We start from the raw sequence: 140,370 nt of genomic DNA, 5'->3' as shown, positions 1-140,370 counted from the left end.
CTTTGGGCATTTGATATTTGCCCCCCAACTCCACAGCACGTACGGTGTTGGAGGAGCCAAGTTGTAGTAGGAGATGATAACAACAATAATAATAATAATAACGGTAATTGTTAAGCGCTTACTGTGTGCCAAGCACCGTTCTAAGGGCCGGGCTAGATACAGGGTAAGCAGGTTGTCCCCCTTGGGGCTCACAGTCTTAATCCCCATTTTACAGACGAGGGAACCGAGGCACAGAGAAGTTAAGTGGCTTGCCCAAGGTCACCCAGCAGATAAGCGGCGGGACTGGGATTGGAACCCACGTCCTCGGACCCCCAAGCCCAGGCTCTTTCCACTTGAGCCACGCTGCTTCTCTGCTTCGGTAGTCAGCAGTTGTGCTGGAGGGTGTGGCTTAGTGGACAGAGCACCGGCCTGGAAGTCAGAAGGTCATGGGGTCTAATCCTGGCTCTGCCCCTTGTCTGCTGGGTGACCTCAGGCAACGCACTTCACTTCTCTGGGCCTCAGTTCTCTCATCTGTAAAATGGGGATTGAGACTACGAGCCCCACGTGGGCCAGGGACTGCGTCCAACCTGATTTGCTTATATCCATCCCAGCGCTTAGTACAGTGCCTGGAACGTAGTAAGTGCTTAACAAAGCCAGAATTATTATTCTTAGTCACGGTGGGATAGGATAAGGGCCTGGACCAGCCTAATAGCAGTTTTAATGGAGAGGAAGGGGTGGGTTCTAGAAAGGGTCTCCTCCCTTCTCTTCCCCCTCACTTCTCTTATCTCTCAACTCCTCCTTCTGGCTCATGTAGGGAAGCGGACGTGCGTTCATCTCGGTGGGTCTTTTTTCCACTTCAGGCACCCAATTCCTGCTTTAAGCTTCAAGGGCACTTTTCCGGCTCCGTACCTCACCCCCCTCCCCGCTCAAGCAACACAGTTCTGATCGTACCCTGGGGCAGCTCTGGATTAAAAAGCAAAATAAGAGGCACTAAAGTGGACTCACGAAACACCAGAAAGTGATGGAAATGTTTTCAGTTTCACTTCAAGAAACTCCACAAGTGTTTAGTCGGAGAAAATCAACCAATTAATGGTGTTTTTCGAGTGCTTACTCCGTGCCAAGCACCGTACCAAGCGCTCGGGAAAGCACGGGACGACAAAATTAGCGGACACGTTCCCTGCCCATAAAGAGTTTACAGTCTAGATAGAGGGAGAGACAAACATTAACATGAATAAATCACTTATAATATATCATTTTAAAGATATGCACTTTGTGCGCAGGGGGGTTGGAGATGGGGCAAACGTCAAATTCCCAAAGGTCACGGATCCAAGGGAATAGACGAGGCGGAAGGATAGGCGAGCCAGGGAAAAGAGGACTTAATCGGGGAAGGCTTCTGGGAGGAGATGTGACTTTAATAATGCTTCGAAGGAGGAGAGAGGGGTGGCCTGGGGTGAGGAGGAAGTTCCAGGCTAGGGAGAGAAGGTGGGAAAGAGGTCGGTGGTGTGATCGACGAGATCAGAACGCAGTGAGTAAATGGCAAAGGCTGAAGGAAAAAAGAAGTGTGTAGTAGTTCTTTTGGACTTACTGTGTTACACTGTTTTTCTTAAATGTACCCGACTCTGTTTTAGCGAACCGTGGCCTGGCATGCACGTCTTTGAATCTATACGGTATTCTGGAATGTGCCGTCCCAAGTGACTCTCGTATTACGACCTCCTGCTGGGTGTAACCCTGGGTAGTTGGTCTTTTCTGTGGGCAGGGAACGTGTCTGCTAATTCTCCTGTGCTCTCTCAAGCTCTCTGCACAAAGTGAGCGCTCAGCAAATGCCACTGATGGATTGATCGATTGATTTAGCACATGGACTGATGGATGGATTGCCAAGGCGATTAGTTCTTCACTTCATAATCTACGTAACTTGGAGTTGAAATATGAAGGACGTGGTTGTGTTTATAAAGGAAATACCGTTGATATAGTCAGAAAAGGTTCATTCGGGACAAATGTGAGATAATTAATAGTCTTTAACCAGGATAATATTTAACTGTGCCTAATTGCCCTTCGCCAGGTAAATTGCCTCTTAATTCAGGGTGAGGTTTTACTCGAGCCATTTAAAATGAGACTATAGTTAAGCCTATTGACAAATGCCAAACTGGTTCATTTGCCACAGAATATCCAGAAATCCAGCAAACGTCCAACTACCTTCATTAGAAGTGACGCTGCCAGCTGTGTGACCGTGGGCAAGTCACTTAACTTCTCTGTGCCTCAGTTACCTCATCTGTAAAATGAGGATTAAGACTGTGAGCCCCACGTGGGACATCCTGATTCCCCTGTGTCTACCCCAGCGCTTAGAACAGTGCTCGGCACATAGTGAGCGCTTAACAAATACCAACATTATTCTTATTACGCTGTGTTCATTTCAGGAGGTACTTTGGTCCCAGCTTTTCAACGAGACAATCCCAAACTGGTTAACTGAGAGCTGTGTGCTAGTAGGATGCTGTAAGCCCAGACAGTAGAGGGTGGTGACTACTTTTTAGGAGCCCAAGGAGGTGGGGCAGAATTGCCTTTTCTCTTACAGCTTTACGGGTAATTATTTTTGTTGTTTCAGCCACGCTGAACGGAAACGGCTACCAGTATTTTCAAGCCTTTGGCAAATGTAAATGCAAGACAAAAAATGCAGCCCAGGGGTGGCTCAGTTGAACAAAAAATGGATATCCGAGTTCTGAAGTATTTACCTTGTACTCAGCATGATGGAGAAGTTGTCCTGACCAATCTCAAAGCTTGGGATGAAACTCGCAGATGGATCATCCCACACACGCACACGAACACACGTGCTTGGGTGCATCCCCGACTGCAGTTTTAGAGAAAAAGTCTGAAAATCCAGCCTCTTCATTTTTGTCCCCGGTGTCACATTCAAATCAGCGAGCGTGATCTTTTTTGGTGGCGAGTGTGAAACGGACACTGATTTAAAGTGGGAAACTCATCTCGTGTGAATGTTGTAGACTTCAAAACTGTTATTTATTAATGTACTGGATACTGGGCTAAACGTGCTGTGTCAGATTCATAGAAAAGTCCTGGATTCCTCCATCCAGTTTAGAATACCGGAGTTCAGCTGCCCAGTTCAACAACTCTAGGGGAAAAAAGTACCGTTTAAAACTCTTGAACACCCACTTGTCCTGTAATGATAATAACAACCGTGGTGTTTGTTAGGCTCTTATTATGTGCCAAGCCCTGTACATTGGAGTACGTTCAGTACAGTCAGGTCGGCCACAGTCTCTGTCCCACGTGGGGTTCCCGGTCTAAGGGGGAGGGAGAACAGGTATTTGGTGTAAAATGGACACAGAACCTTGCATTGAGGGAAATTCAAATGGAGATCCTCGCCGCTTTTGGTGGCCCACATGCACGTAAACGTGCACAGAACAATGTCTCCTGACCCTGTATTGCTCTGTATCTAGACCGACTGTCATCCATTCAATCAGTCGTATTTATTGAGCACTTACCGTGTGCAGAGCACTGTACTAAGCGCGTCGGCAGCAGCGCATCCCCGAATTCTGCTGTAGCGTTCTAGCCAAATCTCAGCCGAGGTGACCGTTTCTGGATTCCACATTTCCAGAGAACTCACTCGTCTAAGCTTACCCAGGAGGTCTGGACTTATCGCACGGACCTGGAGTTTTAGGTATTGTACTTCCGTACCCGGGTAAAGAGCATGGAAATCCCCGGTCGTGTGGATGATGTCACATTAATGTACGTGAGATCATTAGGCAGGTGGAACAAGATCCTAAGATTATCTCTTGATTTCTCCACGGGCTGCGTGAGGATTGGAAGGGGGCTCGTCCGATCCTTTCTCGATCAACAGCCAAGTTCAGCAGGGCCACGTACTAGGTCCAGTCTGGATCGGCCCGTTTGATGCATGCTCAAGGATGAATCAGACACGTGGCTTAGTGGAAAGAGCCCGGGCTTGGGAGTCAGAGGTCGTGGGTTCTAATCCCGGCCCCGCCACTTGCCAGCTGCGTGACTCTGGGCAAGTCACTTCACTTCTCTGCGCCTCGGTACAATGGGGATGAAGACTGTGAGCCCCACGGGGGCCGACCTGACAACCTTGTATCTACCCCAGCGGTTAGAACAGCGCTCGGCACATAGTAAGCGCTCAGCAAGTACCGTCATTATTATTCTTACTATAATCTGGAAGCTGGTGTCAGACTACAAGGCCAATCAGCTGGGAAGCCTTTTCAAGGTAGAAGCCTAAAAGACGCCAACGAGAGTTAAGTCGGGTCACTCATTCATTCAGTGGTATTTATCGAGCGCTCACTGTGTGCAGAGCACCGTACTAAGTGCTTGGAATGCACTCTGGGGGATATTATAGCAGAGAAGCAACTGGATTTGAGACAGACTGAATTTGGAAGGTAAATTTGAGGGCGCGAGAGAGGAAAGAGAGGTTGAAAGCTTCACGAGGGCAGGAAATGCGTGGCTCGTTTTTGTTGTACCCTCTCAAAGCGTTCAGTAGAGTGCTTTGCAAACAGTAGGTGCTCAGTAAATAGCACCGAGTGATCGGACGGGGAACAGCTTTAGACTCTGGGGTAACTGCTTGGCTTACCATCTGAAGCCCAGACTGACGTGAGATGAAAAAGAATGATGGTGAGCAAGGTAGGAAGAGGAGAGGAAGAGGAGAGGGTTCAGGAGTGAATATGAAGAGTTCAGTTTTGGGCGTGTTAAGTTCATCACGATGAATCTAGAAAAAATAGCAGGTACAGAGAAGGATCATGACCTAGTGGATAGCGCACGGGCCTGGGAGTCAGCAGGACCTGGGTTCTAATCCCAGCTCCTCCACTTGCCCGCTGTTTGACCTCGGGCAAGTCACTCAATTTGTCTGTCCCTCGGTTCCCTCATCTGTAAAATGGGGATTAGGACTGTGAACCTCATGCGGGACATGGACTCACCAGTCCCACAAGCTGATTAGCCTGTATCTACCCCGACACTTGATACGCTTGGTACGCTGCCTGGCGCCGGGTAAGCACCTACCAAACACCGTAAGAAAAATAAAGAAATTACGCACACCCCCCCGTTCCCGTCTTGAATTCGTCTCTCGTTCTTTTTTCTTGCTGCAACTGTCAGACCCAAATTCACCTTGGAATTTATGCGTTCACACCAGGAGATGCAACGATATCCCCGAGACTAAAGGGTGGCATTAAAATCAGTGATGTGAGGTCTAGGGAAGTTGCTATCAAATCCTCTCATTTCTTCCAACACTCATAGGAATAGCTAAACCGAAGGAGTATCTGGCTGGATCTGATTAAGGATAAAGCTCCCGGCTCATCCCCAACCCGCCCAGCGTTGCTGCAGTTTAATAGTTTGGCCACGAGTTATTCCTTCACCCAGCTTTGCCGCTTTCCGTCGATCCGTGGTATTCATGGAGAACTCACCCCTTGCAGGGCACCGTACTAAACATTTGGGAGCGTACGGCACAACAGAGTCGGTGGACGGGATGTCCGCCCTTAAGCAGGGGACAGTCTAGGGGGCGAGACCGACGTTCAAATAAACTAGAGAGAGGGGAAGCAGCAGAGTAGGAGGATATGGCTGCCCATCCCTCCCGCCCCAAGCAGAAACTCCATACCGTCGGCCCCCTCGGCCCTGGAACTCCCTCCCATTTCATATCGGACGGACCGCCGCTCTCTCCACCTTCAGAGACTTATTAAAATCCCATCTCCCCGACTAAGCTCTCGTTTCCCCCACACCCTCTCCATTCCGTGCGGCCTAGGCACTTGAATCTGTAATACTGACAATAGTAATGATAATGCGCGGAGTGAATGTTCAAGAAATACCACTGATTGACTGATTGAGCGACGTATGCCAGTGCCGTGGAGGTGAGGATGGAATGAGAATCAGGATGGCTAAGGGGTGCATAGGTGATGCCGAAAGAAGAGTGAAGAGGTGGGGAAATGCGAGGTTAGTTAAAGGAAGACTTCTCGGAGGAGAGATGATTTTAGTAGGGTTGGGAAGATGAAGAGAGCGGCGGTCTGTCGAACATGAAGGGTGAGGGAGCTCCAGGACGGAAGGAGGACAGACGGGAGAGATGAGGTTGAGGTACAGTGTTAGAGGGTCAGCATTAGAGGAGCAGAGTGTGCAAGCTGGGTTGAAGTGGGAGAGCTGATCGAGTGCCTTAAAGTCCCACGGTAAGGAGTGTTTGTCTGATGCAGAGGTGGAGGGGCTGTCTTTGAGGAGTGGGGAGATGTTCCCAGAACTTTTCTGTGAGAAAAATGTTCTTGGCGGCAGAGGGAGGTGCGGAACGGAGAGGGGAGGGACTGGAGGCAGGGAGAGGAGAGGAAGAGGAGAGGGTTTAGGAGTGAACACGAAGAGTTCGGTTTGGGGCGTGGTAAGTTTATCTCGACGAATCTAGAAAAAATAGCAGGTACAGGGAAGGATCATGACCGAGCGGAGAGCGCGCGGGAGGAGGTGGATGCAGGAGTCGAGGTGGGACGTGACAAGTTCCTGGGCCAGCGTGGCAGCAGTTGGAATGGAGAGGAATGGGCGGATTTCAAAGCCAGGTCCAGGGAGTCATTTTAGACAGGTTCAGCAGTATTGAATCTGAGGGACGAGCCGTATCCCGGGCTTATCGCTCTCCCAGGTGAAAGTAGCAGCCAAAACTCCGGGTGGAATTCTCAGCGGCCTCTCCGGTGCAGTCGATCCCTCCTCCTTTCAGCCCGCGTCCTTGTGAGTCCAGCGTGAGAGGGTTGTCGCACCATTGCCGGGGGCTCATTTATGGCGGTCGTATTCCGTCACACGGTGGTCAAGGAGTTTGGGGGGGGGGGGGTGGCTGGAATGGGGAGGGGCGGGGGATAACCACCAAGGGCATAGCCTGAAAGGGGTCTCAGAATTGGGCCCCAGCTACCCGGTTGTTTTGGCTAAAGTCACATGAAGTAGGGGGTGCAGCTTGTGAAAAACACCAGGTGCAAAAATAACTAGTTCCACCTCTGGTACTGAGTGGTGGAAACACCCGCAGCTTATGGTTCCAACCTCAAAATGTCTCCCCCGCCCCTCCCCCCCCCCCCCCGCCTTTTTGGGTGGGAATAGAAAATTCTCTCTAATTCTTATTTGAATATTTAAACATTTATAGTGAATTCCACAGCTGAGATGCCTAAGGCAATTTAGCCTTTTGCATTTCATACCGCGCATTTAAAAAATCAGCACTCTCGCTCCAGTTTCATTTACTGAAAAACATCCACCCAGTAGCGGTGAAATGGCTAAGAAACGCTCGCTTTATTTCTAACTAGTCAACTTGAAGTCAATTTGCATTCGATAACTATTTTCAATTAAGTGATAACAATCCTGTGCCGTGCGGAAATAATCTTGTCCAAAGGCCAAACAGTTTATCCTAACCAGGAAACAAGGCACCTGCCTCGTGGAATGGACTGACAGAACAATCCCCATTATCAGGCACCAAGTACTGGAGATATTAATACGGCAGGTATAAAAGCAGAGATCTTTTCGCACGTCTGAAGCCGTGGGTTGCAGACCCCGGTGACTGGGGGAATTGATCCTTCAGTGCCGTCCTCTGCCATCTTCATTATACAGCCCTTTTCATCACTACCCTGTCTCTTCTCAGGAGACAGCGAGCAGGCTGCTTTGGTTTACAGGACAGTTGTTATTATTGATAATAACTAACGATAACGGTATCGGTTAAGGGCTTACTACGTGCCAAGCGCTGTTCGAAGCACTGGGGTAGATACGCGGCCTAGACTCCCTCTCGAGACTGTAAGTTCGCCGTGGACAGGGAACGTGTCTACCAAGTCTGTTGTACTCTCCCAAGCGCTTAGTACAGTCCGCGGCACGCAGTAAGCACTCAAAAAATATCACCGATGATGAAGGTGATGCCAGTCATCAAGTTGCACCCGGTCCCTGGCCCAGATGGGGCTCACAATCAAAGGAGGAGGGAGAATAGAGAAGCGGCGTGGCTCGGTGGAAAGAGCCTGGGCTTGGGAGCCGGAGGTCGTGGGTTCGAATCCCGGCCCTGCCGCTTGTCAGCTGTGTGACTGTGGGCAAGTCACTTCACTTCTCTGGGCCTCAGTTACCTCATCTGTAAAATGGGGATTAACTGGGAGCCTCACGTGGGACAACCTGATTCCCCTGTATCTCCCCCAGCGCTTAGAACAGTGCTCGGCACCTGGTAAGCGCTTAACAAATACCACCGCTATCATTAATAGGTATTGAATCCACATTTTCCAGCTTTGGGAAACCGAGGCTCAGAGAAGTGAAGTGACTTGCTCAATTTTCACCCAGCAGGCAAGCGGAGGAGGCAGAATCAGAACCCAGGTCCTCTGTCCCCCCCAGGCGCAGGCTCTTTCTTTCCTCTAGATACCCTGCTTCTCTAGTTGCTTAATGACCGGTCAGGGGCAGGAGAAAGATTTCAAATTCAAATCAGAGAATTTGCCCAAAAGGCACGGTGGTCCATCCGAAAAAGTGGGGAGAGGTACAATCAGGTCAGATACACACCCCCCCCCCCCCCCCGCTGTCCCACATGGGGCTCAAAGCCTAAGCGGGAAGGAGAACGGGTACTGAATCCCCATTCTACAGATGAGAGACCCGAAGCACGGAGAAGTTAAATGACTTGCCCAAGGTCACACAGCAGGCACGTGGCGGAGCTGGGAGTCCCCCTGACTCCCAAGCCCCCGATCTTTCCACTTGGACACACTGGTCTCTAGAACCCAGTTGTCTCTCTCTCTCTCTTCAGTGTTTTGGGGTGACGGTGGCAGAGAAGCCCTCAAGGGCTGAGCCTCCCCAGCTCGAACACTCACTGCTGAGCGACTCTGAACTGACAGGGGCAGTGGGTGGAAACCAACCCAAGGGCCAGGTAGGCAGGGGAGAAGAGCGTGATCTCCGGCAGCGTGTTCGATTTTCTTGGCGGAGGGGGTCGGGGCAGGGAGGGGAGGAGGCTTAGCCAGATAAGCAGGTTTTCGAGACTACTGGCATCCGTGGAAGCCGTCGAATAAGGTACGGGGGACCGTTAGGGCATCGGTAAATTATCTGGAAATTTGTCCAATTCTCCGGGTGGGCCGCATAGACGCCGTCTAAGAGTTGAGGTCCTGAGGGCATTAAATCGAAGAGCGGTAATAAGAATAATAATTATGGTATTTTGTTAAACCCTTACTACGTGCCAGGCCCCGGGGTGGATACAGACAAATCGGGATGGACGCAGTCCCCGTCCCACGTAGGGCTCACGGTCTCAATCCCCGTTTTACGGATGAGGTAACCGAGGCGCAGAGAAGTGGAGTGACTCGCTCTGGGTCACGCAGGAGGCAAGTGGTTTCCACCCATCCTCCGTATTTGTTTTACTCCAAGATCATCCCAAGTTTTTCTGAGCGTTTCCGATGGGCATGGTACAGTGCTCTGCAGATAGTGAGTGCTCTGCCGATGGATACTGTTGAGTGGTTAACTAGGTTATGCCTAGCTTTCCACCGTTTTCAACTATCTAGTGATAATAATATTAATAATGGTACGTGTTAAGCACTTACTATTTGCCGAGCATCAGACACAGTCGCTGTCCCTCATGGGGCTCTAAGTAGGAGGGAGAACAGATATTGAATTCCCGTGTGAAAGAGGAAGAAACTGAGGCCCAGAGAAGTGAAGTGACTTGCCCAAGGTCACACAGCAGACAAGCGGCAGAGCCAGGATTAGAACCCAAGTCCTCCGAGCCACCAGGCCCGCGCTCTATCCGCTCGGCACTCTGCTTCCTCGTTAACGGCAGTCCTCCCCCACCCCCCCCCCCCCAACTTCTGCTGTGTTTTCACTATGTTTTCACTATGTTTACGTTAATTTCAACAGAACCACCTGCAAGCTAGATTAAAGGCTGTACAGATTCTGTAGGAAACGGACCGTTTTTCCAATTGCAGTCCCAAAATGGGTTCAGTGAGGTATTCTGCCCTACGGAGTCAGTCGCCCTGATCGGTATTTATCAAATGGCCCCCGAGTTCCTAATGCCGAATAAAGCATTTGTGAATCTCTGAAAACAGAAGTGTTTTCAGACAACAGAGCATGGGTTCAGTACAAAATGAGTTTACACGCGGAGCACACCCGTCTAAAACAAACAAAAAGGGAAGATAAGTTTGTTGTAGAGACCTCTAATTAGATCTATTGGCATTCGTGAGCTTATTAAAACGTCGTGCCCATAACGAAAGGCAGTGTGAAAAGCAAAATCCTGTGTTCTATGCCTGGGGATCAATTCTTTCCTCCTGTCCTTCCCCCGGTTAAGATTCTGCTTTGTTTGTAAAAAAATAATAATAATAATAATAACGCACGATTAAAAGACCGTCTTGCATGCAGATACACGTAGATCAGGTTCTACTTGAGCATCACGTAAAAGGTTTTAGACTCAGGTCCTAAACTGGCACCCCGTCTGTTCGCCCAATAGGATGCCTCCAATCCTTTAAAACATCATTATAAACGTTCCTCTGCTCTAAGAAACCTATACAGATTATCCCAAATTGTTCTACTATCACTAATCATTACAGCATCCTCAACATCCATCGGTCATATTTCCTGAGCGCTTGATTAGGTGCAGAGCACTCTACTGAGCGCTTGGGAGAGCACGACGCAGCAGAATCATATGTATTCATTCAATCGTATTTACTGAGCGCTTAGCAGCGTATAGATGCACGCGCACGTGTTGCCTTAGGCCGTCGAGCCGTACTCTCCAGGTACGACCCTGAGAGGGGTGGGCGTGCGTAGACACACGTCTAAATAGCTATCGCGGTTTAGTGTTACAAACGTTTGATTGTTCGTCTCTGTAGTCTTGTTTTTATCCTGCACATACGTTTCTACCAGGTGTCACCTAGCTACGTAAAATGGAAGCTGGGCCGTCACCTCGGAGACGGCCCCCAGAAGGGGTGATTTGCCGAGAGGCTGAGCGAGTGGAGAGCAGCGGGTGGGGAGTCGGTCTGGGTGAGTAGAATGTGGAGTCGGGTCGAGGGGCTAAGGGTGTTGGTTGTGAGAGAGGCAGAGTGGGCTGCCTGGTATATTGACGTCTCTTTTTCTCTCTCCGGGAGAGGGAGTAATTCTTCTCTTACTCAGAAATGTGGGGGGGTTGAAAGGCCCACACACACAAACACGCGCACGCACACTAATAATAACGGTACCCGTTAAGCGCTCACTACGCGCCAAGCACGGTCCTAAGCCCTGGGGCGGTTACGAGGTTGTCAGGTTGTCCCATGTGGGGCTCACAGTCTTAGTCCCCATTTTACAGATGAGGTGACTGAGGGCCAGAGAAGTTCAGTGACTCGCCCCAAGTCACACAGCTGACAAGTGGGGGAGCTGGGATTAGAACCCACGACCTCTGACTCCCACGCCCGGGCTCCACTAAGCCACGCTGCTTCTCCATATACTCACCTATCAATACCCCCCTTCCCCACCCTACAGACATACCTACACAGCCCCCCCCCCCCCCGACCTGACCTATATAGCCGCAAACATATTCCCAAACCATCGCACTCACGTGACCCAAGGACATACACGACACACCCACCCAATCGCAGCACAGATTTCCCGCTTTACCCACGTACAGAAAATAGAGCACGGACATACAAATACGGACACGGAAGCCTCGAGCGGGGACCTCGGAGGGAAAACGGGAACCCTCCCGGGAACAGGGATACAAACACAGACCTTCACCCAAGGACGAGAACGGGAAGAGAGAATGACAGAGGAAAACGGGGACGGGGTGGACCATAGGGAGGAAAATGGACAGAGGGAGGGAAAACAAAATGTGGGAGAGAGTGAGAAATACCCCGTCTCCCTATCTGGGCAAAGTCCAGACGTTTCTATTTGCTTATGCATAGATTTTTGTCGTTTCGCCCGACACTTGTGACTTGGTTTTGTCTTTCCCCCATCCGATTTTTGGCTGCTCAAGGCCAGAGGCCAAGTGTTGCTGTTGTCACCTCAGTGTTCAGCGCCACACTCCGCACACAGTAGCCACTCAGTAACGCTGTGGACCGGCGAGAGGAAATCATCATCCATTCATTCCTTCCGTGGTAGTTATTCAGCGCTTACTCTGTGCAAATCATCAGAGGGAAAAGGCACAGCATAGATGTTCGATAGGTTTTGGTCCCTAGTGATCACGGTAATTGATGACGACGATGGTGTTGGAATTCCCCCACCCCAGAAAAGATGAGACAGACCTCTGGCCCGTCGCTCTGTGGTTTAATGGTATTCGTTCAGCATTTACTATGGGTCAAGCCCTGGTCTAAACTCTGGGGTAGACACGAGTCAGTCTGGCGGCACGAAATATCTGTCCCACATGGGGCTCGCGGTCAAGTAGGAGAGATAACGGGTTTTGAATCCCCATTTTACAGCTGAGGAAACTGAGGCCCAGAGAAGAAGAGCGACTTGCCCCAGGTCACAGAGCAGACGAGTGGCGGAGCCGCGATTAGAACCCAGGTCTCCCTTCCCGCAGGCCCGGGCTCTTCCCGCTAGGCCACCCTGCTTCTGTTTCTGAGGTTCTCATGGAGGCTGAGCCATGAGGTTCCCGGACCGTCACGGACTGTGCGGGTGAAGGTCGGCACTGGCCGTGTTGCAGTTTGTAAAGGTGCCTTTTGTCTTTCTCCTTTGTTGCGGCAAAGCATCTGTCCTTGAGATGGAATAGCTGAATGGCCAACCTGACGCCAAGACGACCGTCTCGGGCCGGTTCCTCGTAGTCGAGGATGGTATAGGACTGGTGGCCAACACTTACGTGCGTATCTTTAAATTACATATTACAAATGATTTACTTATATTAATGTCCGTCTCCCCCTCTGGACTGTAAGCTCATTGTGGGCAGGGAACACGCCCACTAATTCTGCTGTAGTTAACTCTCCCAAGCCCTTAGTACAGTGCTCCGCACGTAGTAAGCGCTCGATAAATACATTGATGATGATGATGATGATGATGATGATAGCATTTTGTGAGAGCACGCTTCCCAAGTAATAACCTTTTTCATCAGCTGTAAGCCGCACACTATCTGTGTGTTCTGTTGAAGCGAGAGCTGCGGCTTTGTTTGGAGATGGCTTTGGTCTTTTTTCAGACTGATTGTCAGCCCCAAATATTTAGTAGCTTGGGCAGAGCATTCAGTGAGCAACAGCTGACTTGAAGAGTGTTGGCCACCGGTTCTTAATCTTCTGCAAATGTAGCTCGCAGGCGAGAGTCTTCGCCCCCTCGGTTTTTGCACGAAGTTCCCGCGAAGCCCGAGGTCCACCGTCCCGGCGGCGTTGCGGGCGGACCCCGTGCCCTAGGCCTCTCCGTGCATCGGTCCGTGAAGATTACGAGGAAGAGCTTCGGTGCGAGAACGCAACCTTGCTTGGTAATAATAATGATAATAATTATGGAATTCGTTAAGCGCTTACTATGTGCCAAGCAAATCGGGTGGGAGGCAGTCCCCGTCCCACGGGGGCTCACGATGCCATCTGGGGGGCAGCGAAAGGCGTCGAGCGGCAGCCTTGATCAGTCAGTCGGTCGTATTTATGAGCCCTTACGGTGTGCCGAGCACTGTGCTAAGCGCTTGGGAGGGTACAGTAGAACAGTAAACGGGCACCTTCCCTGCCCACGACGAGCTTACAGTCTTCAGAGCTCTTGACCGTCTGTCATTCCTCACAGAGCGACAGTATGATGTGACCGAACTTTCCGGAGGGCCAAAACGCGCGGAGGCCGGCCGGCAGGACAACGCGATTTACTGAATAAAAAGCCTCTGTGAAGTTGACGGAGACCATGAGCGAGGCCCCCGGTTCTGTTCTCTGCATTTCTCCCCCCAGCTCTCGAAAGGCCAAGGGCACGCCGGTAGCACGGCATCTGGATGGAAAGCTGCTTTGGCTTTGAGGAACTATAATAATCATTATAGCGATAATGAATGCCTGCAATTTACATGTTGTTTTTCTCCAAGGGATTCAAGGGGCTTTCAATTACATTATCTCATTTCTCCTCCCGACTCCCCTGTAAAGTAGGTGGAGGAAACCAGTCTCACCCTCTAGCCATGTTATTTATTTTATTTATGAACCGTTTCTGGTTTTTTGGTGTTTTTTTTGGGGGGGGGGGGGGTTCTTAGACACTGTTCCCCTGAGGAATTCCAGGAGGTTGTGGAAAAATGGGATCTGTGGTGTCTGCTACCGTTCCCGGTGAGGTACAGGAATGATTCCAATCAAAGTTTCCTGTTAATAATAATAATAATAATAATGTTGGTATTTGTTAAGCGCTTACTATGTGCCGAGCACTGTTCTAAACGCTGGGGTAGACACAGGGGAATCAGGTTGTCCCACGTGGGGCTCACAGTCTTAACCCCCGTTTTACAGATGAGGGAACTGAGGCACAGAGAAGTTAAGTGACTTGCCCACAGTCACACAGCCGACAAGTGGCAGAGCTGGGATTCGAACTCATGAGCCCTGACTCCAAAGCCCGTGCTCTTTCCACTGAGCCACGCTGCGGCTGTTACCGCTAAAGCCCCCTCATTCCCCACTCCCCACAGCTCCCGGTGGGCATAATAGCTAGGACGCAGATCTGCGGCCCGAAGGAAATTTGACTCCCAGATCCTAACTTTGGTCTCCCCCCTCTCTACATTCCCACCCTGATCCTCCCTTAACTGTTCTCGCGGGCGTGAATCCTCCGCGGCCCAGAACTGGCTGATCGGTCGATGGATGGATCGCATTAACTGGGCGCTTACTGTGGGCAGGACACTGCACTAAGCGCCTGGGAGAAAGCAAGGCAGCAGAGTTGGTCATCAGCTGCCCGAGTCTGCCCCTCCTTGACGTGCCTCGTTCCTCTGAGCGCACGTGGGCAGGGAGTCGCCGGGCGGGAAGTCCGCAGCGTGGCTCAGTGGAAAAAGCATGGGCTTTGGAGTCAGAGGTCATGGGTTCAAATCCCAGCTCGGCCACTTGTCAGCTGTGTGACTTTGGGCAAGTCACTTAACTTCTCGGTGCCCCAGTTACCTCATCTGCAAAATGGGGATTAAGACTGTGAGCCCCACGTGGGACAACCTGATTCCCCTGTGTCTACCCCAGCGCTTAGAACAGTGCTCGGCACATAGTAAGCGCTTAACAAATACCAAAAAAAAAAAAAAAAAAAAAAGTCTGTTTCTCCTCAGCCTTCGTCGCTAGCCCTAGGGCAACGGGCATCACTCCTCTGGGTATAGAGCCTCCTCATTCCCTCTGATGCTTTCCCACCACGTGCTCCTCTCTGATGTTGTCAGCCTCCTCCGCATTATTATTATTGTCCTCGTTAAGCGCCCACTATGTGTTCTAAACACGGGTCTAAGCACTGGGGGAGACACAAGTTAATCGGGTCGAGCGCAGTCCCTGACCCGTATGAGGCTCACGCCCTTAATCCCCATTTTACAGATGAGGTTAAGCGAGGCCCAGAGAAGTGAAGTGACTTGTCCGAGGTCACACGGCAGGCGGGAGGCAGGGCCGGGATTAGAACCCAGGCCCTTCCGGCTCCCAGGGCCGTGCTCTAGCCGCTAAGCCACCCTGCCTCTTCCCGACCCCCTCCCTCTGATTCCCACCGGCTCGGCCCGCACCACCGCTCCGTGCACCCCTAGGTCAGGGGTTGCCGGGCAGAAGCTATCTTCTCGGGAAACCTTTTTTTTTTTTTTATGTAGGTTTCTCTTAGCCCAGACGGTCTTGAGCCAAGTTTCCAGACCCCTCGAACATTTCTGTGGGGACGACTGAACCTGCACCGCAATTATCCAAAGGTTTCTGTTGCTTGCGCGGAGCAAGCTGAAGCCAGGTGGAAGAACATTTCTAGAATCCGTCATTTAACAAAAGTCAGACTGACAACTTGAAATTCGGCTCCTCTAGCCAAGAGAACCCTTCAGATCTTTGGTTTTTGTCTCTGCGACACTTCAGCGTTCATTTCATCTCCCCGCACGTGCCTCTTGCCAGGCCCCCTCTCCTTTTCATTTTTAGATCGTGAGCCCTCTGAGGATCAGAGACCGTGTCTAATTCCCACCCGCGTATTCTTTCTCACTGCTTAGTCCAGTGCTCTGCACCCAGTAAACGCTTCGTAAATACGCTCTGGCTGCTTGGTACCTTCTGTTATAATTTAGCCCTTCGGGACCGAGAAAAGCCAGTTGTGCTTTGGGGAAGGGGACGGGATTTCCTTGCGAGTGCTTCCAAATCGGTCCGGGGCCATGTGTCGTTGCCATTTTCGGCCCAGGGTATGTCTGCTCTCCGTCCGGCACCTCCGTATTGACCCTGCTGCCAATTTCCCTGAAATCTGGCAGGATCCTGCCAGGCTCCCGTGAGCAAGGAGCAGCAGGGCAAGGAGGGTTGAAAAGCCTAAAACACGACGGGCTTCAGGCTGCCAGTAGGGACATGAGCTTAGGTGGGACTGGTGTATGGGACTGAACCCACCGCTCTCGAGCCGAAGGGGTCGGTAGGGGGAGGCGATTAGAAGAGCGAGGCGCAGGCCCGGAAAACACAGCTAAAAGGGGGCGAGGGGTGGGGGGGCGGGAGTGGGGGTAGCCTTTTCCCGTTGATAGGCAGCTCGAGCCGCTGCCGTGAGCCCCTCGTTGGGCAGGCATCGTCTCTTTCGTACCGTAATTACCGTTATTATTATCTGTTGCCGCACTGTACGTTCCAAGCGCTCAGTACAGTGCCCTGCACATAGTAAGCGCGCGATAGATACTATCGAATGAATAGATGAATGCTTCAGATGGCAGTCACGTCCCGCCGCCCCCCTTTCTACAGAGGACAGTGCTCTGCACACGTTAAATACGATCGATCCATCCACCAGCCAGTTGCGGGCCGCAGAGGACTCGCGCCCGTGACAGCTTATGAGGGAGGATCTGGCGGGGGGGGGGGGATGTAGATAGGAGGGACGCCAAAGTTAGGATCTGTGAGTAAAATTTCTATGTAGAATGTAATAGTAGTATATATTTAGCACCTACTGTGGGTGGAAAACTGTACTAAGTATTGGGAAGGAGTGCACAAGTGGGAAATAGACACAAACCCTGTCCCTTGCGGGGGGGTTCACAATCTATGAATATAATAATAATACTAGCATTTTTGAAGTGCTACGTGACAGGCACTGTACTAAGCACTAGGGTGGATACAAGCAGATTGGGTCGGACGCAGTCCTTGTCCCCCCCCCCCCCGGGCCTCAGCGTCTTAATCCCCATTTTACAGATGGGGTAACGGAGGCACAGAGGAAGGGAAATGACTGGCCCAAGGTCACACAGTCAACACGTGGCCGAGCCGGGATTAGAACCGAGATCCTTCTGACTCCCGGGCCCGTGTTCTATCCACTAGGCCGTGCTGCTTCCATGGTCTAGCAGAGAGGACTGAAAACAGACGCATCAGGTGTGATGAAACATTAAAACGCTAAAACGGTAGAAAAACGAGGACAGATACCCCAAATAAAAACCAAAATCGGTAGGGCCGGTGGCTAGAGGAGCAGAAATTCAGACTCCCCGTGGCTATAGCCACAGCGATCATTACAGCAGCCGTCCATCTTTCCAAGATCTTCCGGAGGTCTCATGCTCCCGGGGCTGTTCTCTTACCCGCCGGGGTGGCGGGTAAGAGAACGGTTCCCTCTAGACTGTAAACTCACTGTGGGCAGGGAATGTGTCTATTTCGTTGTTGTACTGTCCTCTCCCAAGCGCTTGGTACAGTGCCCCGCACTCAGTAAGCGCTCGGTAAGTGCGATCGACCGACTGACTGACCGACTGGTGGACGGGTCGGAGTTTCCTCGATGGTGCGGGGGAGAGCCAATGCCGGTTCCTGGAAAGGAAGAGTGGCCGTCGCACGGAACATGCTGGGAGGAGGGGTTCTCCACGGCAGGCGGGACGGTGGGAGCTACTGATGGCTTTGCTCCACCGTGGTGGAGGGCGACCGAGAACGTGCCTGCCGCGTGACCTTGGGCAAGTCACTTCACTTCTCTGGGCCTCAGCGACCTCATCTGTAAAATGGGGATCGCGACGGTGAGCCCCGCACGGGACAGGGACCGTGTCCGACCCGACTGGCTCGTATCCACCCCGGCGCCTAGTACGGTGCCCGCCACGTGATAAGCACCCGACAAATGCCGCGGTGATGGTGGCTATTGGGCGGCAGCCGCTTCGGCCCCAGCGGCCCGGCGAGCACGGGGTGTGGGGAGGGCAGGGGCCCTCGGTGGAAGACGGTGGCCAAGATACACCTTGCCAAAATGGCCACCGTGCAGGCACACGCTCAGGGAACGGACGAGGCAGGTTCCGCTCGCCGCTGCCTCTGACCCCGCACCTGGACGACAGCCGCCGAGAAGCTTTCCGCTCCGTAAGCGGGGAGCCGGCCGATGGAGGGACGAGGCTGAGGTCAGGCCTCCGGGCGCTACCCGTGGCTGACCCCGGGATGACCCCGCCGCTGCTGCCTCTCCGCTAGATCTTCCCAGCCGGGCACGGCCGGCCGCGCTCAGCCGGAGTCGAGCCACGGGACTCGACTGCCGGTGCTGGGGCGGGCAGTGCGGCCGGAGGACGGGAGGCCCGAGAGAGGAATCTAAATGCCCTGGAGCCGGCAGGCCACGTAGGAATGCGGGACCCCCACCGTCTCCCGGCCCTCGTCTTGTCTTAGGCCGTCGAGTCGTCTCCGACCCACGGAGGCATCTCTCCCGGAACGCCCCACCTCCACCTGCGATCGTCCTGGTAGTGGATCCGTAGACTTTTCCTGGTCAAAATACAGAAGTGGTCTACCATCGCCTCCTTCCGCTCGGTAAACTCGAGTCTCCGCCTTCGACTCCCAGCACGTGGATGTGGCCGCTGCTGTGGGAGCCCGTGTGGGGCAAGATCAGGTCCGGGGAGGCCGGGGGGCGGGCCGCGGGGCAAGCCTGCCGCCGAGGAGCGAACTGGTCACCCTGCGCCGTATCGTGGCCTTTCCCTCAGGCGCTGCTCTGTTCGTCCTCGCCGGGAAGCCACGTCCCGAGCCTGACGGGCTCGGAACGGTAATGATAGTAATGACTACGGTGTTTGTTAAGCGCTTACTACGCGCCGGGCGCTACGCCGAGCGCCGGGGTGGATCCGAGCCAACGGGGTCGGACGCGGTCCCCGTCCCAGGCGGGGCTCACGGTCTCAATCCCCATCGTACAGATGAGGTAACCGAGGCCCAGAGAAGTGAAGTGACTCGTCCGAGGTCACCCAGCAGACGAGTGGCGGGGCCGTGATCAGAACCCGTGACCTTCCGACTCCCGGGCCCGCGCTCTAGCCCCAGCACCACGCCGCTCCTCCTCACGGTTCTCGTCGCTGTTCCGAGGTGGAAACGAGGAAGCCCGAGGCTTCCGAGGAAAGCCTGCCTTTCCGTTACCCACGCACCCGCACTGCCCTGAGACTGGCCGAGCTCCGCGGGCTGTTCCCGGTGGGACACCTAAGCCGCTTACCCCGGGCTGGGGCCGTGGGTGGCCCGTCCCCTCGGTACTGGGCTTGCGAAACGCCGCTTTGAAGTCCCCCTCTCCCCTCAACACTGCCGCTTCTTCCCCCTCCTCCCCGCACCAACTTGTGCCGTCCCGTCTCGAGGCTTCTCCCTAGCTCCAGTGAGCAGACGGGGGGCCGCGTGCTAAGAGCCGAGGGTGGGGGCTGGGGAATCCAGCGGAACGGAAAGACGGAGGGGCAGATCAGACACGGCCGCCAGGCGGGAGGGCGCGGGAGCCCGGCAGAGCTAAACAGGGGGGGGTGAGGGCACAGGGGGATGGTCCCTTCTATTCTATCAGACGCGCCGCCCCCCCCCCCCCCGCCCCCAAAATCTCCAAACCTCAGCCTAGTGGAAGGAACCCAGGCCTGAGAGGCAGGGGAACTGATCCCGGCTCTACCACTTGCCCACTGAGTCACCTTGGGCAAGTCACTTTACTTCTCTGGGTCCTAGTTTTCTCATCTGCCACTTGTCAGCTGTGTGACTGTGGGCGAGTCACTTAACCTCTCTGCGCCTCAGTTCCCTCCTCTGTAAAATGGGGATCAAGACTGTGAGCCCCACGTGGGACAACCTGACTCCCCTGTGTTTACCCCAGCGCTTAGAACAGTGCTCTGCACATAGTAAGCGCTTAACAAATACCAACATTATTATTATTATCTGGAAAATGAGAATAGAATCCGTCCTTCTCCTACATCTTAGGCTGTGAGCGCTGTGTGGGACAGGGACTTGGTTCGATCCCAGCACTGGGCAAATAGAGAGCACGTAATAAATACCGTCCTTATCCTTTCTCTCCGTGTAAATGCTTCACAGGACCGTCTCCATTGTGAAGGGATCCGTTGTTTGTCGAGAGAAACAGACATGCCGAGTCATGACCTTTTTAAAACACGACGGAATCACTTTATAGGTTAATTTCTTTAGCACGGAACGGCCACATCTCCAGAGGCAGAGATACATGGGGAGGTGGGGCGGTGACCTCGTGACCCTCCAAAGCTGCACGTACCTGAGTAGTCCAGGTGATCGGGCAAAAGTGATTTCTGGCTGAATCGTCCAAATACAGTAGTTTGGAATTCTTACTCCGCAGAGCTCTGGACGAATGTAATCTCATCTGCACAGAAGGATACGAAATGTTCATCTTTATAGGAATTAAGAATTCGACAGCGATGTTCCTAAACGTTGTAAACTGGCGGGAACTGCGCGTTGACCGTTTTGGGTTTTTGTTTTACACCGTGCTACTTCAATTAAGGGCCTTTTTCTCCACAAGTCAAAAAAACAGAAAATCCAATAGCTTTCAGTCTAGTTTTTAATATTCAAATTAGGCCCAAATCTCCATGAATAAAATTACCGTTCCCCAGGGGATCGTGCCCAATTTAAATGGATAAAATGTCATTAAAAGGGGCACTGGCTTGCTATTAAAATTTAACTCCGGCAAACCCCCAGTGTCATTTGCATTACAGTTTCACAATTATGGTGGGGATATTGGAAATAATAGGTATGATATACAAACCATACTGTACACTGAAATGCATTGCATCTAAAGCGCTTCAGAGCCTCTGCCGGAGAAAAGATCACCTGAGGAACGCTTTCTCAGAATCGGCATCGCGGGCCTGCCTCTCAGGCTAGGTCGCGAACTCCTTGAGGACGGGGATCACGTCGAGGAGTTTTACGGTAGTCTTCCAAGCGTCTAGTACGGTAGGTGCTCCAAGGTGCCCACCCCAAGTCGGTCCCGAGCCGCAAATGAAAAGCGAGCCCCCGGGGGTTTTAAAAAAAGACGGGCCAGTCAAGAAATTCGGCACTCGTGGAGCGTTCTTAGGACTCCCTAGGCCCGAGCGTTAAGCCGAGAGGGCTGCGCCATCACAGGTCCTAGTGTTACCCTTCGACCTTAGTTTGAAGAACGACGTCCACGTTGGCCGATTTTTCCGGAGGCAATCTATATGAAATACCGTGTCTGTTCCGGACACGTGTGGGTGGGATTTCACGGGAATTTGGATCTGGGACCTTACCAAAAAGAGAAACAGTAAGACGCGTCACCTTCCTGCAAGGAGCTTGCAATCTGAAAGGGGTGACAGACACAAAATTATTTACGGATTGGAGGCTCCTTGAGGACGAAGATCTTGTCCACCAGCTCTGCTGTCCTCTTCTCTCTCGAGCGATTAGTACGGCTCTCTGCTCACAGTAAGTGATAATAATGGTGGTATCCGTTAAGCGCTGACTATGGGCAGAGCACTGTTCTAAGCGCTGGGGGAGAGACAGGGTCATCAGGTTGTCCCACGTGAGGCTCACAATCTTAATCCCCATTTTACGGATGAGGGAACCGAGGCCCAGAGAAGTGAAGTGACTCGCCCGCAGTCACACAGCAGACAAGTGGCAGAGCCGGGATTCGAACCCATGACCTCTGACTCCCAGTAAATACCTCGTGACCTCAGTAAATACCATGAACCCATGCCCTCAGTAAATACCACGGATTGATTAATCGACTGATTATAGTTAGGAGGAGAAGGAGAATGGAACGATGGGTAAGTGCGTAAATAGTTGAGCACGTAGAGGTGTCCAAACTTTCACCACCCGATCAGTAAAACCGTGTTATTCCCGGAGCGCTGACTGTGTGCAGAGCCCATCTATTATAACTCTATTATACTGCGCTTCTCCACGCACTAGTACACTGCTCCGCAAAGAGTTAAATGCTCGGCGAATTTCACCGATTGATTTAACCTGGTTTTAACAACATCTGCTTCTCCTATTAAGGGTGGGACCCAAGGTCAAAGAGGATGAAAGGGAAGCATGATATATACGCTTGCAACACCTGCCCCTAGGAAACTTCGTTTCCCGGCGCTCAGGAGTTGGCGTTTCTCAGACTCCTTTGGGATCGAGAGCCGATCGGCAAGCCGGACAGAGCCTTCAAATTCAGAGAGAGCTGCCTCTTCCTCTTCTACGTCCTTCTTCCCTTCCCGTGGCCGAACTGCGCTTTGGCAGCCTTGCTCCCTGGGGTGAGCCGTAAGTATCCGAGGGCCACTGGTGCCTGTAGAGTTTTTGTCATTATTTGTAGGTTTGCGAATTTGGGATGATCTGTGCCTCTAATCGAGCCCCATGTAAATGCTGGAGGTAAGTAATAACAATAATAATGATGATGCTGGTATTGGTTAAGCGCTCACTGTGTGCAGAGCACTGTTCTAAGCGCTGGGGGAGATACAGGGTCATCAGGTCGTCCCACGTGAGGCTCACAGTTGATCCCCATTTTACGGATGGGGTCACTGAGGCCCCGAGAAGTGAAGTGACTCGCCCACGGTCACGCGGCTGACAAGCGGCAGAGCCGGGGGCCGAACTCCTGACCTCCGACCCCGAAGCCCAGGCTCTTTCCACTGAGCCACGCTGCTCCTCTTGGGCGTTAAACTGAATCTCGATTTAAACCGAGCCTTCGCGAAATGTCTGGGAGCACCAGGAATTTCCCTCTGGTTCCTCTCTGCTAGACCGGCTTTCCCGAACTGCCTCAAGGATGGTAATTACGGTCTCGTGTCTCGACGATGACGATGATAAGAACTGAGGTGTCCGTTAAGTGCTTAGGAAGGGCCAGTCCCTGTACTAAGCACTGGGATAGACACAAGATAATCCCTATCCCACTTGGGGCTCCCGGTCTAAACAGGAGGGAGAGGATGTGTTTAAACTCCATGTTACAGATGAGGCACAGGAAAGTTAAGTGATTTGCCCAAGGTCACAAAGCAGGCAAGCGGAGGAGTCGGGATTGGAATCCAGGATCACTGACTCCCAGGCTCACGCTCTTTCCACTAGGAGACATTTAGCACGCTAGTGAGCCTGCGTGTTTCATGATCCAAATCAAGGCTCGCGCGGCTCGGCGGAAAGAGGTGGGAGTCAGAGGTCATGGGTTCCGATCCCGGCTCCGCCGCCTGTCCGCTCTGTCACTTTGGGCAAGTCACTTCACTTCTCTGGGCCTCAGTTCCCTCATCTGTAAAAGGGGGATGAAGACGGTGAGCCCCACGTGGGACCGCCTGACCGCTTTGTATCCCCCCGGCGCTTAGAACAGTGCTTTGCGCATGGTAAGCACTTAACAACTGCCCTCATTATTACAGTTCTGACGTATTTTGTTCACTTATTTCTCCCTGGGTACTGAGGCGCCCCCGTCATTGTGATTATTGAAAACGAGCCGTTTTACTATATATTTTTGTAAGACAAATGCAGTTGATGATTATGATCCTTGTTAAGCGCTTACTATGTGCCAAGCACTGGTCAAAGTATTGGGGTTAATCGGGATGGCACGGTCTCCGTCCAACACGGGGCTCATACGCTTATCCCCGTTTTACGGGTGAGGTAACGGAGGCCCAGAGAAGTGAAGTGACTTGCCCGAGGTCACACAGCAGACACGTGGCAGAGCCCGGGATTAGAACCCAGGTCCTTCTGACTCCCAGCCCCATGGTACTTCATCTTTCTGCTTTCAAATTTTATGAAACTGCTGGAATATTTGTGAGACATATTTGCCCAATAAAAATCAGCCAGACACCAGATCACGTATAGAAAGAGATTTGTTATTCTTTCCGCTTCCACCAGGGCACAGTTGGGCGGCTCTTCAAAACGCGTCCTGCGGTCCGTCGGATCTATGGGGCTCTTTAGCTGTGCCTTCTAACAATCGGGGATCGAAAACGTCTGGCTTATAAAGCCGCTCTTTCTGCCTAACGTGTGCTTACAAACATCTGTCGGTTCTAGTGGGGCAAGCTGAAGCGTGGCACTGTAGTTCCTAAATGAAAAGCGGAGAGATTCTGCGTCGAATGTGAGACCGTTACGGCTTTCTGTGGATAAATCACATGCTCAGTGACTAACACTTTCTCCCAGCGGGTGAGCTGTTCTCATGCCCACCTCGAGCCTCCGCTTCCCTCCCCGCAACCGTCGCCATGCCATCCTTACAATTCTGGAGGCTCCTCCAAGCCTGCCACCCAGATAATGTGGTGGTACGTGAGCGGGTGGCTCTATCGACCCGCGTCCAAACCCTCCCGAGTCATGGAGCACCGTCAAGCAGCTCCTTCCGACTTTCTCCCTCCCCACGTCCACCAGAGAGGTTAGTTCTCAGGGCTGAGGGAATCCTCTTCTCCGAGTTTTGGCGGCGTCTGGGGCGGGTCGAAGAAGAAGCCACAGAGATGAGGTGGTTATCGGTTTGGCAGGGAGACGGGGCAAAACGAACGGGGCCGGAATTATTTTCAGGCACATCTGGGAAGTCCGAAACCAGGTCATCGTGCCCAGTCCGGGGCTCTGGTCACTTTATATTACGGTCACCAGAGCACTTCGAGCACCCAGAATCGCGCTCTTGCGATTCTGCATTAATTTCAGTTGTTCTTTTTCTCAACCTTCCCGTGCTTTCTGTTTTCGGGGGGGGGGGGGGGGGGGGGGGGGGGGGGGAATCCATCAAGTGAAATTATTTATGAATAAAGATGACACGTGCAAACAGAATTTTGAAATGGCAAAAAGATTGAACCGAAGAAATCTACTTAAGCACGTAACACTGATTTGGAATGCCGTTTTAATTTTATTAGAAAAACTTTGTCATTGCCGTCTTTCCCCGCAGACTTTCAAGGCTTTACCTTTCCGCAAAAAAATGAGGCCTAGTGGAAAGAGCCCGGGACTGGGAGTCAGAGGACCTAGGTTCTAATCCTGGCTCCGCCACTTGTCTGCTACGTGACCCCGGGCAAGTCACGTAGCTTCTCTGCCCCTCCTCTGCAAAATGGGGATTGAGGCTGTGAGCCCCGGGGGGGGGGGGGGGGGGGGGGGGGACACGGACTGCGTCTAACCCGATCAGCTTGTGTCTACCCCACTGCTTAGTGCAATGTGTGGCGCGTAGTAAGAGCTTAACAGATACCATAAAAAAGTACAACTTTATTTCTACTCAGGGGGTGGGAAGCGAGAAAGGGAACCATCAGGTGTAAACCGATGCAGCTCAAACTTTTTCTCAGATATTTCAGGACAACACAAGTCCCCTGGGAAGGGACCTCAAGTTTTCATGAGCCAAAGGTTTCTTCTCATTAGTCTTTTAAAATACTTATTCATGCATTTTTGGTGACGTATCACACCGCTGGCTGCCCCAGAAAGAAATCTGAATGTACTCATCCTAATTTACGTATTCCCTTTAATGTTTACATTTCCATTCATAAAGGTCAATTGATTATTGATAAAAATTAGCTGGTTTTCAATAATAAAAGTGGGCCAGTTCCTCACCCTCACCTTCCTGGAGTTCCTCGGGCTAAAAATGTAACGGCTGAACAGTAGGTCTGTTTCTAAGAGTAACCTGTCATCATCCCGTCATCCCCCTTGGGTGAGGGCAGAGATTTTGGGGGCCCCCTAACCAGAAACGAACCCAGGATGAACAAGAAGCAAATACCCAGACTCTTGGCTACGCCTGCCCGGCTCAGTGATGGACCATCCTCCCGCGGGGGCTCTTTTGGGATGGCCTTCCGTGGACCGGGCCTAGGTTAGGCTGGGCCAGGCAAGAACGGGGAAGAGCCCGCGCGGGGCTCTCCTGGGCAAAGAACCCTTGGGGAAATTGCCGAAGCAATTCCTACTAAGTTGGAGGTCGGTTCTGTAGGTTCGGAGTATCGCGGGGTGGTTGTAACGTGGGGAGCGCCCGTTTTGATGGCTTGAAGAATGATGAGCCCGTGGATTAGAGTCCAGCGCTTAACCGCAGGAATTCGGGAATCCGCATTTCTTTTGAGTCCTGCCGACGGGCAACGGTAGCGTCTATGAGAAGCCAACTGTCTAGACCCTAGCTGCGCCCATCGTGTCTTTCTCTTATCGAGGAGGCGTGGGATGGTCACAGCCGCTGAGCAGAGGCGGACCGGGCCCGTAGACTGTAAAACTCCCTGCGGCCAGGGAGCTCAGTGTTCTGCCTACAGTAAGAGCTCAATTAATAGGATCGAATGAACAACTCCGTTGTTTTGCGCTCTCCAAGGGCTCAGCGTAGTCCCCCCGCACACCGTAAGCGCTCGATAAATACCACCGATCGTTGTTTAGCTTTTCAATCCCGTGAGGTCTGATTGACTCCACACGCGCACGGACACCCCCCCCCCCACCCCCGTTTCTACATCACCACCGACTCGTGCATTGAAATCTCCCACGATAAAGAGCCTGTCCACTTCTGGAGTTGTTCTGATGAGCCTCTCCAGGTCCTTAGAGGATTTTCTCCTCTCTCTTCGTGGCTCTGTATCATCGTTGAAGCGTGTGTATGTTGATGATGGCCTTCTGAGGGCCCGGGACGGTTGGATGTAGACTGAGGTTGGCTTGACTGTTAGCAGACATTCTGGCCTCTGCCCAGGGAGGCTGTGTAAGCACCTGAACAAAATCCTTTTTTAAAAAACCCCCCAAACTGAAACGTGACTTGCTACGGCCATCATCAGCTGGAGAGACTTCTTATCGGGGGGCCCGAAGGGCATCCGTGAAGAATCCACACAGGAGGCCCAGGGGTGGAGTTGAACTTCATTTATTCATTCAGTCGTATTTACTGAGCGCTTCCTATGTGCAGAGCGCTGTTCTAAGCGCTTGGGAGAGTACAACGGATGGTGACGGGAGAGACGTCTGCGCACTCGGGCGGTGTGGACCTCCGAGTTTTCAGATCTCTCTCCTTCCCCATTCAGTTTCACCCCGACCCTTCCGTCGTCCAGATTTGCCCAGAAATGAACACACCTCTCTTAACAGTCCAGGTTGCCACAGTTCTCTGGTGGTAGATAGCTAAAACGCGAACCATTTTTAAAAAATAAAAGATGAATAAAATGGACCCAGTGGTTTGCATGGTGGATGTGAGCGCCGCGGTCCAGGACCACAGAAGAAAATGGACGAGGACACGGCCGTGTCCGCCGGGGAACGAGGCGCGTAGACCGATTTGGTTCCGTGACCGCAGACTGCACCTTAAGCCCATCTCTCACAACGCCGGCTGTGGCTCACGGGGGGACTGGGGGAGCGTGGATGGCCCCGTGCAAGCCGTCACCGCTGCCGAAATGGCAACCCGAGCGCCGGTCCTGCCCGACGGGGAGCTACCCCAATCCCCGAGCCCCTAAACCGAAGGCCCGCGCGGGTAGGGGGCTCGAGCTCGCACCGAAATGGGGAGGGGCTCACGCGGCCTAAACGTGGCCTGCCTCGCCGAACTTAAAACTGGCTGACCGAAGGACTGGTGAACTTGGATCCGGTGGCCGATCGGCGGTATTTATCGAGCGCCTGCTGCACGGAGAGCCCGGTACTGAGCGGGAAAGTCCGTAACAACCGGAAAACCGACTGAGAAGACGCTGCGTCATGGAGCGGCGGGACGCTGCTTGAGAAGCAGCGCGGCCTGGTGGGGAGAGCACGGCGGGCCTCGGAGTCAGAGGACGTGGGTTCTGATCCCGGCTCCGCCACCTTGTCCGCCGCGTGACCCCGGGCAAGCCACTTCACTTCTCTGTACCTCGGTTCCCCCATCTGGAAAATGGGGATTAAGACCGTGAGCCCCACGTGGGCCGACCCGATGACCTTGTATCCACCCCAGCGCTTGGAACAGTGCTTGGCACGTGGTAGGCGCTCACCAAAGGCCGTAATGATGATCGTTGCCGTGCGGCCTTGGGCAGGTCGCTTCAGTTCTCGGCGCCTGGGTTACCTCACCCGTAAAATGGAGGTTGAAACTGTGAGCCCCACGTGGGGCGGGCACTGTGTCCAACTCGACTTGCCTGTTTCCACCCCAGGGCTTAGTACAGCGCCCAGCACATAGTAAGCGCTTACCGAATACCACAGTTATTATTATGAGGCCCGGTTTCACCTGTAACGATAATAATAATGATGTTGGTATTTGTTAAGCGCTTACTATGTGCCGAGCACTGTTCTAAGCGCTGCGGTAGACACAGGGGAATCAGGTTGTCCCACGTGGGGCTCCCAGTCTTCATCCCCATTTTTCAGATGAGGTGACCGAGGCACCGAGAAGCCAAGTGACTTGCCCAGAGTCACACAGCTGGCAAGTGGCCGAGCCGGAATTCGAGCCCATGACCTCTGACTCCAAAGCCCGGGCTCTTCCCACTGAGCCACGCCGCTTCCCTAAAGCGCAAAGATCTGGACCGCTGAAGAGGCGTACGTGGGGCCTTCGAGCCTTAAGGCTTTTAGCTAAATCGGCACGGATCAGATTTAGTTTCGTGAGGAAATTTCTTCGGCTGAGATCAAGCTCACCGTGGGCAGGGAATGTGTCCGTTTATCGTCGTCGTGATTGTACTCGGTGAATGCAACGGAATTGAAAGTGTGCCGTTCAGAGAGGAGTCACCAGCTCCTGCTGCCGTATCCAGCATGGCATGGTGGATAGAGCACGGGCCTGGGAGGAAGAAGGTCATGGGTTCGAATCCCAGCTTGTCTGCTGTATGAACTTGGGCAAAAGGCACTTGGCTTCTCTGTGCCTCAGTCACCTCACCTGTAAAATGGGGACTGAGACGGTGAGTCAGACTGTGTCCAACTCGAGCTGCTCGTATCCACCCCATTGCTCAGTACAGTGCCCGGCACATAGTAAGCGCTGAATAAATACCATCATTGTATCGCTCTAGGACCCAAGAGCCCCGACCCCCTGAACGTGCTGAATTTAGGGCTTTTCCAGCACCTGGCTCTATCCTCTCACCCTGCTGCTACTACTACTAATTATAGTACCTGTTAATAATAATAATGTTGGCATTTGTTAAGCGCTCACTATGTGCAGAGCACTGTTCTAGGCGCCGGGGGAGATACAGGGTAATCAGGCTGTCCCACATGAGGCTCACAGTCTTCATCCCCCTTTTACGGAAGAGGTAACTGAGGCGCAGAGAAGTGAAGTGACTTGCCCCCAGTCACACAGCAGACAGGTGGCGGAGCCGGGATTCGAACCCATGACCCCTGACCCCCAAGCCCGGGCTCTCTCCACTGAGCCACGCTGCTTCTCCACGCACGTACTGCGTGCCAAGCACGGTTATAAGCACTGCGGTGGCTACGAGGTAATCGGGTTGGACACAGTCCCTGCCCCAGCTGGGGCTCACGGTCTTAATCCCCATTTCGCAGAGGAGGGAACCGAGGCCCAGAGAAGTTAAGCGACTCGCCCGAGGTCGAACGGCAGACACGTGGCAGAGACGGGACTAGAATAGTGATAATGATGATGATGATACACGTGCCAGGCACTGTTCTGGGCACTGGGGTAGATATAAATTAACCGGGTTGGAAACAGTCCCTGTCCCACCTGGGGCTCACAGTCTTAACCCCCATTTTACGGAGGAGGGAACCGAGGCCCCGAGAAGCGAAGCGGCGCGGTCACACAGCGGACACGGGATGGAGCCGGGATTAGAACTCGGGACCCCCACGACATCCGTGCCCGGGCTCTATCCACTAAGCCACACTGCTTCTCCTGCTACCCTGGGGCTCCGAGCGGGCCGGCGGGGAGGGGTCGGCATCCCCCTACCGGCACCCCTCACAACTAAGCGGAAGTGGCTAATTAGGCTCACGGGGGAAGGGGGAGGAAGAAGGGGTCTCGAATCCCCATTTTACAGGTGGGGAAACTGCGGCGCAGAGAAGCTCAGGGACTTGCCCGCTCGCACCGGAGACGGGATCAGAACCCGGGTATCCTAAGTCTCAGCTCTGAGCTCTTTCTACCGCCTGCTCATTAGGCCACGCCACTTCAGAAACCCCTCTCAGGGTGGCACCCGGAGAGTTTCCGGTCCTCCACCGGTCTCGACTACGGGAGGGAGAGTCGAGCGGAGGCCCGTCCGTTCCGTTCCTAGCTCGGCCGGCGGCTGGCGGGCGGAAGGCCGTCTGCTACGAGTCAAAACCCACTTGCGCCGGGCAGCGGCGGCACGGGAGAGAGTCGGGGCGGATACTCACGTGGAAGGAGGCAGTGGTGACCGTGGTCTTACCGGGCCGAGTCCGTGGAGACGCTACCAGGACGATGGCAGGTGGTAGAGCCGGGCGTTCCGGGAGAGACGCGTCCGCGCCGTCGCTCCGGGTCAGAGACGACGCGACGGCGAAAGACAGGACTTCAGAACGGAGTCGCTTCGATTCGGCGAGGAGGACCTCGTCGGCATCCTTGGCATCTAGACTGCAGGCTCGCTGGGGGCGGGGAATGCGTCCGTTTTATATTGCCCTCTCCCAAGCGCTTAGTACAGTGCTCCGCGCACGCTAAGCGCTCAACAGGTACGACTGACTCGACTGATTCGGAGAAAGCAGGGTCGGGCCTACTACCCCTCAGCCTCCACCCAGGAGCAGCGGCGACGGCATTCATCGAGCTCTCCCTCCGTGCAGAGTGCCGTACCGAGCGCTCGGGAGAGTCCGGTACGACGGAGTTGGCGGACACGTTCCCTGCCCACGGTGGGCTCACGGTCCAGAGCCTAACCCTCCCCTTTCATTTTTCCTCCATCTATTGGACCCTGCCCCGTCGTTTTCCCCGTGTCAGTTGAACGTTCTTGTTTAAAGATCGTAAATGAATTCTCACAAACAAGACCTCTAAACCCTCTGCGGACTTTAATGGGGGCTGGGACGGCCCGGCCGTTCCAAAAAGAGCAGGAGGGCGGTTGGGGGGGGTGGCGGCCCAAGGCATTTAGTAGCCCTGGGTCACTCTGAAGCCCGGTGAGGCCGAGGTGAACCTCACGGGGCTCTGGAAAGAGCCCAGGAGGGCAACGGGAACGTGGCCCGGTGGACGGGGCGGGGACCCGGCGGTCGGAAGGCCGCGGGTTCTAATCCCAGCTCTGCCAACTTTGTCTTTTGCGTGACCGAGGGCGAGTCACGCCCCTTCTCTGTTTCTCAGTTCCCTCATCTATCAAATGGGGATTAAAACTGCGAGCCCCATATGAAACCTAGACCCTGCCCAACCCGATTAGCCCGCATCTCCCCCAGCGCTTAGAACGGTGCCCGGCACGTAGTAAGCGCTTAACGGACACCGTGATAATAATCACTATCGTCACTAGGAACACGGCCCAGCCCGCCCGACCCCCAACCTGGTCCCTCCCCCGAGCCCCTGCGGCAGCCTCGACGCGGGAGCGGACGGCACGTCTAGGTGGCAACTGGAGAAGCGGCACAGAGCAGGGGCCTGGGGGTCGGAAGGGCCTGGGTTCTAATCCCGGCTCTGCCACTTGTCCGCTGTGGGACCTCGGGCAAGTCGCTTCACCTCTCTGGGCCTCGGTTACTTCTGTAAAACCGTGAGCCCCAGGTGGGACGGGGACTGTGTCCAACCCCATTTGCCTGGTTACAGATACCACCGTTACTACCCTGAAGTACGCTAATGCGTGGCAGCTGGTTCAGGCGGCTCAGCTGAACGCCCAAAACCGAAAGCATCCGCGGTGAAATAATTCCCACTGGATTAGGCACTCTGGGATTTGTTTTATTGGCGCAGCATTCCGGATCGCGGGTCCGGGCTCGTATCCACCGCCCCTACACCTGCAGGGCACTGAGGTTCCTTCCCCGCCGGCCTCCGGCGGGAGACAGAGAAGCTAGATCGGCATCGGGCCCTCGGGGGACCTCCGAGGAACGATTTGGGGGAACGCTGTGAACAAAGGATTTTGAAAGGCACAGTCATTTTAATAACAACGACCGCGGCATTTGGTAAGCGCTTGCTACGGGCCGGGCAGCGTACTCCACGCCGGGGTGTTCAGAAGCAGATCGGGCGGGGCGCGGTCCCCGTCCCACGTGGGGCTCACGGTCTCAATCTCCGTCTTGCGGACCAGGGAACCGAGGCCCAGAGAAGTGAAGTGACTTGCCCACGGCCACGCAGCGGACAGGTGGCGGAGCCAGGATTAGAACCCGTGACCTTCTGACTCCCAGGCCCGTGCTCTGTCCACTGGGCCTCGAATTTTCTGCTATCTAGCCATGATGCAGTTGGAGCGATGGTGAAATCCTTCACCGCCTCCTGCTAAAACCCGCGGTTCCGACCTCTTCTTCCGAGGTGGCTGGAAGACACGAGAAAGGGTCTTTCTGGAAACGCTCTCTTTCCCGCTCCCCATCCCACCCTTCGCGCAAGTAGGCGGGAGGCGATTCGGAGGTCCTAGGCTCGCACGGCACAGGTGCAGCAAAATGAAACGCGGCAGATTTGCAGGAAAAGCGTAAAGAACGTGTCGTGTCTTACGGAGCTTCGGTTGGAGCTATTCAACGTGAATTTTATATGAGCGGCACACACCGAAGGTTCATATCCACAGTAACGTTCCGACGCCCTGTGGATCAGAAAACAAATGCAAATCGGTCGTTTCTCCTGTAAGACGGCTACACCCGCTCAGAAGAGAACGGGGACCTTTCCAATCGGAGTCAGTAATATCCCTTTGTATAAGGGTCACAGATGGCTCAAATTGGATCTTCTCCATCTATAGGAGATAACAAATATCCATTTAAAAAAGAATAAAAACATACTTAATTGTCAGCATAAGTAGCTGGGAAAATATGCATTTTCTTACACACAGTAATACATAATTAACTGATAATAAAATTAATTGGGTAAAACAGACGAAAAAATGAATACGGCACTCATTACTTGAGGGAATAGAGCGGCATCAAAAGAAATACAATTGTTCTAAACCTGCTGTTCTGTAAGAACAGATAGAAGTGCTCCATTTTTGAACCAGTTAAGGATCGCTCTATTTGTGGACCCATATTGATTGAAGGGAGACCACTGAACATCAGAATTCATAGGCATTTAGTGTGGCTACGTGTTTAGGGGATCTGTAACTGGCCCTCCCTAAAAATTTCAATTAGATTTTGACTGACAGGGAAAGGTAAACTCTCCATGGCAGTGCGTGTGTGTGTGTGTGTGAGAGAGAGAGAGAGAGAGAGAGAGAGCGAGACCTTGGGCACGTCACTTATCTTCTCTCTAGGCCTCAGTTTCCTCCTCTACAAAATGGAGATTCATTGCCTGTTGTTCCTCCTCCTTTTTTTTAAATGATATTTGCTAGGCCCTTACTAGGGGCCTAGTACTAAATGCTGGACTAGATACAAGATAATCAGGGTGGACGTAATCCATGGCCCACGTGGGACTCACGGTCTCAATCCCCATGTTACGGATGAAGCAACTGAGGCGCCGAGAAGTGAAGTGACTTGCCCAAGGTCACGCACCAGACAAGTGGCGGAGCCGGGACCAGAACCCAACTCCTCTGACTCCTGGGCCCGTGCTCTTCCCACTAGGCCACGCTGCTTCTCACGCTTCAGCTATGGGGGACTGTGTCCGTCGTGGTGGGGATTATCTTGTCCCTACCCCGGCGCTCAGTACGGTGCTTGGCCCCTAGTAAGCGCTTGACAAATACCACTATTATCAGTCGTAGTAGTAATAATGCCCCACGAGGGGCAACCGGTGCTTAGAACAGTGCTTGGCACACAGTGACCGCTTGCCAAATACCATAATTATCATTATTCTTATCATTAGCCATGCGTCCCTTTTTTTTTTTTTTTTTCTCCCTGAAGCACTTTTACAGATTTAAGAAACAGCTTGGGAATAGATAGGCACGGTTCGAATTAAGGGCACGTTTGGCAGGTCGGGAAGGAGCCAGAGAGAAAGGCTGCTTGGGAATTCCCCGAGGTGCTGTTTCTCCTCGCCGCTCGGTTATCCGTCCGCTGATCTTTCCTCTGTTCTGGGGGTTTGAACCTATTTTAGAGAGTTTGTCCCCTGTGACCTCTAGTTTTCGCACGAAGTAGCCCCCTCCCCGCTCAGGCCACGCACCGCACGCACCCAGCCCCCCCCCGGCTGCTTATCTACCACCTACGTCCCCGCTGTGCGTCGAGTCCTCTTGCTGAATGTTCTATCCAACTTGGGTGACGGACAGAGAATCTGGATTGGAAACTGGCAGGTTAACGATGCTAACAATAATACTAATATCGGTATTTGTTAAGCGCTCACTCCGCGCGCTGTTCTAAGCCCTGGGGTCCCCCGTGGGGCTCCCGGTCTTAATCCCCGTTTTCCAGATGAGGCAACTGAGGCCCAGGGAAGCGAAGTGACTTGCCCACAGTCACCCAGCTGACAAGCGGCAGAGCCGGGATTCGAACCCGTGCCCTCTGACTCCCAAGCCCGGGCTCTTTCCACTGAGCCACGCTGCTTCCCTGACGGGGATGGTACTTGTTAAGCGCTTACTACGTGCCAAGCACCGTTCTGAGCACTGGGGTGGATCCAAGCCGATCGGGTTGCACAGAGTGCCTGTCCCCCGGTCGTTCGCTCGTATTTATTGAGCGCTCACCGCGTGCAGAGCGCTCTACTTGAGCGCTTGGGCGGGTACGATATTGGAAGAAACAGACGCATTCCCTGCCCGCAGACAAGCTTGCAGCTCCCGCGGGGGCTCACGCTCTTAATCCCCATTTTACCGATGAGGTAACCGAGGCAGAGAGGAGTGACTTGCCCAAGGTCACGTGGCAGGTGGCCTTCCGACTCCAAGGCCGGCGCTCTACTCACTGAGCCGAGCTGCTTCTCTGTAACCTCTAGACTGTAAGCTCGTTGTGGGCAGGGAGTGTGCCCGTTTACTGTTATCTTGTGCTCTCCCGAGCGCTTAGTGCTTTGTAAGCGCTCAATAAATCCGATCGAATGAATGAATCTTGTTCATTCCGTCCTTGGGAGGTGCAGCCTCCCTCACTGGCTCTCGTCTTCCGGCCCGGCGCCTCCCTCGTAGGGCTCTTAGCTTCGGTTTGCTTTGTGGGACTGTAACTATCTACGCGCCGGCTTGTCTCCTCACGAGCTGTTCGTCCCCGGCGGTGTCACGCGTTCAAAGTTACGACCCCTTAGAGGGCAGAGACTGTGTCCGACTAATTTCCGCGGCTCGGCCCGATAAACCGTGCCGCGGGACCGAAGCTGTTAGACGTCGTGGGGACCCCGTGTCCGAGTTGGAGCGTCTCGGCCGGGCCGGTCCGTGTCCGTCTGCCGCCGTCGCGCAGATGTGCGACAGATGACGGCGGCGGCGGCAAGCCGTCGTTCCTGGGCCTTTCTTAAATAGGTGCTTCAGGGAGTTCTGGCTTCCTGGCTCCGGATATTTCTGGCTTAAAGCGATAGATTTTGCGCGGCATAAAACTCCCGACCAGTGCTTCTAGCGAGATGGCGGTTGTGCTTCAGTGTAGGGTTGACGCTGCCGACGGGGAGACTTCGCTCATGAGCGTGAGTGCCTTGAAGAGAGAGAGCATCTCTTGCGCGCTTTGTCTATGAAAATGCATGTTAAGAGGGGAGAAGTATGTCCTACTGGATAATGATAATAACGAGTGTTTGTTAAGCACTTACTAGGGGCCGAGATAGAAGATGATCAGGTCCCACATGGGGCTCGCGGTGGAAGCAGGAGCGAGAACAGGTGTTGCCTCCCCGTTTTGCAAATGAGGGAACTGAAGCACAGGGAAGTTAAGTGGTTTGCCCCAGATCACACAGCAAGTACCCAGCAGTGCTAGGATTAGAACCTAGGACTTCCAACTCCCAGGCCCGGGTTCCTTCCACCGGGCCATGCTGCCAACAGGTCAGGTGCCGGAGTTAGTTTTGCGGGAATGATAACGGTAGTAATGTTGGTATCCGTTAAGCGCTGACTATGTGCCGAGCACTGTTCTAAACGCTGGGGGAGATACAGGGTGCTTAGGTTGCCCCACGTGAGGCTCACAGTCTTAATCCCCATTTTCCGGAGGAGGGAACTGAGGCACCGAGAAGTCAAGCGACTCGCCCGGAGTCGCACAGCGGACCGGCGGCGGAGCCGGGATTCGGACCCATGACCTCTGACTCCCAAGCCCGGGCTCTTCCCACTGAGCCACGGGCGACAGAGCACGGGGCCGGGAGTCAGAAGGACCTGGGTTCTAATCCCCGCTCCACCGCTCGTCTGCTGTGTGACCTTGGGTGAGTCACTTCGCTTCTCTGGGCCTCAGTTACCGCGTCTGGAAAATGGGGATTAAGACCGTGAGTGTCATGGGGGACGGGGACCGTGCCCAACCCGGTTATCTTGTATCTACCTCAGCACTTAGCACAGTGCCTGGCACACGGTAAGTGCTTAGCAAATACCCCAGGCATCACTATCATACGCAGCAGTAGGAGTAATTTTGCCCGGAGCCATCCACATTCTCTCACCCGGGCCCCTGGGCCCGGCAGCACGCGCCGCAAGATTACCCGTGAGCCCTCACCAGCAAAAAATAATCATCATCGTAATAACAATGTTGGTCTTTGTTAAGCGCGTACCGTGTGCCAAGCGCTGGGGTAGATGCAGGGCCATCAGGTCGTCCCACGTGAGGCTCACGGTCTTAATCCCCATTTTCCAGGCGGGTCACTGAGGCCCAGAGAAGTGAAGCGACTCGCCCTCGGGTGGCAGAGCCGGGATTCGAACCCATGATCTCTGACTCCCAAGCCCGGGCTCTTTCCCCGGAGCCGCGCTGCTCCTCCTGGTACTTGTTAAGCACTTACTCTGTGCCAAGCACCGTTCTAAGCGCTGGGGTAGATTCAAGTAGGTGGGACCCGGTCCCTGTGTCAATCCCAGCTCTGCCACCTGTCAGCTGTGTGACTGTGGGCAAGTCGCTTCACTTCTCTGGGCCTCAGTTCCCTCATCTGCCAAATGGGGATTAACTGTGAGCCTCCCGTGGGACGACCCGCTGACCCCGTATCTCCCCCAGCGCTTAGAACAGCGCTCTGCACATAGTGAGCGCTTAACAGCTACCCACGTCGTTATCAATCCCCGTTCGACAGATGAGGCAACTGAGGCCCAGAGAAGTGAAGCGGCTTGCCCACGGTCACCCGGCAGACGGAGCCGGGATTAGAACCCACGACCTTCCGACTCCCAGGCCCCTGCTCTCTCCACTTAGCCATGCTGCTTCTCAGCCACTGTGCCCTTTGGTAAACCATCATTTAGTGACGAGCAGGTTGGCCCGTCCACCCGTCTTGTTTCGTCGTCTGTCTCCCCCGTCTAGACTGTGAGCCCGTGGCTGGGTAGGGATCGTCTCTGTCTGTCGCCGAACCGGACTCTCCAAGCGCTTCGTCCGGTGCTCGGCACACGGTAAGCGCTCAGTAAGTACCATTAAATGAATGAATGAATAGTAAGGGTTGGGAGGGGTGGGGGAGGACCTTTCCACTATTTTGCAAATACCGGAGGAAAAGTGAAAAACGGGACCCGGAAAACGAAGCGGAGGAGAACAGCGGCACCTAAGAGACGCCGCCGTCCGAGGCGCATCCAGATAGCGCCGCGCCTGAAAACGGCGGGGGCACCAGAGCGGGGCGCATTCGGGCAAAGGTGGCGAATTTAGTGAGCGGCACGGTGACCCCAGGCTCCCGACTCTGAGCAGTTTGGGAGAGCTTGATTCCAACCACTGTCTGCAAAACTGGCTCCCAGAGCCAGTCGATCGACTGTATACGTTGGGTGCTTACTCTGTGTAGAGCACTGTATTGAGTGCTTGGGAGAATACGATCCAGTCAGTAGTCACGATCCCTGCCCTGAAAAAAGCTTGCCATCCAAGCAGGGGAGACAGGCGCTACGGTAAATTACAGGGGGAAGCAATGGAGAATAAAGTGATGTTCTTAAGCCCGCAACCTTGGCCTTATCCTTGATTCCTCTCTCACTCAACCCACAGATTCAATCCATCGCTAAGTCCCGTCAGCTCCACCTTCCCAACGTCAGGAAAACCCACCCCTTCCTCTCCATCCCGCTTCCACGTTAAGCCGAGCCACCTTGATTAGCGTATCAGCCTCCTCGCTGACCTCCCTGCCTCCTGTCTCTCCCCACTCCAGTTCATACTTCACCCTGCTGCCCGGATCATTTTCACAGAAAAGCGTCCGGGCCATTTTCCCCCACTCTTCAAGAAACCCGGCGATTGCCCATCTACCTCTGCATCGGACAGAAACTTCTCACCATTGGCTTTAAAGCACTCGATCACCTTGCCCCCTCTTACCTCGCCTCACTACTCTTCTACTAGAACTCAGCCTGCACACTTCACCCATCTGAGGCTAACCTTCTCACTGTACCTCGACCTCGTCTATCTGGCCGCCGACCTCTCTCTCCCGGGGCCCGCCTCTGGCCTGGAACGCCCTCCCTCCTCCTATCCGATGAACGGTTACTCTCCCCTCCTTCAAAGCCTTGTCGAAGGCGCATCTCCTCCAAGAGGCCGTTCCCAAAGCCTCTTCTCCTTTTCTTCGACTCCCCCCTGCGTCACCGTGACCTGCTCCCTTGATTCGTCCTCCCTTCCAGCCCCACAGCACTTACGTTCATATCTGTAGTTTGTTTATCCGTACTGACGTCCGTCTCCCCCTCTAGACTGTCAGCTCGTTGCGAGCGGAGAATGCGTCTGTTACGTTGTACTCTCCCAAGCGCCGCTCTGCACGCAGTGAGCTCTCGACAAATATGACTGACTGACAGACTGGCTAATCGGGGAAGACCTCCTAGAGGAGATGTGATTTCAGATGGGCCCTGACGATGGGGTGAACGGTGGTCTGACGATCCGTCGGTGGGATTCATAAAGCGCTTGCCCTGTACGGACCACTGCACTAAGCACTTGGGAGAGTACGGTACACAATCTCATTACATCGAAAGGCACGTTCCCTGCCCACGGCGAGCTCACGGCTGTGAAGGTGGGGGTCGGGGGGGGGGTGGTCCGGGAAGAAGGGAGAGTGTGTGAAAGAGGTCCGGAGCCGGGAATACGAGAATGAGGCGCGGTGGCCAGGTTGGGTCTGAGAGGAGTACGGATGACCGGCGGAGAGAGAGCTGATCAAGTGCCTTAAAGTTAGTGGTTAGGAGTTTCTACTTTCCGTGGAGAGGAGTGGACAGACCGCACCGAAGTTTTCTGAGGTGCGGGGAGATGGTGGCCGAACACGTTTTAGGATAAACGATCTGGGCAGCAGAGTGAAGTATGCACCGGAGGGGGGAAGAGGCCGGAGGCGGGGAGATCAGCGAAGAGGCTGATGCGGTAGTCAAGTTAGGATATGACGGGCATTTGGTTGGAGAGAAAAGGGAAGATTCTGGAGATGCTGCGGAGGAAGACCCGAAAGGATCTGGTGAAAGAGCGAATGTGAGCGTTGAGAGAGAGAGAAGAGTCGAGGATAGCGTGGGGCTTGAGAGGTGGGGACAGTGGTATTGTCAACCGTGATGGGGAAGTCAGGTGGAGGAGAGGATCTGGGAGAGAAGATGAGTTCGGTTTTGCACGTGTTGAACCTGAGGTGCCGGCGGATCGTCTGTTTCGAGATGTCCCGGAGGCAGGAGAAATTGCGAGATTGGAGAGAGAGAGAGAGAGAGAAGGGTGGGGGGGCGGTTAGATTTCGGGGCTATTCACACGAAGGTGGCAGTGGAAGCTGTGGGAGCCAATGAGCTCCCCAAAGGAGCGGGTGCAGTTGGAGAATAGAAGGGGACCCAGAGCTGAGCCTTGGGTGACACCTACAGTTAGGGAGCGGCAGGCAGAGGAAACGTCGGTGAAAGAGACTCAGAAGGTTCCACGGGAGAAGTAAGAGAGGCCCAAGAGAGGAGGGTGTCAGAAAACACCTAGTCGGTGACGTCTCTGAAGCAAGTTGCTTCTGGATCCCTTCTCCTGAAAGAGACGGTCCCGTACCGTGACACCGACTCCACGCTTGCCCTGTCCGGGGGCTACACACGGCGACGGCGAATTCTCATCTTCACGCGGTGCCCCGGAGGTGATAACGATAGTAATTATTATTATGGTATTTGTTAAGCGCTTACTATGTGCCAGGCACCCTACGAAGCTCCGGGGTGGATGCAAGCGAATCGGGTTGGACACGGTTCCTGTCCCACGTGGGGGACACAGTCTCAATCCCCATTTTTCAGACGGGGTAACCGAGCCGCGGAGAAGCAAAGCGACTTGCCCAAGGTCACACAGCAGACAGGCGGCGGAGCCAGAATTGGAACCCGTGACCTTCTGACTCGCCGGCCCGCGTTCTAACCAGATGGAATGGAATAGAGCGAAAAGAGTTCGAAGTCCGCTCCCTGCCCCCCACCAGCCGGCAGCAGGGGAATCCATAAATGTCCAGAAAGCCCCTTTTCTGGATCCGGCCGGGGGGAGGACGAATTAAAAAGAGCCGCGGCTTACTCTACTTTCCCCCTCCTGTCGCCTGGGCAGTTTACATGCCGTCGTTTAGGGCGACTCTCACCTCCGCCGTTCAAATGGTGGGCGGTTTGAAGGAGCTGGTAATGGAGACGTTGGTTGGAGAGAGGGAAAAACCGGAAGAGCCGAAGCCAGTGAGCAAGAACGGCTGTGAAAATAGATGAACTTGACACTCTACTATGCTAACCGTGCTTCCCCGGAAGCTCTCCCTTTCCCGGCTTCAGCCGGCGCAGGGACGTGGAGGTTGGAAAAAAATTTTAAAAAGAGCCATGGAGTGGTGGGGGGCGGGGGGAGGAGAAGACGCTTATCTGCTTGCCGCCTTCCGCCTGCCTTATTCTGGGTCTGTCAGCAGGATAGCCCACCATCCTATGGACTCCCTTAGACTAAACCCTGTGTGGGACTGTATTAGATCTGATTATCCCGATTCGATCCCAGTGCTTACCACGGTGCTTGGTGCATAGGAAGTGCGGAACGAGCACCGCGTCTAGGACTCAAGCACGTGCTCTTCCTCCACTCCACCTCTGCTGCTAATTAGGTGACAAGTCAATTCCTGTGAACTACAGAATTTCCAACAGGACTCCCGTCCTGCCTGCCCCAAACTGGAAGCCCACAGAGAATGATCTGGCGTCCCGGATATAGTCGTGTGCCAGTAATTGGGCAGAAATTTTGCAAAAACTCCCACGGGGCTGCTGAGAATTTTGGTGGCCTTTTTTGTTTTTTTTTTTTTTGTCCAATTCACCATGTCACTGCACCTGAGTGGAAACAGCCATCAATCAATATCCACTATTACAAAGACATCACGGGGAATGGAGGAGAATTGCTTGTGGCAATCTCCTTGCTTCGGTCAGTGATTTGGCCAATGGATTCCACAGGGGCCGGCACACCAGGCCAGGCGTGACAGCATGAGATAATCAGACTTCTCTTGGCTGTTTGAATCCGATTTGTTCGTTCTGACGACCTCTCCATTTTCCCCGAGAACGTCTGGAGGTAGCGAAGAGTCCTAAGCGGTTACGGTCCGCTAGGTCGTAAGCTCCCTGTGGGCAAGGCTCCCCGTCTACCGACTGGGTGGTTTAGGTAACTCTCCCCGGCGCTTAGTACAGCGCTCTGCCCACCGGTGGGTGCTCGACAGACACCGCTGATTGCCACTGACTGATCGACTGATCGATTGCTTTCTTGTTTCCGAAAGGTAATAGACTGTGCCCGAAACCTGTTTGGAACTGTGCAAATCAATCCTCAGGCCCTCCCTAATGAAACGGAAGCAACGGAGTGAAAAAGGTACTGAGTGTTTTGACTGTGCTTTCAGGCCGGCTCATTTAATTTTGTAGTTTCTCCACCGTGACACTTTTCCATTAACAATTTTAGCAGTCATCCCTGAACTTCGGAGCACTATATTTTTCTTTGCGTTCTAAGGCCTCTTGAATTTTAACAGGATTCCAGCAAGAGGAGGCATGATGCGTCCCCCTGTTGGGTGTGAACGTGCTCCGAACGCTAAAATGAAATTCCCTGTGGAGAGGTATCGCTGCCGGGCAGAAGTGCCATTCAATCCAACTCTCCCCTGATAAATTTCTGCCTTTCTCACCTTCGTTTAGTTTGAAAAACACAACCGCCAACAAAAGCCTTCCAAACTTTAAAAGTGTCGAGATCCGGTTGCCTGGTTAGCCTCCTCTCCGTCTTGATTTTTGCCCCGCGAACGTTACCTACGCCTACGGGATCTGTGCGCTGCTGTCCTCTGACTTTGAGGATGTTGCCGATAGCTTTACTCTGTATTTAATAGATGTAAACGTACGGACAACCATCCTGGTGGCTCCGCCGGTCATCGAGCGGTCACTACCTTGAGGGCTGGTGAGTGATCTGCAACTCTTATCCCTGTCAGATCATCGGTAGGAACAAAGCGTTAGCCGTCCCGTCTCTCGGCTGTCTGCTGCTCTCTGTCCAGAGTAATAGGTCGGGTCCCCCTTCCCCAACTCCCCCCCCCCCGCCCCCCCAACTCGAAACGATCCCTTCGGAGCTGGAAAATACAAATGCCGGCCGCTGAGTGTGACGTAGCTGCAACCAGGCCTGGGGTCGCCACGTGACCATTAATGAGGTTCTGAAGAGTGGTAAGCCTCGAGTCCTCCCCACTGCAGGGTCACTTCATCTGTCTCTCTGTTAATCATTCGGAGAGTTGGGTCATCTTAAGGGCATTACCGGTGCTTTCCTAGTCGTTTCACCGAATGTATTTTTCCATCCTTATTCATGGCCCTGATAATAACGATGGTGCCAAGCACCGGCGCAGATTCGAGATCATCCCGTCAAACGCAGCCCCTGCCCCACGCGGGGCTTGCCTTCCGAGGGAGAGGGAGGACGGTTATTTCATCCTTATTTTACGGATGAGGGAACTGAGGCACAGAGAAGTGAAGTGACCTGTCCAAGGTCACACAGGCAGCGGGCAAGCGGTGGAGCCGGGATCAGGACCCAGGTCCTCGGACTCCCGGGCCCGTGCTCTCGCCAGTGGTGCACACTGCTCCTCGTAATGAGGTCCTTACAATCTGCATTGTGATAAAAAAGCTACTCAACTCACCTGTCCTCAGTGTCAGCCCATGGAACGTTTGCCAGCCCTCCGTGTCTCTCTTTTTTATGGCACTTGCTGAACATTTACTGTGTACCGGGCACAGTACGAAGCTCTGGGGAAGATTCGAGATTGGACAACAGTCCACACCCCACGGGGGGCTCACGGTCATAATCCCCATTCTACCGACGAGATAACTGAGGCGCAGAGAAGATAAATGACCCGTCCAAGGTCACACAGCGGACAAAGCGGCCGAGCGGGGATTAGAACCCAGTGACATTTTGCCGTACTTGCCACGTTGCTCGGCCCAGCTCCGCTAACAGGGCAAAGAAAGCGCTCTGGTGGATTCTCAATAAATATTTATCGGCTTCTCAAATATCATTTCTTAGCAGTCAGAGAGGAAGGTAGAAAGAGGGCAGATCAGTGAAGCGGGCTGGAATCCATTCAAGGAGGATTTCGAAAATGAGGGTGTTTTTTTCAACTGGTAAATCTGAGGATGTTTACATCTGTCAACATTCCTATCAAAGAAACTGTCTTTGTTCTGCAGCTGGGGGCAGAGTGGGTTCAATGTTTTCTCTCTCTCATGAGTAATGGTTAATAGAAAAATGTCCTCTCTCGCCTCCCACCCACTGCCCGCTCCGTTCCCCTTCTCGGAACATCCTTCTCCCTCAGTTTTGTCCAGATGAATCTCTCCCCACCTCCCTGGTTAAAAAGCCACCATCTCCCTATTGAGCAGTCCCTTCGGAATCGGGGAAAACCTGTGGGGATTATGCACCCAAGAGTCCCTCATTCATTCGGTCGTATTTATTGAGCGCTCGCTATACGCACGGCACCGTACTAAGCGCTTGGAAAGTACAGTTCGGCAACAAACAGAGACGATCCCTGCCCGACAGCGGGCCTCGTCCTTCTCCTCTCCTTTCCCCCTCCCCCTTCCAAAGGTCATTCATTTTCCACGCCACTCTCTTCCTCTACCAAGTTAATTCTTTAACTTTCAGTTCCCCTCCTCCTGCAAAGATGTCCAGAGGGTTATCCAGCATTCTTCCCTCTCGGGGGGAATCTCTTGTTTAGGTGAAGCTGCGAGTGGGGGGGGGGGGGGGGGGCCGTTCGTAAAATCAAGTAAAATAAAAGAGAAATCACTACGGCACCAGGTTTCTCCGGCTCCCCCAGGGAGTGGAGGGACACCGTCGGTGTGCAAAAGACCATCCCCGCCCCCCGCCCCCCCCCCCCCGATGGGCGTTTCTCAATGTACTACTGCTCCCCTTTCCACCTACTTGCCCATCGCGCCCCACGCCCCAGCGGAAACACGACCGGTAGAGTGGCCAAAAATCCAATACCGTACGACGGTCTGACTTGAAGCCGACTTATTCCTAGTCCCGTGTCAAAATGGCCCCAGGTCCTTTGCCGTCCATTTCTCAGTTTTCCGGGCGGAGCCTCCTCCCTCCACCGTGGCTCCTACCGCCGAGTTCTGTGGCTCAGACACCGTACCGTGCTCCGCGTGGACCTGGGAGGGGCATGCAAACTCCGGGGAGCCAGTGGGAGGGTCGAGGAATGCTCTGGGCTCCGGCTGATTCGGGCCAAATGGGGTGGACGTGCACAGAACGGCAGTCGCTTGACAGCACCGCATCGGGCTGCGTGCTGGTAAAGCGAGCGTGCGAGTCGGAGCCTGTTTGGTAGCATTGCTGGCCACCCCGATGACTGGCGGGGATAAGAGAACGTGCATGGCACCGCCCAAGCACCAGCTGTAAAATTAATTCCTCCGTGCGGGTTCTCGGGCCCGAAATCTCGGGACGGAGGCTCATCCGTCATTCCCGACAGAAAGACTCCGTGATGATAATCCGGCCGTGTTATTTCTCTCGCAGAATTTGCATTTTAACAGGATCTCTCACTCGTTTCCATTACCTCTCCCGCAATGGGAAACTTGACATCTCTGGTTATCCCACCCAAGGACGTGTATTTATCGAGCACCTCGCTTTCGGGGAGGGGAAACGCTCCCTTGACCTGGTCTCCCCCGCCTTCCCGATACCCACTTTCAAGCTGGGAGAACGAAGGCAGAGAAGTTTCTAACTTGCCAAAGGGAAGTCAGCAAGCTGGGCCTAGAATTCTTATCCCGTTTTGACTGCCCCCATCAACCTCCTCACTGACCTCCCTGCCTCCAGCCTCTCCGCCCCCTCCGGTTCACGCTTGATTCACGGTGCTGCCCGGATCGTTTTTTTCTACGTCATTCTGCCACGCATCTCCCCCTTTCTCAAAAACCTCCAGTGGCTACCCATTTCTCTCCACACGGAGCGGAAATTTCAGACCACCGACTCTAAGGCACTCGCGCTGTCTTCGGACTGCTTACCCTCTCTCCTCCTCCCACTGCCCAGCGCTGCTCGCAAGCTTTGTTCCCCTCAAGACTTCGAAGACGTTAGTCTTCACCGTGCCCCCCCGTCTCTTACAGACCACAGCTCTTCCCATCTCCTCTAGACTTCCCGTTCAGCTTCCTGGGGTAGTTGCCGAGATACCATCGCGATCTTAACCACCCACCTTAGCCAGCTTTTTTTGGGGGGGGGGGGGGCCGCTGTGCTGGGGTCGCTCTGGCCACGGAGGGGTTTTTGTATGCAACTTGAGAGGAACAAAGACCATAAATATATTCCCCGTGTTCGTGCTGTTTGCCACGCAGTGAAATGAATCAAATTAATTTGACCTCCCTGTTTATTTTGGTGCTTTGGGCAAAACAATTATATCGGGATGTTAGTACTGCCTCTGAATATTTAAAAAGAATTCTCCGCTTTGCAGAAAGAAGTGTTTAAATAGACTTTGAAAGAAAATATCGCTCTTATCGGTAATGAGGAAAAACAGTCAAATGGTCAGGCCCTTCTCTCCCTGCATAAGCGCCAAGGTTGGCCGTCATCAAGGCGTATGTAACTAAGGTTCATTCGTCCATTCAATTGTATTTTTGGAGCGCTTACTGTGTGCAGAGCGCTGTACTAAACGCTTGGGAAAGAATAATGCACCAATAAACAGTGACATTCCCGGCCCGCAACGAGCTTACTGTCTGGAGGGGGCGGTGGGGGGGGGGGGCGGGCGGGGAGGGACGGACGTCAATACAAATAAAAAATTACAGCTATGTACGTAAGTGCTGGGGGGCTGGGAGGGGGGAGGAGCAAAGGGAGCGAGGAGTCAGGGCGATGCAGAAGGGAGTGGGAGATGAGGAAAAGTGGGGCTTAGTCTGGGAAGGCCCCTTGGAGGAGGTGGCCCTTCAATAAGGCCTTGAAGGGGAGGAGAGTGGTCGTCGGATTTGAGGAGGGGAGGGCGTTCCCGGCCAGAATCGGGAGGTGGGCGAGGGGTCGGCAAGATCGAGGCACGGCGGGAAGGTTGGTACTAGGTAAGCTGCCCTTACGCCGGGGCGGGATTGTCCACCCCTCTGTGTGTCGTAGTGCCGGCCGCCGAGAAGGGAGGAATGGCCCGGGTAATTGGCAGTGTGGGAGCAAACTGGATTCTGCTGAAGAGGACGCCTCCACTCACTTCTAGGTGCCCTATAGGCTCCCGGGAGTGGAGGCGACATGAGGGCCACAAGATGATGGATCACAGAAGGTGACAGAACCCAACATTTATGTGTTAAGGACTGAATCGACCTCATAAGCCCCTGCTCCCCAGAAATTTATCCCAGTGATTTTTATGCCTTGCAACGAGGGCAGTCAGTGGATCGTACTTATGGAGCGCTTACTCTGTGCAGAGCACTGTACTAAGCGCTCAGGCGAGTAAACTATGATGCTATAACAGACGCATCCCCTGCCCACCACGAGCTTGTAGTCTAGAGGGGTCATATCAAGAGTCCTAGATAAAGAATGCCCCCTTCTCCGGGCGGCACCCGGAGAGTTCCCAGTCCCCTACCAGTCTCGACTACGGGAGGGACAGTCAAGCAGAGGCCTACCCGTTCCGTCCCTGGCTCGGCCGGTGGCTAGCGAGCGGAAGGCCGTCTGCTGCGAGTCAAAACTCACCCGTGCTGGGCGGCGGCGGCACGGGAGAGAGTCGAGGGCGGAGAGTCCAGTTTACTGCCTGGAAGGCGGCGATGGTAAACCATTTCCGCATTTTGACCAAGAAAACCCGATGGACCCGCTACCGGAACGATCGCAGGTGGAGAGCGGGGCGTTCTGGAAGAGATGCGTCCGTGGTGTCGCTGTGGGTCGGTAACGACTCGGCGGCATAAGACAAGATGAAGAATGCAGCCTGAAGACTTTCCGTGTCTAAAATCCAAACCCTTATATAAACAAAACACCGTCCTTTAATCTTTCTCCAAAGTATCGATGGGATTCCCAGGAAAAGAGAATGCTGTAGATACCAGAGACACGAGTGGCTGCAGAATCTTTGGATCTCAAAAGTTTTCGCGCCAACTAACTCTCACGGCCCTTGCGAGATCCATTTTCTAAAAAAGGAGAATAAAAAGCTAACGTATTTTCTCTGGGTAAAGTGCAGTAGGAGTTAAGGCTCTTAAATTTACGAGGGTGTCTTCGGATTGAAATTGGAGCTAGCGCAAGTCATAGGTCATGGTGTCTTAAACTTTCAGATCAGTGGTACTAGCTGTGTAAACTAGGATTAACATTTTAATCCCAAATACAAATGTCCAGCCAAAACCATTAAAGGAGACGGCCGGGATTAGAGCAGATATTTCATCATTTTCAGTCAAAGAGAACAACGGTGAAGCCGGAGCTCCCGATTCCCCGGGTAATATGGCAACGTGATCGCTACATAGCCTACATTAGGTGATTGTACCTTTCCCGGCCTAAATGACTAAACTGAGCACTCATCCAGTCGTATTTATTGAACGCTTACTGTGTGCAGAGCGCTGTGCCGAGCACTTAGGAAGCACTGTGGAAGTCTCCCGGATGCCCAGATCTATTACTGTGCGTGGATCTTAACGTTTTTACGGCATTCGCTAAGCACTTCCTGTGTGCCGGGCACCGTACTAAGCGCTGCGGTAGATAAAAGCTTATCTGGTTGGACACGGTCCCTGTGTCACGTGGGGCTGACGGTCTTATTCCCCATTTTCCAGATGAAGTAACCGAGGCCCAGTGAAGTGACTTGCCCAAGGTCACACAGCAGAGAAGCGGCCGAGCCGGGATTAGAACCCAGGTCCTTCTGACTCCCGGGCCCGGGCTCTATCCACTAGACCATCCTGCCTCTCAGCTGGTGAGAACGGAACTGTACCCTTGCTTTATTCAGGGTAACGTGCCCCACAGCTCCAAAACAAGTTCCAACTGAGAGAGACGCACGTACATAATGTGCAAATACAACGGGCAATCTGCATCTTTGCATATATATAATGTAAGCGCTCAGTACAGTGCTCCGCACACAGAAGTACCTCTGAATGAATTGAATGAATACATGTGTACATCACTGCTCGTCATATTGGAAAAAGACACACAAAAAGCGCGTTCCTTGTGTTGCTTACGGTTTGCGGTGTTTGGATGCAAACCAGTAGTATCGACTGGACACCTGTTGTGTGTAGGGCACCGCATTATACGGGAGAGTATAATAGAGTCGGAAGAAAGAATCCCTGCCGTCAAGGAGCTTCTAATCTAGCACGGGAGACAGACGCGAGATATCTCCCCTGGTGGATGAGCAAATGCTCGAATAGTAGCGTACGTAAAGCGATGCGTACAGATGTGGGCCGTGCGTCGTCGTGGGCGCTTAACGTCCTGAAATGGCAGTTGGGAGGACGGGACCTGGGGGAGAAGAAAAAAAAAAAAAAAACTAATCGGGGAAAGTCTCCCGGAGCAGGGGAGATTTCAGGAGAGCCGTGAAGGTGGGAAGAGCACTTCGAAGGGGGAGAGACATGGCGGAGACCAAGTGCCAAACCTGAAACAGAAATAAAACGGTTTGATCCATTTTGGTCATCGCCTTCCTCCGGCCACTTTGCTCGGTCTATTCCCAGGGCCTGGAACTCCCTCCCTCTCTCTGCGCCCCCCCCCCCACCTCCCCAATCTGTCGGAGCTCAGCCCTCCCCATTTTGAAAGCCCTCCTAAAATAGCACCTCCTCCAGGAAGCCTTCCCCAGTCATCTCCCAATGCCTGAGTCAAATCAACCCCTCCCCGAACACTCACGTATTTCTACGTGCAACTGTTTTCCACGTCCATCGCCCTCTTTAGGTCGAAGCTCTTTTTGAGTAGGGAAGGTGCGTTTTCGGTTAGATTCGCCCACGTCCTTCATTCCGAAGCAGTGAGTGGCATCCCGTGGGCATCCAGTAAATTCGTTCAGTCGTACCGATTGAGGGTTTACTGCGCGCAAAGCACCGTTGGCTACTTCCGCTACGGCAGTGCTTGCGATCCTGCAGGATCGTGGATCTGGTCTCCGACCTAACCGCGGCGTGCGTCTTCCGTTCCTTCTCTCGTGTGAGGTGAATGAACTCATCTGGGCAGCAGGCTTCTTTCCATTTGCTAAATTACCCCTTCTCGCGGACAAAAACGACAAAGCTACGCCTGCCAGAATTCGGGCAGAATCCTTCTACCCAACACAACACACCACAGGTGGGTCTTCAGTAATCCGTGATTCTCTGGTACCAGTCATTGACTTCGTGAGCATAGACATTTTTCTCTCCAAAAGCACCTCATTTCCCCCGAACTGTCCTAGGACCGGGCCCCTATTCTGCCTACTCGGGGGAGGAACTCGTCAAACAGCAGGGTCGCTGTTCATAAACGTAAAGCCGCGTTAGCTTCACGGGACCCATGTTTCTAGTCTGAGAATGAAACTAAAATACTAGCCCTCCGAATGGTGCATTTGAAACCCCTTGACGGTTGTTCCGAAATAATTCTGAGTTCCATCCAGACCGCTGGCGTGCTACGCAGTGGTGGAAAAGAGACTTTTTAAAAATTCTTAAACAGAAACTATTGTAGGAAACTATACCTTAAGGGTATCAATTCCAAAATGCAGCCAGAGATTAGAAGGGATTTGTGAGTTTGTGTTTATTCCCAGTTTAGGTGCTTTCCATAAATTAATTATAGAGGCAATGCCCAAACAAGTGAGAAATACGCCGGGCAGTTCTCAAAGTGTTAGTCATTTTCCCGCACTGATATTAATGCCATCTGCCTTCTTTTCCCCCCTTTCTTTACGTGCTCTTTGGTTAACGAAACTTAGTTTCTTCCTCGGCATAGGCGTGCTCTCTGTTTTCCCACGAAGGAGAGGCGAGGAGGGCGTCAACATATGCTCATTCCTTCCTTCCCCCGCTTCCCTTGTTCTTCTCCCCTCTTTTTAGGGAAAATGAAGTGTGAAATACAGAGCTGGCTCAGTAGCTGGCTCCATTCCGAGCTAAACTGAATCTGTCGGACAAAGGACGTTGCTTGTCATCAAGAAAACAAGTGGATTAATGTTGAGTCGCAACTAATCGGAACCGAAGTGGTATCGATCGAGGTCGTGGGTCCTCATCCCGGCTCCGTCGCTCGCCTGCTGTGCGACCTTGGTCAAGTCACTTCACTTCCCTGCGCCTCAGTTCCCTCACCTGTGAAATGGGGATTGAGACTGTGAGCCCCACTTGGGACGGGGACTGTGTCCAACCCGATTTGCTTGGATCCACCCCAGTGCTAGGCACATAGTCGGTGCTTAACAAGTACCACAGTTAGTGTCACTATGATGCTGCGCAGAGCATCCGTTCACTCGATCGTATTTATTGAGCGCTTACTATGTGCAGAGCACTATACTAAGCTCTTGGGAGAATACGACGCGCCAGAATCATCGGGCACATTCCCTGCCCGTAAAGAGCTTACAGTCGCGGAGGCTGGGCCACAAAACTCTGTTTAGAGGCCTGGAGAGTGCACCCGCTCTTAGCTTCTGTGGTCATTATCCTGTGAAGGATAGCTTCCGGGTGTCGAAAACAAAAAAATCCTGCCATTGGAAGTGTCAGAAAGAGAGTGAATGTCAGAAGAAGAGTGATGATAGCATAGTCATAATAGGTCCGTGCAGTCGCTGAGGTTAAATTTTCGTTCTGACTGTGAGAGTGGACAACCGGCCCAGATTAGGGAAGTGAGGGGTGGTTTCTCCGAGACAGAGCTTTCAGGTGATGATCATACCCAAACCGCCGTGGGTCCAGCGGACGGAGCGAAAGAAGACCAGAAGAAGCTAAAGGGATAACGGAAGAAGCGCAAGAAGGGATGGCGGCGGTGGTTGGTGGCGACGGTGGAGGTAGAGGTATCGGGTGGGGGCAACCGAGGGAAATCGCCCCCAAGCCATCGGCCCCCTTGCCCGAATTTATAAGGTACCCGTTTCTGAGAAGTTCAGAATACCGAAACAGGACATAAGTGCCGCATTCCAGGATGTAGATGTAAGGTATGGTTTCCCAGACTGGGGACCAAAACCCCCCAGGGAATCGTGGGGGAGTTCGGAGGTGGAAGTTGAGAAACTTCAGGGAAACTGCAGAGCCCCAGATGGCTGCCGGTGGTGACCGTGGACTTTTTGAACGCGATGAGCTGGCTTCCTCCAAATCTGGGGCCTCCCCCCGGCCCCGGATGGGGCCCCTGACGCTGCTGTCGTGTAGCGTCGGGCCGAAATAGCAGGCGGAAACGGCGGCGCTTAGAGCGACTGCAGTGGAGTCACGGGTGAACGTGGAGTTCTGGCTGTGTTGGAAACTCCCATTACTGTGCCGTCCTAGATGCTTCTTCCGTTACGTTATTTGTCGAGCACTTACTACGTGCCGGGCCCTGTACCGAGCCCCAGCCGATCAGGTTGGGTGCAGTCCGTGTCCCCCGGGGGGGGGGGGGGGCTCACGGTCTTAATCCCCGTTTCCCAGTCGCGACGGCTGAGGCTCGGAGAAGCCAAGTGACTCCCCCCCAGGTCACGCGGCAGACGGGTCGGGGGAGCTGGGACTAGAACCCGGATCCTTCGGACTCCCGGGCCCACTAGGCCGCGCCGCTTCCCCATCTAGAGGCTATCGCGGCGGTGGCCGAGGTAACGGCCCCGGCGGCTGCGACGCCTGCCGCGGCTGAGGAGGAGGAAGAGGAGGCACCCAAGAGGCTGCCTTCTCCCGGCTCCCGAACCCATCAACTGCTTCCAGAGCTCCACCCCCTCCCACCCCCCTGGCTGAAGATGGGGTGCTTTCGGTTGGCAGGGCAGCACCCTCTAATTTATTACTGTCCCACCTGCTGCAGGATCCCCGGTCAGTCTTTCCTTTCAGAACTCCGTCATCTTTCCCAGCTCCACGTTTCCGTGCTTAATCCGAGAAGGATCCGGCTGGCGAGCCAACGACGTGACGTGGCGGAAAGAACACGAGCCCGGGGGGCGGGAGAGCTGGGTTCAAATCCTGACTCCGCCACGTGCCTGTCGTGTGCCACTGGGCAAACCACTTAGCTTCTCTGGGCCCCGGTTTCCCTGTCTGAAAAATCGGAATGCGATTCCCGGCCGTCCTCCCCCTTAGGCTGGGAGCCCCATGTGGGGCGGGGACTTGGCTCTGATTATCTTGCATCTGAGTGATGATAATAATGCTGATGGTGTCTGTTGAGCGCGTACTATGTGCAGAGCACTGCTCTAAGCGCCGGGGGAGGATACGGGGCGAGATCAGGTTGTCCCACAAGGGGCTCACAGTTTTAATCCCCATTTTACGGATGAGGTAACTGAGGCACAGAGAACTTAAGTGGCCTGCCCGAAGTCACACAGCCGACAAGCGGCGGAGCCGGGATCAGAACCCATGACCTCTGACTCCCCAGCCCGGGCTCTTTCCACGGAGCCACGCCGCCTCTCGAAGGGCTCGGCACATAGTAATCACTGAATGAATATCGCATCATTGTCATCATTATTATTATCATTACACAGCCTGGACAGGCCCTGCCCCTAATAATGCCTGGCTGGCTCAAGCTCGATGTTGTCCTGACTAGTAGAAAGGAAAGAAAGGTGAAGGCCACGCCACTCCTGGTTATTTTACTGGATTCACCTCTTGATATGGATTTCCCAAAAACGCCCTCTCATTACGCTCAAAAGCAAGGGCGCGGCCTCCGTGATAGAGAAGCTGGTCATTTTCAGCCCACGCCGTTGCAAAGATGATCGCATTTTGAAAAGCGTGAGGTGGGACGGGGATTGGGGCTTCAATTTTGTCAGGGCCAGTGGCCTGAAGTTCGTGGGGAGAAAAGGCTAGGAAAGGGAGGCAGAGAGCAAGGTGGGAAAAGAGACGGGCAGGCTCGACTGGGAGTCAGGGGTCGTGGGTTCTAATCCCAGCTCTGCCGCTTGTCAGCTGTGTGACCGTGGGCAAGTCACTTCACTTCTCTGTGCCTCAGTTACCTCATCTGGAAAATGGGGATTAAGACCGTGAGCCCCACGTGGGACAACCTGACCGCCTTGTGTCTACCCCAGTGCTTAGAACAGTGCCTGGCACATAGTGAGCGCTTAAATACCGTAATTATTGTTATTATTAGTATTAGTTCCCCTCGGTTTCCCAGTCAGGTTGAGTTCCGGATTTTCTTCAGTCGAAAAGAGAACTTCTTAAAGCTGCTGCAGCGAAGGCGAGCCCGTTGTTGAGTAGGGGCGGTCTCTATCTGTTGCCGAACTGTACTTTCCGGGCGCTTAGTACAGGGCCCTGCACCCAGTGAGCGCCCAATAAATACGATTGAATGAATGACTGCGGCCACCACGTTTCCAGTGGTCTTCCCAGGTGTCCTTGAGCCTCCTGCCTTCGGCACCCCTTTCCCTCCACGAGACACGTAGGAGAGCATTATGGGCCTCCTCGCCAAATTCAGTGGAAAGTCAGTCTCATCCTGGTTATCTTGAGGGAGGAACCCTGTTGACGGTTCATTTTTCTCCCTCCCCCGCAGGCTCCCACCCCCACCATCAGAGTCCTCGAGCTATATAAACTGACTGGTTGAGAGAGCTCAGCGGATGAAGAGAGTGGATCTGACAAAAATCTCCTGATGGAAAAAAAAAAAGGCCTGACCTTGCCGTTCATTGGTCAGAGAGACCTTATCACAGATCCTCCCTCTCACTGTTTGTTCAGGCCCAGTGAGGGAGTTCCAAAAAAATCCCATTCAATCCAAAGTCCTCTCTTCCAGCTTTCTAATACGGCTGGTCGGGGATGTATCCTCTCTGTCTCCCCAGGGCACTGACCAGGATCCTGGTGCCAGATCTTCACCTCCGGCAAGTATCGAGGACCATGAAGGAGACTGGGAAGCAGTTACCCCGAGTGTACGTGACCAGAAGGATCCCGCCAGATGGGATGGCGATACTGAAGCGTTCAGGACTGTAAGTGCCTCTCGGTAGCGTGCGGCGGAGTGAGAAGGAGAGCTATCACGCGGGAGACGTGTTAATGTTCGTTCGTCGGGTTAGGCTGTCGGGTTAGCGACCGTGACGCCGAGAGAGCCCGAGTTACGGAGGTGAATAGTTCGCTGGGAAGAGTTCCTCGAGGTTGCAGTTTTTCAAAGCTTAGAGGGATTGTTCTTCAGCCGTTCCCCCTTTTGGATGGGGGAGTCTCTGCTGAGTAGTTTCTGTGACTGGATCTGTGTAGCGAAGTGAAGTGGAGAATGGAGGCATCTCTGGGAAATCGGGCCGGAGGGGTGAAACACAGCCACGGCTGAGGAAAACGGGCATTTGGGGAGCCCAACGAGCCATGCGGTTTCTTTATTTAGCCTAAGCGCACGGGCTAATTGATCAGTCCATCCCTGCGCCTCTGCCTGAGGAGATCCCAGCAGAGTCCAAAGTCTTGCCATTTCCTCCACTTCTCCTGGAGAGGGAATTAAAAACCGCAACAGGCCAAAGTCACCACTTGCGGGCGACCTCAGAGTTCTGATGCGGCCTCTTCACACAGAGAAACCAGTTTGGCAGGGCAGGATGACGTGGATTAGCTTAAAACGAAATACCAACTCTATCATACTGTACTCTCCCAACCACTTAGTATAGCGTTCTGCACCCAAATAGCTGCTCGATCGACTGATTGAAGAGCTGTAAACCAAGCTCATGAAGCGAAATCCACTCGCGTGCTTCGTCAGAGAACCGGGATGTGAGGGACTGGCAAACACAAGGAGGGAAAGATTTAAACAGCACCTGCTGCAACGGTCTGTCCTGGCCCTCTTCTAGACAGAAGCAGCCAAAGCTGGTGCAGAACCCAAAGAAGGAGGAGGAACTGTGCAGAAACAGCGCAGAGGTGCAGGATTCTACAACACCCTCTTCTGGGAGATGTCTCTCCCCCCCCCCCCCCCGAAACACCGGCCCCACAAATATGCGGGAGGAGGGGCGTCTAGCTAGCTACCGATGTGAGGCTGCCTCGTGCCTGAACCTGCTCTCCCTGCCACTTAAACTGTGAGCCTGGTACAGGACCTGTGTCCACTTCAATAATCTTGCATCAACCTCGGCGTTCGGCACCACGCTTGACATAGAGTAAGCTCTTGGCAAATAGCGTGGCTAACTGGGAGAATTTCTCTCACCGTGCTCAAACGAGGTGCCTGGCTAGTGCCCTCCTGGTATTCATTGAGTGCTTACTATGTGCAGAGCGCTGTTGGAAGTGCTTGAGAGAGTACAGTGCAGCAGAATAAGCAGACAACGTTCCCTGCCCGTAATAAGCTCACAGACTAGAGATGGACGAGCTTCCCGGTCCAGCCATGACATGACAAGAAAGATTCGATCTGAATAATCCTGCAGTCCTTCTCCACCAGTCTAACGGGCAGTGATGCAGACTGTTCACCCCTCTCCTCCCTTGAGCGGTGGACAGACGGTCTTAAAGTCACCTAAAGGTGCCCTAGACACCCTCTGATTAATGATAAAGATGGCATTCAGTATGCACCTGCTGGGGTAATTGCAGGATAATCAAGAGAAGCAGTGCGGTCTAGTGAAAAGATCCCGGGCCAGGGAGTCAGAGGACCTCGGTTCTAATCCCAGCTCCGCCCCTTGCCTGCTGTATGACCTTGGGCAAGGTCAAGGATTCACTCCTACTCCCTCCGACTTAGTCTGTGAGTCCCACGTGGGACAGAGACTGTTTCCAACCTGATTATCTTGTATCTGCCCCAGCCCCAGTTGAGTATAGTGCCTGGCACCTAGCAGGCGCTTAACGAGTACCGTAAAAAAGCTGATACCGGAGGGGACGCTCTTCCCCTCACCCATCTTTCCCCGCTTACCGGCCCCTTCTCAGCCCAAGTGATTCCTTCCCGCAGCCTATGGGTAGAGTTTGGCCGAGGCTGCGTACGAGCGGCGTCCACAGGCAGAACTTCATGAGCGTGAGGTTCGGAAGTCGAGGGATCATTCACTCCCTCCCTCTCCTTTCTCCCTCTCTCCCTCTTCCTCCTCCACTCGGGGGGGGTGGGGGGGGGGGGGGAAAGGTTTTGGCTGATGCGAGAGGCGGTCCTATCTATTTGACAATCCTGGTGGGAGGGTTCAGAGAGCCCCAGTCTTTCCTGGATGTTAGGGCTGCTTCTGGGCTTGGTGGAAGGAGGGGACCGTTAGGGAATGGACAACTGGTTATTTAATAATTATGGTACTTGTTAAGTACCTACTCTGTGCTGGAGTAGATACAAGTCAATCAGGTTGGACACAGTCCCTGGCCCACATGGGGCTCACGCTCCTAATCCCCATTTTTACAGGTGAGGTACCTGAGGCCCAGAGAAGGAAAGTGACCTGCCCAAGATCACGCAGCAGACTCGCGGCGGAGCCGGGATTAGAACCCAGGTCCTTCTGACTCCCGGGCCCTTGCCCTACCACCGAGCCACACTGCTTCTCTGCCTTTGGGAAGCGGCGTGCAGCACGGCCGCTGGGGCGTAAGCTCTTTGTGGGATCAGGGGACGTGTCCGCCAGCTCCGTTGTGTTGTACGCTCCCAAGGCATAGCGCGGTGCTCTTCCCGGATTAAACACTCAGTACATTCCACCGACTGACCGATTGATCGATTGACCGAATGGAATGGACATGGGACTGGAAGTCGGGACGCCCAGTTTCGAGTCCCTACTCTACCACTGACCTGCTGGGTGATCTCGGGCCTGTCTCTAGGCCTCAGTTTCCCCATCTGTCTCATAGGGATATGATCCCAGCTTTCCCTTCCTCAGACCGTGAGCCCTCTGTGGGAGAGGGACTGGGTCTGATCTGACTGTCCTACATAGAGCCCAGCGCTTGGCTCACGGTAAACGCTTCGTCAACACCATTTTGAAAATGATCATCGTTATTATTATTAAAACTGCCTCCCCACCCCAGGCCAAGCCCAGGACACACTAATTCACACCGCTCGGAACTGGTAGCCCCTGGAAACTGGTGGCCCAATTCACCTTCTCTTAAAATTGACACTGACTGGTGCCCTCTCGATTCCAGAGGTACGTTGAGACCGAGATCCTATTCTCCTCCAAAAGACGTGCTTGTTTTCCTTTTAACTGGTCTGAAAGAGTCAGAGGGTGAAGTAATTTTTAAGCGGTGGGCAGCAGCGTGGCCTAGTGGATAAAGCGTGGGCCGAGGAGTCAGAGGACCTGGGTTCTAATCCTTGCTCCACCCCTTATCCGCTCTGTGACCTTGGGCAATTCACTTCTGTGCCTCGGTTACTTCATCTGTAAAACGGGGATTAAGACCCTTGTGGGACACGGACTGTGTCCAACCTGATTATCTTGTATCTACCGCAGCAGTTAGTAACTGTGGCTGGCGCAGAGTTAAGCGCTTAACAGATACCGTTAAAAAAAAAGGGGGGTAAACATCCAATTCTGGAGAATCATTTAATCAGTCAAGGCTATTTACTGAGCTCTTACCGAGTGTAGAACATTGTACCAACTACTTGGGAGAGTATGCCAGAAGCAAAACGTATATTCCAGGCCCAGAAAAGATTTACAATTTAACGGGCAAGAGAGGCAGACAAAAAAGTATTTACAAATAGTGAGAGCAGGAGGACGAATCCAGATACAGTAGCTAGGAGGCACAAATATGTCGGAATATGTCCCTCATCAAATAACTGATTGAACCATTGAATGTACTTATATGTGTAATTTCTGAGAGCGGGTTCCAGATATATAAGTTCAAAGGGTGGCTGTTCTGCTGACATGACCTGGGGTGTGGGCAGTGAATCAGAAAAGATGTCTTGGTGGAGGTGGGAGTTTAGGTGGACTTTGAAGATGTGGAAAGCTGTAGCCGGATGGATTTAGGGTCGGGGGAGAGGGCAGACGGGGAGAAGTGGCTCCGGGCCGGAGAAACGGTGTCGGCGAGGGGTCGGGGTGGGAGAGTCCGTCAGACGGTGAGCTTGGGAGGAGAAGCGTAGGAAGAACAAAGAATAAAAATGCAGAGGCTATCACGTGATCTCTGCTCTTCCAGAATGATGCTTCTCCTGAGAGTGACTGATGAGGTAAGATGACCAGGTGGTTTTCTAGTGCGGCTAAGTGAAGATTCGATCGAAGCGGCCCAGATCATTTTAACTGTGGACTACTTAAAACCGGGAGCCAGGACTCCTTGAGATTGATAGGGGAGTTAATACAGTTACAGAAAACTGTCTCTTCTTGTAGACTTACTACCAAGAGTCCCTTCTTGCTAACGTTGATAGGAATGGTTGCATAACTCATTCCGTTTCCAGGTTTCACTGATACTTGGAGTAGAAAAGTTGTATCCGAGTTTCGCGTGGTACCCCTGCGACTCTGAGCCAAAGGTGCGCCATGGTTTCTGCCTCAGCAGCTCAGCATTTGGGTTCGCTAACTGGGTGGGGGAAAATCGAAGCCCGACAGAATCATCGTTACCACCAAATGATTTTTTTTACCAAGTACAGGGCGCTGTGCTTCTAGGGTAGAGAGGAGGGGCACAGCCTCCTGCTTTGAAACTGATAAACTAATCCCCGGGGACACATTACGCTAAAAATAGGAATAACGCAGCCGTTGAATGCTACGACGAGATGGGCAGCCACTTGCAGTTCTTTATTTTTCATTTACGGTACTTGTTGAGAGTTCAGGAATTGTACTAAGCGCTAGGGTAGATGGAAGCTAATCAGGTTGGACACAGTCCGTGCCCCACACGGGGCTCACAGCCTTAATCCCCATTTTACGGATGAGGGAACTGAGGCACCGAGAAGTGAAGCGACTTGCCCTAGTTCACACAGCAGACCAGCGGCAGAGCTGGGATTAGAACCCAGGATCTCTGACTCCTGGGCCCATCCCCTTTCCACGAGGCCACGCCGCTTCTCTTCCTCCGAAAGCAATTTCTCACGGGGGGTTTTTCCCCTCGGACAACTTACTTCGAAGCGCGTAAACAAACAAGTCATCTACTGGTCTTTTGCTCGCCACACACCTGTTTCGTCTACATAGTCTCCTGCCTCCACTTACGTTAATTGGCAACACCACCTCCAGAAGAGAGAATCTACCCTCTGACTTTGAAGGGGCGGTGGGGCGGGGGGGGGAGAGAACATGGAGGGCGGAGTCACCCTGTGTTCACAGATGGCGAAAACCGTCGCCCCTCTACTCTTGCAGACAAGCCTAGTGACTGACCGAATGGTTGAAACCTCAAGACGAGCCTCCCCCACCACCCCCAGCTTGGAATTCATTCATTCAATCGTATTTATCGAGCGCCTGCTGTGTGCAGAGCACCGTACTAAGCGCTTGGACGGTACAATTTGGCAACAGATGGTGACAATCCCTACCCCCAGACGGGCTCACAGTCTAGAAGGGGGCTTGAATCCATGAGGGTCCTTTTATTTGTTTCTATCAGATGGAAACGAAAAATTCTCCCGCTCACTACGGGATGATGAAAAAGGGGTGACTTGCTTGTATTTCTCCTCCACGTCATCACACTGCAGAAATCCTGAATTATTCCTTGGGGATTTTAATAGGCAACATGGAGCAAAGAATGGGATGTAGTAAAATCCGTAGGGGGCATTTTATCCTGGTTTATTTGTGAAAAAAAAAAAACCAACCAAAACATTTAAACCGGCGGTGGCGGGGAGAAGATAGGTGGTGGGGAGGAGGGGCAAAAATATGCCTTATCTTGACATACCATTTAAGCCGATTACGGTATTTCCCCCCGATCAGAGTCCAAGTCTCATTTTTTAAAAAGGCAGTTACCTGAGGAAGAAACAACTGCTTATTGCCCCTTGGAACATGATTGTGTAACAATTTTGGCTGTTCCCCACGAAATTACAAAAAGCCGAGTTATGCCTTGAGAGGGATTAAACTAAAATGCTACGGTAAAGATTCCCAGTGGAAGCAATGCGTTTTCCTCCCCTCTCTCTCCCCCTCCCTCCAACTCATGGAAGGAGACTTCGGCAATCCGACTAAAATAAAATCATAGTAATAGTCTACCGGCCTAAACACATACTGTATGTTTGCACTCCAGTGAGCACAGACTTTCATCTGGTTAATAGACTTCTGAATGCCACAAAATCTGAAACAATGGAGCCAGCTCTCCGATCCGCAGGCAAAATCTCTCGCGGGGCAAGAGGAAAGAAAAAAAAATGCGCTGCCGTCTATTAAAGTAAGGTACGGATGCCAGGATGATGCAAAAATGAGATTGACGCTGGGTCCAAGAGTTAGCTCACCGTCGAAAGAACCCAAGAGGCGGGGCGATTTATCGGGCCAAGCAGCACGGTAGCTCCTGAACCTGAGATGTCTGAGAACTGATCCCAACTCAGAACCGCCACTCGGGTTGGCGTCGGATAAATCGGTCCCTCTCCGCGTGGCACAGGTTCCCCGTTTGGAGATCGAGATGGCAAGACAGTGACCATTTTAAAAATAACCGTGCGTCTATGTTCAAGCGCTCTGCAGACAGAGACGTGGATAATAATAAACAGGCTACGGTAGTAGCCTCGATTATACTATAGCGGTCAACCCTGGGTCTTGCTTTCTCGTCAGCTACTGCTGTGGCTAGGGAATCTGGGATCCTAGAAGAAGCGTCTATTTGATAGTATTGGGGTTCCAGAGACATGGAACCTAGAAAAGCTGCACCGGTAGAGAATTCGGATATCGACTACAGGGAAGTCCCCGAGTAACAACGAGCCGCACTTCCGACGTCTCTGAGCTTACACCCTATTTCAGGTTCACGTCGTCGGGCTCGACTAAACGACTCCAGGCTCGTAAGGTAAGTATTGGGGAATCCCCCCCTCCCTTCTCCCAACCGATTTTCTCCTTCGCCCACCCTCTACTTCCCTCCCTGGCTCCCCACCCCCCAGCACCCCGCCCCGCTTCCGCTCGGGGTCGTCCCTGGCGGCAGCGTCGGCGGTGGTTGGTCCTGGGCTCCCTTTCTGCCCTCCTCCCCACCTCTTCCCCTCTCTTTCCCGAGCCAGCAGCTGGTGGGGGCCGCCCTGCAGCCCCCTCCTCCCCGGCCCCCGCCGCCGGTCCCCTCCACGACCCACCCGAGTCCGGCCCCGGAGGATGGGGCTCGCAGGCTGAGGTGGGGGCCGGGGGTAGTAACAATAACTGGAGTTGTCAGATATAGACAAGACTCCAGTCGTGAGCCCTTCAGAAAGCACCTCAAAAGCCCCTGGCAACCTCACCCAACAAGACCCACCCCCGAGCCTATTTGTGGTAAACCAGAATGAAAGTGTGCTTTAGATCCTTCGTAGGTAGGGCTGATGCCCATTACGTTTGGCCGTCTTGTCTTGTCTCACGCCGTCGAGCCGTTTCCGACCCATAGCGACACCACGGGCCCAGCTCTCCCACAGCGCCCCGCTCTCCGTCGGCCATCGTTCTGATAGCGTGTCCGTAGAGTCTTCTTGGTAAAATTATGGAAGTGGCTCACCCTGGCCGCCTTCCGCGCGGTAAACTCAAATCTCCACCCTCGACTCTCTCGCCTCACTCAGCATGGGTGAGTTTTGACCCGCAGCAGACGGCCTTCCGCTCGCTAGCCATTGCCCAAGCTAGGAATGGAATGGGTGGGCCTCCGCTTGACTCTCCCTCCCATATCCCGGCTCTGCCGCTTGTCAGCTGTGTGGCTTTGGGCAAGGCACTTCACTTCTCTGGGCCTCAGTTACCTCATCTGCAAAATGGGGACTAAGACCGAGAGCCCCACGTGGGACAACCTGATAACCTTGTATCCCTCCCAGAGCTTAGAACAGTGGCTTGGAACGTAGTTAGCGCTGAACAAATGCCATCATTATTGGTTTGTGTGTGTCTATCTTTGATTTTATTTATCTTTGATGGTATTGATGCCTGACTACTTGTTTTCTTTTGTTGTCTGTCTCCCCCGTTTAGACTGTGAGCCCGTCGTTGGGCAGGGATTGTCCCTATCTCTTGCCGAATCGTACATTCCAAGCTCTTAGTACGCTGCCCTGCACATAGTAAGCGCTCAGTAAATACGACTGAATGAATGAAAAGTAGACGAGACTGGTAGAGTACTGGAAACTCTCCAGGTGCGACCCCGAGAGGGGTATGTGGTGCAGTATTGTAACGCATTTCTTTTGGTACTGTATTGTTTATGATATTTAGGTCAGTGAGATCGCAACTTCCAATAATGAACGTAGCTTTATTTCTCACCGCCAGTTGACTGAGTCCCCAGTTCTGGATAGTATGGCTAAAAATGGCGTATTCAACACTGCTTCAGGAATCAAACGCCCGTATATAACATTGTACCTATGGGAAACTTTGTTTGGACTTCTGGTGTTTCAACTTACGACACAGTTTCCAAAACCAATCGTGTTGTACGTCTGAGAACCCGTCCGAACTGACGTGAGACCAGTGAGACAAAAATCTAAGGCGGGGAATGGGAATAGCCCCCCCCCCCCCCCGGCCCCGATGGATCTGCCTCCTCACGGACCTCCCGGCCTCCCGTCTCTCCCCGCTCCAACCCACACTTCACTCCGCTCCATGGATCATTCGTCGACAAAACCGTTCGGTTCACGTCTCCCCCTCCCTCAGGAACCTCCAGTGGCTGCCCATCCACCTCCGCATCAGACAGAAACTCCTTAGCGTCGGCTTATAAAGCACTCAGTCGGCTTGCCCCATCCCACCTCACCTCGCTAATCTCCTACTACAGCCCAACCCGCACACTCGGCTCCCGTAGCACCAGTTTCCTCGCTCTGCCCCAGTCTCGTCTGTCTCGCTGCCGACCCCTTTCCTCCGTCCTCCCCCTAGCCTGGAACCCCCTCTCCCTCCGTATCCTCCAGACCGCCACCCTCTCCACCTTCAAAGCCTTTTCAAGGTCACGTCTTCTCCAGGAGCCCTCCCCTGATTAAGCCCTCCCTTCCCCGGCTCGCTCTCCGTTCTGGGTCGCCTGGGCGCTTCCATCCGCGACCTCTGGACACTTGATATTCACCGCCACCACGCAGCACTTAGGTACATAGCTTTAAGTTATATATCATAAAGTACTTATTTATTCATATTAATGTCTGCCTCCCCCTCTGGACCGCAAGCTTGTCACGGGTAGGGAACGTGCCTGCTAATTCTGTTGTACTTTCCCAAGCGCTCAGCACAGTGCTCTGCACATAGTAAATGCTCACCAGATACGACTGATCGACGATAAGGTCGACGGGCCACATTGGGCTCACGGCAGGAAACCCAGGCTCGGAGAAGTTAAGTGACTTGGCCATTTCATGAACGCTACGTGATCGCCCACTCGACCCTTCTAATGGAAAAATCGGGCCTCTTTTGAAACGCATCTGCCTCGAAATTATCCTCGGGTAGTTTTTGTAGCCAGAACCCAAATGTAACCAGAACAATAGTTAACCGATCTGTTCGGGACTTGGATTTGGAAACCCCGAGCCATCACACATATTTTTCGGCCAAGAGGGAGCTTTGGGGTCCGACTGTCTGAACGGATCGGCCATCTCTCCCACTGAAGCTGCAGCCATCTCACCACGGTGTACCCCGCCCCCACCCCGGCATTTGACAGCCGGGTCTCTCTCTCTCCCTCTCTCTGGTTGCCCCTGCCTCTTCTCCCCAGAGCTTCCTCAGATACTCTGTCCTCAGGTCTTCCGGCGCTGTACGCTGGTTGGCCAGAAATTCCCGACACGCAGAGGAGTCCCTGATAATCTACCCGCATTTTTAGTGCATTAATTGAGGAGTTAATTTTGAAAGGAACAGTAGAATAGCTATCAGATGAAAGTCCCCTACCGACGGTTCTTAATTAACTGGACCGTCTGCCCTTGCACAAGATGCGTTTGGGATACGATTCAGCATTTGTCAGTTTAGGTGGGTTAACGCCGAGAAATCTGCACATTGTAAACCTTGTGAGCGGGCTGGTGCAAGGGCCATAATAAATACCCCCTCCTTTTTTTTTTTTTTTTTTTGTCATAAGCCAAACCCCATACTAGGTATATCTTCTCGCAAAATCCAATAAAGAATATCTGCGATGGATCTCACTTCCTGTGCTTTGTAACTGCTGGCTGAAATGGGCTCCATTCATTAACGTGGTGTCTGTCCTGAAACAACAAGGGAGAAAAACGATCTAAAGGACAAAACCCAAGTGGAAGGTCTATTTTAAAAGAAATAAAAAGGCACCCTTAGCATGTCAGGGGAGAATTTAGGGGGTAGTCGGCGCCCCGGGCTGGAAGTTGCTGACGCAGAGGAATAAGAAAGGGTGAGTGTTCAAATACCACAGGATTCAGCGGCTGTTATATTGGTTGGCCTCTTGTCGGTATAATAATGATAAAAGGTCGAATTATGAAAGTATCTTTAGCCCTAGACAGTCAAAAATGCCTCCTAGGCACAGGCGTAACCCTGACACAACTGGTTTATAGTCTTAAAAAATGTGGCTATGTGGCGAAAGGCCATTTCGTGGGGTACGTTGGCCCCAGGATTTATGTGCAATTATATGATTCAGAACGGGCCCCATCGTTACAGTCAATCCTTACAGGTGAGTAAAAATTAGACTATAAAAGTCTCTCCTCCCCACCCCGTCCTGTTCCCTTCCTCATTCCCGGTGGTTTTCCAGGCTCTCTTCCAAGCCCCTAATTCAGGGCCCCCACCCTCTGTTTCCCCATTCCTCCTCCGTGGCCCACTAACAAATACCATCGAATTCCCACCCCAAAACGCCTTTTTGACTGCGGGGGGCGGGGGGGGGGGGGGAATCCTTTCTTCCCCAAGCTACCTGCAGCCAAATTTAGGAGGGAGAACGGCTGGCTAGGCCCCAACCAAATGCTCCCCTTGCAGGGTTAGTGCCTGATGAACGGTTAAAGGGAGGAGCCCCAGTTCTGCCCGTCGCTGAACGGGAAAAAGTGGAGGACTTTAGGACAGAATCTCACCCCTTGGGGATGTTAATTTGCATTTACAGGAACTGCCACGGGGCTGAGGCTGAGGTGGCTTAAACCAGGCCCGGGGCATCTTCCGGAGCAGCTGCCTCCTAAATGAGGCAATGGAGAGTGGAGAGATAAAACAGTGTCGCCGGTGTTCCCCTCCCACCCAAAATCGTAATCTCTAAATTTCAGTTTACTTAAACAGTTCTCACTATCCGACTTTCCATCTAGATCGTTACAAAAGCGAAGGACCTGAGAATCAAAGGAAATGCATCCAAATGACATCCTGGAATTTCCGATCTCATCTCTCAGCGTCTTTCTGCTTTTGAGACCTCGCTGCCTTGCAGTCTGGTTGATACCCGATGGGTCTCGAAGGCACTTTTGGCAGCCTGAGAACGGAAGGAACAAAATATCATTGCACAGCGTAAACGGAGACCAGCTAGTCGACAAGCCAGCATTCATTCAGAACCCCTAGCCCCAGAAGAGATGCTGGGGGGGGTATGTCACGAAGGATAGGCGCAGTGCCCGTCTCGTCAGGGAAATAAGATAGACAGGCATGCCGTCAACCTAAACACGTACTAATTGAAACGATGACTGCAAAACCACATTGAAAGGGAAGGAATGGGTCACGGGTTGAAGCCAGCGGACCGAAGACCAGATGGGGTTGATCTGGAAGGGTTTCCTGGTGAAGGCGAACCTTGAGCCGGGATTTTTAAAAAAGGGAGGAGGAGACGGTACGGTGGCCGGAAAGCACCGAGGTCCCTTGACGTCAGGGACGCTCGTTCTCCGAAAGACAGCCGATGTGCCGGGACCCGTCCTTCACGTTACGCTCTCCCTCTCAAAGGGCCCTCCGTGATGCATTCCCGTTCTTTCCCACTGCAGCTGTGCCATCGAGCAGTGGGATTCCGACGACCCGGTGCCACGCTCTGAACTTCTTAAGAAAGTTGTTGGCGTCCAAGCGCTCTACTGCCTCCTGACTGAGAAGATAGATGAAGAAGTTCTGAAAGCAGCAGGTACGGGGCGGGGGGGGGGGCGGTCTAAATCCAGGGAGTGGTTCGAAAGGGCTCTCTTGATTTTTAGGCCTTTCAGCGGGCTCCCGTACGAGGTGGAAAAGGGGGCTGGGTGCCTCTGACTAAATCTGCAGAAAGACTGGGCTGAACCCCAGCTTGGTCAGTCATTTCTGCCACAGACCCGGCCCGTCGACCTTTCCTGGAGTGGGCCGGTGTTTCTAGGGTTAGGTCTGCTTTAGGAAGCCCCTGTAGCCCCCTGGAAGCTCCCCGGCAACTTGCTGACACCCCTCAGTGTGCCTAAGGGGGAGACCGGCTTTGCCCCAGGCTCCTCTTTCCACATTTTGCCGTAGCAAAGGCTTTCTCCCACACCGTCACCAGTAGGGCTGAGGAAGAGCTAGTCACCGTCCTCTCTCGGTACGATAAGCCTCTTTTTCCCCTGTTTTTTGGTTAAGCGCTTACTTTGTGCCTGGCACTGTACTAAGCACGGGGATGGATACAAGATAAACAGGTTGGACACAATCCGCGTCCCCGTCCCCCCCCCCCGGGGGGGTCACGGTCTTAAGCCCCGTTTTACAGATGAAGGAACTGAGGCGCAGAGAAGCAAAGCGACTTGCCCGAGGTCACGCAGCAGACAAGTGGCGGAGCCGGGATTAGAACCCGCGCCCCACCACCCAAGCCCGTGCCCTTTCCACGCGGCTTTCTCTGTATATCGCAACCCTTCCTAACACTAGGACCGCATCAGTAGGACCTACCTCTACACCGTAAGCTCGTTGCGGGCAGGGGACGCGTCTGGTTATCGTAGTGTTACGCTCTTCCGAGCGCTTAGTACGGTGCTGTCCGCACGGTGAGCGCTCAATAAATACGATCGAAGCAGCGAGCCAACAGGGCAGGGACTGTTCTCGAGTCTAGGGAAATTACCCCCGGCTGGCCGAAACGGTCGCTTTCGCAACCCGAAGTGGTTCCTCCCGAGATCGGAAGCCGTCGGGAGCTCCGTCCGTCTAGCCGGACGGCCGCTGCGGGAACGGGGCTCGGCTGCTCCGCTTGAGATACGGAGATGATGGCGAGGGTAGGCGGAAGGAATAGATAACGTTGGCTCAACGCCTGCCGTCCTTCGCGGCGGGTTTGACTTCGGGAAAGAAGGAATACCGACGCGATAAACACGACCTCCTCCTACAGTCACCCAAGACCTCCTCGACTCACGACGCCTTGAAGATCGTTCATTTCCCACCCCCTTCCGGGCAAAGCCCGGCCGGCATCTTTTGTCTGCGGCCCAGACGGCCCTTCTGACAATTACACGCCATTGAGTTGGGGGAGCCATCCATCTGTCCTACCACCCACCGGGCAAGGAGCTAGGTCCGGAAACTCATTTAAAGGAGCCAGGGCCGGCGGGAGCTGGGGTGGCCCCGGATGATCTGCCTCAGTCGTGTTAAGGGGAACTGTTTCTTTCGTTTCTTCCGGGTACCGAACCAGGACCGAGCCTGAAAGTGGTCAGCACCATGTCTGTCGGCTACGATCACCTTTCTCTGGACGAACTAAAGAAAAGGTAAAGTGAGATGTCCTTTCACATCGGGCTGTTAATTCGGGGCTCGGCCCCGGGATCGAGGCCGGTTTCGAGCTACCTAAGATGTCCGTGGTCCACGAAGCGCGCCCCTCAACCTCGGCCGCAAGCTCGTGGCGGGCAGGGAACGTATCCCCCGACTCCGTTGTGATGTGCTCTCCCTAGCGCTTAGTACGGTGCCCCGCCCGTGGTAAGTGCTCGGTAAACGTCACCGACGATGACGACCCTGCTGCTCCGTTGACAAAATCGGGCTGGAGTGGCCCTCTTGGACGCCTCGCACGGAGAGCACTGGGCCTTTCTCCGGATGGAGAAAAGCAGAGCTTTGCTCAAACGGTCAACGGTGAGAAATGAGGACCCTGTCAGGGCTCGGTGGAAAGGGGAACGGGAAGGGTCGGCCGAGTGCTTTTCCTTACCAGTCGATCAAGGGGCCGGGACCAGCGTGACTCCCCTGACGCGCCTCAGAGGGGGTCCAGGCTGAGCTCCGACTCTGCGCGTCGAAAGATCCATCGATCGGTCACATTTACCGAGCACTGTACCGGGCGCTTGGGAGAGTCCATTTTAACGGTATAACATGGCGCTCGGGGCCCGGAGTTCAAAGTGGGATGGTCAGAGGACCCTTTGGGAAGGGGGATGAGGGTGGGAGGAAGACGGGGAAGCGGGAGCAGCAGCACCGTCTCCAGCTGCTGTGTAACCGGGCCCCGTGGGGCGAGCCTCCCCCTGAGCAATTACTCACAGCAGCTCCCTCCCTTCATTGTACGACCCCGCTGGGCCCCCACCAGGGAGAGCGATGGATGGATGGTTTGGTAACACTTATTTAATCGGACTGAAAAATATACCGGGAGCCATTTCGGAATAGAGCGCGGTGTCGTTCCTAGGGGCGGCTCGCTAGACGGGATACAGGGAAGAAGGGCCGCCGGCTCCCCCGTGCTTAGGGAAAGAATGGCGGGGTCTCTTCTGGGGGAAACCAGGGAACGTACTCCAGGAGCTTCGGAAGTTCTGCCACGGGCTGTCTTACCCGGAAATCAGAAGAAGGGAAGCGGGCCTCTCCGAGGGGGCCGAGCGACAATCTGTTTGGCTTTTCGATCGTCAGTCCGGGGACGGTCTGCCTCGGAGGGTGACGCCCCCCCGAATGGGGATCGTTTTCTTCTCCAGAGGCATCCGAGTGGGTTACACCCCAGACGTGCTCACCGAGGCAGTGGCTGAGCTGACGGTGGCCCTTCTGCTGGCAACGTCCCGCCGCCTGATTGAAGCTGTGGATGAAGCTAAGAAGTAAGTGGCTTTCCCACCTCCGGTCAACCGTCTCCTCCTCTAAGCTCTGTCCACCCGTGTGGCGTGGTCCGGCTAAGCCCCAGAGCGTGCCGCAGCACCGGACCGTCCTGCTTTACGTTGTCGTTCTCGGTGCGTCCAGCCCTTGCTGACGGTACGGCAAGAAGCGGGAACGCTTTGCCGAGTCACAGTCGGCTTCGCTCCAGATCCCCAGTATTAGATTACTTTTCCCCACCTAAATCCTTAACGCACGTACTATAGACCCGTACGTGAGCCCGCCCTGCCCTGAAGTTCTAACCTGCCGTCGTGGGTTCCCTCTCTTCTAAAATGGCCTCAAAGCGTCAGATTTTCCGCTTCTTCCCTTGGCTCAGGAAGAGAAACCCCCCCGCCCCCAGTCCCTGCATCATACCTTTTCTAGATGTTACTAGGAAGGTAGAATAGGGACGGTTGACTGTCACGGCCAGCCGTAGTGAGAGTGACTAATGAAGTGGCAGATGGGTGCTACTCGTTAAGCGCTTGCTACGCGCCGGGCTCCGTACTGGGCGCCGCGGTGGATGCCAGCAGGTGGGGTTGGACACAGGCCCCGTCCCCCGTGGGGCCCGCCGTCTCGATCCCCGTTTTACAGATGAGGTAACTGAGGCCCAGGGAAGTGAAGCCGCTTGCCCGAGGCCACGCAGCAGACGGGCGGCGGAGCGGACTGTCGGAATTGGACGGGGAGGGAGTCCCGGGCAGGGGAACGGGTGGGTGTGAGCAAGGGATCCTCTCTCACTTGCCCAGGGGAATGCGAATGGTAACTTGGAAAAGTTACGTCCCGCAGATAGTCATCGGGGGGGGGGAGGAGTGGAACCTGATCACGTTCACAGCCGGTCTGCAGTGCTCAGCAAGGGGAGGAAAGGCCTATTCACGCTCCTCTCCGTCGACGGGAAGAGTCGCTAATGAATGTTAGCGATCGGGGCTCCTACTTTCCCGGCAGCCCACCACCGTAATGATTCTAGGCCTCAGGCGACCAAACTCCTCCCTGGCTTCACTCCGAGCACCTGGGGCGATTAGCGTCTGGAAAAGGCAAAGAGCTTTTTAAAATGAAGTTGCTTGGAGCATTCGGGACTCTCAGAACTGGAAATCTGACGTCGCGGAAATACGGTCCGTGCCTCGGCGCAGCGCTCTGCACCGAGTGAGCACTCGGTGCCGTGAAATGATAGAGCTCGGTCACCTTGCCCCTTCCTACCTTACCTCACCGCTCTGATTTCCTCCTACAACCCACCCCGTACGCTTCGCTCCTCTAATGCCAACCCACTCACTGTACCTCGATCTCACCTGGCTCGCCCCCAACTCCTCGCCCACGTCCTCCTGGAACCCCCTCCCCCTTCACGTCTGATAGACGCTCTCTCTCCGCATCGACGAAGACTTATTGATTTTTTTCTAACGGCGTTCGTTAAGCGCTTACGATGCGCCAGGCACTGTGCCGAGGCGAGGGGTAGGATTCAAGCTAATCTTGTTGGGCCCACTCCATGTCCCGCATGGCGGGGGGGCGGGGGGGAGGGGGTCACGGCCTCGATTCCCACCTCGCAGCTGGGGCTACTGAGGCACGGAGAAGCTAAGTGACTCGCCCAAGGTCACGCGTGCCTTCCAAGAGGTCTTCCCTGACGAATCCCCCATTTCCTCTCCTCCCGCTCCCTTCCGTATCACCCTCGCCCTTGGATCTGTACCCCTTCTTCACCGCTCCCTCGGCCCCGTAGCCCTTACGCACGTATTACGTCCGTATTGTATTACGTGTAGTGATGAGAATAATTAATGTTGGTATTCGTTCAGCGCTTACTATGTGCAGAGCACTGTTCTAAGCGCCGGGGGAGACCCGGGGGAATCGGGTCGTCCCCCGTGGGGCTCACCGTCTTAATCCCCATTTTCCAGATGAGGTGACTGAGGCCCAGAGAAGTGAAGTGACTTGCCCACAGTCACACAGCTGACAAGTATTATACTGTAATTATGCACATGATCATATCCATAATTTAGGGATTGCTACGAATGTCCCTCTAGACTGCAAGGTCACTGTGGGCAGGGACCATGTCTTCCAACTAATCTCTCGTCTCCCACCACTGAGCTCGTGCTCTCACTCTCCCTCTGGCCTGGTGCCCCTTCCCTCTTCCCACCCGTCGTTCCACTCCATTCCTTCTCCCCGTCGTCAAGGCTCCGTTCAAATAATCACATCCCCTCCGGTAGGTCTTCCCTGATTAATCTCTAATCGCTTTAAGGCATACCACCCCATCTGCCACATCGTCACTTGAAAGAGCCCGGGCTTGGGAGTCGGGGGTCATGGCGTCTCATCCCGGCTCCACCACCTGCCAGCTGCGTGACTTTGGGCAAGTCACTTCACTTCTCGCTGCCTCACTGACCTCATCTGTCAAAGGGGGGATGGAGACTGTGAGCCTCACGTGGGACGACCCGATGACCCTGCGCTCGGCGCGTGGTATGCGCTCAGCGAACACCAACATTATTAGCGTCATGGTTATTATTATTCTGTTACTGCCGCTTCTGAAATAGGCGTCTCGGGAACTGTAACTCATGCACGCATCCCCTCCTCCCGTTTCTTCCCGTCCGTAAATCGCTTTAGTCCGTATCTTCCCCGCTCAATCTTAAACTCACCTGGGAAGCGGGGTGGCCTAGCGAAAGGACACAAGCCTGGAAGTCGAAGGACCGGGCAAGTCACTTCGCTTCTCGGTGCCTCAGTTACCTCAGCCGTAAAATGGGGATTAAGACCGTGAGCCCCACGTGGGACAACCTGATTCCCCCGTGTCTACCCCGGCGCTTAGAACAGGGCTCGGCACGTAGTGAGCGCTTAACAAATGCCAACATTATCATCATTATTATTATTACCCCCAGCTCCGCCATTTGCCTGCTGCGTGACCCTGGCCAAGTCCCCCGACCTCTCTGTGCCTCAGTTGCCTCGTCTATAAACTGGAGATTAAATTCCACACCCTGCTATTTAGACCGTGAGCCCCGTGTGCGCCAGGGACTGTGTCCAAGCTGATTACCTCGCGTCTACTCCGGAGCTCGGTACGGTGCTTGACACGTAGCCCTCGACAAATATCATCATCACCCCTTCGAAGCCGGGGATCGTGTCTGCTTGGCTATAGCGTACGCTCCCAAGCGTTTGGGACGGTGCCCTGTAGGCAGCACACGTTCGGCAAATGCCCGTTGGACTGATCGGTTAATTGACCGTTTCTGTCATTGTCTGCAGTGGTGGTTGGGGCACCTGGAAGCCACTCTGGATGTGCGGATATGGTCTGACGCAGAGCACTGTAGGAATTCTAGGCCTTGGACGAATAGGTAAGAGAGGAAATCTCCATCCATTCTGAGCGTCTCTTGCTGCGGGCCTGGTACTTGGAGTGGGCGGTCATGACCGAAGTCCACAGGGTGTTTGAGCCTTTTTGGACTGTACTGCAAGGATTTCTGGGTTTTATTTAAAAAAAAGAATCGTGCTTAGCTTGGATAAATATTCTCAGAAATCGAACCTTGGGCCTGTAAAAACCCACCAGGGACGGCTGCGAGGATGAGCGAGGGCAGCACGGCCTGGTGGGAAGCGCATAGGCCTGGGAGTCAGAGGACCTGGTTCAATAATAATAATAATAATAATGTTGGTATTTGTTGTGTCGTCTGCTGTGTGACCTTGGGTAAGTCACTTATCTTCTCTGTGTCTCAGTTTCCTCATCTAAAATGAGGATTCGATCCTACTCCCTTTCACTTAACAACAATAATAATAATGATAATGTTGGTCTCTGTTGAGCGCTTGCCGTGTGCCGAGCACCGTTCCAAGCGCTGGGGGAGATACGGGGTGAGCGGGTTGTCCCACGTGGGGCTCGCGGTTAATCCCCATTTTCCAGATGAGGGAACTGAGGCACAGAGAAGTGAAGTGACTCGCCCACAGTCACCCAGCCGGCGAGTGGCGGGGCCGGGAGTCGAACCCACGACCCCCGCCTCCGAGGCCCAGGCTCTTTCCACTGAGCCACGCTGCTTCCCCGACCGTGAGCCCCCCCCCCCCCTCCCCCCCCCCCGTGGGATAGAGACTGTGTCCGACCCGGTTTCCCCGTATCCACCCCAGTATTTAGTTCAGTGCTTGGCCCGTAGTCAGCACCTGACAGATACCAGCGTCCTTACTCTTACGGGGAATCTGAAGTGAGGAGGGAGTCGGTCGTGGAGGGGCCCCGTGGAAAGAGGCGGGTCCTGTGGTGGGAGGGAGAGGAGAGAGCCAAAGCGGGGAGAGGGAAGGGGGTACCGAGTGGAATAGGAAAGGGAATCGGGGTGCGGGAAGGACGGTAGGAACGAGAGGAGGGAGATCTGGCGGGCAGGCGCGGTCCCGCTTCTGCGCGGAGCAAAGCCGAGCACGCTGCAGGGGTGGCCCGAGGTAAAATGTTTGTCACGGAACCAGAACAACGGGGCGACCGACAGAAATGCAGCCTAGACATCAGGCAGAGGACAAGAGATGACAGAGGCCATCGCCTCCGGAACGAAAACTCTCACCTGCACGAGGAGAACAGGAAAGTCCATAAAGAGCGGCAGATCGGGTGCAAAGGGAAGTTAGGTGGGCCGAAGAAGAGTTTGAAAAGCACCTCACGGTGGATGGCGAAGCCACTGGCGTCCGTAGATATAATACGGAGGGAACGTTTGACAGATTATGGGGTAGAAGGTGCGCTTGGGGTGAGAATCAGATCGCCGTGGGGCTCGGCGGATTCGTTCGTTTGCTCCGCGCCGAGGGAGGGCGTAGAGCGATTCCCACGCTAAAATTGGGTGTTGGTAGCAGACACGTCAAAGTGTGTCTTTGACACGCTGATCAAACTTTGACACAGTGATCAAACTGTGGTTGGCCACGCAGGGCGTTTTGGGCTAGATTGGTTGCGTCGGGGATTAAATTCCTGTTCTCCCCCTACCTTAGACTGTGAGCCCCGGGGTGTGACGGGGACTGCGCCCGGCCTGATAATCTCGTATCTACCTCAGAGCTCAGTGCGGCGGTTAGCGCCTATTAAGCATTCAACGGATGCCGTGAGTATCGTTATTATTATGAGGACCAGGTGACGGTCCCCGAGATTTCTGAAGGAACTTAAAGGGGAAGTTGTTTTAATCCCGGCAGGAGGACGTGCTACCGACGGCCGCCGCGTCAGAAGGCTGGCAGATGGTCGATCCGGCTCCCACCATTAGAAAGGTTTCCGGGAGTGACCCTGGGAATTTCCGAGCAGCAGATCTCACTCCCGCGCCCAGCGGACTGATAGAATAGGTGATTCGGTGTAGGATCCGTGAGCCCGTGATGGGTTACCAGAGGAAAAGTCGGGACTGTAGGAAAAGACGGGGATATCAGACGGTGCAGCCCTAAAAAGGGGGAGTGTCAAGAATGGCAGTTAGCAAACTGTTCTTCCTAACCTCCTGCTGCTCTTGTCGGAAATGGAATTCTGGGCTAAATAATGATAATAATAATGATCGTAATGCTTGTTAAGCGCTTCCCATTTATCAAGCATCGTGGTAGATCCAAGATAATCAGGTCAGACACAGTCTCCGTCCCACGAGAGGCCCCCAGTTTAAGTGAGAGGGAGAACTGGTGTCGAATCCCCGATTTACAGATGAGGAAACCGAGGCAGGGAAAGGGTAAGCTGTACAGAAGGCAAGAGGCAGAGTCAGGACTGGAGCCGGGACCTCTGACTCCCAAATCGGTGTCCTCTCCACTGTGCCGCAGTTGCTTACGTTCTCCTGCGTACCCCTGTGGCGGCTGGGCGGGAATCCTTCCAGGGCCACCGTCACGACTGCCCAGCTTGCCCACGGGACGGGGTGACGGCAGGTGGGAAGAGGGCGCCTGTGGGCAGAGGGAGGCACAAGCCTCAGACCGGGTCGGGGAATCTCGACGGTCCTCACCTTACGGCATAGGACCCTGGCGGCCTCCCCGTGGGGAGGGTGACGTTGGCATTCGTTAAGCGCTTACTATGTGCACAGCGCTGTTCTGAGCGCCGGGGGAGATACGGGGTCATCGGGCCGTCCCACGGGAGGCTCCCGGGCCTCGTCCCCATTTTGCAGATGAGGTCCCTGAGGAGAGCAGAGAAGGTAAGTGACTTGCCCGCAGTCACCCAGCCGACAAGTGGCGGAGCCGGGATTCGAACCCGTGACCTCTGACCCCCCCCCCCCCCCAAGCCCGGGCTCTTTCGGGAGAAGCCCGCTGTAGGCAGAGAGCGTGTCAGTCCATTGTTCTCGCAAGCGCTTAGTATAGTATTTTGCGCACCGCACGCGCTCGGTGAATAGGATCGAACGACTGAACGAAGGGATGAGGGGAGCGGTGGCTCAAGTAAGAGCGGTGTTGGGCCAGAAGATTGCAGAGCAGATGCATTCCCATGAAAACGATACGGAGATTTTTTGGAGGGGTCGTTTTCCCCCTCAAAATAAGGCGTCTCCTCAGAGTCGTGACCCTTTATGTTCTTGAGTTAAGGACCTCAAATTGGAAGCATTTTGAAAACTGGTTAGAGGAGGATGGGCAGAGCGCAGAGTCGGGACGGAGTTCACTGAGAGTTTGGCGGGTTTCTTTCGCTTTTCAGGGGCAGCTATAGCTGAGCGTCTGAAGCCATTTGGAGTGAAAAGATTCCTGTACACCGACGTTGCCCCCAGAGCGGAACTGGCCGCCAAGATCCCAGCGGAATTTGGTGAGTCGCGGTTCACCGGGGCGGCGAGTCCTTTAGGTGTAGCCGCCGAGAAGGGCCACCGAGAGGAATAGCCACCGATCCGACAGCGCCTTGCTTTTCCATCTGCTCTTTAAAAATGATTTTAATTTTTAAATGCTTCAGTGAGGAAGCCGGAAACAGAGGCCATCGTTCCTAGGGAGCTGCGGTCACGGGTGAATTCCACTCCTCCGGGGCTCTGAGTTACAGCTGCCCCGTCTCACGTTACCCCCCTTACCAGCGACTAGATTGAGGATCTGAGTGGTAGAGGAATGCTGCGCTGGAGGTAGAGGTAGAGGAGCCGCTGTGATATCCAGTCGTACAGCGAGCATTCACTGAACAGCCACGGGGGCTCCCTTAGTTGCCGAGACAGGGCGATTCTTCCTTGGACCCTATCCTGGGTTCAGGCCTCGGCGTCAGCTGGTTCTTCCTGCTACTCGAGATCTGAAAAGGGCGTGTACTGACCCCCTGCCCGTCGATTCCTAAGAGGCAAAGGGGGATGCCGGGTAGTCCGCCCGGATAGCTGGGGTCGGTGCCGGATTAATACGAGGGCTTTAGGGAGACGCCCCCCCCCCCCCCCAGCCGTAGCCCAGAGCCTCGTGACTGGAGCCTCCGCCGCTGCGGACGGTCACCGCAGGGTTCCTCGACCGACCAAGGTGAAGGAGGCCGCAGCAGACCTCACCGAGACGGCGGCCTCGCTCGCCCAACATCAGAGCGGCAGGGCGACGCTGGAGCTCAGATGCGCTCCTTTCTGTTTTCCCCCTCTCTCTGATGCAGCGTAGGCTAGGAGGCCACATTTCGTTTCTCCGTCGGCTCCCTCGTCTGCGAAGAGGAAGGGTGGACCGTATTTAGAGAGAAGGGCCCGGGAGGGAGGGGGGATAGCGGAAAGGGGAAGAGGGAAGAACGGGGAGGGAGGGCGCTGGCTCCTCCCCAGTGGACCGAGGGCAGCCGATGGAGTGCGAGAGCCTGACTCCTTGGCCGCTCCTTGGCTTGGCATCCCGGCGCCGCCCCTGCTCCGCAGCCTCCCGGCTGGGCATAGCCCCAGGGATGAGTCAGTCCCTCTAGCCCGGGTCGGGCGGCTGTTTTCTGCCCGAGGATGACTCCCAGAAGTGGACTGAGTCGCGGTGTGCGTGGGGGGGGGGGGGGAGGGGGTGCTGCTAAGATGGGCTTTGGTGGGCCGTGAGAGGACCCCGGATGCCCCGGGAAGCTGGGCCCGTATGCGTGCGCGTGGCATCGGACCCCGTGAATACTAAGGTGTGAATTTTCCTCGTCGTGGGATTCTGCGAGAAGGCTACCCCTGCATTGTAGGGAACTGAATGTACTTGAATTCATTCATTCATTCCCTCAGTAGCATTTACTGAGCGCTCACCACGTGCAGAGCACCGTACTAAGCGCTTGGAACGAACAGGTCGGCAACAGGTAGAGACGGTCCCTGCCGTTTGACGGGCTTACGGCTGGATTTGCTGAGCAGGCGTGCAAGGAACAAACGAAAGGGCCCTACACCTCCCGCTAAGTCAGGTCTGGGGAGGGAAGGCTCTGGAAAAAGGTAAATAGCCTCCAGTTCTCCCTCTCTCTAGCGTCTGGCACGGTGGCGGTTTTCCCACCGGAACTCCTCCGTCCCGATAGGGAAGCGTTATCTTGCAGGCCGCTCTGGAGATGGAAACCGTTTTGTGGTGGTGCTTTTTGTCACGTCGCGGGGGAGGCCGGGCGATGCTCACTTTATAGCAGACCGCCGTGTCAGGTCGCGGGCGCTCGTGGGTCACCTGACGGGCAGCGCAAAATTCCCAGAGGCGACTGGGCCACGAACTGCCAGCGCCAAAGATTCCGGGCCCAGGTTTTAGCAAGCCCTGGCACAGATCAAGAACTCAGGTGAGGGGAAAATCAGCAAGGCCTTGGTAGATCCGGAGACTGTGTCATCTAGTGAATAAGCTGTTCTGCTTTAGAAGGTACCAAAGAATAACCAGGCCGGGACCCAGTCAGTTACGATATGAAAATGACCCTCCTGTCGAATATAACTTTGTGTCTGAAGGATGGCAGATCCCAGCGCACTGAGCGGTGTCTGATTCGATCGCACACCAGATGCATCTTGAAATCCGTGTGACCGTTTCAGAATGAGAACGCAGGTTTCGGCCTAGTCTGTGGTCTGGCGATTGGCCCTCCGAGCGGCTCCATGCACCGAGGCCAGGTGTCAGAGAAACCTTAGCTCGAAGGGGCGGGGCGCCAACGAGAGACCAACCCTGCCCTCGGCATTTGATTCGGATTCCAGTAGCGGAGCGGCGATCCGCTCTGATTCGGCAGCCCCGCGGTTGAAATGGGGAGGGTCCGGTTCTAATCCCAGTTCTGCCTTTTGGGAGGCTAATGTGGGCCAAGGCCGTTCATTCATTCAGCCGGTCGCATTTACCGAGGGCTTCCGGTGGGCCAAGCACTGCACTGACCGCTTGGGAGAGTACAACATGCACAGGCCCGCCGCCACGCGCCGCGTCTCTGCCCGTCTCTCGCACCCGCCGCCCCTCCAGAAACCTGACTGTCAGGGGCGAGACAGCGCGGACGACGCCGTGCAGCGCGTTCCTCTGGGCGGCTGTTCTGCCTCAGGACCGAGGCTCGTCCGGCGTCGCCGATGGAAGGCTTCGGCCCGGCCCGTCTTGATCCGCGGTTCGAACTCCGTATACCCTCAGAGGCCCACCTGGGAAACGAGGCCCAGTGGCCGGGAATCTGCGTGCGTGAAAGGAAAGTAGGCAAGGCTTTCGTCCAGATCCCCTGCGAACGGAGGCAGTCCGGAAAGGGGGGGGGGTCTGGTGAGCGAATAGCCTAATGGTAATGACGGCATTTGCTAAGCGCTCACTACGTGTCAAGCACCGTTCTGAGCGCTGGCTGACACCCTCTGTTGCTAAACTGGGGGAACGAACACGTTCCAACCAACCGAGGCGATTCCCGTGGGCGAGGAATGTGTTTATTGCTGTTTCGTACTCTCCCAAGCAGTTAGTACAGGGCCCTGCCCGCGACGCTCAGTGAATACGATCGACCGAATGAATGTGGATTCTCGAGACGCGTAAACCAAGCACTGGGGCGGGTTGGCCCGGTCCTCGTTCCCATTACAAGCGGTGCATCGGATTCGGAGTTGATAGTTGAAGAGCAGCCGTTCGGATGCTATCCCTGGGATAAATGACCCTATTCGTTCGATCGGATTCACTGGGCGCTTACCGCGCGCAGGGCACTGCACTGGTACGTCGATCAACTCCCGTAGCTGGGCGGGGAGACTTTTCCGGCTAAGGCTCCGGACTTTCATCTGTACCCCTCGAGGCCAGGTCGCGATCGACCCGTTTCTTTAGGAAGTTGCTTTCCTCTTAGGTACGCCTCCGGGTGCTTACGGAGCCGATCCTTCACCTCGCTCTTCTGGGGCGCCGCCGCCGAGCCTGGCAGATGCCCTTAAAGGCCCCATTACGATCCCCAAATTCCCAACCCGCCGTCTCACCGGCAGAAGCCAAAGGCTGCCCGATGTACGAGCGGCGTTCAACCCTTTCGTTTTCAAAAGGCCGCCTTCCCCTTTTCTTGTTCCGTTTTCACCCTCTTCAAAACACTTTCCCCCTGTGACTCAACTCGACGTGTGGGCGAGGGCTCCTCTCCAAGATCCCACACTCATTAGGGGTGCTCATTAAAACTTGCTGAGGCGAAACTGGGCAGTCCCGCTCTGACTGGCCGAGCGGCAACCGCGATTCTCGAGTCCCCCGGCTCAAGTGTCACCCGGTGAGTACAGAGAACTCGGAGGGGCTTCCAGAAGAGAGCGGTGATAATGCATTCGATTCTACGGAAGCCGCCATTTACATTTTATCCCCGCGCGCTGGCCGTCGGTCGGTCGATCGATCCCTCGATCGGCCGGATTTACTGAGCGCTCGCTAAACCACTTCGGAGCGTAGGACGCAACGGAGTCGGTAGACCTGCTCCCTGCCTCCAGTGAGCTGACAGTCCAGAGGGGCAGACGTGAATATAAATGAATAGCGGAGACGTACATAAATGCCGGTCGGGGGAGGGTGACCAAAGGGTACAGAGCCAAGTGCGAGGGCGAAGCGGAAGGGAGCGGGAGAAGAGGACGTGAGGGCCTCGTTGGGGAAGGCCTCGTGGAGGAGATGTGCCTTCGGTGAGGCTTCCAAGATGGGGAGGGGTCACCGTCCGTCGGATACGAAGGGGGAGGCCGGAGGCGGGATGCGGGCGAGAGGTCGGCGGCGAGATGGACGAGGTCGAGTGGCGTTAGAGGAGCGAAGCGGGCGCGCTGGGTCGCAGTAGGAAAGCGGACCGGGGCAGGACAGTGGGGATTTAGACTACGAGCCCCACGTGGGACAGGGCCCGCGTCCGGTCCGATTTGCTGGTATCCCGGTGCTTGGTACGGTGCCCGGTATAGAGCAAGCACTTAACGAATGCCACAGTTATCATCGTCATTATTATTATTATTTTTAGGTATGGTTTTCACCTTGCCAGGGAGAGAGTACGGTGGCCGGGACGGGGGCGGTGCCCGTGGCCACCACACGTGGTTTGCTGCCCATCCATCCTTGCCCTTTCCCCGGCATCGACCCCACGGGCAGATTAACGAAGAGCTCTGTTCGTGAAGGGCTCAGAAAGGTAGCGGGTTTTCCCTCTAGAACGACTGGATTCAAAGCACAAGCTTCACCGATGACGTCCCCTCAGTAATACTTAATGCACTGCGGACTCTTTGAGAAAAAGGTCTGGCATTCTTAATCAACCTGAAATCGAACTCTGGTAAAAAAAAAAAAAAGTCCCAGACCCCCGCAGATCTTCACGGAGTCAATAATATTTCTTTGAAAAATTGATTTAGGCTGGTGAGCCGATGGAGGTTGCAGCGTGAGACTATAATTCGCATCCTGACTGAAAAGGAAATCATCTGATGCGCCTGACACGTGCTAAGATTCCCCCGGTTCGAATCCGGAAATAATAGATGGCGGAATGGGAGGTCAGGAGAGGTTACTAAACTCAATTCCTGGGCTGCGCTTTTGAACGAAGGGATATTTGGCCCGAACACAGCGTAGCTAGTGTCCTCCTCCCACCGAGCAACGAAACGTTGTTCGAAGTGCCATCAACGTCTCTGGGCCTCAGCTACCTCATCTGTAAAATGGGGATTAAGACTGTGAGCCCCATGTGGGACAACCTGATTCCCCCGTGTCTCCCCCAGCGCTCGGAACAGTGCTCTGCACATAGTAGGCGCTTAACCAATACCAACATTATTATTATTATTATCCGCTTCACCGCTTGTGAAAAAGTATTTGACGTTTCGAGGCTAAAACGTTCCGCCGTAAATACAAAGCCGGGATAGTGGTACCGATCCGGGGCGGATTGGGTGTGCGCTTTCAGCTCGGATTTGGGGTTCAGCGGGACCCTGTCTAATTATCTGCAGACAGGTAGCCCGGCAAGTTAGCGGGAGAGAGCGAGAGATGATTCTCCGCCAGTGGACTCACTGCGAGTATCGCAGCAAGAAGGAAGGGAGGTTCCCTTCCCTTTCAGAAATGGAAATGTTACATTAAGTACGGAAGAGGGCTTCGTTCAGCTCTATTCTCCCCCATTTGGAACGGCTTGTGAATTCAGGTGAAGGGGCTTGTCTGGGCTAAGGGGTTCGGTAAGGAGGAAAAGAAAGGTTGATTTCTCTTTGCCTTTATTCCGCGCAATCCCAAAGAGACAAATGTACACCCTTCGTATTACAGGAGAATCAAGCTACTGGGATTTCCGCCTTGCAAGCGGAAACCCGCGGAAGTACGAGACGGATTTACGCTAGTGACGTGTCGAGTGTGAAATGCAGAAGGCCCAGCGAAGAGTCGGGTGTCCGGGTTTTGCCCTGAACCCATTCCTGGGCCGGGTTCAAATACGAGTATAGGTCTTTCTCAAAGGTGGCGGGTTATTCTTACATCCTCTTGGGAATGTCGGTTTGGCCCTCCGGTTGTAACTTCAGAAGGAGAACGGACGGGAGATGAGGAGAACCGAGGCAGTGGGAAGAGGTCGGGAAGCAAGGCCCCTCTCGGGGTCGCACCTGGAGGGTCCCCGGTCCGCTACCGGTCCCGGCTACGGGAGGGAGGGTCAGGCAGAGGCCCCCCCCCGCCGTCCCGTTCCTGGCTCGGCCAGCGGCTAGCGAGCGGACGGCCACCGGCTACGAGTCAAAACTCCCCCGTGCCGGGCAGCGGCGGCACGGGAGGGAGTCGAGGGCGGAGACTCGGGTTTAGCGCGCGGAAGGAGGCGACGGTAAACCGCTTCCGCATTTTTACCAAGAAAACGCTACGGATACGCCGCCAGGACGATTGCCGGGGCCGCGGGGTGGGGGGGCCGTTCCGGGAGAGACGCGTCCACGGCGTCGCTACGGGTGGGAGACGGCTCGACGGCATGGGACAAGGCAAGGGAAGCCAGGAGGAAGCGCACCCTAACCCTCCCCCTCTCCCAACTAACAAACTAACTGGTCTTAAAACAGTGTCGCTGGACGAGTTGGCTAAGCAGTCGGATTTCATCGCCGTATGCTGCGCCTTAACTCCTGAAACCCAGGGGATCTGCGGCAAGAACCTCTTTTCCAAAATGAAAAACAGCGCGGTGTTCATCAATACAAGCAGGTGAGTCCAAGGAAGGGGACGCGAGAGGGAGCGGGAGCGCCGCTTCGTAGTCGTGCTCGACGAGATGAACGCCGTGATGCCGAGCTGCTTTGGAGAACCCGGCCTCGTGCACGGACCCTTTCGCTCTCGGTTCGTTCGACCGTACCTAGCGAGCGCTTACCGGGTGCAGACCGCCGTACCGAGCGCTTGGAAACTACAGTTCGGCCACGGAGACGGTCCCGGTCACGTAGGCGGGTGGGGTTTACGTTTCCTCGGTGAAAGGCGACTTGAAAATAGTGATTGAAAATAAAAAAGCTTCCACCGGTGTCATCCGAGCGTAGGCGGGTGACGGGATTCCAGGAAAACCCCATCGCTCAGATACGGGTTCGCTAGCTAGGCCGATCCCACAGAACGCCACGATAGGTTTCACAGCGGGGGAACGGGACCGTGAGCTCTCGACTTCGGAGTTGATTATAAAGCCGCCCCTTGAAGGTCATTCTCCTCTGCACTCCGTCGTCATCCAACTCTGGGATTGGGTTCAGGCCCCAAGTAGGCGGTCGGGTCCTATTACGCTGCCTAAGTCTGGATGAACGCTGTGATTTTTTTTTTTCCAATAGAGGCGGTGTGGTGAACCAGGATGACCTGTACCAGGCTTTGGTCAAGGGCCAGATCGCTGCAGCTGGTCTAGACGTCACAGTCCCTGAACCCCTACCTACCAACCATCCTCTCTTTACGCTCAAGAACTGCAGTAAGTCAACACCTAACGGGGGCGCTCTCGATTCCCGGAATACAAACGGCGATTTCCCAACGCGGCTCGCCGTCTGCCGTCGGCCCGCTGGCCCGCTGGCGGCGAGAGGGACTTCTTTCCGTGGCGACCCGCGAGAGCGGAATCCCGGCACGTCCGTCGGCGGGAGAAGCGGCGGGATTCGCGACGGGCCGCCGCCATCTGGGGAGAGGACTGGTCTAGCGGGAAGCTCCTCTCGCGACCCTCCGGCCCCCAAGGCGGTGCTCGCGGGCCGCGCGCCGTGCAGCCAGAGGAACGTCCCCGGAGCCGCGTTCCGCCAGTCCCCGCCCTCCAAGGGTCTATAGCGTAGAGGGGGAGACGGACCGTAACATAAATGATTACTGCGTCCCAAGCACTGTTCTAAAGCGCTAAGAATAGAAACGCACGGTGGCCGGCTGGTGACTGTCGGGTTGAAGTGTCTAGGGTGCGGCGAATGAATCGGAGACGGCCTCGCGGGTGAGGGTGGGCTTCAGGAGGTTGTCGAAGATGAGGGGAGCGGCGGTCTAACGTCCGGGAAGGGGAGAGAGCTCTCGGTCAAAGAAACGGCCCCGGGGGAGGGTCGAAGGCGGGAGGGTCAGACGCGAGGTGCGGGCGGAAGGTGAGCGCGGAGGGAGCGAAGAGGGCGAGCCGGGGAGTAGCGGGCCAAGAGGGCCGACGGGTGAGATGGGGAGATGCGCCGGAGAGTCTCGCGGGATGGATTTGCCTCATCTCTTCCCCTCGCTGGCTCTCCTGAGATGGAGCGAGCAGGCAGCCCGGACTTCCCCTTCCGCCCGTACGCGGGCTTGCTATCCGCCGGCTAAACTCAACGCCGTCCCCGTGTTCGCATCGTCCGGGCAGCGGAGAAGGCACCCCGGGCCTGGGGCCGGCCCCTGAGGCCGTAGAGAGAAAGCCATATCCCCCACCCGGCCCCCAGTTTCTGGAGTTTGTCATTCGACCCTGGGGAAACGATCCCATTCTGTGACTCAGAGTGCGGAGCCACGGATCTCTCACGCTCCCACAAGCCCTCCAACGGGCCGAAGGCTCCCGCCGCTTCTCGCCCCGCTAACGGGGAGTCATGCGGAACGGCGAAGCCGAGCGGAAGAACGGCCGGGCCTCCCATTTCACGGATGCTCTCTCCCGTCCGCGCCGAGGAATGTCAGGAACGCCGCCGCCCCGAATCCGCCTCGGTGGGGCTGCCTGTCGGGAACGGACTTCGGCCCCCGGGGCCACGTTCCAACGATAACGATGGCCATTTTTGTTGTCGCCGTCCTCACCGCGCGCAAGGCGCGGTCCTAGGCGCCGGGGCAGATACGGGCGGGGGGGGGGGGGGGTCGGGTCAGGCACAGTCCCCGTCCCACGTGGGGCCCGCGGTCCTCGTCCCCGTTTTCCGGACGAGGGAACCGAGGCGCGGAGCCGTGGAGTGACCTGCCCCGGGTCTCGCAGCGGACGAGGGGAGGAGGCGGGATTAGAACCCAAGTCCTCTGGCTTCCAGGCCCGCGCCCTTTCCGCAGATCCCGGCTTGTGGGCGGCCGCCCCCTCCCCCCCCCCCCCCCCCGCCCCGTGATGTCACTCCGGGGCCAACGGGGAAGTAGGGAGGCGGGCAGTCGGGGCCGGGAGGCCTTTTTGTCTCGCCCTGCGGTTCGCTCTTCCCAATAGGACGGCGGTTGTGGGGGAGGAAGTAGAGGAGGAGGGGAGTCCCCCCGGTTTTCTCGGTCATAGCGATACCTGCAGCTGGGCGGCGGCGGATGAGCGAACACCCACCGCCGAGCAAACCCACAGAGGCGCTCGAGCGCTCAGTAGGGCGCTCCGCCCCCCAGTCGGCGCTCAATAAGTACGCCCGAACGAGTGAACGAAAGGCACCCGTCACCTCGCCGCAGCTCAAGCACCCGACGCAGTTTCCCCCCTTGCCGTCGGCCTGGTGGCCTCTCCCAACCGTGGAATCGGCCAAGCTCCTTGCGCGGCGGGGAACGGCACCGTTCGCTTTCATTCATTCATTCGATAGTATTTTATCGAGCGCTCACTATGTGCAGAGCACCGTACTAAGCGCTTGGGACGAACAAGTCGGCAACAGATAGAGACGGTCCCCGCCGTCCGACGGGCTCACGGCCCGATCGGGGGAGACGGACCGACGAGAACGACGGCGATAAACAGAGTCGAGGGGAAGAACGTCTCGTAAAAACCGACGGCGACTAAATATAGAATGGAGGCGACGTACGATTCATTAACAAAATAAATAGGGTGACGGAGATATATACAGTCGAGCGGACGGGTACGGTGCCGTGGGGCGGGGAAGGGAGAGGTGGAGGAGCAGAGGGAAAAGGGGAAAAAGAGGGTTCAGCTGCGGAGAGGCGAAGGGGGGGCGGCAGAGGGAGTAGAGGGGGAAGGGGAGCTCGGTCCGGGAAGGCCTCTCGGAGGAGGTGAGTTTTAAGTAGGGTTTCGAAGAGGGGAAGGGAATCGGTTCGGCGGAGGCGAGGAGGGAGGGCGTCCCGGGACCGCGGGAGGACGCGGCCCGGGGGTCGACGGCGGGACGGGCGGGACCGGGGGACGGCGAGGAGGCGGGCGGCGGAGGAGCGGAGCGTGCGGGGCGGGCGGTGGAAAGAGAGAAGGGAGGAGAGGTAGGAAGGGGCGAGGCGACGGAGAGCCTCGAAGCCTAGAGTGAGGAGTTTCTGTTTGGAGCGGAGGTCGACGGGCGACCGCCGGAGTTGTTTAAGAAGGGGAGCGACGTGCCCAGATCGTCTCTGCGGGAAGATGAGCCGGGCGGCGGAGTGAAGAACAGACCGGAGCGGGGCGAGAGAGGAGGAAGGGAGGTCGGAGAGAAGGCCGACACGGTGGTCGAGCCGGGATATAACGAGAGCCCGTCGCGGTAAGGTAGCCGTCCGGGTGGAGAGGAGAGGGCGGATCTCGGCGACATCGTAGAGGTGAGGCCGGCGGGTCCCGGTAACGGATAGGACGCGCGGGGTGAACGAGAGGGACGAGTCGAGGACGACGCCGAGATCGCGGGCCCGAGAGACGGGAAGGAGGGTCGCGCCGTCCACGGTGATGGGGAAGTCCGGGAGAGGCCCGGGTTCCGGAGGGAAGACGAGGAGCTCGGTCTCGCTCACGTTGAGTTTTAGGCGGCGGGCCGACATCCGGGCGGAGACGTCCCGGGGGCGGGAGGAGACGCGAGCCCGAAGGGACGGGGGGAGAGGACGGGGGCGGAGACGTAGATCCGCGTGTCATCCGCGTAGAGATGGCGGTCGAAGCCGTGACAGCGGATGAGTTCGCCGGGGGAGTGAGCGTAAATGGAGAACGGAAGAGGGCCGAGAACTGTTCACTGTGGGGATGTGTTTTCCCGGCTGCTCGGGACGGTCCCCTGCGCCGCGTAAGCGCTCGAGAAATACCACCGAGCGGACCGGGACTCCTCCCAGACGAAAAGCCGGGGTCGGCCGGCCCTCGGGCGCCCCTCTGGGTCACCCGCTCACCCCCCTCCCCTACTCCGGCTCCTCGGGCGGGCTGCCTGAGAGGCAGCGTGGCTCGGTGGAAAGAGCCCGGCCTTTGGAGTCCGAGGTCCGGGGTTCGAATGCCGCCCCTGCCGCCTGTCGGCCGGGTGGCCGTGGGCGAGTCCCTTCCCTTCTCTGGGCCTCGGTGACCTCGTCTGTGAAACGGGGGTGAAGACCGGGAGCCCCACGTGGGACGGCCTGTTTCCCCCGTGTCTACCTCAGCGCTCAGGGCGGCACTCTGCGCGCAGTCGGCGCTCGACGAGTACTGACGTCATTAAGACGGAGGAGGCCTGCCGGGTTTTGAAGTAGCTCCCGGGACACGTGACAATGATGACGTTGGCATCCGTTCAGCGCTCACTGGGTGCGCGGCGCTGTCGGAGGCGCCGGGGGAGATTCGGGGTCATCGGGCCGTCCCACGCCGGGCTCACGGTCTTCGTCCCCGTTTTCCGGATGAGGGAACCGGGGCCCGGGGAAGTGAGGTGACTTGCCCACGGTCACACATAGGCTCCTCTCCGCCACGTGCCTTCCCCACAGTTTAGAGGGCAGCATCCCCTTTAAAGACCGGGCGGGACCGCGCCGGCCAACTCTGTGGTACTCTCCCAGGCGCCTAGTACGGCGCTCCGCGCTCGGTGAGCGCTCAGCAAATATCACCGCTTGACCGACGCCGGCACAGGCCGTTCGTGTGTCTGCTCGACGGTGCTGGTTAAGGGCTTACTGCGTGTCCGACGCTGTCCCGAGCGCCGGGGTCGGTACGAGTCAATTAGAGACGCAGCGCGGCTCGGTGGCAAGAGCCCGGGCTGGGGAGTCAGAGGTCGTGGGTTCTAATCCCGGCGCCGCCGCTTGCCAGCTGGGCGGCTCTGGGCAAATCACCTCTCTGTGCCTCGGTTCCCGCCTCTGTAAAATGGGGATTAATACTAATAACAACAATAATAATAATGTTGGTATTTGTTAAGCGCTTACTATGTGCAAAGCGCCGTTCCAAGCGCTGGGGGGCGGGGGGGGATACAGGGTGATCGGGCTCACAGCCTTCATCCCCATTTTACAGATGAGGTCACCGAGGCCCCGAGAAGCGAAGTGACCTGCCCGAAGTCACACAGCTGACAAGTGGCGGAGCCGGGATTCGACCCCCCCCCCCATGACCTCTGACTCCCGAGCCCGGGCTCTTCCCACCGAGCCGCGCTGCTTCTCCGTGACCGTGAGCCCCACGTGGGGCCCACCTGCTCACCCTGTACCCACCCCAGAGCTCAGGACGGTGCCTGGCACGTAGTAAGCGCTTTAAGCAACACCACCCTGTCTATTTTTTAACTTTAGATGAGACAGAGCCCGTGGCCCGCATGGGCTCACGGTCTCAGGTGGGAGGGAGAGCGGGTATCGAGTCCCCGCTTTGCAGTCGGGGAAACTGAGGCCCAGAGGGGTCGAGTGACTGGCCCGAGGTCACACAGCCGGCAACCGGCGGGGCAGCCGGCGGAGCGGGGATGAGAACCCAGGTCCTCCGACTCCCCGGGCCCGTGCTCTTTCCGCTGGGCCGCGCTGCTTCGGCGGCCGCTCTAGGCAGGGGCGCCATCTTCGCGACGGCCCGAGCGGCGGCGACACCGGTAGGGTCAAGAGAGGGCACGCATCTGGAGCGTCGGCCGAGGCCCCCGGGGACCCGGGCACCCTGAGCCTAAGCCCCAGGCCTCGCTCGGTCCCCGTCGGCCCCGAGACTCCGGCCGACGACCCGAGGGAAAGAACCGACTGTAGAGCCGGTGGCTTGCGGGCCACGGAGCGCCACGGGCCAATAAGCGGGCCGGATGGCGACGCGGCGTAAAGCATGCGTGAAGGCGCTTTCGTCGTCGCCGTCTTTTTACGAGCGGGACCCACCGACGGTCAAAACGCCGACAGCACAGCGCCGACGTGCCGCGGGGCCGCGACTCGGCGGGTGGTGGCCGCCGTAGCCGGCGTGGTCTCGGCTGCGTTTCGCGGCGGAGAAAGAGCCGCTCGCACCCAGGCGCGAGCAAGGTGGGGCCCAGGGCGTGGCTACGGAGCTCTACTGCCCCGTCTCCGTCCCCCCTCTAGCTATGCCCTCTCCTCGTCCGGCCATCCTGGGGCGGTGAGCGGTCTGCGCCGAGAGAGGAGATTGGTCTCCGCGTTCTCTACCGCCCTCCCCGCCACGCACGGGCCGCGGGAAAGGACGCCCCAGCCGGGGCCGTGCTTTCCGTCGGGTCCGTTCCCAAGGGAGAGAAATGGGGCCCATCTGGAGAGGGTGACGATAGGAGGTCTACACGGCGCCCCTTTTCTGAGGGGCTCCGACGCACGGCGGAGGATGACGCCCCGAGGAAGCGTCCTGTGTTGTTTTTCTCTTTCAGTCATCCTTCCCCACATTGCCAGCGCCACCTTGGAAACGCGCAACGCCATGGCCGCCTTGGCTGCCGACAATCTGCTGGCTGGTCTGAAGGGCGAGGCCATGCCCAAGGAGGTGCCACTCTGAGGAAGAGGAACGCCACGGGCCAGCCCGCCCCTCTCTCCTTCCCCTTCCCTCAGAGCAGACCCACTGGGGATCTGGGCTGACGTGGTTTGAGCCGTACGTGGTCGGCGTGGCGGGGGGGGGGGGGGGGGGGGGGGAACGCGGGGTTAGGAACGGGGATGGGGTCTCGCCCCGTGTGCTTTTAACACGCAGATTCACCCGAGATCCCGCTGGCAGATTGGAGCCGGTGCAAAAGAATACAGATCATTTTAACGGACTCTCTCCCCTGAGCAAATGCCAAGCTGGCTCAAACGATAAAGGTCACCTGCTATAAAGAGAGTTTCTCATCCCGCGACGCTTAAGCCCGACGGCGCTCGGCACCGCTTCGGTTCATTTCGGGGCAGGGGGATCCGGGCCGCGGAGCATCTCCGAGAGCCGTCAGAAGTCCCGTGCTCGTCCGCCTGTTTTATCAACTGCGTGTTAAAACTGCGTGTTTTATCACGAGAAGGCGCCCGAGGCGAAGACTCCGTCCCTTTCAGCTTCAGGGCTGACGAGCGCCACTTGGCTATTCACTAGCATCACGGTCAGTAGATCTGGGAATCTGCGTGTTAAAGATGCGTGTTAAAGATGGACCCGTTCCGGCCAATAAAACTCATAACGCCCTCCTCAACCTGGCTGCTCTCTTTTGCGCTCCCCTTCCCTTAAGCCTAGGGAAGAAGACTCGGGCCGTGTCCTTCACCCGACGTAACCCTGAGCGGTCAAATGCTAAAAACGTAAAGAGATTTAGCCGGGGGCGGGGGGGGCGGCGGAGAATGGATTCTGCAACTATTAACAAAACGTGGCGAAACTCTAAAGGTCCCCACGGTCTTAGTCACACTCGACCTTCTGGCTCTACATCCTGGCAGTGAATTTCCCCATGGCTTTATTCTGTCGCTCCCCACGGGAACATCTGCGTCCCGTCCAGCACGCTGGTGAGTCACGAGGGGGCCTCTTCTCCTTTCTAGGGGAAGCAGCTTACCATGCTCTGACCCGCCGATTACAGTTTCCAGTTAGAAGTGCAAAATGACCTGAAAGGTGCCGTTTAGGGAAGAGAAAACTCCAATAAAACGGCCCTGCCCGTCGTCTCTCCGCCGCGTCACGGTTTCCTTCCCCGGAATGACCCCAAGGTGCGGAAATCACGTTCTCCTGCCCAGGATCCCCTCCACGGCACGCTGCTCGAGCGGGCGTCACGCCACCGAGATGGTATCGTGCGGACATTCGCAGTTGTCCCCTGAAGAGATGGGTGGCCTTTCGCGGGAGCCGGCTTTTCGTTCTGAGGTCAGAGGCGACCGGCCCTCAGAGCGGGAAAGGGTAAGCTTCTAGAGGGCGGTTAGAGTTGCGAACTAGGGACGCCCTCTGAGGAGCAACACGACGGCTGAGGAGGGCAGAAAGCAACTGGTGGCCATTAGAGAAGCAGCGTGGCTCGGTGGAAAGAGCCCGAGGGCGTGGGGTTCGAATCCCGGCTCCGCCACCTGTCGGCTGTGTGACTGGGGGCGAGTCACCTCTCCGGGCCTCAGTTCCCTCATCTGGAAAACGGGGATCGAGACCGGGAGCCCCACGGTGAGACAACCCGATTCCCCCGTGTCCGCCGCTCAGAACAGTGCTCGGCACAGAGTGAGCGCTTAACAAATACCAACATCATCGTCGGTACCGGCCGGATGATAAGAGGGAGGATTAGGCCTCGATGGTGCGGGGTGACATCGTCCGGCTTACGGGGTCCGTAGAACTCAGTATCGCGCGAGAACTTCGGCGACGCCGTTCTCCGTCAGTCAACCAGTCGACGGCATTCACCGGTCACTGTACCGGGCGCGTGGGAGGGTACGACGGAGAGCAGTTAGAGGGTGCATCGAGACGAAAAAGCTGAACCAATCCTGGATAGTATCGAAATACAGATGAAGTCAGCCATACGATTAAATTATCGACGTGTTCGTCAGGCGTACGTTCGGAATCGGGGCAGTGGTTCATCCGGCCCGGTATTCCGTCTCCCCGGTGGCGCCCGAGACCCGTCGGGGCTGCTTTCCTAGATCAGATGATTAGAGAAGCGGCGTGGCTCGGTGGAAAGAGCACGGGCTTTGGAGTCGGGGGGGCATGGGTTCGAATCCCGGCTCGGCCAGGCGTCGGCCGTGTGACTTTGGGCGAGTCACTTCGCTTCTCGGGGGCCTCAGTTACCTCATCTGGAAAATGGGGGTTAAGACGGTGAGCCCCACGTGGAACGACCTGATCCGCCCCCCCCCCCCCCCCGGGTCCACCCCGGCGCTTAGAACAGTGCTCGGCACAAAGTGAGCGCTCAACAGATAGCAACGTTATCATTATCGTTCTTCTTAGTATTATCAGAGCCGCCGCTGTCCTCGAATATTCCATCCTGGACCTATCATTCGTGGCCCTTTAGACCGGGGGTGGGCGGACGTCTGCCCAGGCTTGGTCCTGAGCCAACTGCTTGGCCCTACGGTCCTGCCTTCCTGTCTTCAGTGGGAAGAGCCCGGGCCCGGGAGTCGGCGGTCATGGGTTCGAATCCCGGCCCCGCCACCTGTCAGCCGGGTGACCGGGGGCAGGTCACCTCACCGCTCTGCGCCGCAGTGACCTCATCTGTAAAATGGGATTGAAGACCGCGAGCCTCGCGTGGGACAACCTGATTACGCTGTGTCTCCCCCGGCGCTTAGAACAGCGCTCTGCACAGAGTAGGCGCTTATCGAATACCGACGTCATTATCATTATCATTCAAGCCAGATGTGGAGGCGGATAGTTGGCAGCCCCCGTCGGGGAATGTATCCTCAGCTGGCCGGAGCCGGGTAGAAGCCTCCGTGGGTGGGGGCTCCGGGTTGCCAAGCTTCCCTTTCCGCATCCCGCCCCCATTCTCATCCCAGCACCTGGGAGGCCCTCGGGTGTGGCTTCCCACCGGTCTCAAACATCCGAACACGTCGTCCGGCCAGAATCGTCGGCCCTCTCCGCTTGGAACTTTGCTCCGGCCTTGGGACATCGCTAATCCGTCCTCCTAACGTCCCACGACGGATCGCTCCCCCGTGAATTTATCCAAGCCCTTCTTGAACCTGGTAATATCTTCAGCCCGAACAACTTCCGGTGGCAACGGATTCCAAATGAGCCCCTCGCGCTGAGTAATGAAGCGTTTCTTTGGGTTCGTTTTGAACCTGGACGGCTCCTTTATCCGTTCAGCGGTACTTATTGAGCGCTTACTGTGTGCAGGGCGCTGTGCTAAGCACTTGGGAGAAGCAGCGCGGCTTAGTGGAAAGAGCCCCGGCTCGCGAGTCAGAGATCGCGGGTTCTAATCCCGGCTCCGCCACTGATCAGCTGGGTGGCTTTGGAAAAGTCACTTAACTTCTCTGTGCCTCGGTTCCCTCATCCCTAAAATGGGGATTAAGACCGTGAGCCCCACGTGGGTCAACCCGATCACCTTGTATGGACCCCGGCGCTCAGAACAGTGCTTGGCACGTAGTAAGCGCTCAGCAAATACCGTGATGATTGTGATTATTACCGAGCGCTTATCCTTTGGCCGCGGGATTTGGTGAACAGCGGTTCACCTTGCCACCTTCGTCAAGATCAGTAGGCGTCATCGGGCACCCCCCTCAGCCTTCATCTTCCAAGAGCGCTTAGTACAGTGCTCCGCACACGGGAAGCGCTCAAGGAACGCGATTGAATGAGTTGAGGCTCCCGAATCTTTTCCGTTTATCCTCACACGGTAACTTTGCCATCCTCTCTCCGCGCCCAATCATCGTGCTTGCCTTTCTCCGTCCCCTCGCCGGCTATTGTATCCTTCCAAAGATACGGCAACCAGAGCTCTAGCCATAATATCTCAGGCACGGAAGCGGCGCGGCCCAGCGGGATTGAGCCCGGGCCCCGGAGGGCAGAAGGAGCTGGGTTCTAATCCCCACTCTGCCACTTCTCTGCTGTGTGTGACCTTGGGCAGGTTACTTAACCTCTCTGCGCTTGTTACCTCGTCGCTAAAATAGGGATTAAGACTGGGAGCCCCGCGTGGGACCGAAACCCAGCCCGATTATCCCGATAATCCAGCCCGATTATCTTGTGTCTGCACCAGCACTTGGAACGGTGCTTGACGTATAGTAAGTGCCTAAATGCCCTCATCAGCGTCATCATCATCGTCATGAGGCATCGGTATTATAGGCTGTTAAAGCTCTGCTGTCATGTTTTTTCTACGTCTTTCTCGACGGTCCCCAGAATCGCAGTGACTTTTGGGGGCCTGCTGCTGCAACATTTCACTAACCCAAAAAGATTGAATCGGTTGTGATTCTCTGGTCACGAACATGCCGCTGTTCCATTTTCCGAGTCACCCACAACGGTCACTTTGCCCAGAACCCACCCGTCACGGGTAAGTGCCCGTCCGGCTCGCGTTAACCCTTTTCCATTTTTCCCTCCCAGTCGAGTCTGTCAGATCGCCCACCTGATTCCCAACGCCTCCGTTTTCCTGCTCTTCCTTCTTATTCCTCTGATGGCTTCTCTGCTGGTCCTTTTTTCCTCGCTTGCTCCTTTCTCTACCTTCCACTTTTGCTTAAGCATGCATCTTCTTATTTCTGAATCATCCTCTTTTGGGTTCTTTTTCTCCCCCCTTATGAGCCCCCATTTTATTTTTTGGTTTTCTCCTTTTGTCTCCTTCCTGATTTATTTTCCCCACTCCCGCCCTGTCCTTTTGGCTCATCATTTCTTTTGCATTCTGACCTTTTCCTTCTTCTGCCGCCCCCGGCCGGGTCCCACGCTCCAACCGGAACCTCTCCCCCCAGCGCCGCTTCCGCCCAAAGAGCTAAGCTCGTTTGTGGCCGAGAGTGGGGGGGGGGGGGGAGTGGAAGGGAAAATGAGCGGTGAAGGAAGAAAGAGGGGCAGGATCTCTTTGAGAAAGGCGCAGTGAGAAATACGAAGAGAGGAAAACAAGAAAAGAAAAAGAGGACCCGAGGGAAAGAGAAAGAAAAACAGGTCCTAAGAAGAAGGCAGAGAGACAGAGACGTAGAAACGGAGATAAACAGGCCCCGGAAGAGACAGGGATGGAAACGGACGGAGCTCTCCCTCTGCTCCTCGTTCTTCCCTCCCCCACCTCCCCCCACCCTTCCTTACTCCCTCACCCCCTTCCCCCCCCCCCCCCTTCTCAACTGCTTTTTCTCCTTCTCCAGGAACCGTCTTCCTCTTCGAGAATTTCCTCCCCGGCGGCGATGACCCATCCCTACCCACTGCCGCAGCGCCACTTGTCAGCTGCGTGACTGTGGGCAAGTCACTTCACTTCTCTGGGCCTCAGTGACCTCATCTGTAAAACGGGGGTGAAGACCGTGAGCCTCACGTGGGACGACCTGATTGCCCTGTAGCTACCCCAGCGCCTAGAACAGAGCCCAGAGTAAGCGCTTAACAGATACCAACGTTATCATTATTATTGTTCTTGTTGTTACCATCGCCCGCAGGAGTAGCCGAGACTTCCGTCCCCATTGCCTACCTCCGTGGGTTCGGGCAAGAGACAGACTCTCCCTAGCTATCTTGTCGGCTCTCCTCTCCCTGGGCGGATCCTAGCAAGCGGGACCATCTTGGCGCCCACCATCCGAGTGGCATAAAGCGGCCGGGGGTGGACTGTCGTCGTGGCTGTACAGCAGCCGCTGGCTGCGACTGTTGGGGCCGAGGAAGAGCTGGAAAAGGAATCCTCTTAACCCCACGGCCTATGCCCCTACAGATCTGGTCTCTGTTTCAGGCTGCAAATAATCCTCGCGTGCCTACAGCTCTGGGGAGGGCAGGGCGCGGTGAAACGCAGGCTTGCGCTTCCCCGGATCCCCCTCCGAAGTGTCTCGACTCGGCGTGAGTGTTTTGATGGCTTCTTTCCAAGGCCTGTACCGAGGTCACTGTACCCACTGACAAAAGTATCCATCCGTCTCACACTAAGTAGGACAGATAGCAACTTGGAGATACCGTCCCGCCACCTGAAAAGCGGCCAGTGGGACCGCTTGCGTTCCCACTTCTTCGGCCGACAGAAGTCTCGTCTTGTCCCTGTCTTCCTCCCTCTCCTCTTTCGCCGCCGCCGTCCTTCCGTTACGCCACTTTCGGGTGATTTCTGGCCCAGGAGAACCGAAGGAGGGAAGCTGCACTGGAAATCTAGAGGGGAGGAGGAGGAGGAGAAGCAGAGCAAAATCCTGGAAAGACCCGCAGGGTGGGCTTTAGGGTAGGGATCGCCCGAGGTGGGCTGTCTGTCTGCAGCTTCTGTTCCTCCCCTTCGCCTCCTTCTATTTCCCACCCCCCTCTGCTTCCGTCTTTCTTTCGGTCTTTTCCCACTCTATTTTTGACCCTATTCGCTGTAAATCCCGCCCCCCCCCCCCCCAACCCCTTCCCACTTGGTTCTTTGGGAAATCCGGTCACGTAAACAAGAGACCTCCGTAACCATCGGAAGAACCCGGTGGTGCTGACCCGTCAGGACTCCCCTCCTTTCCCCGCTTCCTGTCGGACCTGCTCTTCCCCGAGCCGCCGAGCATCGTCTAGTTTAGAGGGCTAGGATTGCCCAGCTTTGTTTGCCACGTAAACCCGTATTCTCTGGGGAGACATACGCTCGAAGTTTCAACTGCTGTTCCTTGAAACTCAAACTCGTTTCCGGAATCTTTCTTCACGGGTCATCTATTTACGCTGCGAAGAAAGAGAGGTCAGCAATCACCGCAGCGTCTGTGCCAAACTGCCGTCCGTCGGGTGACTTGGAAGGGCAGCCCAGAAGTTTTAGCGGTTTAGTCGCCTCTTTAGGACTTGGCATCCCTTCATCCACTGCTACCGAATTCAACCTGGGAAGTCACACCAACTTCGTCTCTGGTTGGCCTAATGATTACAAATATAGAAGCAGGCGCCCCATCATTTTCTACCGGAATCCTCAGAAGCCGAAGGCCTTTCCCACGGAACCCCCGCGCCTGTCGCCATTTCCGCGGAGAAGCGCCAGTCCGTTGCCCGAGGGGGCCTTATCTCGAGCTTAGCTCAAAGCCTCACGCGCGGAACGCTGGAACGCTAACGGTTCGTAAGGTGGACGGGCCCGCTCGCAAATAGGAAGGTGATTTGTAGGACTCTTGGGAGGAACCGCTCAGGCCCTCACCTGATATTAACGATGATGATGACGATGGTGTCCGTTAAGCGCTTACTATGGGCCAAGCGCTGTTCAAAGCGCCGGGGGAGATACCAGGTGATGAGGTGGGGCTCCCAGCCTTCATCCCCATTTTACAGGTGAGGGAACCGAGGCGCAGACAAGTGAAGTGACTTGCCCACAGGTCACAGAGCTGATAAGTGCGATGCCATCAGGGCCTAGATTTAGAAAGCAGTGCGATGCCATCAAGGCAGAGATTTAGAAAGGCCCTTCCACCCGGCAGTGGGCCCGAGGCTATAGGAACTCTCCCCCGAGGTAACACCGAGGCCTAGGCGACCGTGCTAATCCTTGGCGATCAGTCCTCCTCCTTTTCCCTCAGGTAAGAGTGAGCTGCTGGCTGGGCTTAATGGTTTTTTTTCTCTCACGACGGTCAAACGCGGGCATGGCGGGCTCCCGTTTCAGTGGCGGCAAGCTCCTAACGCTCGCGCTTTCCAGCGGGTCCCTTCTAGCCTGTCCAGCTCACTGTGCTGACTTCCTCTTCTTCCTACCGTAAGGTTCTCTGGGTCTCTCTTTTCCCGAGGTGGCCACCCTCCGGCCGGGGTCTCACCTCGTTCGACCCGCCCCCGCCCCACCCCCTGAAGTTCGCGGGCGCTTGGGGCTGGCTTGCGAACCGGTGGGTCTGTTTGAAAGCCAAGTCCAAGGTGCAGTCCCCGGGGGGGGGGGGGGGGGGGGGGCGGAGGGGTCGGTTTAGCCAGTAGATGCCAACGGCCCCGAAACCCAAATGACATTCAAGCGAATCCTCGCGACTCCGCCAGTCACGCGTGGGAGGAGAGATTCGGCGGCGGTCTGGAACGTATTTTTCCCAGCATTCGCTTTGGGCTGGTCCGAGGATGCCGTCTAGTCTCTCGCAGGTTCTCAGGGGCCTCTTCAGAGCAGCGCGGCCCAGTGGAAAGAGTCAGAGGACTTGGGTCACCATCCCGGCTCCGCCGCTTGCCTGTCGCTTAACGTCCCTGCGCCTCGGTTCCTTCGTCTTCGAAACGGAGGCTCGATACCCGTTCCCTCCCCCACCTAGACCGAGGGACCCGATCGATGATAATAATAACGGTGTCGGTATCTGTGAAGCGCTTACTCTGTGCGGAGCACTGTTCTAAGCGCCGGGGGAGACACACGCCCGCGTGAGGCTCACGGGCTTCATCCCCGTTTGACAGATGAGGTCGCCGAGGCACGGGGAGGTCACCCGGCTGACAAGCGGCAGAGCCGGGATTCGAACCCATGACCGATATCTACCCCAGCGCGCGGTGCAGTGCTTGGCACATAGTAAGCACTGAACCGGTACCGCAGTTATCAGTAGTAGTATTCCTGAAGAAACACGGGGCGTGCCCGGGTCTGGAGTGCGGTCCATCTGCACCGACATATGGGGCTAATTCCCCGAGGGAGGTGGGAAGAACCAAACGGGCCCCACGGCTCTCTAAGCGGGTCTCCCAGCCTTGCTCGGCCTAGAGAACGAAAATAGTAATAACCGGGGGATTTGTTAAGCGCTTACTATGTGCCGGGCACTGCGCTACGCGCTGGGGCGGACACAAGCAAATGGGGCTGGACATAGTCCCCGGCCCACACGGGGCTCGGTCTCGCTCCCCGTTTTACGGGCGAGGTAACCGAGGCACAGAGAGGGTAAGCCATCCGCGCCATCCGGTAAAGCCATCCGCATTTACCGAGCGTGGACCACGTGCAGAACGCTGTGCTGACCGATGAGTCGCCCGCTCGCAGCGAGCTTACAGTGCACGGCCTCTTCCCCTGTATCTCGTCTCTGTCCGGGCTACCGGAGCTGCAGAGCGTTCTTTCCGTGGGCTATCCCGGTGCTTCAAGGTAAGCAAGAGCTAAGAAGCGCGGCCCGACACCCTGTTCCATTGCTTTAATTTATCGATAACCCCTGAGAGACTAATCATTTCAATTATAATCCCTCGTGACAAAACCGCATATTTTCTTGCCCCGTTCTATCCTGCTTCAAAATGAGCAAGGTTTAAGAAGCGCGGCCCGACATCCTGTTCCGTCGCTTTAACTTGTCGATACCTCATTTACCCCTGAGAGACCGATCGTTTTAATTCTAATCCCTCATGACAAAACCGCATATCTTCTATTAGAGAAAGAGAACCTCTTTCGCTCCCGTTCCCGGGTTGGCAGGGCAGATGGCCAGGTGAAAAGTAAAATAATAATAATAATTGATAATGTTGGCGTTCGTTAAGCGCGTACTGTGTGCAGAGCGCCGTCCTAAGCGCAGGGGTAGACGCCGGGGAATCGGGCCGTCCCACGTGGGGCTCACGGTCTCAATCCCCATTTTAAAGACGAGGGAACCGAGGCCCGGGGAAGTGACGTGACTCGCCCCCGGTCGCCCGGCTGACGAGCGGCGGGGCCGGGATTCGAACCCGTGACCCCCGACTCCCAAGCCCGGGCTCTTTTCACTGAGCCGCGCTGAAAGAGGGAGGGAAGCGCTTGTGAGGAGAGGGGATTTCCACACGAACGACACCACCGGACACCGGGATTTAGCGCGGCTCACTGTGGCAAGAGCCCGGGCTTGGGAGTCAGAGGTCATGGGCTCGAATCCCGGCCCCGCCGCTCGTCAGCCGGGCGACCGGGGGGCGAGTCACCTCGCTTCCCCGGGCCCCGGTTCCCTCGTCGGTAAAATGGGGATGGAGACCGTGAGCCTCAAGTGGGACAACCTGATGACCCTGTACCTACCCCGGCGCTTAGAACGGTGCTCTGCACGTAGTAAGCGCTTAACAAATGCCAACATGATCATTATCCTTATTATTTACTGCATCTGATCGCTTAGTGAAACCAGGAGGCTAAAATAAAAGACCCTCCCTCTGAGGCCCATGTAGTGCCAGGCCGTCCAAAATGCTGAACCGGGGCTTCCCGTAGATTGCCGGGAGGGGGGCCCCCGAAGAAAGGGAAGCGGGGTGGGGGGGGGGGGCCCGTGAAAAGAAATCTACCCCTCTCCCGACTCCGACGTAAACCAGAGCCTCCAGCTCATCCCACGGCGGCTAAAGGGGGGCGGGAAAGGAAACATCCTGCCGTCTGCCTTGGGGTGCGTGAAAGCCGAGTTCCAAATAGCCAGTCTATCTTTTTTTTTTTTCCCTTTTCGAAGAACATATGCCTGGGATGGCCAATCTGTGGCTCTTCCTCATTCGCCACGCAGCCTGCCGTCTATTATCGATTCATTCACCGTGGCGGGCTGAAACGGGCTTTCTGCAGCCATTTGCCACTCCTCCCTCCCAGGAATGCCTGGTTGGCTAAGTGGACAGAGCACGGACCCGCGGGTCGGAGGGACCTGGGTTCTAATCCCGGCTCCGCCACTTGTCTGCTCCGTGACCGTGGGCGACTCACTTCACTTCTCTGGGCCTCGGTTACCTCATCTGGGCAGTGGGGATTAAGAGCGTGAGCCCCATGGCGGTCGGGGACAGGGTCCAATCTGATTAACCTGCATCGATTCCGGTGCTTAGAACGGTGCCTGGCGCATAGTGAGTGCTTAACAAGTACCGGGACTCTTATTCATCCATTCATTCACCCATCGCCGTATCTGCTGAGCGCTCACCGTGGGCTACGCGCTTGGAAAGCGCACTCCGACGGGCTCGCGGTCTAGAAGGGGGCGGGGGGGGGGGGGGGGGGGGACAGACAACAGAACGAAGCAAAGCAAGCGGATAGGGATCGATAGCATCCATATAAATAAATAGAATTATAGATATATACACAGCATTAAGAAAATGAATAGAGTGATAAGCGCGTACATGGACACACCAGTGCCGTGGGGCGGGGGGGGAGGTCGAGCCGGGGCGGGGAGTCGGGGCGATGGGGAGGGGATGAGGGGCGGAGGAGAAAGGGGGGGGCGCAGTCTGGGAAGGCCTCCTGGAGGAGGCGAGCTCTCCGTAGGGCTTTGAAGGGGGGGACTGCCCTCCATTTTCGCTCCTCCGTTCGTGCAGCTTGGCCGCCCCCGACGTACGCCTCAGGCAAGGCCCCGGGCGAGGTCCAGGTTCACGCCTCCTTCTCAGCCGAACCTCCCCTTCAAACCGCGGCTCACGGAGACGGGCCCCGGCGGAAATCCCCGCCATCATCCGGGGGCCGCGTTCCTCCCCGTGCGGGTCTGTCGGTCCACCCCCGAGTTCCCGGTCCAGCGCCCCGGACCCGGCCGGCGCTCGATCGACGCGGTCGACGGACCGACCGCCGAGGCTCTCCACGGGTCACGGAAGCCCAGTTGATTTCCGGCGCCGAGCGGCCACTCCATTTTCCAGGATCCCTCTGAGGGAAGGCCGCTTCCCGTCCTTCTCCCCGGGATCCCCAAACCTCCTCGAAACAAGCAGGGGAAATCTGGGGGCCCGGCGTTGACGAGACGGAGGGAAAGCCCTCAAGGCAGCTCAGCGGGGTGGGTGTCATAGAGACATCTAGTGGTTAAGCCAATGCATTTGGTATTTTCAAGTGTCTCACGCTCATCGTTTTCCTTTGTCGTTATCATTTAATATTTACGGAGTCCCTCGGTGTAAGATGATCTTCCAAGCGGCCGATTTCCAAAGCCTTGCCTGGCAGGGATAAACCGAAACCCCACAAATACGCTACAGTTATGCAAATTGGAGTTAGAACTAAATCTTTGGGTGCTCGGCCCAGCAGCCCTTAGGCGGCGTGGGATTGCCGGCGCGTTTTTCCTCGGGCCTCCTGCTCTGCTGCTAGAATGAATTCCAAGTCCCGCTGGCCCCGGTTTCTCAGAGACTCGTCGAAACGTCCGCCTCCCGATTCCTTCCTGCTCACGTCCGCGGTTTTTGTTTCTTCGGTTCCAGTGCCGGGTTCCTTGTACGGAGGAGAGACGGTGAACGGCAAGAGAGGGCGTCGCCGAGGCCGACCATCTGGTGACAGGATCCTTGGGAAAGGAGGACTCGGGAAGGAAAATTCCAAAGCGAAGACCTAGGAGATGGGAGCTGGAATCACGGGTCAGTACATTGCTTTCGGCTGGCTTGTTTTTTTTAATCCATCCATCCATCCATCCATCCATCCATCCATCCATCCATCCATCCATCCATCCATCCGTGGTCACCACGAGTAGCATTTTTTGAGCGCCTACTGTATGCAGTGCACTGTATTCAGTGCTCGGGAGATTTCAAGAGAAATAAGTAGACGCGATCCCTGCCTTCAAAGAGCGTACAGTCCGCCGTGTGCAGAGCACCGCGGTAAGCGCTTGGGAGAGTACGACAGAGTGAGAAGACACGATCCCTGCCCACGAGAACCTTACACGCGCTTGAACGAAAGCCGGGAGGAGTGATAGAACGTAAAAATGGGTACGGCGACGTCTCGTCGGCTGTGGTAACGTCAACGCTTGCGCGGCTTGGCGGGACCGAGGTGGCATCTGGGAGAGATTAGAGGTTGGTCAGGGAGAGTTTCCTAGAGGAGATGTGATCTCGGAAGGGTTCTGCAGATGGGAAGAGCCGTGGTTTGCCGGTTCTGAGAGGGGAGGGATCGCCAGGCGACGAAGAATAGTAGTAAGAGTATTTACTGAGCGCTTCATGGGCGCTGAGCTCCGCGGAAGAATTCACGTGTGGGAATCGGACACCGTCCCCCGGCCCCGAGGGGGATCGCAATTCAAGAGGAAATGAAGGGTCCGGAATAGTTGGCGAGGGCTGTCGGTTGGGGAATCGGTGAGGGGAATACAGCTGCACTGTGGAACAGTAGAAAGGGGGAGAGAGAGGATTCTAGATATTTATAATTTGAAGTGGGAAGAGCCAGCCTCCTTTCTGGATTTCCACCAACAACACCGGCCTGCACTAATTCACTCATTCATTGAATCATTCGAAGTGATGCCTCTTTACGTGTTTGGCTGTCTGTCTCCCCGCTTCTAGACTGTGAGCCCGTTGTGGGCAGGGATTGTCTCTTTTTACTGCTGAATTGTACTCTCCAAGCGCCTAGTACCGTGCTCTGCACACAGTAAGCGCTCACGGAATACGATCGAATGATTGGATCGTATTTCGTGAGCGCTTACTGTGTGCAGAGCACGGTACGAAGCGCTCGGGAAAGTAAGATATAACAATTCGCTGCGCACAGTGAGCTCACAGCGTAGAGGAGTGGGGAAGGCAGACCACGGTGGGGGGCGGGGGTTCAAGCGCTTAGTACGGTCGTCTGCACATAGCAGGCGCTTGAATTCCATTAAAAAAAGAAGAAAACAGAGTGGCTCCCGACGGACCTCATGAATTCCGGACAAGGAGGCGCATGCCTTACGCCGGGTTTGCAGCAGAAGTTTGCCGCGGGAGCCGGGGCAGAGGGAGGCTCGGTATTGGAGATTTTAAAACCGGACACGAAAACGTCCAGTTCTTTCTTCACCGAACAGCGACAGGCTCAGCGGAAAACTCAGCCGTCTGTTATCAGAGCGGGCAGACGGCCACACTGGATGTCAAAGGGGTGGGATTCACGGCCCGATGAATCGCACCGCTTCTCCTCCTGCTGTGCAGAGCATCGTTTTCTTGGGTTTGTTTGGAACCTTCCACTTTCGGGCCTCGGAAGGTAACCCTTCTCGGCCTGCATCTTTCGGGACCGACGAGTCCTAACCCCTTCAGCTCCTCCGCGTAAGGGAGCTTCCGTGGACTCGTTGCGGGCAGGGGATGTGTTCAGCCGCTCTGGCGGACGACGGAGTGGACGGAGCCCGGGCCAGCCCAGACCCTTCGAGACCGCGAGCCCGGGGTCCGGTAGGGATGGTCCCTGTGTGTGGCCCGATTCTACTTTCCGAGCGCTCGGCAGTGCCCTGCACGCGGTGAGCGCTCAACGGATATGACGGAAATGGACCAACGAACGAACGCAGAAGGCCACGCGTTCTAACCCTGGCTCTGCCACTTGTCCGCTCTGTGACCTCGGACGAGTCGCTTCACTTCTCTGTGCCTCGGTGACCTCATCCGTAAAATGAGGGATCGAGACCGCGAGCCCCACGTGGGCTCCATAAATACCACGGATCGATTCGGTCATTCCTCTGATCGTTCCAGTTGCCCCCTTCTCTGAACTCTTCCAGGTCGACGGCGTCCCGCCGAAAACGCGAGTGACCCGAACTGCACTCGGTAGTCGCGGTGTGGACTCGCCGTGGTTTTATACGGCGGCAGCATCTGCCGTCCCTTTGGTTTCTCTGCCTTTCCTGCCGACGTCCGGCGCGAAGCCGGACGTTCAACGTGGAGTACCCCTTCGGACCGACCATCTGAATAACGGTCGGCACGGACTCAGAGGTCTCTCCCCTGAGCCGCGGCCGACCGCACCTAGTCCAACCTTATGAAGCTGTAATTCGGCTGATTTTTCCTTGGGCGCGTTGCCCTGCCCGTGCTCACGCCGAAGGTCTTCTGACATTTTTCAGTTCAGTGGCTCGGCTCTGTCGGACCCTCCTACGGTTCCTCCCCACCTGCGTGGCAGTTCGCCGCCTGAAAGGGCCTCCCCTCTCCCAGGCCCGTAACCTCGGCGTTATCCTCGACTCCTCTCGGTCGTTGGACCCGCCTATTCAGTCCATCGCCGAATCCCGTCGGTTCGACCCTCACGACGTCGCTAAAATCCGCCCTTTCCTCTCCGTCCGAACCGCTGACGCGTCGATCCCATCGCCTATCCTGTTCCGCCTCCAAAGCTCTGCCGAAGGCCCGTCTCCTCCGGGAGGCCTTCCTCGACTGAGCCCTCCTTTCCTCTTCTCCCTCCCCCTTCTGCATCAGCCTGCCTCGCTTCCTTTATTCATCCGCCCTCCCAGCGGCACGGCACCCAAGCGACACTCGTCTATATCAATGTCCGCCTCCCCCTCTGGACCGTAAGCTCGCCGTGGGCAGGGAACGGCTCATTGTCGTATTGTACTCTCCCAAGCGCTTAGCACGGTGCTCCGCGCGCGGTAAGCACTCGGCAAACACAGTCGATGACCCGGCGTCATCTCCGAACTTGGAGATTTCACCGCCCGCTCCTTCTTCCGGACCGTTTAAGAACCGGTTCTAGTAGAGCTCTCCGGGGGAACTCCACTCCAGTAAAGCGGCCGTTTATCCCTAGCTTTCGTTTCCTATCTCTGGCCGGTTTCCACCCCGGCTCATTTTTAAGCGGTCGGTGTGGAACTCTGTCAAGACCCTTCCGCAACTCAGCGTGCACCGTGGTTACCAATTACCCTCTCTCGTCACGCTTACTGACCCATTCGAAGAGTTCCAGCGACAGGTTAGGGAGGTACAGTTTCCCCTTGCCAAAACCGTCCCGTCTTTCCCGCGACGGGTCCTGTTTTTTTAAAGGGATCGGCGGTCCTGAATTTAATCACTGCTCATCGGCGGATCGATCGATCGATGGCATCCGTTAAGCGCTCACCGTGCGCAGGGCGCGGCACGCGGCGCTCGGGAGGGTACGCCCCAACGGAGTCGGTAGGCGTTCCCTCCCCACCCAAAGCTGGCCCGTCTCAAGGGGAAGACAAACGGTAAAATGGGGTACGGGGAGGAGGAAATGGCAGAGCCCGAGGGCACGTACGTAATGCTGAAGGTGAGGTGAGTATCAAGACCTCGGGCAGGTCACTTCGCTTCTCTGGGCCTCAGTCACCTCATCCGGAAAATGGGGATGGGGACTCAGTACGGTGCTCTGCACACAGTAAGCGCCCGACGACCGCGATGGCGGGAAACGGCTCTGAGCCCCACGTGGGACGTGGACTGTGTCTCCGCCTGGCGTGGGGTGAAGAGAGGTGGAGCTGGGAGGAGAAAACCAGTACTCTCCGCTGTCCTGTAGTAATAATAGTGGTGTTGGTATTCGTTAAGCGCTGACTGTGCGCAGAGCACTGTTCTAAGCGCTGGGGGGGGGAGAGACAGGGGCAGCAGGTGGTCCCACGTGAGGCTCACGGTCTTCAGCCCCATTTTCCAGAGGAGGGAACCGAGGCCCAGAGAAGCGCAGTGACCCGCCCACGGCCGCACGGCTGACGGGCGGCGGGGCCGGCATTCGAACCCGTGACCCCCGCCTCCCAAGGCCGGGCTCTTGCCGCCGAGCCACGCTGCTCTCCCCCTCCCGGTACAGGGGTGACGTTCGGGACGTTCCCCACGGTTAAGGAAACCTCACGTTCCAGGTCCCGCGTCTAGACCGGTGCTTCGTGCGCGCGCGCAGCCGCTTCCTCCAACGTGACCGTCTCGTTCCCTCCAGATCGACTCGCTTGGTGGAAGAGCTTCCCCCAATTGCCTAACTTTCCCTAATCTCCGGGACTTCGAACGGCGCTCGACACGCAGGGAGAGCTCAGCGGGTACCGTCGGAATAAAAAGCACTCGGAGGATCGACTCCACTCATTGGCTTCTGCCTTCCTACTTTTGGCGGGGATTTTGCGGCTCGCGTTGGGCACGCTAACCCCGTACGGGTAGACCGCCGCGGTTCGGCTCGCCAGTCCCATGGGGCCTCCCGATTTTCTTCCGCCTCTGGACAGCCTCACCGACTCAAGCGTTAAAACCACCCCTTACGGTCACCTCTGAGGATCTAGGCGAATCTCTGGGGAATCGTTTTTGGTTTTTTTCTCACCGCCGCTCGACGGTGCGCGAGAGGCGCACCGTCGATGACGGTCAGAAGCTTCGGTTTCCGAGGCGGGCACGGAGTCATCGGGCGGTCACTTTGCCTGCGGGGCAGATCCGGGAGGCCCGAGGGACGCGACGGCTTGCTGATCCGGCCCCCGATTCGCCGCCATCTTCCCCGAGAGACGACGCCCCGGGTAGCGATCCCGTAGCCGGCCGACTCCGCTGTCGCTGCCGTTCTTCCTCCGGGGCGGTGGCCGTTTTCGTCGTCGTCCCCGAGCGTCCCGACGTTCCACGACTCAGCGGTTGTTCTTTTTGGAAGGTGTTCCTTAAGCGCTCGCTGCGTACGCTCAGGACGGCGGGGCGGTGGAGAGCTCCACGGTCGCTGCCTTCTGGTGGTCCCGGTTTCGTCCGGGGGAGGCGGGAAGCTTTCCGGGCGGGCCCCGTTGGGGTCCCCTCCCCCTTTCGGGCCCAGCAGCGTTCTGATATCCTGAACCACCTACTGGCGAAGCACGCTTTGCCGGGGGAGCCCGGGAGGAACTCCAGGATCGGCGGGACCGGGCTGGGCTGGTTTTTCAGCAGAGAAGCGGTATGGCCGAGTAGAAAGAGCCGGGCCTGGGAGTCAGAGGCCCCGAGTTCTAACCCCGGCTCCTCCACCCGTCTGCAGCGCGGCCTCGGGCGACTCGCTCACATGAGGCTCGGGGGGGGGGGGGGGGGGGAGAGGGGGACCGTCCGTCGGTCACGAAGAGGGAGGGCGTTCCGGGCCCGAGGCGGGACGCGGGCGAGGGGTCGGCGGCGAAATGGACGGGAGCGAGGCACGGCGGGTCGGGTTGGCCATTAGAGGAACGAAGCGCGCGAGGTGGGTCGTGGCGAGGGAAGGGAGGGAGGGGTCGCGGCGACGGAGCCCGTTCGAGAAACACGGACTGAACGTTTTCGGAGAAGAGCGATCCGGGCGGCAGGGCGACGGACGGGCCGGAGCGGGGAGGGACGGGGGTTCCGGCGAGGAGGCCGACGCGGCGACCCGGGCGGGATGGGCCGGGCGCTCGGATCGACGTGGTAGGCGCCTGTTCGGATGCGTCAGAGGAATTAAAGCGGCGCACGGAGAGCCGGGGGCAAGACCGGAGTCGGACCCCGTTTGGAATTCTTAATTCCCAGTCTCCCGTCCACTCTACCGGGCCTCGCCGTTGCTCCGTCCCAAAAGCCCGGAGGCTCTCCGTCGTTCATTCGTCTCACCGTGTTTATGAAGCGGCGTGGCTCGGCGGAGGGCTCGCGGGCCTGGGAGGCGGAGGACCCGGGTTCTAATCCCGCCCCGCCGCTCGTCTGCCGTGACGCTGCTCTGGGCCCTCTGTAAAATGGGGACGGAGACCGGGAGCCCCAGGCGGGCCAAGCCGGGGACCTCGTGTCTACCCCGGCGCTTAGGACGGCGCCCGGCGCACAGCAGGCGCTTGACAGGTAGCGCGATGTCGTTAACCGCGATGATAACGGGGCGCCCGCCGCGTCCGGAGCCCCGGATCTAAGCGCCCGGGGAAGGACCGCGTAGACCGCGAGGGGGACGGTCGCTATCCGTCGCCCGACCGTCCGTTCCAAGCGCTCGGTGCGGCGCTCCGCACGTAGCGGGCGCTCGATAAATACGATCCCGGCTCGGCCACTTGTCCGCCGTGTGACTTTGGGCGAGTCACTCCCCTTCTCGGTGCCTCAGTGACCTCGTCTGTAAAACGGGGATCGAGAGCGGGAGCCCCACGTGGGACAACCCGATTCCCCCGCGTCCACCCCGGCGCTTGGGACGGTGCTCGGCACGTGGCGAGCGCTGAACAAATACCGACATTATTTATCGAGTGAACGGATGACAAGGAGACGCTTGTTGGGTCCAGTGTTTTGCACACAGTAGGCGCTCGATGAATTCGGTCGGATGGAAAAAAACAGGTCCGGGGGGGGGGGGGGGGGGAGGGGAAAGAAGCTGCAGCGTGGCTCGGTGGAAAGAGCCCGGGCTCGGGAGGCGGAGGTCGTGGGTTCGAATCCCGCCTCCGCCGCTTATCCGCCGTGTGACTTCGGCGAGGCCTGGGCTTCTCTGGGCCTCGGTTCTCTCATCCGGGAAATGGGGATGAAGACGGGGAGCCCCCGCGCGGGGCGACCGCGTCTCCCCCAGCGCTTAGGCACAGAGTCGGCGCTGAAGAAACACCAACAGTATTCTCATCGGACTGTAAGCCCGGCACTGGGCAAGGACCGTCTCTCGCCGTGGCCGCCCTGTCCGTTCCAAACGCTCGGCGCAGCGCTCCGCACATGGCGAGCGCTCAATAGATACGACCGGATGAATGAATGAAGGATCAGGGCGGGTGCGAGGAAAGTCGTGCGGCCACCGGGGGGCGCTGGCTCCAGCCGGCCGCCCGGCGCGCGCCCCGGCGCAGGCGCACTGGCCGGCGGGGCGCGAGCTCGGGGGCGGGGCCGGGCTGGGCCACGCCCCCCCGCGCGCGCGCCCCTCTTCTACCGGCGCGCGGGGATGAGGGCGGCGGCGGCGGCGGCGGCCATGGCGGCGATGAAGGTGTTCGTCACCCGGCGGCTCCCCGCGGAGGGGCGGGCGGCGTTGATCGAGGCCGGAATGTAAGCGGATTCCCCCCCCCCCTCCCCCTTAGCGAGGCCCGAGAAAAAAATAATAATAATGACGGCGGTATCCGTTAAGCGCCGACTCTGTGCCGGGCGCCCTTCCAAGCGCTGGGGGAGACACGGGGTCGGCAGGCGGTCCCGCGTGAGGCTCCCGGCCGTCATCCCCATTTGACAGATGAGGTCGCCGAGGCCCAGAGGAGTGACGTGACTCGCCCACAGCCCCACAGCTGACAAGCGGCAGGGCCGGGATTCGAACCCATGACCTCCGCCTCCCGAGCCCGGGCGCTTTTGCCGTCGAGCCGCGCCGCCTCTCCGACCCTCGCCCGAGCGCTTAGTACGGTGCTCCGCGCCCGGCCGAGCCGCCCCGCCCCCCGACCGATGGACTCGCCCCTGGGCAGCCCCGGCCGGGAGGCGGGAGGCCCTGGGTTCCAATCCCGCCCTGCTGGGTGGGGAAGCAGCGCGGCTCGGCGGCGAGAGCCCGGGGTTGGGGAGTCGGCGGTCATGGGTTCGAATCCCGCCTCTGCCACCTGTCGGCTGGCTGACCTTGGGCAAGTCACTTGGTTCGTTCGTTCCATAGTATTCATTGAGCGCCCACTGTGAGCAGAGCGCCGCGCTGAGCGCTTGGAATGGACACATCGGCACCGTCGGCGGCGTCCGTTCGCTTCTCTGGGCCTCGGTGACCTCATCTGTCAAACGAGGCGACCCTGCCTCTCCCCCAGCGCTCAGAACGGTGCTCTGCACAGAGTAAGCGCTTAGCAAATAACGCAACGTCATTATCATCATCATTCGCTTCCGCGGACCTCGGTTCCCCCTTCGGTCGAAGGGGGGGGGGGGCGGGGGTCAGGTCGGCGAGCCCCGGCTGGGACCGGGACGCTGTCCGACACGATTATCTTCTAGCCACCCCGGCGCTTGGGGCGGTGCCTGGCGCTTCCCAAATGCCCCCGTCGTCGGCATCACCGCCGAGAAACAAAACCCCTACCTTGGAAAGTCGCCCGGTGGAAATCCGACTCGGGGGCGAAAGGCGTTCGTTCGCAGCGTGGCTCGGTGGAAAGAGCCCGGGCTTGGGCGTCGGAGGTCGTGGGTTCGAATCCCGGCTCTGCCGCTCGTCGGCCGGGTGACCGTGGCCGAGTCGCTTCACTTCCCTGGGCCTCGGTGACCTCAACCGTCAAATGGGGATGAAGACCGTGAGCCTCGCGTGGGACGGCCCGATGACCCGGTATCTACCCCAGCGCTTAGAACGGCGCTCGGCGCCTAAGCGCTCAACAGATACCAACGTTATTAGTATTCGATTCGGTCGTATTGATCGAGCGCCCACTCTGTGCGGGGCACTGTACCGAGCGCTCGTCTGGAAGCGCCGGTTACATCCTCCGTAGCCTTCCCAGGCGGGCTTCGGGCGAAACGAGGAGGAGAACGTGATCTCTGCGATCTCTCCGCGCCTCGATCTTTGCGTCCCTTACGCTGTTTCTTGATATTGAAGCACTTGCTGTGTGCCAGGCGGCCGGTCGGTCTCGCTTGTCGGACGCTTACCCGGTGCAGAGCGCTGAGTGCCGTCCGACGGTAAACCGACACGGTCCCTGCCCGTGACAGGTTTACAGTCCAGAGGGTGAGACGGATATTAATATAAATACGTAAATTACAGATACGTACGTCAGCGTTCTAAACGCTAGGGCGGATTTAAGGCGGTCGGGTCGGACCCCGTCCGTAATAACGACCAGGGTGTCCGTCAACCGCTTGCCGCGTACTAAGCGTTGGGGCGGATACGGGCGGGGCGAGTTGGACGCGGTCCCCGTCCCGCGGTGGCGGGGGGGGGAGGGGGGGCTCCCGGTCTCGATCCCCGTTGGACAGGTGCGGCGACCGAGGCCCGGAGAAGCGAAGCGACCTGCCCGAGGTCACGCGGCAGGCAGGTGGCGGAGCCGGGACCAGAACCCGTGACCTGCCGTCTCTCGGGCCCGGGCTCGATCCGTTGCACCCTGCTGCTCACGTGGGGCTCACAGTCTTAAATCCCCATTTTACAGCCGAGGGAACCGAGGCCCAGAGAAATGACCCGCCCAGGGTCACGGCAGACAAGCGGTGGAGCTGGGATCGGAACTCAGGTCCTTCCGACTCCCAGGCCCGGGCCGTAGCCGCCGGGCCACGCCGTTTCACCGTATCGTCGAATCGTAATCGATCCGTCGGTCATAGCGAGCGCCTGCTGTGCGCAGAGCGCTGTACTAAGCGCTCGGGGGAGTCCGGCGTAATGCCGTTGGTAACTGTGAAGCGCTTACTACGCGCAGAGCACTGTTCCGAGCGCTGGGGTAGATGCGGGGTCATCGGGTTGTCCCCCGGGAGGCTCACGGCCTTCGTCCCCCTCTTACAGACGAGGGAACTGAGAAGCGAAGCGACTTGCCCACGGTCACCCAGCCGACGGGCGGCGGAACGGGGGTTCGAACCCGTGACCTCCGACTCCCGAGCGCGGGCCCGTTCCACCGAGCCCCGCTGCTTCTCGATGTAACCGACCCACCCCCTCCCCGCAAGGAGTTTACGGTTTAGGAGGGGAGACGGGCGATGTAAATAAATGACGAGGGACGTGCACCGAAGCGCCCGCGGGGCCGGGGGAGGGAGCGGGTCCGGGTGATGCCGAAGGGAGCGGAGGGAAAGGAAAAGGGGGCTTAGTCCCCTCTCGGGCGGAGGGAGGAGGACGGATATCGGCGACGTTCCGGAGGTCGAACCGACGGGATTTAGCGACTGAAAACGTGGGCTGAATGAGAGAGGGGAGGCCAAGATAACGGCAAGGTTACGGGCTCGGCCGCCGGGAGGGACGGCGGCGCCGGCGACAGCGGTCGGAAGGGCGGGGTGAGGCCAGGGTTCGGGTGAGAGGATGAGGAGTCCCGTTTTGGACACGTGAAGTCCGAGGCGCCGGGAGGGACATCCGAGAGGAGACGTCTCGGAGGCCGGAGGAGGTGCCGGACCGCGGGGGAGGAGGGGGGCGGGGGCTCGGAGATGGGGATCCGGGAATCTGGGAGCGAAGGTAGTTGGAGAGAAGAGGGGGACCCAGAACCGGAGCTCGAGGGACCCCCGCAGCCGGGGTGGGAGGCGGAGGAGGAGCCCGCGAGAGCGGCCCGGGAGACCGGAGGGCGGGCAGGAGAGAGCGGCGCCGGTGAGGCCGGGGTTCGGGAACGTCTGCGGGAGGACGGGGCGGCCGACGGCGGCCGAGAGGTCGAGGGGGATGAGGACGGTAGCCGAGGCCGCCGGATCGGGCGAGAAGGAGATCGCCGGGGACCTCCGAGAGGGCGTCGCTGCGGAGCGAAGGGGGCGGAAGCCGGATCGGGGCGGGGTGAAGGCGGGACTCGGAGGGGAGTGACTTGAGACGGTGGGGGTGGACGACTCGCTCGGGGACTAGTCTCCCAAGCGCTTAGCACGCTGCCCCGCACGCGGTGAGCGCTCGATGACTGCCGTCGACCGACGCGGCGGAGCCGCCGGGCCGGGCCGTTTTTCACTAGGTCACGCTGCTCTGAACCCCGCTCCGTCACCTCGAGGTGTCTGCGGTTTTCCAGAGGGAGCGACCGAGGAGCCCGACCGGACGTACTGCGCACCGAGGACAGAGTCCAGACGTCAGCGGAACCGAGGAGGACTACTCCTTTTTACCAAATGTCCCGAGCCGGGGTGCCGGGGAGCCTCGTCCCATCCTTGGGTGCCAGCAGTCCTTCGATTCGGTCGTATCTATCGGGCGCTTGCCGCGCGGCCTCGCGGAAGGAGGCCGGGCCTGGGAGCCGGGGCTCCTGGCTCCTAACCCCCGATCCGCCGGCTGCTTGCCGTGTGACCTTGGGGAGGTCACCCGGCCTCTCCGTGCCTCAGAATCCCCATCTGGAAAACGGGGATCCGGCGCCCGTCTTCCCGCCTACTTGGGCCGCGAGCCCCGTGCGGGACCCGACGAACCCGTACGTGGCCCGGTGCTCGAGACCCGGTAAGCGCCCGGCGGATGCCGCGGGACTCGCAGACCGCATCCGTATCGTTCGGCTCCGCCGCCGTCCTTCCGTCCGGTTTAAAGGTCGGCTGTAAAACCCTGGGCGGAAGGAGCACTCGAGTGAGGGCTTCGGTCGGTGTGTTTTACGAAGCGCGTAATCGGCGACGGAGTTGTCTTTCAGTCTGAAGGTGAACCGTAATCCGTGAGGGTGCCTGGAATAATCTCTTGCGCCCGTTGTCCGTGAAGCCACAGCCCCGTGCCTCTTCTAGCCGTTCGGTCAAACTCCAGCCGGTCGATAATTTTGACTGAGGACTTACCGTGTACGGAGCGTTGTGCTGAGCTCTCGGGAGAGCACCGCACGGTAGGGTGGGTGGACGCGATCCTTTTTATTCGTCCGGTGGGTCTGTTAAGCGTTCCCTGCGTGCGGAGCGCTGTGCTAGGCGCTTGGGACAGACTCCTGCCCACGATGAGCTCACGGTCTCGAGGGGGAGGCGGGCGTTAATATAAACAGATAAATGACACGCACATACGTGGGGACGGGAGGGAGGACGAACGAGGGAGCGCGGAAGAGCAGCGCGGAAGGGAGTCGGAGAAGAGCTTGGTCAGGGAAGGCCCCTCGGAGGAGATGGGCCTCGGATGAGGTCCTGAAGTGGGGGAGGGGAATCATCCGTCCGACGCGAGGGGGGAGGGCGTTCCGGGCCGGAGGTGGGACGTGGGGGAGGTAGACCCGACGGAGATACGGTGAGCTTTACGGGGAGCTCACGGTCTAGGCGGGGAGCCGTGCGCTGAAGTGAACGACAGCTGGGGAGATGGCAGATAACATTCTTCTGTGTAATAGTCTCGTGTGTACCTCGGTGCCGCGGGCTTGGGGTGGGCACCGAAGCGCCTTCAGAGGAACCCAATCGAGTACGTGGGTGAGGCGGGGGGGAAGGGCGGGGAGGGGAAAGGAGGCCTTCATCAGGAAAGGGAGTGGGATTTTAGGAGAGTTTTGAGGACGGGGAGCGGGGTGGACCGGAAAGAGGTGCGCCCGAGTGGTAGATTCGGGGTTTGACCGTGAGCCCCGTGTGGGACGGGGGCTTATTGGCCAAGCCGGTCATCTCCATAGCCACCCCAGCGCTTAATACCACAGCTGTCGTCATCGCGGTGTGTGCTGAGCTGAGCCGTCCGGACGTTCTCACCTGGTCCCCCCCCCCCCCCCCCCCCCGGGACCAGCGACACGTATTGGCGGGGCAGTGGGCGCCGATCACAGATGCCACTGCAACCCAGCCCGCCCTCTCGGCTCCCCTAATGCTTCTCACCGTGCCTCGCTCTCGCCCGTCTCGCCGCCGACCCCTCGCCCGCGTCCCGCCTCTGGCCTGGAACGCCCTCCCTCGCATCCGACAGTTACTCTTCCCCCTTTCAGAGCCTTCTGGAAAGCACGGCTCCTCCAGGAGGCCTTCCCCGATCGACCCGCCCCCCCCCCCCCGCCCCCCCCACCTTTCCTCTCCTCCCACTCCCTTCTGCATCGCCCTGCCTCGCTCCCTTTTTTTCCAGCCCCCCAGCGCCTGCGTACCTCTCTGTGATTTATTTACATCAACGTCCGTCTCCCCCGCTCTGTAACGGGAGCTTGTTGGGGGCAAGAAGTGGGTCCGCGTTTAGTTGCGCCGTACCCTCCCGAGTGCTCAGCAGAGCGCTCTGCACACAGTAAGTGGGCGGCAGATGCAGTCGGACGAACGAGTGACACCTCGGAGATCATTTTGTAAACCGCTCGCCTCCGGGGATTGTCGGGAACCGCCTGTCGTCCCCCACGGGGCGTACTTCGTTAGAGATCTGTTACGCGCCCGGCATTTCAGCGGCGCCGTAGAACGCCACGGACTCAGCCGCCCGCTGCCGGTGAGGAGCGGTGGGTGGGGCCCGGGCCTGGGAGGCGGAAGGACCCGGGTTCGGATCCCGGCTCCGCCGGGCGCCTGCTGGGTGACCTCTGCCGAGTCACTTCACTGGGCCTCAGTTACCTCATCTGGAAAATGGGGATTAAGACCGTGAGCCCCACGCAGGGACCGGGTCCAACCCGACTACCTCGTGTCGGGCCCAGCGCTTAGACCGGCGATGGGCACGTGGTAAGTGCTCAGCGGGTACCATGATAACGATAATAACAATAATAATAATGATAACAAAGAATGCCCCGGGGAGGCTGCTCACCGAGCCCTTGTCGTGGGCTGTTGGTCTCCGAGTCTTCATCGCGATCTGACCTCGCCCCTTGGTTGCATCTCGACTGATAATGATAGTCATTATCATTAGTACGGTATCTGCTAAGCGCTCACTACGTGCCAGACACCGATGATGATGATGTCCTGTTCTGTTTTGCTTTGCTGTCTCCCCCCGGTTTAGACTGTGAGCCCGTCACCGGGCAGGGATCGTCTCTCTCTGTTGCCGAACTGTCCGCTCCAAGCGCTTAGTACAGTGCTCTGCGCAGAGTAAGCGCTCAGTAAACACTATTGAATGAACTGAATCGCACTTCCTTGGAGGGGATCGAGCCCGCGCTTCTTTCGGCTCCAACTTTTGAGAAGGCTTCTTGCCTGGCTCCGGGCCCAAGTCATCGGGTGACTACTTCGTGTCAAGTCTTAGTTCCGCCGGCTCACGTTGACGCACGCTGATTCGCCCTAGCTCCTCGAGCAGATCCTCCGCCGCCTGCCCGATGCCTATCCCTTCCGCTGTTCTTTTCCAAAATTGCCCATCCCTGTGTCCGAGTTGGTTTGGAGATGGTAGTTGGTAAGCGCCTCGCGGGTGCCGGGCTCTGTCCTGAACGCTGGCGGTAGCCACAAGCTAGTTAGGTTGACACGGTCCCGGTCCCACGTGGGGCCCGCAGTCTTAATCCCCGTTTTCCAGATGAGGTAACCGAGGCCCAGAGAAGTGAAGTGTCTTGCCCGGGGTCTCACGGCAGGCGAGTGGCAGAGCCGGGATTAGAACCCAGGTCCCCCCGACTCCCGGGCTCTAGCTACTAGGCCCTGGCCCGGCGGACTGCGACCTTGGTGTCGCCCTAGAGCCCTCACATCCAGGCAACTGCTGAATTCCCGCTAGATCTTGGCAGTTCTTCCTCCGTAACCCTCCTGGGTTCCTCCCCTTCCCCTCCATTTCAAGAGCGAGGAGCCCGGTCGTCAGCCTCCCCGCCGACGTCCTGGCCTCCGGCCTCCCACCCCCTCGTCACGCACCATCTCCTCGCGGAGGCGCCTGGCGCACGTCTCTCCGTTTCGCTCAGACGGCTCCAAGACTGCCCGTTCCCTACCTCCCTCGAGCCGCAACTCCTCACAACCGGCTTCGGGGCTCTCTCCTGACCCCCCCTCTCCCCGCCAGTCCCCAGCTCTCACGCTTCCCCCGCAAATCCACCAGACCTCAGCTCTTCCCATCTTCAAAGCCCTCCTGAAATCGACCTCCGCCGGGAAGCCTTCCCCGACTTAATCCGCAGCCCCACACCCGCTTTCAACGCTTGTGCGTTTCGCTTCCTATCCTCGACGTTTGTGTAGGTATGGAGACTTTTGTCGGGCTGTTTTATCATAGCTGGATCCGTGCGTTTCTTCAGCGTTTTTATCCCGGCGTGGTTGTCCTGCTCCTTCATACCCTTCTTCCTCCGGCGTGCACTTTCCGTAAATAATTTGTGCCTCGCCCGTTAGGACGTAAGCTCTCCGAGGGCGGAGAACGTGTGTCTCGCTACCGTGATACTCCCCCAAGGACTTAAGTACAGTGCCTGGCGCTCAATAAATGCCCCTGGTTAAATTTCACATTCTACTCGGGAAGGCACTGGTGCAGGGGAACGAACCCTCAAGAGACCCCCTTTTCGCGGGCTAAGCCGGGGGAGGGACCCGGAGGTCAAAGGAAAAAAGACAATCACAAAGAATGGAGATTTCCCCTCCCCGCTGCGCTCCTGCTGACTGGTTCAGGATGTTCCATCTGTGAGTATTTCTGGATTTATCTGCGTACGGATCACGGAGGATCTTCACGGGAAAGGAGCCCATTCGTTGTATTCATTTGAGAGGGGCCAGACGCTAGCCGAAATTCCCACGGATCTGTAAACGCCAGTTACGCGGCAGATAAAATCCATTAACGCTCAACTAGCGGAGGTCAGATGGAGCGAAGACGGGAAAACCTGAGGACATCCTGGCCCTCAACTCGATTGTTTCAGCCAACCAGGCCAACGTATTTCTCTGCCTTTATTGAGATTCCGTCTCTTGAGACGTCGGACGCCGGCTTGCCGGCTTCCCTGTCTGTGCCCGAAGCAAATCCGCCCGGAGGCGCAAGTCTGGCGACGCCGGCCTACTTCCTAGAACAGATGCCTTCGCCTGGCCGTGTCCCGCTCCGATCCTCCGGCTCTTTTCCGGCTGCCGGCAGTGTCGTTTCGTGCCGTAGAGGGGACCCGGGGCAGAGTGTGGATGGTTCAGCGTAAACCGTCACCCACCACTGAAATCCGCGGCCACCCCACCCTCGACCCGCAGCGCTTACTCGGACCTGTGACTGACTCATACCAGCGTCTCTCTCCCCCGCTAGACTGTAAGCTCGTTGGGGGCAGGGGCCATGTCTGCCACCTCTGTCGCACTCTCCGGTCGTATTTATTGAGCTCCGACTCTGTTTTATCGTACTTTCCCAAGCACTCAGCACAGTGCCCTGCACACAGTAAGCACTCGATGACGGTGGAGCCATCATCGCCCAAATAGCAAGGGCCGGGAACGGTATGCTACTGCATTTTCACGGACAGAGGCTGCAAGAGAGCCTTTCTAAGACGGCAGTGACTTCTTTAGACTACAGCTGATTCTGAAAACCGATCATTTTTCGGGCCCTTGTGATTTTTTCTCATCACTCAAATTGGAAACTCCAGGTTAAGTAGAATGAACGGGGAAAATCTGCCCGATGAGTCAACTCGGTTGCAGTCGATCGATCAGTCGTCGGCGACGCTAGTCCAGATCGATGAGAAATCTGGGGGACTAATGTGTGGGGAGAAGTATCTGAGAACAGAACCTCTGCCCCAGAGAAAATTGTGTTTTTCTCTATTAGCAGCAAAAGCATAGACGTCACGGCTCAGCGTTGAGCGCGGAGTTCGATAGGTACGAATCGAAAAGTACAAAGCCTCTGACTTTATCCCTGGTTCGGGCGGTCTGCTGCTTTAAGGGAGTGGTTATCTGAAAACCACCCACAAGACGAACAGTAAAGCGCGCGGTGTGAAGGATAACATTTTCAGGGTTCCGTTCATCGTTTTGCTTTCGACGCGGCGTTTTGCTCATCTGTCGTTCCTTTCCCGAGTGGCTGCTTAAAAAGCGCCAGAAGATAGTGACTACGTTTGCCGGGTGTCCAAATCTTTCCTGAGAGACTAGCGGGGTTTTTTTTTTTTTCCCTCAGTGGGACTGGGGGAAGAGAGATGTAGCTTTGGAGATTTAAATATGATGCCAATGGATGCTTGAAACCCTTAGAACGGTGCTTTGCACAGAGTAGGTGATCAACGAAGCTCCCATTCTCTCCTAGGCCCCCTCCGATCTGGCTTCCGTCCCCTCCACTCTACCGAGACTGCTCTCTCTAAGGTCACCCGTGACCTCCTTCTTGCCAAATCCGATGGCTCCTACTCCATTCTGATCCTCCTCGACCTCTCTGCTGCCTTTGACACCGTCGACCATCCCCTCCTCCTCCATACCTTATCTCACCTCGGCTTCACGGACTCCGTCCTCTCCCGGTTCTCCTCTCACCTCTCCGGCCGGTCATTCTCGGTCTCCTTCGCCGGAGCCTCCTCCCCCTCCCGTCCTTTAACCGTCGGAGTTCCTCGGGGGTCAGTTCTCGGCCCTCTTCCGTTCTCCATTTACGCTCACTCCCCCGGCGAACTCATCCGCTCTCACGGCTTCGACCGCCATCTCTACGCGGATGACACGCGGATCTACGTCTCCGCCCCCGTCCTCTCCCCCCGTCCCTTCGGGCTCGCGTCTCCTCCCGCCCCCGGGACGTCTCCGCCCGGATGTCGGCCCGCCGCCTAAAACTCAACGTGAGCGAGACCGAGCTCCTCGTCTTCCCTCCGGAACCCGGGCCTCTCCCGGACTTCCCCATCACCGTGGACGGCGCGACCCTCCTTCCCGTCTCTCGGGCCCGCGATCTCGGCGTCGTCCTCGACTCGTCCCTCTCGTTCACCCCGCGCGTCCTATCCGTTACCGGGACCCGCCGGCCTCACCTCTACGATGTCGCCGAGATCCGCCCTCTCCTCTCCACCCGGACGGCTACCTTACCGCGACGGGCTCTCGTTATATCCCGGCTCGACCACCGTGTCGGCCTTCTCTCCGACCTCCCTTCCTCCTCTCTCGCCCCGCTCCGGTCTGTTCTTCACTCCGCCGCCCGGCTCATCTTCCCGCAGAGACGATCTGGGCACGTCGCTCCCCTTCTTAAACAACTCCGGCGGTCGCCCGTCGACCTCCGCTCCAAACGGAAACTCCTCACTCTAGGCTTCGAGGCTCTCCGTCGCCTCGCCCCTTCCTACCTCTCCTCCCTTCTCTCTTTCCACCGCCCGCCCCGCACGCTCCGCTCCTCCGCCGCCCGCCTCCTCGCCGTCCCCCGGTCCCGCCCGTCCCGCCGTCGACCCCCGGGCCGCGTCCTCCCGCGGTCCCGGGACGCCCTCCCTCCTCGCCTCCGCCGAACCGATTCCCTTCCCCTCTTCGAAACCCTACTTAAAACTCACCTCCTCCGAGAGGCCTTCCCGGACCGAGCTCCCCTTCCCCCTCTACTCCCTCTGCCGCCCCCCCTTCGCCTCTCCGCAGCTGAACCCTCTTTTTCCCCTTTTCCCTCTGCTCCTCCACCTCTCCCTTCCCCGCCCCACGGCACCGTACCCGTCCGCTCGACTGTATATATCTCCGTCACCCTATTTATTTTGTTAATGAATCGTACGTCGCCTCCATTCTATATTTAGTCGCCGTCGGTTTTTACGAGACGTTCTTCCCCTCGACTCTGTTTATCGCCGTCGTTCTCGTCGGTCCGTCTCCCCCGATCGGGCCGTGAGCCCGTCGGACGGCGGGGACCGTCTCTATCTGTTGCCGACTTGTTCGTCCCAAGCGGTTAGTACGGTGCTCTGCACATAGTGAGCGCTCGATAAATACTATCGAATGAATGAGCGAAGATGGATAAAGAACTAACGAGGACTTTTACAAAGATATAAAATACTCAGATTATTGCACATCGCGCAGCGAGTGTTGTACGTTGAGCTCCTCGTGGGCCGGGATCACGCCCGCCGACTCCGGTCATTCGGTCGTACCTGTTAAGCGCTTACCGGGTGCGGAGCACTGTACTGAACGCTCGGGAAAGGACAGTACAGCAGTAAACAGCGACAGCCCCTGCCCACAAAGAGCGCGCAGTCTAGCACGGCCAAGTGCTCGGTACGGTGCTCTGCACACAGTAAGCGCTCGATCGATACGCTTGAAGCAATTAAGTTCGTATTACCACTTGAGGATTATTTCACCCGGAACCCAAGTTGCCCGAAAGCCGTATTTTACGTAGCCGGGCGTTCCACAGAGCCTTTGAATTTTGAATTCGTCCAAGTCTCTACAAAAATCAGTTCGCTGGAGGTATCTTAGGGGCATTTTGTTGTCGTCGTTGGCTGATGGGTTGGGTGGTTTTTTTTCGGTTTGTTTTCCAACGAGTGATCCTTCAAGGTTATAGGTCGGGGTGATGGAGGGGCATGTTGATTCCCGCTTTATCGGGAAGCCCGGATGTTCTTATCCGGTGCCGACGTAAATCACCTCTACCTCATGCTTCTGTGACGCTCCTCTTCCTCTTCTCCAGCTGCAGTGTTGAAGAGTGGGATTCCGACGAGCCTATACCTGAGGGAGAATTGCTGAAAAGAGTCACGGGAGCGCATGGCCTGCTCTGTCTTTTGTCGGAAAAGATCGACAGAAGAGTCCTCGATGCTGCAGGTGTGTATGCCGGGGTCCAGGAGAACCTACTTTTCATCTGGGGGGCCGGGGGCGACCTGAGGTGGGGCAGAGAGGGCGAAAGGAATTCGATTTCAATTCAGTAGTGTTTAATTGCTCACAGCGCACGGGTGGGGCGTTCGTACTGGCCGCTTGGGACAACCTGATCACCCTGTATCCCCCCCCCCCCCCCCCCCCCAGCGCTCAGAACAGTGCTCGGCACATAGTAAGCGCTTAACAGATACCGACATCATTATTATCGCGGAGTCTGAATCCTGCCACATCCCAGCCAGTTGGGCGTCCCGGTGTTGGTTCGGTCGTTCCGAATCTCGTGCAAGTCGAGAAAGCCGCGCGTGGGGCAGGGGCTGTGTCCGACCTTAGTATCCCCACTCTAACCCAGTGCTTAGTACAGCGTCTGGCACACGGTAAGCACTCGGCAGGTACCTTACGGAGAGAGAGAGAGAGAGAGAGAGAGAGAGCCCTCCGTGAAATCCCCCTTCTTTATGTCTCTGTGAGCTTGGTTTCTCTGCGAAGGTCAGGTAACGAATGACCTCCCCACCCTCACTAAATATTGGACTAATGGGCCGTTATTGCGGGGGACGGTTTCTCTTTTCCCTCCCAGCCGCGGGCTCCTATTTGTCTTGACAGGTTTTAGGAAATGTAGCGTGTGCCAGTCGAGATAAGGCAGAGGTTCTGTTCTCAGATACTTCCCAGATTTATCTAGAATATCTCTGCGTACCTTCGGAGCCTCAATTTTTCCAACGGCAGCTAAACGGGTAACGAGACTAGCTCCCCGGCGTTCGGCCACTGTTTAACGCGACACCTCTCTTTCATAAAAGGATTTAAAAAATATTGAGCGCCACCAAACACCGGCTATCCTGGGGATTAGTGTTTAAAGGGCTCTGTGTTCCCCGGGGGGAAAACCGCCCCCTAATCGTTCTCTTTATGCTAAACAGGATCAAATCTTAAAGTAATCAGCACCCTTTCCGTGGGAGTCGACCATCTCGAACTGGATGAAATTAAAAAACGGTAAATGGGGCAGACCTTTGGAAATTTCTCTAATGACTTGGTTCGAGGCGGGGTTGCCAGAGTGGGAAAGAGGATTCCTTCCGACTCTTTCGGGAAAGAGACAGTCAGAGACGGTGACGGAATGGAGAATGCCAGTAACGAGAATTGCATCACCCTAGAATGAAGCTAGTGCGCCGTCTCTTCATACTCAAATTGTATATTTCGATCGCAGTGGGATCCGTGTGGGCTACACCCCAGACGTTCTGACCGACGCCACTGCCGAACTCACCGTTGCCCTGCTTCTCACCACGTGTCGCAGACTGCCGGAATCCATTCAAGAAGTGAAGAAGTGAGTCGTCGTTCTTGGAAATTACCATGCGGCCCAACCTCTGCCTCTCGCCGTCCCATGCCGTCCAAGAAACCGAATCCCTCTCAGATGTGCATTTCCGATCAGTAGAGTATCTCTCGAGCACCCAGATGCGTACGGAACTCTAGCCTAAGCGCTTCGGAGAGTACGACAGAAGCGGGAGCTTTCAGTCCAACAGGGGAGACGGGAAGACGCGAATTATTTACAGGCGCGGGAAGAACGAGGCTACGTCTGGGTAACGTGGGTGTGGAAAGATTAGAACGGTTGAACGATAAGGCGGGACCGTGTCCACCGACTCTGTCGTACTCTCCCAAGTGCCCGGCGCGGTGCTTCGCACACCGTAAACGCTTGAGCTGATTGATGTCGACACACACCGCCACGGGAAGTCTCGTAGGTCTGCGTACGTGTCGAGGGTGGGCGCCGGTGCGTGCTCGCTCAGGGCGACGGGTGGGTGGGTGGGACGTGATGGGGCAAGTTCATTCGGGAGGGCTTTCTGCAGGTGGGGTGTAAGGAGGGCTCCGACCGCGGGAGGACGGCGGTCCGGCAGACGCGGAGGGAGAGGGGAGGCCCGGGCGGCGGGTCGGAGGCGAGAGGACGGAGAGCGAGATACGGTAAGGCGAGCTTGGGAGGGGCAAAGGAGCACGACGTCGGGTGGAGCTGACGGAGAAAGCTGGCGGAAAGCCGCGAAACCGATAGCCAGGAGTTCCTGCCTAATGTGGAAGGAAATGGGAAGCCTCTGGAGGTTTTTCGAGGAGGGAAGAGACGGGAGCGTTTTAGGAGGGTGAACTGGGCAGCAGCCCGGAGTCTAGGCGGGAGAAGGTGGGAGAAACCGGAGCGCGGCGAGGAGGCCGACGCGTCTGTGGGACCAAGCGGACGACCCGGACGCCACGCCGACCCGGTGGTGTGCTCGGCCCGATTAGTCCAGCCGCCAGAGTGCCTTGAAAATCTGACCTGCGAGTCGCCTCTACTTCATCAGAATGTGGGACCTCCTTCCTGTTCTCTACGACAGCCACGGTCCCAAGTGGATTCTTCTCCACCAGTTCCCGGGGCCTTCGCCAAACCCGAGTGAGACAGCGGGGTCTCCCGTGATTGAGGGTTCCCGGTTGACCTCACGTAACGGTGGTGGTATTTGTTAAGGGCTTACTATGTGCCGAGCACTGTTCTAAGTCCTGGGATGATATCTGGGTCTCCCGCCACCCCCCCCGTTTTGCCCGCACGGTCACTGAAGGGAAAGGACCGTCGACATTAACCCCGTGAAGCCACTAACGATCCCCTTTCCCTTTCGATCCCCGCCGTTGTCTCAACCCGAGTGTTCCGGCTCGGATCAGCCGTGGATCCCCAAGTGGTCTTGCAGAGGCGATCGTTCCCTTACAGTCGATCAGTGGCGTCCACTGAGTGCTTACGACGTGCGGAGCACCACGCTAAGCACTTGGGAGGGCGCAGGACAGGAGTGAACAGCCGACCAGCGTACGGTCTAGAGGATGGACTTACAGTGGGACAGGGAGCGGGTTTGGCCAGAAAACTCAACTCCAATATTCTTAGAACAGCGCAGCACAGGGAAACTCGATTATCAGCGAACACTGATGTTGGTATGGTCTCTTGCCGGGGCCGGGGGGAGGGGAGGCAGGTGGAATCTCCGCTCCCGTTTAATTCCCTCCCGATATGTCTGCCATCGTAATTTGTCGTGCCGTCGTTCGAGGTGAGACTTTGAGCTCTAACTACAATATCGCGCTGTCGCATCTCTTTTCGTAGCGGTGGCTGGACATCGTGGAAGCCACTTTGGATGTGTGGCTATGGGCTTACCGGGAGCACCGTTGGAGTGATAGGATTGGGAAGGATAGGTAACTGCTTCTTCTCTATTTACTTCCTAAGTGCTGGTCGGAGATGCCAGCGAACGTGTCGATCGGAGCATTGCTCAGTCCCGTACCTGGTACGGAATCACCCGGGGTCTGCGGTGGGGGCCGGGATCTTTTATCTGTACAAGATCCTCCCAAGCGTGCTCTCACGGGGAAAATTCGTAAGATAAAGGCGGCAGCCTCTCAGAAAACCCCGCATGGAGAAGAGCTCGTGGATTCTTATAAAAGTGGCGCTCTGGGGTTGAGAAATAAGCGGAGAGCGATCGAGAACATCCTGACTGGTCGCCGCATTGTAGAAGGGCTCTACGCAGACATTTGGACTGTGAGGTTTCTCCCTTCCCGTTCCCAAGCCTTCCGAGGCTGGCTCTGAATGGCCTTTGGGAAAAAGCGAAAGATCCAGTCCCCGAGCTTTTAAGCCAGATGTGTTACCTAAGCCAAAGGTAACCAGCTTTAATCACGTCCACCTCTCTCGCTCCTCTCCGGCCTCTCGTTTGCTCTCCGAGGCACAGCCTGTCATTCAGACTAATCTAGAGCTGAGGTGGGAAAACCGGGAATGAGCTTTGGAGCGCTGCCTCTCCCCCGGCCCCCGTCAGCGGAGGGTTCAGTCATTTCATCGCCTTCCTGGAGCCAGTGGTTTCCATACCGTGGCCCTTCCTGGGCCGCGCCAGCATTAGGAAAGTTAGGAGCCCCTCCCTACGGTCAACTTTACTTCCTCCCGTTTGGTAACGGCAGATGAAAACGATGACGACGACGATATCGCGTGCCACGCGCCAGTCACCGTGCCCAGCACTGAGCGGATACAAGCAGATCAGGTGGACACTCAGTTCCCGTCCCGGGGCCGGGGGAGCCGGGATTAGAACTCACGATCTTCTGACTCTCAGACCTGTACCTGTGTTCTATCCACTAACGCCATGCGGTTACACCTACGGGCGGGTGGTGACCTGGGCCTCGGTTCCTCTGCGTGAACAGAACGGGAGAGGATAACGTGAACCCCGGGGGTCTGTTTTCTCCTTTTCAGGACAGGCTGTCGCCCGTCGTTTAAAACCATTCGGGGTCAAGAAATTTCTATATACTGGACGCCAGGCGAGGCCCGAAAACGCAGCGGAATTCCAAGCAGAATTTGGTAAGTGGGGTCCTTAGGGGAGACATAAATCTCTACCCACATCCCCCTGCCCGCTTTGACGAGGAATAACACAAGCCAGAGTGAGGTTTTTGAACGTGTTGTTTTTTTGGTACGTTTTAGGGACCAGAAGTCAAGCGATCGACGGTGCTTGTTGCGTGCAGGGCAGCGCACTGAGCCTTTGGGAGAGTTTAATACAAAGAGTGGATAGACAAGGTCCCCGCCCACCGGGAGCTTCCAGACTAGAGGGGGAGGCAGGCATTTAAATTACAGACGGGTACGCGAGGGCCGTGGGACGAAGATCAAAACGCGTAGAGTACGGACCACGGTGGAGAGGGATGGAGGAGGGAGGGAGAATAGGGGACGCGAAGGGATAGGCCGGGAAGGCCTCTCGGGTGAAATAGGATTTTGGGAGGCTTCGAAGATGGGGAACGGGATCGTCTGTGAGGCACGAAGGGGGAGGGATCTCCAGGCCAGAAGTGGGACGCGAACAAGAGGCGGGCGGCGGCGAGATGGAGGACGGCGAGGAGGTTGGCGGTTAGAGGAGCGGGGTGAGCGCTGGTTCACTTGGACGAGCTCAGGGTCCAGAGGGGGAGACCGATCTTAACGTACGTAATCGAATGAATTACAGGTACACATTCGTGGCGTGGGGATTGGGAGGGAGGGTGAATGGCGGGAACGAGTCAGGGCGACAGAGGAGGGAGTGGGCGGAGGGCTTAGTCGGGGAAGGCCTCTTGGAGGAGATGGGCCTTCACTAAGGCTTCGAAGCGGGGGAGAGCGACTACCTGTCCGACACGAGGAGGCCCAGAGGTCGGACGTGGGCGGGATAGACGAGGCGGAGGTACGGCGAGGCGGTGACGGGAAATCGGTGAGGCAGGGTAGGAGGGGGAGAGCCGATTCAAAGCAAAGGGCAGGGGGCTTCCGTTGGGTGCGGAGGTCGTACCGAAGGGGTATCGCGCTTTCCCAAGCGCTCAGTACAGTGCTTCGCACACGGCAAGCGCCCGATGAGTACGGATGAACGGGGTGGCTGGGCGACCACCGGAGGTTCCCGAGGAGAGGGGAGATGTGGACCGGATGGTTTGTTTTGAGACCGGAGCCAGGGAGGTCGGCGAGAAGGCTAACGCGGCAGTCGGTCGGTCTGTCTGTCTGTCGTATTGGAGTGCTTCCTGTGGGCAGAGCGCTGTACTGAGCGAGGGGGAGGGTGCGATATAACAGGGTTGGTTAGACGTGTTCCCTCCCCACGAGGAATTTGCAGTTGAGAGGTCGGGGCTGGAGAGAGAGAGAGAGAGAGAGAAGCAGCAGTGGAAAGAGCACGGTCTTGGGAGGCGGAGGGCACGGGTTCTAGTCCCGGCTCCGCCGCTTGCCCGCCGCGTGACCTCGGGCAAGCCACTTGACTTCCCTGGGCCTCCGTTTCCCCATCTGGAAAATGGGAAGGAAGACCGTGAGCCCCGTGTGGGACAAGCCGATGACCTCGTATGTACCCCCGCGCTTAGAAGAGCCCTTGGTAAGCGCTTAACGGATACCGTCGTCCTTATCGTGACACGGGGAGAGTCATGCCGCACGCTTCCGTTCTCGTTCCCGTCTGTCATCCAGAGGTAGTTTTGCGGTCCAGTTCCCTTGTTAAACCCGAGGGGGAAAGCGGGAGTCTTTTGTGGAACTATTTCCGTCAGCTCTTGACAGAATCCAAGGATCGGAGAGAAGGTAGAGGTCTCTAATGCTGTTTCTAGGGCCGTGCTGTCATTTAGTTCAACTGACTGAATATTTACCTCTTCCTCTCTCCCGCCCCCGCCTTTCCTCTCTCACTCACCCGCACGATCCTCACTTTAAAAAAAAAAAAAAAAAAAATCCCTTTGGAGAATTGGTAAAGGGAAGGGCTTCAACTTCCGAAGAGTTCCCGATCATCTCCCCTTCAACGGGCCGTTCTCTTCCTTAACTCCGGCACCAGTCAGTGAGAGAGGGAAAAATTCGGTCGGAAGGGTCACCCTCCTGCTGAGCACCGCGTTCAGGAAGACCCGGCTCATAGTAACGGGGGGCCAGAGCCGGGGCCTTTCTTCCACCTCCGCGTCGTGTTCTGTCCAGATGGGTGCACGCTGGGGGAAGGACTCTCTCCAGTTCCCCTGTTCAAAACGTTCTGTGAAGACACACGGTACGGGTGCGGTGTCCCGTGAAGAGCACGCCCTCCCTTCTCCGCGGGACTAAACGGCGATGGAAGCCAAACCCAGCCGGCTGAGGAGATCAGCCCAAAACGGCCGCGCTCACTCTGGAATCCCTACCCTGCGGGTCGCCGGGCAGTGGGCTGAAATGAAACCGTAGATGTTCCCCTAGATTTCCAATACTGGAAGGAAGCGAAGAAGTCACCCAGTCCCAGGCAGATAAAGGTGTGTTTGTCTTCCGCTTACTGCCCCGGTTCTAGATGGGGTGAACTGGGGGGGGGGGGGGGGGGGGGGGAGATGGGGCGCGGAGACGGTTTCGAAGACTTACCGGTGAAAATGCCGACTGGAGAAGCAGCGTGGCCCTAGCGGACAGGGCACCAGCCTGGAAGTCAGAAGGTCCTGGGTTCTGATCCTGACTCTGCCACTTGTCTGCTGCGACGTCGGGCAAGTCGCCGAACCTCTCCGGGCCTCGGCCACCACGTCGGTAAAACGGAGTTTCGGACTGGGAGCCCCGGGCGGGACGTGGACCGTGCCCAACCTGATTAGCTTGTGTCCGCCTCAGCGCTCGGTACGGCGCCTGGCACGCAGTAAGCGCTTAACAAATACTATGAAGAAGACAAACGACGCCCTGGCAACCCGAGGAGCCCCATCTAAATCCGTTTTGCGGCTGGCCTCTTGGCCGGGGTAATAACAATAATCGATCGATCTACTGAATGCTTACAGCGGGCAGAGCACTGTACTAAAACGCTTGGGAGAGGACACCCTAACAGAGTTGGCAGACGCATTTCCCTCCCCACAAGGTGCTGATTTTTCTTCATTTCACCACCTGGACGCACCTCCAACGTATTCAGAAGAGCTGCCCGCCTAGCATTTAAAAAGGTGGATCGGTGAAAGTTTTTTGTGGATTCATTTCTTTCAAGGTTCGCCATGGCTTTTTTTTTTTTAAAAAAAAAAAAAAAAAGAGAGAAGAAATATGGAATTGGGTTTCTAGAGCCGAGTGCTCGATAGACGGCTTGACTCAGTTCTGCCCGTCCGATCTCGAGGACTGATCCTTCTGGTGTCAGAATAAGAATCGTGCCATCCAAGTGCTGGAGTAGGTCCAGCAGAATCGGATCCGACACCAGCCCCGCGTCACTTGACGCTCGCGGTCTGAAGGGGAGGGGGAACGGGCATTTGATCCCCATTTCACAGATGAGGAAACTGAGCGACTTGCCCAGGGTCAACCCAGCAGGCAGGTGGAGTTAGAACCCCGATCTCCTGCCCCACAGCCCCCGCGCTCTTTCCGTCAGGCCCCTGGGCCCCTCCGTCTCCCGGTTAAAAAAAAAAAAAAAAAGCCCACATCGTAGTGTCCTGGTTTTCCCAGCTAAGGCTGCAGAGGAAGGAGGAACCTTCCCAGAATGCCGAAGTCAGTAGCCAGAGAAGGGGATGACCAGATTTTCGCTTCCGGGTGGGGAACGTGACCGTAACGACCAGAGCTGTTCTGTGCCCAAACCAGTCCCGTAGCCGAAGCTCAAGAAGTCTCCCGCCCGGATTTTCTTCCCGGCATCCTACCGCACGTGTCATATGGAGCCCGCGTTTTATGGTAGCAGGCAACACGGTGGCCCCGTTTCCAGGTTTTACGAAAACCGCCCGCCACCTCACGGGTAGAGATCCTTGGCCGTGCTGAACGGAACAGGGTGGCGTAGCGGATAGAGCCCGGGAACCACAACGCCGTGGGTTCCGATCCACGTGGCTTTGCTCGTATCCACCCCGGCGCTCGGTACAGTGCCTGGCACCCAGTAAGCACCTAAGAAATACCGCCGTCGTCATTCTAATCGTCCAGAACGCCGCGGGTGAAGATGGGGATTTTCCAGCTAGCTCTTTTACTAACGCCAGAATACCCGTTACCCGGTAGCGATGTGCTTCTCACTGAGGGTGACTCCGATCTTTGCCAGTTCTTGCTTCTCCTTAAACCGGGTACAGACGATTCAGTGATCCCCCCCCCCCCCGGCCCTCTCTCTCCTCCGCCCAGTACCAGTTAACCGGCTGGCCGCAGAGTCCGATTTTGTCGTCGTGACCTGCTCCTTGACGCCTGAAACCGAAGGGCTCTGCGACAAGGACTTCTTCCGGCAAATGAAGAAAACCTCGGTTTTCGTCAACGTGAGCAGGTAGGTCGCTCACGGAACGGGGCTGGCGGGCTCCCCGATTCAGTCCCGTGACCCGCGTGGGCGGGGGATTTGGAGCTCGGTAACCGTGGCTCTTTCTGCGGCTTTAACTCACGGCGACGGTCACCCTCCCTTTTAACCTGACGGGCTGCTCTGCCGCGGGACGGGAAAGAATGGGAATAACGTGGCTTCCCGTCGAACGGAAAGCACCGGTCGTGATTGGCGACGGCCGTTCGGGCCTTACGTCAGTCGCTTTCTTTCCCCGCTGGGTCCCAACCCGTGGCAGAGTGAATTAGGATTCGCAGTTTGAAAAACCTAGAGACGGTCGACGGACGGAAAGCCCTTCGGACTCGGTAGGGTCGAGGTTTAGGCGGGGCGCGGCGGCGGAGCCCGGGCGCCGGAAGGGCGTGGGTTCTAATCCCGGCTCCGCCGCCCGTCCGCTGCGTGGCCCTGGGCGAGTCACGTCGCTTCCCTGTACCTCACTCACCTCAGCTGTAAAACGGGGATCGAGGCCGTGAGCCCCAAACCTCCGCCCGCAACGGGAACCTCCTCACTCTCGGCTTCGGAGCTCTCCCTCCCCCGGCCCCCTCCTGCCTCGCCTCCCTTCGCTCTTTCCGCCGCCCACCCCGTACGCTCCGCCCCCGCCCCGCCGTCGACCCCCGGCCCGCGTCCTCCCGCCGTCCCGCAACGCCCTCCCTCCTCCCCTCCGCCGAACTCTCTGCCCCTACTGAGGGCTCCCCCTTCCCCTCCCCTCAGCACTGTGCTCATTTGTATATATTATCTGTTACCCTATCTATTTTGTCAGTGAGGTGTACGGCCCCTTGCTTCTATTTATCTTGATGACGGCGTCCGGTTTTTGTCCTGCTCCGTTTCGCTTGGCCGACCGTCTCCCCCCCCCCCCCCCCCCCCCCCCCCCCCGCCCCCCGTTTAGACCGTGAGCCCGTCGTCGGGCGGGGAGGGGCTCTAACCGTTGCCGGGTCGTACGTCCCGAGCGCTCGGTACAGTGCCCTGCGCGTAGTACGCGCTCAGTGAATACCAGCGGACGAACGGATGTGGGACGGGGACCGGGTCCGATCCGATCGGCACGCGTCTGCGCCGACACTTAAATATTACGGTCGTTACCGCTCCTCTTTGTTCCCGCAGGGGAGTTGTGGTCGACCAGGATGATCTCTATCAGGCCTTGGCCACTGGCCAAATCGCAGCCGCCGGGCTGGACGTCACAACTCCAGAACCGCTGCCTACAGACCATCCTCTTCTTACCCTGAAGAACTGTGGTGAGTAGTTGGTTTTGGGGGTTCTTTTTAAACCTTACAAAGCCATTCCGCAGGCCAACCCAAGTTTCCTTCAGGGTCGGCGGCGTGAGCAAAATCAACCCGAAAGAAACCAAAAGTAACAGACGCTGCTCCGAGCGTGAGGGGAGAGGTCACCTCGGGAGAGGTTCAGGGGCGGGCGTGCCACCGGAAGGCCGGGGGAGCCGCACGGCCGTGGGGAGAGAGCCCGGGAGTCGGGGGGACGCGGGGTCCTCGGGCGAGCCTCCGGCGTACTCGTCCGTAGAAGGGGGATTCGGCCCCGGTTCCCCCTCCCACTCGGACCGGAGCGGGGACTCCGTCCGACCCGGTGCCGCTACTGATCGTCTGACGATGGTGTCCGTTCGGCGCCGGCCGAGCGCTCTTCTAAACCCGGGGTTATCGGGTCGTCCCCCCCCCCCCCGTGGGGCGCGCGGTCCCGATCCCCATTCTCCGGGCGAGGTGACCGAGGCCCGGCGAAGTGAAGCGAATGGCCCAGAGTCACGCGGCGGCCAGGCGGCGGAGCCCGGGATCGGAACCCACGGCCTCCTGCCGCCGAGCCGCGCCGATTTAGCCGGTGGCGGGGCCGGCGTTCGAAACAGCGCTCGGTGCGTAGCGGGCGCTTAACGGGGACCGCCGTGAGGTACGCGGGGCCCCCCCCCCCCCCCCCGGCGGTTCCGGGGGCGAAGGGGCATTTGGAAAGAAGGGCGGCTCCCCCGTCGGACCCCCCCCCGCCCCCATCGAGGGGACTCAGGCCTACGCGCCACGGCCCGGATCCGCTCTACCCCTCCGCTAGCTACCGCCGGGCTACGGGAGCTGATCGTGGACCCGGCCCTCCGGTTTGTCCTCTCGGAACCTCGGCTTGAGCGGAGGCGCTCTCCGCCGCCCCCCCCGCCCCCGCCTTCCTTCCTCTCACTCCCGCCGTTCCCCCGGCTTTCCCCGCCCTCACGGCCCTCCCAAAATCCCACCCTGAACGAGTTCCCGGCCGCCTTCGCCGCGCACCCCCGGCGGCTCTGGCCGTCGGGAACTCACCCGTCCCGCCGCCGGTCCGCTGGGTGACCTCGGGCAGGGCGCCCCGCTTCTCCGCGCCTCGGTTCCCTCGCCTGTAAAAATGGGGGCGAAGCCGGCGAGCCCCGGGTGGCGCGCGGCCTGCGTCCGCCCCGGGGCGCCGGGGGCGTAGGAAGCGCGGGACGGACGGCGCCGTCGTCGCCACCCGTCCTCGGCCCCTCCGTCCGAGCGGCGATCCGATCGTTCATCTCGACCACGCTCCGTCTTCCCCGTCGGAGGGTAGGCTCCTTGCGGCCGGGGGACGTGCCGTCTCTCTGTATCTCCCCGGTGCCCAGGAGGGCGCGTCACGCCCAGCGGGCCGTTCGCTAACTCCGACTGCTCGGCCGTAGCTTCGAGGCTAATCACCCCAACCCGCTCCCTCCCGGCCCCGGCCCGCGCTGACGCCGGCACCCGAGGGCTCGGGGCGGAGACCGTGACCTACTACCAGAGTCGTCCCGCTTCGTAATAACGGTGATAACGGTATCCGTGAAGCGCTTACTACGGGCCGGGCGCGGTCCCCGCCCCGTGTGGGGCCCCCGAGCTCCACCCCCGTTTTGACAGACGAGGCCCGGAGGAGCGAGGTGACTCACCCGGGGCCGCGCGGCAGTCGGGCGGCGGAGCCGGGATCGGGACCCGTGACGCGTCTCAGCCGAAGGACGCCGGGGGGGGGGGAGGGGGGGGAGATGCAGGCGGCGTGGCCCGGTCGGATAAAGCCACGGGCCCGGAAGCCGGGAGGACCCGGGTTCCGATCCCGGCTCCGCCACCCGTCCGCTCTGTGACCCGGGCAAGTCACTGCACGGCTCTGGGCCTCATCCGTCCAACGGGGGCGAAGACCGTGAGCCTCGGGCGGGACAGGGATCAGGTCCAACCCGGTCTGTCCGTCTCTCGGCGCGACGCTTACCGCGTGACGAGCGCTTGACGGGCGCCGCTAAGGACGGCGCCGCGTCAAGCGCTCGCTACGGGCCGCGCGCCGTTCCGAGCGCCGGGGCGGGGGATACGAGGCCGTCGGGTCGGCCCCCGTGAGGCTCACGGTCTTCGTCCCCATTTGACGGAGGAGGTGGGGGAGGCCCAGAGAAGTGCGGTGACTCGCCCGGGGTCACGCAGCGGCGGGGCCGGAATTAGAACCCGTGACCTCTTACTCCCAAGCCCGTGCCCCCCCCCCCCGAGCCACACCGCTTCATCATTACTATATATACGTAAATGCGCGTGGGTAACTTACACGTATTTTAAAGCTCGGGTCTCCTCCGGCGTTGACCTGACGGTCTCTCTCCTTCCCCCTAGTGATTCTGCCACATATCGGGAGCGCAACCTACTCTACCCGAAGCACCATGGCCGCGCTGGCGGCCCACAACCTGTTGGCCGGCCTGAAAGGAGAGCCCCTGCCCAGCGAATTCAAGCCGTAGAAGGGACAACGAAAAGAACCGCGGCCGTCACGACGTCCTGTTCTCTTTAAGGCTCCCTCTTCCCGTCAGAGATCCCCGCTCCCTGGCTCCGTCCGGAAGCCTGCGGCGCGTCTCCCCCCCCCCCCAAAGCGGGGCTGGCCAGAGCGGAGACGAATAAAGCCGCAGGTGGCCGTTATCCTGACCTCTTTTCCGCCCCGTCGCTTTCGCTCGTTCGCTATTCGGGACGGACGGGGGCGACCGCCGGGAGAGGTCCGCTGGCGACGGCGCGCCGCCTTACTCGCGGGGCGGCGGACAGGCGCAGAGCCCCCCTCTCCCTGTCGAACGGGTCAGCGGGAGAAAGGCGCCGCTTTAAGAGAGGACGGCCTCTCCCTCCTGGCTCTCCTTCCGCCTCCAGGACGGGGCGGCCGCCGGCGGGATCGGATCCGCGGGGGTGACGGCGCGAGGCCGTAGCGGCGCTCAGCGGAGGGGGAGGTTAACGGCCACGCGACTGGTTCGGGCGGGAGAGGTGACGGTCTGCAGGCGCGTCCGTCCGCCCTCCCTCGTCCCGTCCCCCCCCCCGCCGCGGCGCGAGATGACCGCTGGTCGGCCGCGTGACCGGGGGCGAGTCGCCCGGCTTCCCCGGGGCCTCGGTCCCCTCGTCTGTAAGATGGGGATTAACCGTGAGCCTCACGCGGGACGACCCCATCGCCCTGTATCTCCCCCGGCGCTCTGCACGGGGCAAGCGTCAGCGGATGCCAGCGTCGTCACCGTCGTAAGGCGGAATCCCGCCCGGACACCCCCCGCCCCCCGTTTCCTAACCCTCTCCGCCGCTCGGGGAGACTCCGGCGGGGGCGGCGGGGGTCTCCTCCTCCTCCTCCTTCCCGGCTCAGCTTCGGCCGAACGAAGCCGAGGCCAACGGGGGAGCGGGGCGAGGCGAGGGGGGACGTCGCGGCGGCCCTCGCCGGTCGCCCCCGCCTCCCGCCGCACCGGGAGGGCGAGGAGATTCGCGACCGGCGCCCGCCCGGCCTTTCCGGGCGAGCGGGAGGGCCGGAGGACGGCATCTCGGAGGGAGGGAGGGAGGGAGGGAGGGAAGGGGGATCGAAAGAACGAAAACGCGCCCCTAAAGGGGATAAGAGCCCAGCGGGTTCCGCCCCGCGGCAGCCGGAGGCGGGGGGCGTCCCGTCTCTCCCCGCGCGTCCCCTTCCGGGGGGGGACGACGACGACGACGACACACGGGGACGCTTCCCCTGCTCGCCGCCCTCCCGCGGCCCGCATCCGGTTTGCACGCTGCCGTCCGGCGAGACGCTCGGGCGCTGGCGATCTCGAGGGGGTTTAAGAACGAGCGCGCCGGTTGCCCGAGGAGCGGACGGACCGTTTCCCTGTACCGACGCCTGGCTCCCTCTCCGACGATCACGGTGCCCGTCGGGCGCTTAAACCGGGGGCCGTTCCGAACGCGGGGGTAGATCCGACTCGACCGGGACGGACCCGGTCCGACCGTGACCCCCGGACCGTAAGCTCGTTCCGGGCGGGGGGACGCGTCCGCTGATCCGGTTGGATCGCGCTCCCCCGGCGCTTAGCGCGGTAAGCCCTCGGAGCACGGGCCCGGGGGTCCGACCCCGACTCCGCCACCCGTCCGCCGTTGGGCGACCCTGGGCAAGCCCGCTTCCCTCTGCCTCAGCGACCCCATCTGTGAAAGGGGGATGGGGACCGTGTCCGACTGGATCTCCCTGTAGCCCCCCGCCCCGGCGCTTACTACGGGAGCCCTTCGACGCCCTAACCGTCACCGTCCCAGCGGCTGGCAGAAGAGGAGACGGCGAGCGGCAGGGGCCGCGAGTACCGACGCTCCGTTTCGGCCGGGGGACGTGAGGCGGAATCGGTCGCAGACGCCCGCGGGCTCCCTCCCTGGCCCCCGAGGGCCCGGCCTCCGCCCCCTCCGCCCCGCCGGTCGGCCCCCGCCGGGTCCGCCGGCCGGCACCCCGGCTCGGATGACGACGGCGGGTCGCGGGACGGGCCGAAGCGCCTGCCGGACGGCAGGCGCCGTCCCGAGCGCCGGGGGCGGCTGCCAGACGATCGGGCGGGACCCAGTCCCCGCACGGGGCTCGCGGTCTTGATCCCCGTTTTTCCGAGGAGGTGACCGAGGCCCAGAGAGGCGAAGCGACTTGCCCGAGGTCACGGAGCGGACGGGGGATCGGAACCCCGGCCGCTACGCTCAGACCCGAATTGATCTTCCCTCCCAGACCCGCTCTTTCTCCGTCTGACTTTCTCATCACGGTTAACAATAACAAGGACGGCATCCGCTAAGCGCCGTTCCGCACGCTGGCGTAGACAGGCGCTCATCAGGTGGTCCCCCGCGGGGCTCCCACGCTTCATCCCCATTTTCCGGATGCGGTTAACCGCGGCCCAGGGAGGTGAAGCGACTTGCCCCAAGTCACCCGGCCGACGGGCGGCAGGGTCGGGATCGGAACCCACGGCCTCCGCTTCCCGCCGCCCTCCCGCGCCCGTCACCGGCGCGTCCCCCTTACCTCTCGGTCCGTCGGGTCCTCCTCCCCAACCTTCCGCTGGGCCTCTCGTTGCCTCATCTGGAAAAGCGGAGACGCCCGTCCTCCCCCTCCCCTCGGACCGCGGGCCCCGCGTGGCTCACGGGGACCCGTCGAGCCGCGTCCGGCGCGGCGCCGGACAGACGGGACCGCCGACGGGCCCCGCTCCTCCCCCTCGCCGCGCCCCCGCGGCGCCGCCGACCCCCGGCCCCGCCTCGCACCCGCCGGACTCTCCCCCGCCGCCTCGGAGCCTTACGGGCGGCCTTCCCGGACTAAGCCCCGCTCCCCCCCCGTCTCCCGCTCCCTTCCGCGTCGCCCCGACCCGCTCCCTGTCCCCCGTCTCGCCCCCCGCGCCCCACGGCGCTCACGTGCGTATCTGTAGTTCCGTTCACGCGTCCCGAAGTCCGTCTCCCCCGCTCTCCACCGGGAGCCCGCCGTGGGCGGAGGACTGTGGCCGTCTGTCGTTCCGCTGGCCTTTCCCGGGCGGCCGGCGCGGCGCTCCGCGCCCAGCGCGGGCGCTCGATAGACGCCGCCGAACCAACGAACGGAACCGCCCGATCGGGACCCGAGCTCTCCCGGGAAGCCCTCCGCGGCCCCCTCCGCCCGCCCTGAGCTAAATCGGCGGACGGCCTCGCCCGGCGAGCGCGGGCTAAAGGTCCCCGACCCCCGGGGGGGCTACGGGGCGAGGCTCACGGCCTCCATCCCCATTTGACGGGCGAGGGAACCGAGGCGCCGAGAAGCGACCCGCCCGCGGTCACCCGGCTGACCGGCGGCGGCGCGGGGACTCGCGCCCGTGACCTCCGACTCCCAAGCCCGTCCTCTTTCCGCCGAGCCGCGCTGCTTCTAGAGGGGGAGACGGGCGTTGGCATAAATCGGTTAGGGACCTGAGGGCCGGGGGGCCGGGGCGGCGCGTGAACCGAGGCAGCAGGTCAAGGCGGCGCGGAAGGGGGAAGGGAAAAGGGCGGCTCGGCGGTTTCCTATCGGGAGGCGGCGACGGAACGATCCCGGTAACCTCGGCGTCGGTTAAGCGCTCGCTACGTGCCGCGCCGGGGGAGACGCGGGGGTCACGGGGCCGTCCCGCGTGAGGCTCACGGTTAATCCCCAGAGAAGTGAAGCGAGGCGCCCCCGGTCACGCGGCGGACGAGCGGCGGAGCGGGGATTCGAACTCGTGACCTCCGACTCCCGGGCCCCGCTGCTTCCGGGAGAGGGGGTCTCCCGGAGGGGAGACGCCCCCGCCGAGGCTTTGGAAGCGGGGAGAAGGCGGAGGCCTCGGGGCCCTTCCCCCGCCCGCAGGCGGGGTGGCCGAAGGTTGGGTTTTAAGACCGCCGGGACGACGCCGGGGCCCGCCGGAGTCTCCGGGAGGGCCCCGCCCCGCGGCGTCCCCTTCTCGGGACCGCGCCCGGAGAGTCCGTTCCCACCGGTCCCGCCTCGGGGAGGGCGGGTCGAGCGGAGGCCCGGCCGTCCCACCCCTAGCGTGGACGGCGGCCGCCTCCCGCGAGCCGGAACTCCCCCCGGGCCGGAGCCATTCATTCAATAGTATTTATTGAGCGCTTACTATGTGCAGAGCACTGTACTAAGCGCTTGGGATGAACAAGTCGGCAACAGATAGAGACGGTCCCTGCCGTCTGACGGGCTTACGGTCTGATCGGGGGAGACGGACGGACGAGAACGATGGCACTAAACAGCGTCGAGGGGAAGAACATCTCGTAAAAACCGATGGCGACTAAATAGAATCGAGGCGATGTACAATTCATTAACAAAATAAATAGGGTGACGAAAATATATACAGTTGAGCGGACGGGTACGGTGCTGTGGGGATGGGAAGGGAGAGGTGGAGGAGCAGAGGGAAAAGGGGAAAATGAGGCTTTAGCTGCGGAGAGGTGAAGGGGGGATGGCAGAGGGAGTAGAGGGGGAAGAGGAGCTCAGTCTGGGAACGCCTCTTGGAGGAGGTGATTTTTAAGTAAGGTTTCGAAGAGGGAAAGAGAATCAGTTTGGCGGAGGTGAGGAGGGAGGGCGTCCCGGGACCGCGGGAGGACGTGACCCGGGGGTCGACGGCGGGACGGGCGAGACCGAGGGACGGCGAGGAGGCGGGCGGCGGAGGAGCGGAGCGTGCGGGGTGGGCGGTGGAAAGAGAGAAGGGAGGAGAGGTAGGAAGGGGCAAGGTGACGGAGAGCCTCGAAGCCTAGAGTGAGGAGTTTTTGTTTGGAGCGGAGGTCGATGGGCAACCACTGGAGTCGTTTAAGAAGGGGAGTGACGTGCCCAGATCGTTCCTGCGGGAAGATGAGCCGGGCGGCGGAGTGAAGAATAGACCGGAGCGGGGCGAGAGAGGAGGAAGGGAGGTCGGAGAGAAGGCCGACACGGTAGTCTAGCCGGGATATAACGAGAGCCCGTAACAGTAAGGTAGCCGTCTGGGTGGAGAGGAAAGGGCGGATCTTGGCGATATCGTAGAGGTGAAACCGGCAGGTCTCGGTAACGGATAGGATGCGTGGGGTGAACGAGAGGGACGAGTCAAGGATGACACCGAGATTGCGGGCCCGCGGGACGGGAAGGATGGTCGTGCCATCCACGGTGACGGAGAAGTCTGGGAGCGGACCGGGCTTGGGAGGGAAGATGAGGAGCTCAGTCTCGCTCACGTTGAGTTTTAGGCGGCGGGCCGACATCCAGGTGGAGACGTCCCGGAGGCGGGAGGAGACGCGAGCCCGAAGGGAGGGGGAGAGGACGGGGGCGGAGATGTAGATCTGCGTGTCATCCGCGTAGAGATGGTAGTCGAAGCCGTGAGAGCGGATGAGTTCACCGAGGGAGTGAGTGTAAATGGAGAACGGAAGAGGGCCGAGAACTGACCCTTGAGGAACTCCGACAGTTAAAGGATGGGAGGGGGAGGAGGCTCCGGCGTAGGAGACCGAGAATGATCGGCCAGAGAGGTAAGAGGAGAACCGGGAGAGGACGGAGTCCGTGAAGCCGAGGTGAGATAAGGTATGGAGGAGGAGGGGATGGTCGACGGTGTCAGAGGCAGCAGAGAGGTCAAGGAGGAGCCGGGGGCGGAGACCCGTCGAGGCCGCGGCGAGCCGTCCGCGGGGCCGCTTTGGGTCGGGGACGACTCGGCGGCGGCGGAGGGGACCCCCACGGCGCCCAACGCGTCTCAGACCGCGGCGCCGCGGCCGAAGCCGTCGGGGGGACGGCGGCGCCGTGGGCTCCGGCGTCCGACCGCCGAGACCCGAGGGATCCTCCCCTTTCGACCCGTCGGCCGCGTTCACCGAGCGCCCGCCGCGCGCGGGGCGCCGTACCGGGCACTCGGCGGACTCGGCCGAAACGGAGTCGGTAGACGGGTTCCCTGCCGGCGGGGGGCTTCCGGTCCGGAGGGAACCCGCCGCTCTCCCGATCCCCTCCGGACCGGAGGCCCGCCAGGGGCCGGGGCCGCGTCCGCCGGTTCCGTCGTCCTCTCCCGAGCGCTCGGTCCGGAGCCCCGTCGAGACCGGGAGCCCGTCGCCCGCCCGGCTGTCCGTTCCGAGCGCTCGGTCCGGTGCCCCGCACGTGGCGAGCGGCCGGGAGACGCGGCCGAAGGGGCGAAGGGACGCCCCGCTCACGGCTAAGCCCTCGGTAAACGCCACCGACGGATGGGGCCCGGGCGCCTACCGCGCCCTGCCTCGACGACCTGGTCGGCCTCCCGTCTCCCCGCGGCCCCGGTCCTCATCCCACGCTGCGGCGGCGCGGACCGCTTCTCTGAAGAGAACGGATAGGGGCGGAGGTTCGGTCCGCCTCCCGCCCCCCCCCCCCCGGCCCCCCGACTCCTCGAGGACCTCCAGCGCTTTTCCCGTCCACCTCCTCATCAAACGGAAACCCGTCGCCACGGGCTCCTCCGCCGCCAACCCGCTCGCCATACCCCCGTCCCGGCTCCCCCGCCGCCAAACCCCTCGCCCCCGTCCCGTCTCCCGACGGCCGACGGCCCGTCGCCCTCCCCGCCTCCGGAGCCTTATTGAGATCCCGTCTCCTCCGGGAGGCCTCCCCCGACCCAGTCCCCCTTTCCCTCTCCCTCCCGCGCCCGAATCCGCACCCCGAGAGCACAGCTGTAATCCCTCTGAACGTCTCTCTCTCTCTCTATCCCCCCGCCGCCCGGCCCGGGGCCGTAAAGCCCGTGGCGGGCGGGGGACGTGTCCGGCGGCGCCTCGTTGGGCGCTCTGGCCGCGGTCGGGGCTCGGTAGAGGCCGCCCCGTCGACCCCCTCGTTAAGGGCGTGCACGTCCCGCCCGTCCCGGATGCCTCACGGAGAGGAAAATGAGGAACGGCCTCTTCCCGCCCACTCCCGCCGTTCGGAAGATCCGCTCGTCTAAAGGAGCCCGCGCCGCCGAACCTTTAAGAGAGGGTAGCGGGCACCCGTGGGAGACCGTCTTCTCACAGCTCCAGCCGAGGCACGGATCGGAAACCGGCCGCCGGGTTCCGGGCGGGAAGGGGGAAGGGTCCTTCCCCTCGACGACGTGAGCACGCCCCGGCCCGGGGCCCACCGAAACGCGGTCGCGCCCTCCTCTCGACGCCGTTTTCGCGGTTCGGTCCGCTCGCCCCGGCGAGGGCCGAGATGAACCGCCGGCAGATTTAAGAGAGGCGGCCGGGGGTTCGGTTTCTTTCTCCCCCCTCCGGAGAGCCGAGGGGCGCCGACCCCTTCGCTGCAGAGCCCGGGGTGATCCTGCTCGGGTGGCTGGCGGAGAAGCCTGCTACGGCCGGTTAAAAGGGCGGGGGAAAATAAGCCGACGACAGAAAACGGGCCCCGGCGGACCCGAACGTTTCCAGTCTCAACCCCGAACGCAGGCGGCGGCCCCGAGGGGGACGCACGGGCGTGCCCGACCCGAAGAGTCCCGCGGCGGCCCGGGAGGTCCAGGATCCGTCCGTCCGGGTAAAACCCGGAAGGGGATCACGGCGGGAGACGGGTCCGAGGGCGGAGAAGCAGCCAGGGAACGAAGAGCGAGACGCCGACGCCTCCGGGCTCGGAACCGGCCTCGGGAACGCGCCCCGGGCTCCCGTCTAGCGAGGGGGACGTTCGGGTCGAGGCGCCGGAACCGGCGCGGGCAGACGATCCTCGAGGGCAAGGGATCGCGTCCGCCGACTCCGGCGCGTCGGGACTCCCCCTGAGGGCTCAGCGCGGAGAGGCGGCGCGGCTCAAGTGGAAAGGGCCCGGGCCGGGGGCGGGGGGGGGGGGGGGGGGGGGGTCGGAGGTCACGGGTCCGAATCACCCGGCGGCCGGGCGACCGCGGGCCGGCCGCTCCGCTTCTCCGGGCCTCAGTTCCCTCACCTGGAAAACGGGGATGGAGACCGTGAGCCTCACGGGGGACGACCCGATGGCCCCCGTATCGCCCCCGGCGCTTAGACCGGTGCCCCGCACGGGGCAGGCGGTCGACCGACGCCGGCGCCCGCGGGGCGGGCGATGGATCCCACCCGCGGATCAGAGGGCAACGGGAGGCCGGGGGGAAAGCCAGCTCGACAAGCGGGACGCAGAGGGAAGGAAATCCGAGCCCGGAGGCCAGAGCGCCGAGCACCGCCATCCGGAGAGACCTTGCGGGGGCGCTCCCCACGGAGAGGGCCTCACGGAGGAAGGGAAGCCTCCCCCAGGCGCCGCCGACTGCCTCGGGTCCCCGCCCCCCCCGGCCCCGGCCCGGGTCACGCCGCGCGGACGGAAGAGACCCAGGCGTGCTCGTTTCCGACTTTCCGTGTATAGGTTGACATCCGAGATACAAGG

General features: G+C 57.6%; 2 protein-coding genes across 4 annotated transcripts; both read left to right on the top strand.

Moving 5' to 3' along the window:
• The first annotated feature begins 53,735 nt into the window (after positions 1 to 53,735).
• Positions 53,736 to 105,078, top strand: LOC100078890 (glyoxylate reductase/hydroxypyruvate reductase). Of its 3 annotated transcripts, none has more exons than XM_007655561.4 (10): positions 53,736 to 54,057; positions 65,796 to 65,926; positions 67,394 to 67,466; positions 68,634 to 68,750; positions 71,983 to 72,071; positions 75,314 to 75,418; positions 81,897 to 82,032; positions 82,629 to 82,759; positions 100,619 to 100,768; positions 104,943 to 105,078. In XM_007655561.4, the coding sequence occupies exons 1-9, from the start codon at positions 53,891 to 53,893 to the stop codon at positions 100,744 to 100,746; spliced, it is 1,077 nt and encodes a 358-aa protein (XP_007653751.1). In that variant the 5' UTR covers positions 53,736 to 53,890; the 3' UTR covers positions 100,747 to 100,768; positions 104,943 to 105,078. The 3 variants fall into 3 exon arrangements, with proteins under 3 accessions (XP_007653751.1, XP_007653752.1, XP_028910440.1); XM_007655562.4 differs by having other exon boundaries at positions 104,869 to 105,078; XM_029054607.2 differs by lacking the exons at positions 100,619 to 100,768; positions 104,943 to 105,078 and adding an exon at positions 88,599 to 88,840 and having other exon boundaries at positions 53,743 to 54,057.
• A 2,729-nt stretch (positions 105,079 to 107,807) lies between these two features.
• On the top strand, positions 107,808 to 132,311 carry GRHPR (glyoxylate and hydroxypyruvate reductase). The gene is made up of 9 exons (XM_029054608.2): positions 107,808 to 107,896; positions 119,619 to 119,749; positions 120,703 to 120,775; positions 120,987 to 121,103; positions 122,874 to 122,962; positions 123,996 to 124,100; positions 128,262 to 128,397; positions 129,538 to 129,668; positions 132,009 to 132,311. Exons 1-9 carry the CDS (start codon positions 107,823 to 107,825, stop codon positions 132,128 to 132,130), a joined length of 978 nt encoding a protein of 325 aa, XP_028910441.1. The 5' UTR covers positions 107,808 to 107,822; the 3' UTR covers positions 132,131 to 132,311.
• The last annotated feature ends 8,059 nt before the right edge of the window (positions 132,312 to 140,370 follow it).

Source organism: Ornithorhynchus anatinus, chromosome X5 (genome assembly GCF_004115215.2).
Source record: "Ornithorhynchus anatinus isolate Pmale09 chromosome X5, mOrnAna1.pri.v4, whole genome shotgun sequence".
In the NCBI taxonomy this organism is placed as follows: Eukaryota; Metazoa; Chordata; class Mammalia; order Monotremata; family Ornithorhynchidae; genus Ornithorhynchus; species Ornithorhynchus anatinus.
This window is presented reverse-complemented; position numbering and strand designations above follow the sequence as displayed.

Coding starts and splice junctions, on each gene's coding strand:
- LOC100078890 (XM_007655561.4), top strand. CDS start 53,891: ATGTATCCTCTCTGTCTCCCCAGGGCACTGACCAGGATCCTGGTGCCA. Junction 65,927..67,393: donor AGAAGTTCTGAAAGCAGCAG/GTACGGGGCGGG, acceptor GTACCGAACCAG/GACCGAGCCTGAAAGTGGTC. Junction 82,033..82,628: donor GTGTTCATCAATACAAGCAG/GTGAGTCCAAGG, acceptor TTTTTCCAATAG/AGGCGGTGTGGTGAACCAGG.
- GRHPR (XM_029054608.2), top strand. CDS start 107,823: ATGGCGGCGATGAAGGTGTTCGTCACCCGGCGGCTCCCCGCGGAGGGG. Junction 119,750..120,702: donor AAGAGTCCTCGATGCTGCAG/GTGTGTATGCCG, acceptor TATGCTAAACAG/GATCAAATCTTAAAGTAATC. Junction 124,101..128,261: donor GGAATTCCAAGCAGAATTTG/GTAAGTGGGGTC, acceptor TCCTCCGCCCAG/TACCAGTTAACCGGCTGGCC.